The sequence below is a fragment of the Enhydra lutris genome, unplaced genomic scaffold (assembly GCF_002288905.1).
Source record: "Enhydra lutris kenyoni isolate GAN:26980312 unplaced genomic scaffold, ASM228890v2 scaffoldscaffold18, whole genome shotgun sequence".
NCBI lineage: Eukaryota > Metazoa > Chordata > Mammalia > Carnivora > Mustelidae > Enhydra > Enhydra lutris.
The window spans coordinates 24,970,923-25,115,101 of NW_019154102.1; positions in this window are offsets into that span (position 1 = coordinate 24,970,923).

Genomic DNA, 144,179 nt, shown 5'->3' on the forward strand with positions numbered 1-144,179 from the left:
ATGTGGCTTCCCAGTACCTTAGGTAAACCAGGGGTAGTATTTATGTATGTGGGAAGGAATGTCCTCTACACATTTAGGTCATTCTCCACCTACATACCTACCAATCTATCTTTCTTCCTTCCTTCCTCTCTCTCTCTCTCTTTCTTTCTTTCTTTCTTTCTTTCTTTCTCTGATAGAACTTTAAAGAATAGACAGTTGTTTTGCTTACTTGGCAAGTACCAGAAGTATAGCTAGTGTGTGCTGCAAACTTGGCATTTAGCCAAGCACTGTGGTCAGTTTCAAACAGGAACATGATATGGTCCTTAACATAAAGCAGTTTTCCATCTGGAGAAAGAGATAAAACGGGCACATGCATTTGCAACAGTACAAGGCAGCATGTGATACTAACAAAAGTAGTGAAGGTTTCTTGAGCAACAAGACTGAACTGAGCTGGGCTCTTTCACTGTGGTAGCGCTATGCTCAGTTTCAAATAGGAACATGATATGGTCCCTAGCATAAAGCAGTTTGCCATCTGGGGAAAGAGATAAAACAGGCACATGCATTTGCAACAGTGCAAGGCAGCATGTGATACTAACAAAAGTAGTGAAGGTTTCTTGAGCAACAAGATTGAACTGAGCTGGGCTCTTCCCCCCCACCCCCCAACAGCCTTCCACATTCCAGTAGGTGACATCTTTCCAGATGCTCATATTGGATGCCTTGACTGTTTCTCTCATACTCCAAATCTAATTTCTTCGGGAAGGCAGTGAGCTTTGCCTTTCAATTATATCCCAAATCCAATCACTTCCTACCACCTCCCTGGCTAACCCCCTCTTGTCTTCCCTCCCCCACTCTTCACCCCAAGCCCTAGCCTGAGCCTCCACCACCTCTCACTTGAGATACAGCAGTAGCAACAGGTCTCCCTGACTTTACTTTTCTCTCTTACAACCTATTCTTAGCAAAGACCAGAGTGAGTCCTTTAAAATACAAGTCAGATCATGCCACTTCTTCTCTCAGAATCCTATAGGATGTAGCTCAGAGAAGGTCAACACTGAGACTGACCTTCATGGCTCCAAGTGATCAGAGCCTCTTATTGGTTTGTCCTCATCTCCTGCCCCTGTCTCCTGGCTCTTTCTGATCATGCTAGCTCCTTGCCATTAGGCCTTGGCTTGAGCTTGGAGTGCTCTCTCTCCCTGGCTTTCCATTCGGTTCACTGTTTCACCTCCTTTGAGTCTTTGTTCGAATTCCATCTTGGTGAGGCTTCTTGATTCCTACTCAGTAGGTACTCGGTACCACAACTTTCCCCACTTCCCGCTCAGTCCTCTCATTACCTCACCCTGCTTTACTTTTCCTTTTTGTTTCATACCAGCTGTCATGGTCTAACACACTCTAACACTTACCCCCTCAGTCTCTTCATAGTTAATTGTCTGTTTCCCTCACTAGTATATAAGATTCGTGTCCTTCTTGGTGTGTTTTGTTAAATATCTAGAATAGTGCCTGATACACAGGAGGCTCAATAAGTATTTGTTTGCTAAATAAATGAGTTCTGACTATATGAGTGGTACTGTATTAACCACTTTATACAAATTATGGAATTGAATCTTCACAGAACATCATGAACATTCTCATTTATTGATGAGAAAACACACATATTGGGGTAAGAAACTTGCCCAAAGTCACAAAGCTAACATGTGGCAGACCTGGGATTCAAGCCCAGGGAAACAGGGTGAGAGACTTATTGAAGAGAGACTATCCACTCCCGAAACTGGGACAACTGCAATGAGCTGCAACTTCTGGGAACCTTGCCAGTAGAGCCCTCATCCTTGTAAGGACACTTGAACAGGAGGGAAGTTTGCTGGATAATTAGCCTGACTCTGTTGACATATAAACTCCTGAACTGTGATTTGCTGCTTGCATTTAACATTCATTGCTCAAAGAATAGTTAATAGCCTCATTGTACTTTGTTTCAATTAATCATGGAGGAAAAGGCAGGTATAGAAGTGAGGCTGGATTTTAAAGGCTTCTTGGCCTTTGGTTTGACAGAGCATGTTTTTACACCTCACATTACAGCTAGAAAATCTCTTCCCACTGTAAAGCAAGACCTTGACATGAGATGCCACAGTGCTCCATTTCAAAGTGGTCTATATGCATTATCTCATTTAATCTTGCAACAACCCCATCAAGTAAGCATGTCAGTTACCTTTTTTCACAATAATGCAACCCAACAAGCAACAACCAAATCTCAGTGCATTCAACAGGAAGTATATACTGCCCACGTGTCTGGGGTCAGCTGGGTGGCAGGGGATGGTGGTGACCATATGTCTCTGCTGATGGTGACTGGTTCACTCACATGCAAGCTGGTCAAGGCTGGCCTCAGCTGGGACTGCCAGGGAGATTCAGCTTCACGCCAACTCACCTTTCTTCTTCCAGCAGACTTGTCTGAGTATATTCTCCAGGTGTGGACAGAGGGGCAAGAAAACAAGCAGAAAGAAACATGCAAGTCCTCTTGAGGTCAGAACTGGCCCATTATCACTTCTACCTCATTCTGTTGGCCAAAGAAAGCAAAAAAGGCTGAGCCCAGAATCAGAGTGGGAAGGTACTACAAGGTTACCTGGTAAAGGGTGGTGTGGATACCAGGAGGGGGAAGAATTGGGTCCCTGACAGCAAGCTGTCACAGCGATGGCTATTGTCATTCTACTCGTTTTATAAATTAGGATACAGAAACAGAGATGCTAAGTACCACACCTAGCTAGTTAGCAGTAGAACCAGGAAATAAATATCGCAGACTAACTCCAGGGCCCATGGCTGTTAACCATTGTGCACGCTGCTTTACTCCTCCTTCCACCCTTAGTCTGGGCTCTTTTCTGGTTAATCGACACCCTCCTATGGACAGATCCAATAGCCTTTGTCAATTGTCAGCATTTCTACCTACTCTAACACTATTACAAGCTGCTTCCTTGAGGCTCTTTTCCCTTTTGATTCAGCAGGGTCTTGTGCTGCTTTTTCTGCCACTCCTCTGCCCAGCCCTTCCCCCCCCACAACACGGTACACTTGCTTCTCTTGCTTAGCATCTCCCTTCCCAAGCCCACCCACTCTCATAGTTTCCATTACCACCTCTCTGCAGATGACTCTCATTCAACTTACATCTCTGGCTGTAAGAAAGCTCACTATAATTTCCAGTAATGTAACTCAGTGGTTTGTCCCTTGCAAATAACAACCCAGAGAATCAGGCTGTTCTCACTAGCATCTTCTCATTTCATGTCGCCTAGCAACTATTCCAGTGCTTGAAAATCCATCAAAAGAAGCTTCCTCTTACAAAAATAATACCACTGGAAAGTATATTATATCTGAAGTCTTTCATCCTACCTCTTCCTCTGTTCTCCTGGCATTTATAACTTATGAAATTGCCACTAGTTGACTGTTTCTGACCTACAAAAGGAGCAGTTTCACACGGTTCAGCTTAACAGTACTTGTTACCTTGTACTGTAATTATTTATATATCTGTGTTTCCCTATGAGGCTCAAAGCTCTTTGATTGAGGAAACCATACTTTCTTCTACTCTAGATCAACGTGACTAGTATATAACACTGTATAGGGATTGGAACAAGTAGAAATTCAATAACTATTTGATGAATGAAAAAATAAGAGAAACAATCTGAAATCAGGCCCCACAGACTAGAGACAGAGTGCTAGAAAGGGAACAAGTTGGGGACAGGAGCACCATAGGAGATGTGGAATCAAAATCAATGTTTGCAGCCTGACTATTCCTACCATGTATCACCTGCAAGCACCCCACAATCTATAAATAATATTTAAGACTCTTCCAGGTAGCAAATGCATTCTTACTATAAAATTAATGTAGAAAGTTCAGTATATATAAAGAATAAAATCCAAGCCACTCATAATCCTGCCTCATTTTTGATAATAGCCATTAACTTCAATATTGGTGAATTTCCTTGAAGTTTCACCCACAATATTTCTTTTACACAGTTGAAATCATGCTATATTCACAAACATTTTTTTTCAAAATCTTAACATTATTATATTAGCATTTTCTAATGTTGGTGCAGGTATTTCCTAAATAATCGCTTTTTTTAATGGAGAAGTTTTTTACATGTACAAATTTTTCTGTATTATGGGTTATTTCCTTAAGATACCTTCCCAGAGGTAATATCCAAAAAATAATTTTAACTGGATCAAAGAGCACAAACATTTTTCAGTTTCTTGATACACATTTACACAATACCTTATAAAAAAGTAGTACCATGGCACACATCCCCCATTTCTAACAATGTGAGTGCCTGTCTCATCATGTAAAATTAATGTTGAATATTATTATTTTACATTCTTTCATAACTTGATTGGCAAAATTTTATCCTACTCTTTCTAAGTTTGCCTTTATTGGATTATTATGGTTCAATTTATTTTCAGACATTTATTAGGTATTCTTATTTTCTTGAGAAAGTGGTTGGTTCATAATCTTTAATCTACTGAAATTAAATATTTTCTAATTAGCTGATTTTAAGAATATTAGACCTTTTTGCCTGTTATGTATTTGAATTCATATTTATAAAATAACACCTGCATATAGCTAGAAACATTTGGGTACTAAAAGCTTTATCACAAAAGAACAGCGGTCCCTTTCCCCAGTTTCTCCTCAGGCTCTAGTTTCAGGTATTAGAGGCAACCACTTTCAAATTTTTTTTAGGTGTTTCTTCTGTACTTACTTCTGTTTTTAAAAATATTATTCTTATCTGGCCATTTTTTGATGTCTGAGTTTTAGACAGGATTTGATATGGAAAACAAAGGTTTTACTCTCCTTACATAAAAATCTCCCACTCCTTTCTCTTCCATCCCCTTAATGTAATTAAAGTGCAATTTTTACTTAAATCAGAAATTATTTAAATCAAAAATCAGTATTTTTGAGTGCAATGTGGAATCCTGTGTCAGATCCCAGAACAGGGGAAAAAAAAAAAAAAAGACATCAGTGGAAAAGCTAGCAAAATGCAAATGAGGTGTGTAGTTTAACATAGTTATGAAGTCCCATGGTTATATCAAGTGTTAACCTGAAGGAGGTAGGGTAAAAGGTACATAAGATCTCTATACTTTTCAACTTTGCAACTTTTCTGTAAATCTAAAATTATTCCAAAGTAAAATGTTTATTAAATTAAAGCAACAAGATACATGACACACCACTTAGAATGGCCCAAATCTGGAACATTGGCAACACCAAAAGTGGTGTGAATGTGGAGCAATGGGACGTCTCATTCAGTGCTGGTGGGAATGCAAAATGGTTCAAGTACAGTTCGGTGGTGTGTTATAAAACTGAACATGCTCTCATTACATGATCCAACTATTGTTCTCCTTGGTATTTACCAAAGGAGTTGTCCACACAAAAACCTGAACACAGTTGTTGATAGCATTTTCACTCATAACTGCCCAAACTTGAAACGCAACCAAGATGTCCTTCAGTATGTGAATGGATAAATAAATGGTGGTACTTCCAGACAGTGGAATATTACTCAGTGCTAAAAAAAGAAATGAGGTATAAAAACACAGAGCTTAAGTACATATGATTAAGTAAAAGAAGCCAAACTGGAAAGGCTACATGCTGTATGATTCCAACTATAACACATTGTGAGAAGGCAAAACTATGGAGATAAAAGGTCAGTAGTTATCAAGAATGGGGTTGTGAAGGGGGAAAATGAATAAGCAGAGCACAGAGAATTTTTAGGACAATGAAAATACTTCATATATTATAATGATGGGTATGTCATTATACTTTTGTCAAAACTCAGAATGTACAACACAAAGTGAATCTTAAGGTAAACTTTAGACTTTGTGTGATAATGGTATGTCAATGTAAGTTCATCCTTGTTAAAAAAAACTTATCATTCTAAGCCGCCCTCTTAGCGCAGTAGGAAGCATGTCAGTCTCATAAAAAACTTATCATTCTGGTGAGTGATATTGATAATGGGGAGGGCTGTGCATGTGTATTGGCAGGGGATTTACAGGAAAACTTTATAACTTCTTAATTTTGTTGTAAACCTAAAATTTCTCTTAAAAACAGTCTTTAAAGTTTCAAAAAGAAAGTCAGTGCTTACATTATTATATACATATATTTGCTATTAAAACAAATAGTATGCCATGATTAAGTTTCCTTTGGAATACAACATTTAAATTTTTTTCTGGAGTTAATACTTTTCTCATTTTAAATTTGCATATATAACTATTTTTCAAATCCTCTGTTTTCCAAATTATCCAGTAAGCCTGCTTAACAAATATGACAAATGTCTACCAATATTATTATCTAAATGCTTAAATACATCTGATAATCTAACAGTTAAATATGTTTTTCCCTGGGTATCTCCCTTCCTAAATCCATCATCCTACTTCTCTAATCTAGTTTGATGGATCTAGGATTTTCCTCTTCCTCTTCCCTGTGTTGAATTTCCTGTTTTACTTATTCTTAGTTTATTCCTTCATTTTTCTAAAACACATTTTCCAATAGTTTTCTAAGAAGGAGTAGATAAAGGATAAATATTTGCGTTATGTCTAATAACATCCTTAGTCTACTCTTACACTTATTTATAATTTTAAAGGTATAGAATAATTGTTGGAACTAATTTTTCCTCAGGATTTAGAAGGCATTATTCTATAGTCTTCTAGCTTCTACTATAATCATTAAATAGTCTGATATATTGTGATTACATATTTTTATGGACCTGTTTGTCTTCTCTTCAAGTTTCTAGAGTCTTCTCTTTATCTCTGAAGTAATAAAATTTTACCATGATGTATCTTGATGTAGGATTTCTTTTTTCATTCTTTCTTCTGGGCATTTTAATGAGACCTCTCAACTGGAGGTCTCATTTAATGAGACCTCTGGAAAGTTCTCTAATAATTTTCTCTGATCTCCAGAATTCCTACTAATTGAGTCTCCTGAATTGACCTTCTTTCTTTTCTTTTCACTCCTCTCTTATATCTTTTGGGGTTTTGTTGTTGTTGTTCACATTCTGAAACACTTTCTCAATTTTATCTTCAAACTCTTCTATTGCTTTTCACAAATATGGCTGTCTCTGGGTTTTGTTTTGTTTTGTTTTGTTTTGTTTTCATTTTGAAAAGTTTGGGGTTTTGTTGTTGTTGTTGTTGTTGTTGTTGTTGTTTTCAAGAAGGCTCCAGGCCTGGTGTGGAGTCCAGCATGGGGCTTGAACTCAGAACCCTGAGATCAAGACCTGAGCAAGAGTTGGATGCTTAACTGACTGATTCACCCAGCTGCCCCCATTTTGAAAGCTTTTTTTATTTTTTTAAATAACTGATGATCTTATGTTATCCCTTCTTATTTAAGAATAAGTATTGAAAAACCTAATTTGGAGAGAACTATTCCAAATGACTTTTAAATACAATAATTTGACTATACAACTCTAATGGTTTATAGTCTGAAGACAAAAACATAATATGAAATATGTTTGAACTGTTTTCAGTAATCATATTGTTTGTAGAAATTGATATTTTTGTTTTAAAAAGAATAAATATAAAGCAAATGAATGATTATGTGAAATTCTATCATCCTCAGTACTATTGAAATCAGGATTATCAGCATGGGATAAAGCACAAGAAAGAAAATATTTTGTAAAAGCTCTGTCTGAGTTTGAACTGAAAATATCATTTTAAATTCATCATATATTTTATTTTATTTTATTTTTTAATCATAGCCCTGTCTACTGTAAAGATTCAGAAATAATGACCAACCCAGTAGCAATAAGTATCCCTAGCAGTCACATTATAGTCTTGTAATATCATTTCCCATTCCCAGGGTTACTTAAAGAAATGGCTCAGTTCTGGCTGGAACAAATTGTTAAACAGACAGCAAGGAAAATTATGAATGACTAATGGTATCATGTCAAAAGGACTCAAGAGTCCACTTTAAAAGGTCCTTATAGCTAAAGATAGGACAAATTGAACCTCAAATGGAAAATAACTGCAATGGATTAAAATACATTAAATACTTTTAAAATCACAAGCTCATAAGCATATAAAAGAAATCTCATTGGTCAACATTAGAGAATAGTGGGGAATCGACTTATTATTTCGAAAAGTGATAAATAAAACAGCATCAACCAATTGATGGGGGAAGTTTCTCTTTATAGAAGTATTTTACTTAATAAATAAATACAGAATAATAGGGACGCCTAGGTGGCTCAGTTGGTTAAGCGACTGCCTTCGGCTCGGGTCATGATCCCAGCGTCCTGGGATCGAGTCCCACGTCGGGCTCCTTGCTCGGCGGGGAGCCTGCTTCTCCCTCTGCCTCTGCCTGCCACTCTGTCTGCCTGTGCTCACTCTCTCTGACAAATAAATAAAAATCTTAAAAAAAAAAAAAAACTTAAAAAAAATACAGAATAATAGAATTACAATATAGCACTATTATGAAATTAATGAATTTAGGAACTGAATATCAGTGACTGCTCACATCATTCCAAAAAACACAAACACAGTATTTCTCCTGATGAAAGAACCTATGAAATCGTCTTGGCATAAAAACAGACCTGAATCTGATCAACCGTAAATCCAACTCTCATTTTAAAGGAAATATACTGAACAGGGGAGCACATTAAATTTCATATGGCCAATTGTCCCTGGCTTAATGCTGAAAAGTCCCAGGTCCCTGGTTTAATGCTGGGAAGTCCCATGCCCTCAGTCTCAGGCAGAGAGGAATGTCACTCTATTAGGAAGAGCCATCTGCAAAATCCAAAACATGGGCCACTAGTGGTCTAGGGTGCTATGACCTTGACTTTAATCCATTCCTTCTATTTTCAGCCCCAAGCTTCACTTCTGATTGTTGTGTCTGGGCCTTTCAGAGCCCTGTGAGATAAGCAACCTGCTGCTCTGGGCTCTGCATCCCCAGGCATTCACATTTTCTAGCCACTCTTCCAACTACTTTTTCTTAATAATTTTTGAAATTGTAGTATATATATATACCATATTGTTTACCACTTTAATCATTTTTAAGTGTACTGTCCGGTGGCATTAAGTATATTCACATTGTTGTGCAACAATCACCAACACCCGTGGGCCATAACCAGAACTTTTTCACATCATTCCCATCAGAAACTCTGTCCCCTTTAAACAATAACTCCCCTTGTTCTGGTATACCCTCGCCTGGCAGCCACCTTTTCATTTTCTGTCTATAATTTTGACTGTTGTAGGTCCCTTATATAAGTGGAATCATACAGTATTTGTCCATGTGTGACTGTTCTTATTTCACTTAGCTACCTGTCTTTAAGTTTCGTCCATGTGATAGCATGTGTCAGAGTTTCCTTCCTTTCAAAGGCAGAATGGGATTTCATTGTATGTGTATCCCATACATTGTTTATCCATTCATCTCTTCATGGACATTTGGGTTGTTTCCACCTTCTGGCATTTGTGAACAGTGCTGCAATGAAAATGGTGTGCAAATATCTGTTTGAGTCCCTGCTTTCAATTCTTTGAGGTATATGTCGAAAAGTGGAATTGCTGGAGTCTTTTTTACTCTTTGTGTATCTTTTGGGTGAAAATTAGACCTCAATATTGCCTTGTAGGTTTTTTCAAAATTATTTAACTTTTACAATTTTTTTATTATGGCAAAATATACATAACACAAAATTTACAATTTTACCTATTTTTAAGTGTGCAGGTCTTTGACATGAAATATATTCACACTATTGTACATCTATCTACTTTCTTTCTTATAAAATTGTGTTGAAATTACATTGTTTCCTCTCCTGTTTGCTTTGTCTTTGTGGCTTTATAAAACATGCATGTGCTTCTAAAGTGCTGCTCAAAAGTGGGTTTCCAAGAGGAGGAAGGATAAATGCATGTGGTCAAGCCACTGTATTTAACCTGATGTGTCTCTGTTAAATATTTTGTTGTTTGTTTTGTTTTGTTTAGAGAAGGAGAGAGAGAGAGGTGGGGGAGGGGCAGAAGGAGGGAGAGAGAATCCTGAGCAGACTCCATGCCCAGCTTAAAGCCCAACTCGGGGCTCAATCTCATGACCCTGAGGATACTTAACTGACTAAGCCACCCAGGCACCCCTCTGGTATGTATTTTGAAAATGTTTTGTTTAGTTGCGGTTTGTCTTTTAATTTTATGTATAATGACATATAGAAATTTTAAACTTGTATTTTCATTTGTTTTTTTCTTTTGTTCTTTTTTCTATATCAGATATTATGTTAATAACCCTCTCCATTTAGGGATGTAATAAAATTCATTTCTATTTTATTTTTGCCTTTCTTTTTTATTCATTGACATAGGAGTACTTTAAAAATCTGAAGTTTACTCTGAAGTTTAGTGGATGACAAGGACCTGAAATTCCTTTTTTCCTGTAGGAATAATCAATTGTCCCATTTTGTAAATTTGTGTTTCTTTTCCTAACTACCAGCTGTGTGATCTTAACCAAATTATATAACCTCTTTGAGTCAGAGTTTCCTTATAACTGTTCTTTCTCACAGGGCTGTTGTGGAGATGTAGTGAGTTAATACTGTCTTATTCTTTGCACAGTGACTGGCAAGAAATAATCTAACAATAAATGTCACCACATCATTATGTTTTCATTTTTGTCTCAACTGTCATTAACTCTACATGTAATAGGATGTTAAAATGAGACTTTTCCTTATTTTAGAGTTTTAACTTACATCATAAGGCTGGGAAAAATAGGTATTATTTACCCCCTCATTAGAAAGCCAGTTGCTCAAATATCTGTACAGGACTTGCACTAGGAAGACACAAAACTAATTTTGCCATCATTGGCACCTGTCACCTCCAGGCTATCTAAGGGCAAACCAAGAATTCACCAAGAGGTGGAGAGGGAGTCAGTGTACTAGATTTTCCGCCACCCACAAAGGAAGATGAGAGCTCTGCACCAAGTCCAAAGATAAGAAGTTGTCCAAGTGCTCTGACAGCACAGAGAAGGGAGAGAACCCTCCTGACTCCCACTGGATAAGAGTGTGTGTTTTCTGGGGTACAGATGGGGACTCGGAGTTATCCTGGAAGCCAGCAGTTCATGGGGGAGTCATAAGTCGCCTATGGAGGAGGCATTGTGCATAACAGGGAACTGCAGTAGGAGCGGTCCAGTTGGGGGATTTGTAACTGTGGAGGAACTAAATGCAGAGTCCATGGGGAAGATGGACAGAAAACCAGCATTGAGCATAATAATGAAGGAGATGCCACAGTCCCTTTCCCTATGGCCAATATCAGAAACTGATTCAGACTGCTTAGAAAGAAGGGAAGTTTTAGATTGGATAAAAGATTGAAGTTTCAATATTTGATATTAAAGTTTTGGACCTCTGAATACATAGAAAAGTTCTGCAATTTGCCTGAGATTCCATCCAGTGTAATAGAAGGAAGATCAGAGAGAGCCAGTTTTCCACAGGCAACAAGAAAAACACACACAACCATTCTGTTTACACCCACTTAGTCCCATTCAGTTATATATAAAAATATTTTCGTTTATTTGTGGGTTTTCATTTATGTCCTATTATCTATCTCTACATCCATGTGCCAAGAGTAGACTGTGATATACATTGTAACTGTAAGCACATTTTAAAATATTTGGTATATGAAAAAAATAGTTCCTATTTGGTGAGGTTCCACCGTGCAGCAGGTGTTATCTCTAACCCTCACGGCAAGCATGCAAAGGATGACTGTTTTTCTTATTTTAGGAATTTGCTGTAGATCACAAAACTATTATGTGGCTGTCCGATTCCAGACATTCACTCCTGACATTGGAGACATGCCCCTCATTCGTCTTTTTGTCAAAAACTTCATAGGTATTCTTGTCTGTTCATTTCTCTCCGTGAACCTAGAATAATTTTGCCAATGTATTTCTGTCAAACCAGAAATGTGCCTGATCAAGGACACCCTTTCCCCAGGTTCTCTCTGGCAAAGGAAACACATCTTCCAAGAGACACTTAAATTTTTTTACAGAACAGTCACTCCATATAGGCAGATCTTCAAACTGCTGTTGGAAAATGCTTCGTGTATTTTCATACATGTGTGTCTTCATGCTTTCTTCCTGTCTGGGTCATTTCCTTATAACATTAGCCCTCCAGAAAGTATGTGCTGTGGTGAGTAAAGTGTGTAAACCTGGTGATTCACAGACCTGTACCCCTGGGGCTAATAATACATTATATGTTAATAAAAAATAAAAATTTTTTAAAAAGATATTAAAATAATTGGCCCTCCAGAGTGTACCATGTTTTTTCCCCCAACTTTCTGCACTGCTTGTATTATTTTTCCCATATTAAACATTTGGAATTAACAGCTCCCTCTCTCTCTCCCACTTTTACTTCTTCAAATCACCCCTTTCTTTAAAACCCAGTTCAAGTTTCAAATGCTCCACAATTATCCCAGTTAATTGCAGTCATCTTTCAGTCCGAATTTATTACATATTGATATATCATGTTAGGAACCTTCCTGTGATTTTATGTCTGTCATTAACAGCATGCCCCTATCTCAAGGCTTACTGAGAGTTCTCAGTTGTCAGGAAGGGGTACACAAGTCTGTCCTATGGGGTGGGGGTAGAAGAGTTAGGATGGAATGGCCAACCAATGGAACAGGCATGACCAGCTAGCTATTCAAATGATTAACTCTAAAAGATGTTGCCAATCTGAGTCTGATTCTAGCCAGCACCTATCACCAGGGGTCCTCGACTCAAGGATGGCATTTTCAGGCACTCAGATAGCAAATATTACATGCCTATTTTACTGATGGGAGAAAGAAAAGTAAAGGGTCAGAAGTTAATGATTACAGTCATGGACTTAAACCTCAAGGAAGTCTTTCTGAGTTAATGGAGAGAAATAAGGGAGGTTCTAGAGCAGAGGTTCTCAGCTAAGGGTGATTTTTGTCCTCCAGAGACATCTGGTAATGTCTGGAGGAGATGATTTTGGTTGTTATCACTGGGAGGGGAGTGGGTGGATTCTAATGGGGTCTGGTGAATAGAGGCCGGGAAGCTGTTAAAGCATCCTGCAATGCACAGGATAGCCACCCACAAAAAAAGAATTATGCTGTTTTAAATGTTGATAGTGTCAAGGGGGAAAGGGTCTAAGGGCATCAGGTCTCTCACTGACTGCACTCAGTCAGGGGGGTTCAGGGTTGGGATCCATTAATAATATAAACAGGAACAAACAAACAAAACAAAAACCTAGGAACTAGGGCAGAAGGCCAATTGGATGAATTGTCCACAAGCAATGGTAAAAGGGAAGGTTGTGTAATGCCAATATAATCTCATGCAGCTATCACTCATGGTAGTCTGGCCGTAACAAATAATTCCCAAAGCACTCTCAGGAAAAAGAGTGCCTAATATGCCCATCATGGACCTGAAATGAAGCTATAGAAGGTGGTAAATACTGGTAGTGAGGTGGGGTCAATGGGACTGAAAATCGCAGTTCAGTATTTCCTACATAATTTAAGGATAGGGTCCAGTTCTTATGCACGCTTATATTCCCCATAATGCTAACACAAAGTACTATAGTTATTCAATTAGTGCTTATTAATTGATTAGTTGATAGATGATTTCCTTAATTGGTCATGCCATTCACATCCATCTATGCTCAGCACCACTAGGACAATTTGGATGTATTCCAGTGTATTGAGGAATTAAATCTCCCACTGAGGACCCTGACAATCATATCACCACAAGACTTGGATTCAGCTCTGCATTTAAATAGAAATAAAACAAGCACACCTCAACCCTCCGGGTAGAAAGTAGCATAATCTGCTTACTTACAGCTAAGCCCACATGAGAAATGAAAGTGATAGGCAATAACTTCAGTGATGAATTACAGAACAGCTTCATTTAGCTCACCCCACCTAGATAAAACATCTTGCCAACCTCCGAAGAAATTAATGCACCTTAATTTGAGTTAGTGGCTAATTAATTTCCGATCAACTATTTTACATATCTAGTTGTTGCTTCTTTCTTCCTAGGTTATCTCTTCCCTTCAACCTGCCTGAATCTGGCTCAATAACACATTTTGATCCTAGTTCTGGAGGCTGAATGTTGAATCTAAATATTCTAGAAGCTAAATTTTAAAGTAGAAATCAGTGGACATGGGTCATGTTCTTACCCTCCCAACAGATGGCAAACCTTGTCCCTTCCCACGGAGCCTTGATTTCTGCTTGTTTTCAGTACTGTCATGTAGTTGGTGGAGGAAATTTTACCTCCTCCCAGAGAAGTTCCTAAAATTCAGAAAGGCTTTATAATTCAAAGAAAATAACTCTTTGGTGGTAGGATTTTAGGCACCACAGAGGCAACATGGTCAGGGAAAACCTCCAAATGCCCCTAAAACTCATACCATATCTATAAATGAATAATGATACTATTGCTTGACCACTAACTTGGTCATGAAACTGCCTCTTTTTCTATCTCTGTTTCTTCTTTCTTGACGATACTTGTTTCCATTCACTAATTCATACTGATGAGGAGATGTATTTTGATGTATTGAGAAAGTACGTCTGCCACTGAGGGGAGTCAGATGCAGTAATCTGCACCAGAACCCACCTCTTTTTCATAGAAGTTTTATCCATGGTGGTTCTGATTCCCTGCCCTAGACCCCGCTCTCAGATGATGGGGGCCTCAGATGATGATGGGAGCAAAGTTTTCTTTCTCCTAATGTTGTTACTCCTTATTGCTGTGTTGCCTTCTCTTATGACATGTTTGGGAAGACATTCAGGCAACCTAGTATTGTGACAGAAAGCAGCTAAGCTAGTTTTTTGAGTTGAAAACAGGACTTCAGACAACCCTCAGCATCTCAGCAAACTTTGTTTTCCAATACAGTGAAGAGAAATTGCCTAAGAAGCTGCCACTTCATTCTGTTCTGTAATGTAAAAACAAAGGCAGAAAGCCTTTGAGTAAATAGAGTATCTATTTATATCTATTTATCTAGAGTAAATAGAAAAAAAGCAACAGCTATTTTTACTTTCTTTTGGAACACTCAAATGGACATAAACCATCAACTATCTAGGTATATTAATTGATCTTGGAAAGACAAACAGCTATAGGTGTTCAGAAAAGAAAGTGCCTGCTTACAAAGTGAAGTCAGAAAAGGTTTCATAGAGGGGTCACTACCTGGTCAATGAATGCTGGAGAAAATAGAACTTTCCTAGATATAGCAGGAAAAACAGGACACAAGAGCTGTTTCTGTAATAAACAACCAACAGATATTAATAGCTTAGAATGGCAAAGTTTATTTCTTGTTCATACTGTGTGCTCTGCTCATGGTAGTCATCCAGGAATCAGGCTCCAAAGTTGCTTGTTGACCTGCTGGCGAGAAAAATAAACACACCAAAACAAACTGGCTCTGAAAGTGACATGGCATCTCCACTCAACTTTCACCAGATAATACAAGTCATGTGTCCATGCTTACAAGTGGGCAGGAAAGTCATTTTTCCATGTTCCCGGAGAGTGGGAGTCAGAATATTTGTGACTAGCCTTAGTAACTATCATGAGGCATGTGGATAAAAACAAAGGCAGAGAACAACTTGACATGTTTGAAGTACAGCAAAAAGTTCCGTAGGAGGGAGGCTGAAAACGTACACTGGAAAACCTTGTATGCCATACTCTTTGGAATTTGTTCTGAAGGTATGGTAAAACTATCTTTTGTTATCTTAATCAAGTGCCTTCTGGCAGGCCCCTAGGTTACCCAGGTAAAGGGGCTGGTTGCCAAGGGAAACAACTCAGTGATTAGAGGGTTAGGACTTTCAGTCCCACCCCTCAGCCTGGGGGAGTTTGAATGGATCACCAATGGCCGGTGAGTCAATCAGTTATGTGAATGCAGTGAAGCTTCCACAAAAACTCCAGAATGACAGGGTTCAGAGAACTTCTAGGTTGGTAAACATGTGGAGATGCGGGGAGAATGGTGAGCTTGGGGAGGGCCCAGAAGCTCCACGCCCCTTCCCACACACCTTGTCCTATACATCTCTTCCATTAGGCTCTTCCTAAGTTATACCCATTTAAAATAAACTGGTGATCTAGTAAGTAAAATGTTACTTTGAGTTTTGTGAGCCACTCTAGCAAATTCATTGAAACCAAAGAGGTGGTTGTTGGGACCTCTGATCTACAGCTGATAGGTAAGAAGTACAGGTAATAATCTGGACTTGCCATTGGCATCTGAAGAAAGAGGCCCATCATGTAAGACTGAGCCCTTAACCTGGGGGTTCTGATGCTGTCTCTAGGGAGACATTATCCAAACTGAGTTGAATTGTAGAACATGTGGCTGGTGTCAGAGAATTTCTTATTGGTGTGAGGAACCCCTGCTCCCTGCAATACACACAATCACACTGCAATTGGTGACAAGAATTTTAGCCAGGCATCAGAGTATGCCAGATAAGAAAAATACCCCAGACAGGACATCTGGTGCTTAAAATATATATCAGATAACAATGTGGTTGATGTGGGGTTGGAACAGATGGCCCCCCAAACAGAACAAATGGTTAGGAGGTGACATAGCTCCAAACCAACCAGTAATCTCCCCATGCATAGCCGGGCCACTGAATATTTGCCTAGGGCTAACCTGGACTAAAAATGATAAAGGAGGGCAGATGCCAGGTACATCTCAGAATAGTCCAGTATGTCTGTTCACAGTCCTAATGGGTTTGGCTTCAAGGTGCCATGATTTATTTGAGTGGGACTCGAGCTGCTAACAGGATTTTATAGATGGTAGATCAAGCTATGATCAGTGCTTCCTCCAATGGGAACAGGCTGGCTTCATTTTATAAAGTTTTATGTTTAATACCATAAATATAATTTATGTTTAATAATTTTAAAATTCCAGGTAGATTCCAAGTTTGAAAGCTACAGTGGGAGCTTTTCCCCAAAATGTAAGTACCTATTATCAGGGATCACAAGAACATGACAGATGGGAGAAGAGACGGTTTGGACCAAAGTCATAGCAGAGCAGGAGTAATAAAGAGTCACATTCGTGATGTATTTTGAAAACTATCTTGATGAGGCTTACTTCTATAGTAGATTTGGGATGTGAAGAAGAAAAAGGAATCAAGCTTGTGGAAAGCCTTCTAGAAAACCCTAGCTTTTTGAGAGATAATTAGGCAAACAATGCCAAAAGGAGATAATAATGCAGAATGCCACCTCCTCTGAAGACAGGGCTGAAGACCATGGCCACTAGGCAGATTGTGGAGCAATTAGGAAAATAGAACTCTTTTTCAGTATGGAATTAGAGTGTGATTTTCCTGTTATATATTATTCATGGAGAGGGGGAGACTGACTATGGGGATAAATTGGATTACATCCTCCATAGCTATACAGCAATTGTATATTTAAGCCTTAGCAAGACATATAACATGATCTCCTGTGATAACTATGGATTAAATGGAAAAGTATGGGATAGATAATAAAAGGATTTATAATTTATTGAGAGAATTTGGCCCTAATGTCAAGTGGCTCAACTTCAGCTTGGAGTGCTGTTTCTTAATAACCATAATAATCTGCCCATAGCTAAGATAAAGAAATACAGGGTTTGCTGATTGAACTTGTGTACAACATAAAGCTGCAGAGAGACCTGAATACATAAAAGACAGAATCAGGATCCAAAACCATTTGCATCTATATCTAACAAGGTTCATTTAATGAAGGTTAATGTAATGTCTTACACATGGGTCCAAAAAGAACAAGTGAACAAAGGCTGTGTGGAGAGTAAGGAATGGGCAGACACATTTATAAAAAGACATTGAGGTTTTAGCATTCAGTAAAATCAATATTAGCCCTCAGTGTGATGTGACTGCCAAAGAAATTAATGCAATTCCGAGGGTATTCATGATATATTATCCAGAAAGAGATATTAGTCAGACCACATTTGGTCTCTTAGAAGCCACAACTTAATGGTTATTGAAAAACAGAATGAAAAGAGTTTAATCATGAGAGAGACTAAAAAAGCACATTTAAGAAATGGAAGACCTGGGTTATGTTTCATTTATTCAACACAGATTTACCCTATAATTAGTATGTATCAGGCACTGTCATAGGCTCTGGAGCTATAGTAGGAAATAAATCCTAAATCCTAAGAGGATGTGATTCCAAAAAGGAGTAATAGCTGACAACTGTCATCTAGAAGAGATATAAAACACATTCTGAATGACCCATAGGAGCAGAAGTTATAATGATTAGGAGCATAAGGAAACCTTAAAAAAAAAATTAAAATTAAAAAAAAATTAACAGTCAGCCTTTTGAGAAGGACAAATTGTCCTGACATTAGCAAGTTCTCTTGTTACTAGAATCATTAAGACAAATAGAAAGTTATGCATTCAGTTCTTTAAAGGCATTTTATGTGCACATTCCAGAAAATGGGAAAGATAGGGTGAAAAAAAAAAGGAGAAATTGCCCTAAATTTAATAACTTGTTATATCCTCTTTCTCTAGGTATTAGGTATCTCTTTATATCCTTATACACACACACACACACACACACACACACACACACACACACAGCACTAATCCTATTTACATATTAAAGGGCTAAGATCTTTATTGCCTTTTTACTAGTGAGACAATATCTTATTATATGGATGTGCCATGACTTTTTGAACCATTCCTCTGATACTGGAAGCTTAGGGTATTTCCTTTTTCTCTTTTACTTTTTGGTCATAAATGATTCTGTGGTGAGTATCTTTGTGCTGTGTGTGCCTGCATCTGACTATTTACTTAGGATAGAGTTCTGACAGTGTAATTACATGCAGGAAGCTATGGGAATTTTTAAGATTTTTGGTGCATATTACAATATTAATTTCAGGAAGGTTAAACTCATTTACATGCCCATTAGCATGAGAATACCAATCTCAGCTCATTTTTAGTCAATATTGTTGTTTTTTTAATCTTTCCTAATTTCATGCAAAAATTACTGTTGTGTTTTAATTTGCTTTTCTTAGATGACTAATGAGGTTGAAGATGTATTTGAGAAGCTCATTAACTACATGTCTTTCCTGTAAGTTGGGATTTCTTACATTCTACTTGATTTTCCATTAGTGTTGCAAAATTTCCCTCATTTCTTTGAACATGCTTTCAAGACATTAAGAATATTCCTTTTTAATATTTAGTACATTCTTATGGTAACCAGTCTTTCGTCATTGTCTTTGTTCTTTGGTTTTATTTACTCTTTTTATATAGCTGAGAAAAATGTTGATAAATTTGATTGTACAAAATTAAATTTTTGGCATGTTATAACAATTTAAACATTAAATGCATTACCTAAAAAATATTTCCAACAAAATATTAATATGCTTAACATTTGACAGTTAAAAAAATCCATCGAAAAAAATCTAAAAATGCAATAAACAAAAGGACAAAAACACACAATAAACCCAAGAAACAGTTTAATTTCACCAGCAATAAAATGAATTGAAATAAAACATCAGTGTTTACATTTTATCTGTCATACTAGCAAATATTAAATGATAATACTGCTATCAGCTGGAAAGCAATTTGGTAATATCCTATGTATTAGGAACTTTAAAATATTCATATTATTTGTCATAGTAAGTCCACTCTTGGAAAATTATATTGACTCCATTAGAGATATGGTTATAGATGGGGGTACAGGTATATTTATTACATCATTATCAATAAAAAAAATTTGTAAACGACCTAAGTGTCCAATATCAGATCATTTAAGTAAATTATGTTCTGTTCATAAGGTGAAATATGCTGCTAATGAGTGGTGCTATCATCCTGGAAATTAAAACTCTGATAGCTATAGAAAAAAAATTCAACAAAAGCTTCAGAAGACAAAATGAGGCTATTTATTGGAAAGCAGAAGAAAAGACAAAAATGAGAATGATAAGATCAGAGAATCTGTTTGGGAAGGCCAACTTCCATCTAATAGGTGTTTCCAAAAGGGAGAATAAGTAAGTAAATTAGTGGAAAAGGAAATGATCAGGAGAAAAAAGAAATGCAGATACATTTCCAGAACTGAAAGACATCTGTTTCTAGAGTGCATAGTCCGGCAAGTGTCCAGAATGATGAACATGGAGAAAAACACATCAATATATCATGAAATTCTAGAACACTCTGTAGATCAAAAGTAAGTTATAATGCTTACAGACAGGGACTCAGGTCTCAAAGGACTGAAACAGGAATTGCAGCAGACTCTCAACAGCAGCAGTGGAAGCTAGAAAACAAAATGCCTTTAAAAACCTAAAGAAAATTATTTTCAACTTAGAATTCCATATCAATCCAACTATCAGTCAAGTAGAGGAATAAATTAAGGGCATGTTTTGGCAATCAAAAAATCTGAAAAAAATGGGGCGCCTGGGTGGCTCAGTGGGTTAAAGCCTCGTCCTTCAGCTCAGGTCATGATTCCAGGGTCCTGGGATCGAGCCCTGCATCGGGCTCTATGCTCAGCAGAGAGCCTGCTTCCCCTCCTTCTCTCTCTGCCTGCTTGTGATCTCTGTCTGTCAAATAAATAAATAAAAATCTTTTTAAAAAAAATCTCAAAAAATATGCCTGCATATAGCCTTGCTCAAATCTTAAGAAACTGAAGGAGGATGTTTTCTACCAAAGTGAGAAGTTACAGCAAGAAAGAGGAAAGAATAAGGCTCACTAAACAAGTGTCTCAAAAAAGAAGGAAGCAAGAGAAACCCAAGATGGAAAAGCTCAAGGAAAGCTCTGGAGACAACTGTGCAGGAAGTCTAAAAAGAAGTTTGTCTTAACAAAAGCAGGTGGACAGAGGAGCAATTGCTAGATATCTCCTTCAGTTTACCATAATCTCCACCACTCCTCATAAATCCCCCAGCCCAGAGAGGCTACCTGTTGGGGTAGAATGTGTGAAAATTTATTAAAAAGTGATTTATAGAACTATTGAATGTTTGAAAAAACTGAGAGTCAAAGAAAATTAAGCAAAAATTTTAATGAGACAATATTAACTCTGACTTAAAGAAAAAGTTGAGCAATAATTATAGCTGAACTTTATTGAGTACTCCTGATATGTCACTTAATATTCTGAGCCCTTTTACACATTAACTCCTTTAATTTTTACAAGCACCATAGCAAGTTGGTACCATTAATGTTTCCATTGTAAACTGAGGGGGAAATAGAGCAGTGACTTGTCTATGGTGCCAGAGTGGGGTTCAAACTCTTCCTGCCAGGCTCTAACCTACCTCTCTAAGAAAAGAAGTGAAATCACAGCATTTCATTTGGCTCAGCAGTGAACAATATATACATAGTTGATATGATAAAGCCACAGAATATAGGTTGACCCCAGAACTGTCATATAACTATATTGAGAGGACAGGATGGAAGAGTGAGAATAAAAAGGAATGTACAAATAACCAAAGGATAACAAATAACTTCACCTGCAACAATAAAGTCATTAAGTAATTTCTACACACACACACACACACACACACACACACACCTCTCTCTATATATAAATATAGAGATAAATATAGATATACACACACACACATACACACCTCTCTCTATATATATAAATAGAGTTGTGTGTGTGTGTGTATCTATATATGTGTGTGTGTATGTATATATATATGTATGTGTTAAAATATTTATTGACTTGCTGTTATTGCAGGTGGGGTGTATGTGTGCATGAGTGTGTGTGTTTGAAATATATATAGAAAAGATCACCTTGCTTAAGAATGCTTGGATCAACCAGGAGATCAAAGAAGAACTTAAACAATTCATGGAAACCAAAGAGAATGAAGACACTTCCGTCCAAAACCTATGGGATACAGCAAAGGCGGTCCTAAGGGGGAAATACATAGCCATCCAAGACTCCCTCAAAAAAATTGAAAAATCCAGAATACACCAGCTGTCTCTACACCTTAAAGAACTGGAGAATCAACAACAAATCAAACGAACTCCTCACATAAGAAGGGAAATAATCAAGATTAGAGCAGAGATCAATGAGGTAGAAACTAGAGATACAGTAGAACGTATCAATGAAACTAGAAGCTGGTTTTTTGAAAGAACCAATAAGATCGATAAACCATTGGCCACACTAATCCAAAAGAAAAGAGAGAAAGCTCAAATTAATAAAATTATGAATGAAAAGGGAGAGATCACAACTAACACCAAGGAAGTAGAAACAATCATCAGAAGTTATTATCAACAGTTATATGCCAATAAGTTAAGCAACCTAGATGAAATGGATGCAATCCTGGAAAACTATAAACTCCCAAAATTGAACCAGGAAGAAACTGACAACCTGAATAGACCGATATCTAGTAACAAGATTGAAGCAGTGATCAAAAACTTCCCAAGAAACAAGAGCCCAGGACCTAACAGATTCCCTGGGGAATTCTACCAAACCTTCAAAGAAGAAATAACACCTATTATCCTGAAGCTGTTTCAAAAAATTGAAGCAGAAGGAAAACTTCCAGACTCTTTTTATGAAGCCAGCATTACCCTGATCCCCAAACCAGGCAAAGACCCTACCAAAAAGGAGAATTTCAGGCCAATATCACTGATGAATATGGATGCTAAGATTCTCAACAAGATCCTAGCAAACAGGATCCAACAGCACATTAAAAAGATTATCCACCATGACCAGGTGGGATTCATCCCTGGGCTACAAGGATGGTTCAACATTTGCAAATCAATCAATGTGATAGAACAAATTAATATGAGAAGAGAGAAGAACCACATGGTCCTCTCAATTGATGCAGAAAAAGCATTTGACAAAATCCAGCATCCGTTCCTGATTAAAATGCTTCAAAGTATAGGGATAGAGGGAACATTCCTGAACTTCATAAACCCTATCTATGAAAGACCCACAGCAAATATCATCCTTAATGGGAAAAAGCTTGCAGCCTTCCCGCTGAGATCAGGAACACGACAAGGATGCCCACTCTCACCACTCTTGTTCAACATAGTATTAAAAGTCCTAGCAACAGCAATCAGACAACAAAGAGAAATAAAAGGTATCCAAATTGGCAATAAAGAAGTCAAACTCTCTCTCTTCACAGATGACATGATTCTTTATATGGAAAACCCAAAAGACTCCACCCCCAAACTACTAGAACTCATATAGCAATTCAGTAACGTGGCAGGATACAAAGTCAATGTACAGAAATCAGTGGCTTTCTTATACACTAACAATGAAAATACAGAAAGGGAAATTAGAGAATCGATTCCATTGACTATAGCACCAAGAACCATAAGATACCTGGGAATAAACCTAACCAAAGAGGTAAAGGATCTGTACTCGAGGAACTATAGAACACTCATGAAAGAAATTGAAATATATAGAGAGAGAAATACCTGGAGGGAAAAAACCAAACAGTTGAGTGATAGCTTCTAGAAGTCCTTTAGTAGCATTTAATTTTTAATTTAAAACTATCTACATGGATTACATGCACACACACATCTATATCTGTGGTAATATATTTCTATGTATATTTGATGCTGATAAAGATTTTTAAAGGTATTGGTCATGGTCAATAAATAGCCTGTGCACACAAGAAATACTTACATATTTGTTAATAGTTGCTCTCCAGAGCCCAAGTGCACCTTTATTCTCCTGCCTACTCTGGAACCTCCCCAAATCCCCCAGACCTCCCTACAGTGAATCAACTAAGGGCAAAGGCATGGCAGAGCAGGGAGCTTCAGGACACAACTTCCAGCCCACAGCCAGCTAAGCATTGGCATCACCTGCACTGGGTCTGTGCCGATGTCCTTTCAGTTGTTAAATACTTTTTAATGTCATCCTTGCTTATCAAGTGCCATTAAGTGAAAGAAGAACAATATAAATTGTATGTCTATAAAATCAGTAAAAATGAGTTTATCTACATGGGGAATAATGGATTATTGTTCTCATTATACTTGTCTGGATCTTTCATACTTTCCATGAAAAGAATATTAATTTTATTGGCTGACAAAAAACATAAGAACATGAACAAAATAAAAGCCATAGATGGGCACGGGTGGGTTTGTATTATGCCTAGCTCCATGTCTGGATCATATAAGCTGGGACAGGCCATTCTCCACTTTCATAAACTATAGACTTAGAAACCCTTTGAAAGGCAGATGTCTAAATGTGATGTCATTAGTGTGATAAAGAAAGTCTTGATCCCAGAAAATGTAAACTATTTTAAAATCTCTCTTTACCACCCTATAATTACAGGAGAAGCTACCTCCCTTGGGTCCAGGAGGGTGGGTAGTAAGCAATTGTCCAGCTAGGCAGGAGGCAGGCACAGACAATCCCAGGCCAAGTTAAATGGTTGTCATCCCAGCCATTAATGCCTTGTCCAGCTGCATTAAATATATGGAGAAGGGATAGAAAGTGGTCTGATTTGTCTAATTTTCCTTCTAGAGAAAGAAACAGTACATCCTAAACTGCTCCTCTCTTGCCAGCATATATGAGTTCTTATGATAGACTTCTTACTTCTTCTCTGACAGCTCTTTGAGCTTTCCAAAGTTAGTGCAAGAGGATCCCACGGGTGTGCGTTGGTGCCCACAGACCCAAATTCCAAAGTCCCTTTGGTCTGCTGGAGATAAATTGGCCACCTATTCCAGTTTGTCCAGGACTGAGGAGTTTCTCAGGAAACAGGACTTTCAATGCAAAAATGGGGAATGTCTTATGCTAACCAGGATGAGTTGGTCACCCTTGCTGGAGGTCTCGCTGTAAATCATTACTGGAACAATGAGGGAGGGCACAGTTGGCAAGGGCTGACCTGGGAATACCCTTAGTCCCCTGGCCTTTCCCACAGGGATGGTGGCTAGAAGACAGGAACCTAATCATAAGAGAGTGCAAAATCATATCCCCTCAAATGACTTGTGAGGAAGAAATCAACATAAGCAAGAGGCAGCTTTTAAGTAGCATGTATAAGACCAAAAGCCGTGGGGGACTTGTTGGTAAAGCAGTGATTCTGGGAATCCAGATGGAGTGGTGGGGACCTTGGCACCCTGGCAAGCCTCTCTTGCTTCCCCTAGCTTCCTTAGCCCCTTTGAGGTTGCCAAGGGAAGATTAGGACTCAATGTGGTCAGATCTTCCTGTTTTTCAGAGAAAGCCAGAAACCTGTGAAAAAAAATTTTTTTTGTGAAATCTCAACCTTTCAATGTGGACAACTAATTCCAAAAACGTGTAAATACTGTGATCTTTCAAAACTCATGTTTGTGAGGAGGTATGATGTATGATCTCTGTAAAAGTAAGACATATGTCTCTGTGACAGTAATTAAACTTTCACCATGAGGTACAGAGGATGCCCGGAGGGCATCAGAGAACTTCCACAGTATTCACCATTCAGCCTCAACTGCTCTGTAATTACAGATCTCTTTCTTTCTTCTCCAGATGTGCAGGTAACCCCTCGCTCCACCCAGACACAGGCAATGGGGAGACTTCCCTGATGTCTTTTTTTTGCCCCCCCTCATTTCCCCACTCCCCCAACCAGGTTTGAATGTTCAACTGACCACCCCTCTCTTAGGTGCACATGGCTTTAGAGCAACTAGAAAGCCCCAACTTTGGGGTTGGTTTTCAGTATCTTGTATTTTTAGAAATTTCTGCAACAGAGTCAAATTCCCTGGGCTCCTTGTGGCCTTTGAAACCCATATTCCGTGCAGACACACTGAAGGGAAACACCCTGGGCCAGAGCCAGCTGCTGGGGAAGAGCAGACCCCTATGGCTACTGGTGTCTGACACAGATTAGCATCTCAGAATCTCAGAATTAGCTAGGTACTCCTAATTAACACTTCAGAAATTAATTTTTTTTTTTACAGATTAAGATTGCCCCTGTAAATTCATAAATATAAGCTTTCTGAAATACCAGTGCAGGGGAAGTCACCCTACACTACCAAGCTGGGCAGCCTCCAAATCCCCAAATAGTGGGAGATACTGGGGCCTACAGACAGTGCTTCGGGATGTGTCCTCTGAAGACCACAGGTATCAAAATCACCTGGAGGTCTTTTAAAATACAGATTTTAGGGCCCAACTCTCAACCTACCCTACAGATTCTACAGCTGAGAGGCCCATGATTCTGAGCTCTAACAAGCTCCTCGGGCCATTCTTTTTTTTTTTTTTTTTTTTTTTAAAGATTTTATTTAATTATTTGAGAGAGAGAGAGAGCATGAGAGGAGAGAGGTCAGTGGGAGAAGCAGACTCCCTGCTGAGCAGGGAGCCCGATGTGGGACTCGATCCTGGGACTCCAGAATCATGACCTGAGCTGAAGGCAGTTGCCTAACCAACTGAGCCACCCAGGCGCCCCTCCTCGGGCCATTCTTACGCACAGTAAATTGTAAGGCCCACCATCCCAGGGCCTTACTTCCTGCTTCCTCAGCAGCCACCAAGCACTCAGATTTCAAGCTAGGAAAGCAGGGGGAGATTAGCCTTGTCTTGCCCTCTGATCAGATAAAAGGGCCCAATGACTAGAATAAAAGAATATGAGGGAAGAGGAATTACGCATTTGAAGATTGGGAAATCACATATGAAACGAGGGTGATTTCTTTCAAAGAGCCAATTATGAAAGGAAACAACACAGTCTCATGATAGAAAGAGCTTCCTGAAAGATAGGCAGGATTTATTTTCAATGTGTCTGATGCCAGGGGTTCAGCTGGTCACTGTTGATTCATTTCCTCAACAACATTTACTGAATTTATGTGTGTGTATACATATTACATATAGACAAGAATTCAAGTCCAAACACATTTAATGAAATACATAATTTAAAGACATTTAAAATGAATAACGCATAGAGGCCAAATGAAGTTGTGATAATCATGATACTTTCTATGCAAATAGCATACACTGTTAGTAAGATAAACATAAGGTGAAAGACAATAGTGAGATATTTTGACATACCACCAATTAATCTAGTAAACCAAATAGACAAAACTTAGTGTTAGGGAATTTTAATAATGTGACCAATAAGTTGAAGTTAATAGATGCATAGAATACATAGATGCATACACTAGATGCATACACATAGAATGTGTATCTTCTTTAAAATTTATTTATTTATTTATTTATTTATTTATTTATCAGAGAGAGAGAGAGAGCACACAAGTAGGCAGAGGCAGGCAGAGGCGGAGAGTGAAGCAGGTTCCCTGCCGAGCAAGGAGCCCAATCGGGTCTCGATCCCAGGACCCTGGGATCACGACCTGAGCCGAAGGCAGAGGCTCCACTGGCTGAGCCACCCAGGCATCCCTGGAATATGTATCTTCTTTAATCTTGAAGTTTTATAAGTAGGAATTTATGCTGTGGACCAAGTTGTATGTACAGAGATGGCCACTGAAGTATATACCTGTCCAAGAATGGGGGTTAAGTTAAATAAATCAGTATCTTTGGCATATTTGTATCCAAATGAAATTGCAAAGCACAGTTTGTGAAACTCTGGTTGAATTGGAGTAGCAGCCTCCCAGCAGAGTCTTGTTCATCCCCAAGAGAAGTTCTTGTTTTCAGCGAGGAATGGTGGGAAGCCCTGGGACCTGCAGAGACTCATGGCCAGCAGAGGGCACACCAAAACCTGCCTGGGGCTGGTAGGCGATATGGACATCTCAAGGAGATCCATCACGGAGGTGGCCAGGTGTGAGCATCAGGTAAGGCACCTTGAAGCCAGGTGTTTCATTGTAAATCAGTCATACACCTCATTCCCTGACATTATACAGATCTACATTAAAACCAGGTACCACAGCAGAAAGGAGGCCCAGGGAATAATACCAGGTTTAACTGAGTTTATCTGGAAGTAAGTAGCTCAAGGAGTATAAGGAAAGTTAAGAAACGTGCATCGCTAAAATCAGAATAGTAGTTACCTTTGGGAGAGAGGAAAATTGAATCAGGAAGGATACAGGGGTCTGCAAATGTGTTGATAATATTTTACCTCTGAAGTCAGATAGATGGCAGGTACTTATCTGTTTGTTATATCATTCTTTATACCTCTCTATGTGTCTGGAATATCCCATAATATATTTGTTAAAAGACATCTGTTACTCTGCTGGCCTGAAGAGATAAGCCTTGTAAGGGCTACGACATCTTGGGCTCAAGAGATAGAAATGAGAAATGTGGACAGATTGCTTTTTGTATGTTTTTAAGAATTACTTTTCATGTGAAACAAAAAACTTCAAAACAAAACTATACAAAAGTAAGGTAGCAAGAGAGCAATGGTGGGCCATCCCTAAATATCAGCATGGGTTCGCTGGAAGCAGGGAATAGACTGTTTTTAAATAGCGGATTTGAAGCTATCTGTGCCCCAATGGCAGAGGCAGCATCTCCCACTGTCACACAACAGCTCTGCCCTGGGGTTGGTGGTATACAAGATCACAAAACTATTTGCTCCCAGAGCTTATATGTATCCTTCCGTGAATTTCTAGCCATTGCACAGGCTCTGTGTGTGTGTGTGTGTGTGTGTGTGTGTGTGCGTGCACGTGCACACGCACGTGCGCATGCGTGTGTGCATTAGAAGGCAGGTGAGGGTTCAGAAGAGCACAGACTCCTAAGTAAATAAGTGGATGAATGTTTGATTGCCAGTCTTTACCCCTAGTATGGGAGACAGATCTGTTTAGCATTTCCTTGCCCTTTAACACCTTGGCTCCATGTCCTTGTGAACACAAAGGGACATATGGACATGGACAAAAAAGAGAGAAAGACACAGTGAGGATTTGGACACTCTGCCGGAGGGGACAGAAGTGGGCAAGAGTCCTGATCTATACCAAGTAAAGTGTTCTCGTTCTAAGGGGCACTGCTACAGTTTCTCAGGTGCACCCTGCGCAAGGACACTCTCAAGAGTAAGGGGGCTGGTGGCAGATTGATCTAGGCAGAAGCAGGAAGCAGCAGCATGCAATATCTAGGCACAGCTGCAAGCGTTCCCTGTGTGGTCAATGTGGAGGTCAGAAGGGGGATGTGGAATGTGTTCATGTAAGTGTGGCCCTCTACCAGAGTACCGGAGCCAGATGGTGGAGAGTGGCAGAAACAAGATCATGTCCTAGAAAGGACACTTAATGACACTGTTGGAGGATCCCAGGTAACCACGTGCATTGAAATGACCTTTGTCTATTTCATCCACCACATGTCTAACAAACATACTGAGTTTAATTTATTGTCACAATGGAAGGAAGGAAAATACCACCTAGAGATGTGAATGCAAAGAGACCTTTGCTAAAATTATAAGGAGATGAAGATTAATGTTTTTCATACCTTTCTGTACTGACTCTATGAATAGGTAAATTAAGAGGAATTAAAATGGCATGACAAGTGAAACTAAAATTAGGGAAGAGCTCATTTATACTTCAATTTTTACTAAACAATGAAGTCTAACATGTTATTTATGCTCAGTCATGAATATAATGCAGCTTTCAGTTTCTCCATGATTGAAGAAAGATTGTTTCCACAGGGTTATTTAATATTGGTCTGACATCATTTAGTATATTATAATACATTGAATTTAAATTTTGTTTACAGAAATTAATGGTGTCATGACCTTACACAATATTTTGAGAAAAGTGAGTCTCAGCGTGAACCACCAATAGGACTGAATCTCTCTTGTTGTGTCTTTAAGAAGTGTCTTCTGTAGGATTTCATGGTTGAATCAGGTAGCTCAGGATCTAAATTCACAGACACTGTGCTGTGGTGGATGTTTCTTTCATGTGTGGCCAGCATCTTGCTGGAACAGGAGCTGATCTGAGAGCCAGTCCTGGGAGCTCGTCCTAAGGAGCTTCTAGTCCTCAGCGGCTGGTCTTAGGTTCCCAAAGGTGGGGTTATTGTACAAGCTCCAAGGGATGGATAGCAGATTGGGGCACTCGCAACTCTTCCAATGTCCTCCTGCTAGGCCTTCCTCTGTCACAGAGGCTGAGAAGCTAAAACTATCTACCAAATTTCCATGAGCTAGGATGGTCAGATGTACTCATGTGAGACCTGAATTTGGAGCTGAGCTCTTTGGGGAGGGAGGTGGCAGCCCATGAAGCATTCATACTGCTGGAGTGGCTCTAAATACAAACCTGCTGGCAGCCTTTGGATCCCAGTGAGAAAACGGAATGAAAAAATGCTATGTGATCCTGGAGCCGGCATCGGGGTAAAGTGGCTTCTTGAACCACCAACTATCTAATTATAGCACGAGTAGCAGTTCTTTTGATCACTACTGCTCAGAAAGTCATTCCTAAAGACCCACCCTAGAGCCTGCTGTTTTGACCTTTCCAAAAACTTAAAAGCACCTTAGTTCTTCTAGTACATTCTTTTCTATGTATGCACAGTGGGACCCTCACTGATATCACAGCCCTTTTGTTTGACCAGTTTTTCTGGATAATCTTTCTGATGCCTGGATGCCCAAACCAATAGTTCCTAGAGCAGAAACATGTTGAGATATTAATAGGTTGCCTTTCCTTGTTCCATACTCCACCATACCTGCTTCAGGCTTCAAAGGGAGCCTTTTTCTTAGACAACACTCAGAGGAAGCAAACATATACACAAAGAAGAGTCACTTTTTTGACTTTTGGTGTCTTAAACAGACTTGCAAATCTTGGTTAAGAGCATAGTCTTGAAAGCCAATGCATTATTGATTTACAAGGACTGGGTACCTGAGAGAGAAATAGTATTTATTTTGAACTCAAAAAAAAAAAAAAAAAAAAAAAAAAAAGTGTGGTTCAAAAGAAAAAAGACTGGAAAAAAAAAAGAAAAAAAATTTTTTTTTAAAAAAAAAAAAAAAAAAAAAAAAAAAAAAGAAAGGCTTGGTTCAAAAGGAATATGCCTGGAGAACCAAAGGTATAGACTTTATACTATAAAATACAGAATTTGAAAAAAATATAAGATGTAATAAGATTTTTCTTCTCTAAATGAAGCGAGAATTCAACCAGTCAGCAGGAAGAGAAAGCTAGAGGGGATTTAATGAGAACCTGGATGTTGTCTGGATCCCTAAGAATGGGCTCAGGACCTTGTCTCAAGTTTCAGATACTGCACATGTGATGGGAAACTAAGATGTACAGTTAGGACCAGTATGAGAGCAGAATATGCTCCCTTGGGAACACTTGTAAGTCTAGCCCAGGAGATGCAAACTTCATCCCATATTGCTCCTAAATGGCAGAGAGACAGTATCTCAGGGAGGGGTTGGGATAGATGTGTCTGTCTATGGACAGCCTCACACAATCAGAACTTCCCAGCAGAGGGGATTTACCATAAAGCAAAGGAAGCTCAGGTTCAGGGCCCTCCCATTCACAAAATCTGGGACAAGTTCAGCAATATGTTCATGAGTAGGATGTCTTAGCTGCAATCAGTTAATCACTGTCTCTTTCTTCTCCACCTGCCCCTCCATCATTATTCCCTCGTACGGGATGACCACAGACCAGGATCTGTGTAAAAGAAAAGTGTATTAAGGGTACATTCCAGATGCTTCTGTCAGGATATACTTTGTGGTTTGCCTGCATATACTCGTTCTTGTATAGGAATAATTTCCAGGAATACACCTATTCCTTCAAACTATACCCTCTCATCTGGCATCATGATAGGAAGATGCAGAATCTATATTTATTGTAGGATGAATAAGCCCTCTGGTGCCCAGAACTATTGGAAAAATGCAGGTAGTGGAAAGGAAACCACATCTGAAATGTATGGCACCAGAAACTCATCTGTGGGAAATTCTGCCAACCAACAGATCTGTAGAATTGTAAACTGAGGATTGGGTTCTCGTTGTCATTTTGTCAACGTGGAAGATCCCGACTGTTGGAACCAAACTTAGCTTGTTTGTTTGTCTTTAAATGGGAATCATACAAAATATAGTTTATCAGAATTTCTCTGTTGGTGGGGCGCATGTGTGGCTTAGTCAGCTAAGCATCTGCCTTTGGCTCAGGTCATGATGCCGGGGTCCTGGGATTGAGTCCTGTGTCAGGCTCCCTGCTCAGTGGGGAGCCTGCTTATCTCTCTCTCTCTGCCTCCTCTCCCTGTTCATACTTATGCTCTCTGTCTCGCTCTCAAACAAATAAATAAAATACTTTTTAAAAAAGAATTTCTTTTTTGGTAAGGCACAAGCTTGTAATGATACTACCAACAGAGAGTGTGTCTATGTGTGAACCCACATGTTTTATCAACCACACTAAAGGAAAGGCTGAATTATCCTACTATTCCATCAAAGAAACAATATTCTAAAATTGTTGTCATATAAGAGGCAATTGAAGGATATGCCAAAAAATAAAGTTATTACCGAGCTGACAGTAACTAATTAAAAATATTTTTCTAGATTTTGATGGCTATGGTACTTCGGCTTTCTAAATGTGCAAATTGTGATTATCCATTCTAAGTAAAAAGTCACTTGTTTCTAATTTAGTATGTTTTTTTCTTACAAGCACGCCCTCCAAAATTACATAAGGTGCAGGCCCCATAAAACCAGGATACATCTTTTTTTCCAGCCTAGTGTTCTTGAGCCCCAAAAGAGTCTGTGGAAATTCCGAGACAGCTGCATTCCAAAGGGGTCTGTGCTTAGGCTGAGGAAGGTGCAGCATGCACTGTACCTATGGCCTGAGGCCAAGGTCAGATCGTGTAGAAATGAGCATGGGTCAGCAAGGAGAGATGATGGCTTGTAAAGCAGAGTTTCCCTCCTGCCCTCCTCACCTCTGTGTCTAGAGATATCTCAGCCTTGCCACTCCCAACCTTTTCCCAAGGAGAAAGACAAAAATAAAAGGAGGGATAAACTCTCAAATTGCATAGTATGGTTCTCTTTAGTGAGAAACACTGAGAACTGGCGGGTAGGGTGTATTTGAATAAAGGAAGGGAGTTGGAGAGGGCCAGATATGGGGCCAGCTGCTCCGGATATCCCAAATTGACCCAGGAGCCTGCCTTCCTCATTGTAGGATGAGGGCCGGAGCACAGAACTGGTTGTAGATCCTCATTCATTCAACAAATATTTACTGGAAGCTTTCCATGAGTATGGTGCTGAAAATGTAGGAGTGACACAACAAATTCCCTGCTCTTGTGAAGTCCCTCAGCGAGAGACAATATCCAAGTAAAATAAAACATCTTGGGGTTAGGTGGTATGCAGGAAAATAAGGCAGAGAAAGGAGAGAGAACAAGATGACCTGGAGAGGGTGCTACTTCACACAAAAGGTTTGAGGAAAGCCCTTCCACAAGAACTGAACATGAAGCTATCTAAAGGAATGAAAAAGTCACCCAGGAGGGATATAATAGAAGAACTTCCCAAACAGGTGGAACAGCAAGTGTAAATGCCCTAGATAGGAGTCTGGTTGGTTGCGTGAGGCATGGGAAGGAAACCAGTGAGGCTGCAGGAAGGAATTCATACATGTGGCCAGAGTCTGGGCTGCAGGGGGCCTGGCAAGGACTCTGGATTTTACTCTCAGTGAGATGAGAAGCCACTGGTGGGTTTGGGGCAGAGGAATGATTTCATCAGACTTTGTTTTAAAATTAATCTCTCTAGCTGTTATGTGGAAAATTGATTGAGAAGAAGGCAGGGGTGGAAGCAAGGAGACCTGTCAGGAGATTACAGCAATAATCTAAAAAATAATGGCAGCTTGAGCCACCACATACAGGTAGCGAGAAATGGTCTTATTCTGGGTATGTCATGAAGGAAGAGCCAACTGGATTTACCAATGCACTGAGTATCTGCATGAGACACAGAGCTGAGTTAAGGATAACTCCAAGATTTTGTCCTGAGAAATTCTTAAAATGGAGTTCCATTTATTTACTGAGGTAGGGAAAACTCAAGGAGTGGGAGACTTGGGGCAAGGATATCAGGAGTTCAGTTGGAGGAAGATGGTCAAAGGCAAAAACTTCCAGTTGTAAGAGAAATAATTACTAGGGTTGTAATTTACAACATGGTGACTATTGTCAATGCTGCTGAATGTGCATATAAAAGTTAAGAGAGTAAATCCTAAGAGCTCTCATCACAAGGAAAAAAAGTTTTTTCTTTTCCTTCTCCCCCTCCCTTTCTCCCTCTCTCTTTGTATCTATGGTTGACCCTTGATCAACATGGGTTTGAACTGTGCAGGTCCACTTATATGTGGATTTTTTTTTTTATAAGTATGGTACAGTACTATAAGTCTATTTTCTCTTCCTTATGATTTTTCTCAATAACATTTTTTCTCTCTAGCTTACTTTCTTGTAAGAATACAGTATATAATACATATAATATACAAATTATGTGTTAATTATTTTTGTTATTGTTGAGACTTCCAGTCAACAGTAAGCCATTAGTAGTTAAGTTTTGGAAGAGTCAAAAGTCATGTATGGATTTTCAACTGCACCAGAGTCCAGTGCCCCTAGTAAAACAATAAAACTGGAAAAAGAGATTCAGTTTTGGACATATTTTGAGATGTCTATTAGATATCAAAATGAAGAGGTCAAGAAAGTAGTTGGGCATAATAGGTATGATTGTAAAGAAGAGAGGCAAAAATTTGAGAATCACTGTTGTATAAATGGCATTTAAGCCATGGGTCTGAATGAGATCACCTAGGGAGTGAGGGTAAGTAGGAAACAGAGCACTGAAGCCTGGGGCACCTTGATGTTTAGAGACTGGGGAGACAACAAGTTGCTGATTATGGAAAGTTGAGTATCATGATGGGAGGCTGAAGGGTGGAAAGAACAAGAGTGCTCAAGCTACCTCAAAATCCACATCCATGGGTTACAGACTCTTGTTCTGAGACAAGAGATAGAGAGCGGGTGTGGTACAGAGCATCTGCTTACCTATATTCAGGATGTGTCTGTATGATGAAATGAAGTCCTTGTTTTTGCTTTGTTTTCAAAACTAACTTATTGTAATTTGCCTTATTTGTAAAAATTCTGGCACTAATTTGCTTGTTGCTTTGAATTTTCTGGTGTGTATTTCTCTAAGTTTCTTTCTTGGGTCTTTTAATGCAAAGTTTGAAAGAGTCATCAACTGCTGTTGACTGCCATTTTGAACTAGAAGTCTAGGCCACTGGATTATTTAACTGAACTGATTCACCACTACTCATCAAAGCCACTCATTTCTTGGGGCTCAGTGCTGACCTCAGAGGCTACAAAAGGGACATGAGATAGTTCGCTGGATCTGACAGAGTGTGAGTTCCCTCTGGCTTACCAGTTTCTCACCCAATCTTGTCCAAAGCCTGACATTGCACATTCCTTCTTATTTCTGACTCAGTCATGTTTCCTGAGCTCAACTTATTGAATCAGTGTTTTTATTCCCTTCCTAGCTATGTGCTACTAATTTTCCAAAGGGTATGGCTAATCACACGGTTAGAGCTGGATATGGGCCCTCAAGCAAGGATATCACAAAGGATCCATTTGTGTCAACTGCAAAATAAATAGGTCTCCAGCCTGTGAAAGGAAAAAAAAAAAATGTCAGGTTTTCCTTTATTTCCTAGAAAGACCAGAACCCCTGGGGGAAATGAGTCCAGTTCAAGCAGACATTTTTCATTAGATAAAACTAATTAGCCGAAGTGCATCTTGTTTCTAAAAGCAAGAGTTGGCAGAGATGCCAAGTTTCGTAATAACACTCTGGATATAATCCAGAAGAAAGGAGGAAGCCTTTTTATTTTGGGGGCCTTGATTTCTCGAGCCTTTGGGGTATGATCAGGCTGGTAAATATGTAAATAAAAGTATATGTTACTTTTCAGAATAGTTTTGAGCAGGAACAGAGAGCAGAGCAGTGCAAGTAAGGAAATTAGCAAAGAATTTGCAGCTCCCTTAGTCTAAAGCATTTGCATTTCTGGTTAAAGTGCTGCGCCTGCCGTGAATGGAAAGGGAAAGCTGCCTTCCTCTCTCAGCCTCCCTGCAGCCTTCCTTTGCTCTGCAGCAGGGAAAACCACTCAGCGGATAATCAGTAGCAGCCAGCAGGCCTCACGGGTGGTCCGTCAGGCCCTGTGAGCATTTGGTAGCACCAATCAGTGCAGTGCTCCCGCTAATGACGGGAGGCATCTGTCCTTGATCGCCCCAGTCCAGGGTAGCTGTGTGTCCTGTCCTGCCACTCCTGCCCTGGGAAGCAGCTACTCATAGACAGCACACACTTGTGATGATGCACTGCCCGCTTCCTGGCCCTCACCACTCTTTAGTTTTCCTTTTTCCCCGATTTCTAGAGAAAGCTCTCTTTACTGTTCACAACCTGTTCTCTCCGAAGCCTTTGTACTGAAGCAGCACAGAAAAGCTTTGTGAACTGAAAAGCTGCACTACTATAGGGATAATGAACTTTACCTGACAACATGAGATGCTTTCTACGGTCCTGCATTCTGTCTCAGCCGCCTTCTCTTTCCACACCTCTCCATTTCTAAGGTAACGGTTGTCTAAGCCAAGTTGTCACTCTTGCTTCTTATTGGAAAGATGGGATCCCAGTATATAGAAAGGAAATGCCATGCGCTGTGGGGTAAAGCACACGGATTTTAGAAGCATCCAAGGTGGACTTCAGACCTCACCCTGCCACCCACTGACTGTGAACTGGTAATATTACTGAAACTCTTTGAACCTCAGTTCCCCATTTGTAAACCAGGACACCAATGCTTACAGTGCAGTGTCTAGTAACAGCTACCATTTAGTAAGTGCTTAATAAATAATTGCTATTATTACCACTAGCTGACTTGTATTATGTTCCTTTTTTCATGAAAATTAACTGAGGTGTGAAAGTGGTTTGAAAAAATTGCTAAATCAATTCAAAATATTTTCCTGCTTTTGACATGTAGAAATGTCACATGCATTATAGCAGCTTTCACTCTCTCATGGCATTTTGTGTATAACTTTTCTAAACATAATGGCAGATTTATTTAAATAATACATGTTACAGGAGGGTTGCACATTTGGGGGGTCATTTTGATCATTTTATTGCTGGTTACAGAATTCAAGTTTATATTACATGGTACCATTTGGTTGCAAAGTGAAGGAAACTAACCTCATCTATATTATATTGTTATATAGAGAATTATATGTATAATAGTTGTATAATTATGGATATTCAAATACATAGAATATGTGTGTATATATATATATATATATATATATATATGTATGAAGATACAGAGATAGCTCACAAAACACTTGGAAGTTATGAAAACTAAGAACCAAGGACTAAGGATCTGAAACTGGGTACTCAGTACCACTAGTACACTAGTACTGTCATTATCCAGTTTTTATCTCTTCTCCATGTGGTGGGGACCATGGTCAGCAAACCACCATTAGCAGGGAAAGCTTATTTCTCTCTGTGTTTGCTTGGGTCATGTGACCACACTAGAACAAATCACTTCACAGGGCAAGGGAGCTCATGATTGGCCAGGCCTGGAGCAGGAGTGGTAGGACAGGATAGCACAGCCACACTGGACTGGGGCCATCAAGGACAGATGTTTCACTGGTCACTTTGTTAGTTAGCAGAGCAGAAGCTCTTAATACAAAAAAAGGGGGAGGGAAAGTTTACTGGGCTGATAAATACAACTACCACAGTCTATTACATTCCACCCTGTGGCTGCCTGGGGATTACACTAACCTCTATTCCGATAGTTACAATTCCAGAATTCCTAGTGTAAGACAACCATCCCATGTGAAATCACCTCCATCCTCTGAAAGAAAGATCACCCTAAGTCATATCCAATCTAGCCTCAAGACCAGGATCCCTGGGTGATGGGTATAATCTGGTTATGGCTTCTTTTAGTCTGTCAGTTTATAGCTAATTGATAAATTTAAGCACCCCCAAAATGCTGAATAATTGGTAGTAGAGGAAAACCACAATAGGAACTCTCATCTATAAAGGGAGAAGCTGAAAATACAGGAGACTCACCATCCTGGTCCCTAGCATGTCCTCTGCTTCTGCGCCTGGTTGGCCAGTATGGCTTCCTAAGTCTCCTCCTGGTGAGATTCCCTGTATCTGTTTGACCTCCAGGACCATGGCTAAGAAGCATGCAAGGATGACTCCTCTTTCCCCCTTCCTGGTGATTTTGGAGCCTGGGAATTGTTTTAGGAGTTCAGTTTCATAGGTTTTTTGCTAAACTGGAATTTTCTTTGTTAGTTTAACTTCCTTCAAACCCTAGTAAGTTGCCATGATTTAAAAATCATGATCCTTAACTCTGGGCCATACCTCATTCCCTTGCATTTCCATCTCTTTGCAAGAGGCCTGGGGGCTCTGCCCACCTGACCAGACTTCATCCTGCACTGGCATGGCACAGCCTAAAGCAATAGACCAGGCAGGGAGGCAGAGCCATCTCTTCCCCATCCCATCCTGTAAGCCACTGGCGAGTGTTTAACAGTGGGAAAATTATTATCTCTGATAGGCACAACATGCACAACAGGACATGCTTAAATTGGAGTTAAGTTCCCTCTTTTCTGCAGAGCAGCCAGATTCCAGTCTTATAAGAGGTAGCAAACAAGAAAGGCACAGAGGAGCCCTACGTGGTGGGAAAAGGGCCAGGGAGCAGATTCTACCCGTTTGTGAGGACAATCCTAGGCTCTCCTTCATGCTTACTCTCTTTCCATCATCACCCTGCTTTTACTCACACTGAGAATTCAGCTCACCCACAGAGGTCCTGGATTACGGGTCCTGGATTACGGTCCTGGACTCGACTCTCTTTCTGCTTCTATCACATGAGTCAACTTGGACAAGAGCTCGTTTCTTGGAGGATCTTCCTGAAAGCCAGAGTGATATTTAACCAGTTCACTGTAAGACCAAAACTGCAAGAGCGACAACCTTATACCTCTTTCCAGTCCCTTCACTACCCTCCTCCCTTCGCTGGTGCGCTGGCTCCTCCCCAGGGCATCGTAGAGGACATCACAACCAACAACTAACTAAAGGTTCAGCATGGGGCCCAGCAGAGTCTCAGGGCCCAGCTCCACACCTGGCATCCATTCTTACTGGGGGGTACCCGGGGATGTACCAGTTGTTAACCATATTTTGAGCATCACCCTTGCCGAAAGCCGCAAGAAATAACCAATATCCTTGAATAATATGACATTTTCTAAGTCCCCTGAAGATCCATTTGAGGCATATGATCTCAATCCCAATAAACAGTTAACAGTTTAACTTTTTTTTTCCTGTAATGCTTTAAATGGGTCTGAGCCAGGATGGAATGAACCACCATGCAGGCTTCCTTCCATACCTTGAGTAAACCAAGGTTTATATTTAAGATCATATTTCAGGTTCTATTATTTGAACACCTCACTTTAGGTTTGAAATTTTGTAATAATTAGTATTTGTAATTGTAAATAACAGGAGTCAACTCTGTCCAACTTAGGCATAAAACAGTATTCATTGGAAAGAAAATGACTCTCAGTTTTTAATAACATATAGAAAATCTGTATGCAAAAGAATGTTCACTTTCAAAGTGCTCACTCCGAAAAACTTTATATTTCTTTCAACCATCTCAAACTTTATTTTTGGACTAATTCTGAATTGCCTTCAGAAACCACAGCTCATTCTTTTGAATATCTGAATTATGCCAAATTTTTGCCCTTTGAAAGTAGATTTGATTTTCTTAGAAAATCATTTGAAACCACATCTAGTGAAGGAGGTGACTTATCAAGGTGGGTATTACTGGCTTGGGTAATGATTTCTTTTTTTTTTTTTTAAGTTTCTTTTGTGACACAGACTGAAAAGTAGGGGCAAATTATTCTCTTCTTAATATTACCTAAGTTTCTTCCTATCCTTACCTAGTGAATTGCTAGGCAGTAATTAGCTAATAATTGGCTGACGATCGCCAGCCAATTGTTACTTGCTCAAAAGAAAGAATGAGAGAGAATGTGTGCCAAGGGAAAAATAAATTTCAGAGTCCAGGCTCAAATAGGCACAGCAAACTGACCCAGGGGAGTTAGAGAAGAGAGTCATTAGGGGAAATAACGGAGAACTGTAATTCTGCCTAACAGACCAATTTAACTAGAAGATAGGGAAGCTGTAGAGAAAAACCATCAGCTCCTGGCAGTGTGTTGTTTCAAGAGAGCATGGTTATGACAGAAAGGGCTTTGGAGTAAAGTAGACTAGAGTTCAAATCCTGACTTCTCCACGTGACCTTGAGCAAGTTACATAAGCCTCCTGAGAGCCAGTTGCCCAAGCCACAAAGCAGGAATTTTCAACCTACTTGTGGGTTGTTGTGAGACTTATAAGGGAATCCTTATTTTAAAAAAAGGTAGTGCAATGCTTAAATCATAAAGAAACAGTAATACTATTGTTTCACCCTCAATGTCAGAAATGAGTTGCTACTTTATTAATTTACTAACACATTTAATTTATTATAAAATCTATGCCTGAGAAAAGGATTGAGGAAATGCTACACTACATACCAATGTAATAGAATAAGGAATCTCCAGATAAGAAACCATTACAAAATAAATTCAGGAAACTTAATATCCTATGTGGTCCAAGGTCAATAGAAATGTGACAAAAAGTATGACAAGTGCGAGGAGATAAGAAAAGAAATTGCTTCCTGGATTAGCACCTCGGGCTCCCTCCCTCTGATTTTACTGTTCCTGGCTTCCCACAGCTGCATCTGATTTCTCTGCGGGCTGCTGCCTTCTGTCTGCCAGTCTCTGGAGTAGACAGGTCCACTCACAGGAGCTCAGCAGGGGCCTCTGGGTACCCACAGAGTGTTAAATCGACGTGATGTTAAGAGAGGGAGCACAGTGTTCTGACCCCTGAGAGCTTTTGGTTTATCAATGAACACTCTAACAGGTGTCTTTTATTTTTTTAATTCTGTTTCCTATAGCAACTAATTTGCAAATATATACTCTTTCTGAGTCTTCAAATAATTTGTTTTACTTGAATTTTTCCTTAGGGCTTTTGTGAATTTTATTATATTATTATTTTTATTATTTATTGTTATTATTTTAACTGATACTTTAGAGAAGAGCTATCCAGGCCTGATATCTATGCACAGAATTTTAAGAGGTATCACTTAGGGAGTACATAGCCAGCTCCCCTCTTCCAACTTGAACTTAAAGGCATTTCTGACTGCTTCTGCCCCAAGTTCTTTGGCATGGCCAGAAATCTGAAGAAGTTGCTGGATTGAGATGAGCCTTCTCATCTGTTCTCTGAGGGTAAAAGGGAGTCAACTCTAATCTGCAGCTCTCGTGTTTATATATGTGGTACCCGAGCCTTCACAGTTCCCAGGCTTTTTCAAGGGTACCCACATATCCCTGAACACATTGTGGCCCAGCCAGTTCTCACTCACAGCTGTGCCTTTTCTCAAAGTTGGGTATGAATGGAAAGAAACATGCTGCTGTGTGGTGGGTACAGGGGAGAGGCAGGCCTAACCACTCAAAAAGAATTTCACATCATGAGGTTGGTGTTGGGTTCCTGGGGTATCTGCCCATAGGGGCAGATGGTGGGAATGAGGTAGGGCAAGGTGTGTGCAGTCCAGTATTGTGTTTCTTAATCTAATACCCACTGATAAAGTAGTTACTGGAAATTTCCCAGACTGGTTTTCTTATCTCTTCATTTAGTGTCTTTGCTAGGTTTTTCCCTTGTTCTATATCTCCTAGGGTATTAAAATATAAGGTGAGACAAGACATTATGTGATAATGCAAGACTTTCATTTAACATTTGTTTTCTTTGGTTAGTCTAGGCTGTCTCTATCACCATCTGCTAAACATTTATTTAAGGTTTAGCCACTTGAGGGGCGCCTGGGTGGCTCAGTGGGTTAAAGCCTCTGCCTTCAGCTCAGGTCCTGGGATCGAGCCCCGCATCGGGCTGTCTGCTCAGCTGCCTACCTCTCTGCTTACCTGTGATCTCTCTCTGTTGAATAAATAAATAAAATCTTTAAAAAAAACAAAAAATAAAGTTTAGCCTCTCGGTTATCCATTTTATTTTTAGACCTCTGTTCAAAAACTTTTGAACTCACATCAAATTTGTTGTTAAAGTAAAGGTGCATGGCGGGGCACCTGGGTGGCTCAGTGGGTTAAGGCTCTGCCTTTGGCTCAGGTCATGATCTCAGGGTCCTGGGATCGAGCCCCGCATTGGGCTCTCTGCTAGGCAGGGAGCCTGCTTCCTCCCCTCTCTGCCTGCTGCTCTGCCTACTTGTAATCTCTCTCTCTCTCTGTTAAATAAATAAATTAAATCTTTAAAAAAAAAAAAGTAAAGGTGCATGGTATATTATATATATGTTACAAATGTATAAATTATATATATTATATAATATTATATGACATTATAATTTTACATAGATACATGTGTGTATGTATGTGTATGTATGTGTTTGTGATGCATGTCCATTAGGCCCACCACTGCCTATCAGAATTATTGAGAGCTATCTTGTTCCTCTGAAACCAGATGTGCATTCATCTGTAGATGATGAAGAATTTTTTTTTCCTGTGGGCATTCTGCTGCCTGCCCCTGCTAACCTGAAAAGCTCTGTCTGGGCATTAAGGCCATGTGTCATGGTAATTACAAGGAGGCTCTGTCTCACCATAGAGCCTCTGCTGTTAACATGACCCAGGCTTTAGATGTCTGAATATTTCTTAGAAATACCTTTTGTTCATATATTAAGACATGGTTGAAAACAACAGCCATTCATAATACAGAGGGTGTTTTGCTATGGATAATCACAGAGCATAGGCAGAATGAAATGTTTATCAGCCAGGAGAATTTTATGACTGATTTATTATTATGCATTTTGGATAGATGGTTTTTAAAAACTTGTGTCCATGACCTCATGATAAAAATGGTTTTAGGCCTGTTATTACAAATTTGCTCAATTCTGCTATCATCCTTGCTTGCCTGAAACCCACATAGTCCTTGAGTATGAGGTAGTTTTCTTCTGGAATAGCTCTCTTAGATTTTATTTTGCACAAGGTTATTTATCCACTAAGCAAAAGTGAGTCAATCATCTGAGGATCTTTAAAGCACCTTCGCATTGGTCCATTCAAATCCACAGGCTTTCAGGCTTTAACTCATCCTCACACAGTCCTCACAAAATAGTTCATCAAATGCCTGGCAACAGGATGAAGCCATCTGGGGAAGGGTAAATTGTAATTATAACCCATCCAAATCTGCCTTCTCATCAATGACACTATCATCTCCCTTACCCTTATAATCAGTCATGAAACCCTAGCAAAGAAAGATGAAAAATAAGTAAATCTGGCCACCAAGGGGGTTTGGGTGTCTTTTTCTTTTTTTTCCCCCCTTAGCTGGTAGAACCCAATCACACTCACCCCTGAGTTAAAAACAAATTTACCTTATGGAAATTCTCTCAGTCATTGAAGACTATTTTCTCTCCACATTCACTTTCCCAGCTGTTGGGCACATGGGTATTCTGGGTTATCATTACATCTCTCCTTCAGCAGGAAGCCCCTGAAAGCTGGCAACAGGGTGGTTCAACAGGAATTCCACAGAACATGCTGTCTTCAGTGCATTCGGTGTGCCTCCAGGCATCCTCAGGCCCACGGGAAAGAGCAAAAGCCACAAAGCCATGTTGAGGAGTAAATGACATGTCAGGGCCAATCCCTGAGCAGGCTTGTGTACCATTCCTGTAAAAACACTGCTCCCATCATGGGGCTAAGCAGTAGGCAGATGAAGACTGAACTTGGCTGTGTGATGTGATCTCCTGGTGCCCGAGTCTCACCCCTTAGGCTGTTTTCCCATTTGGTTTTAGTGTGTAGCCAACACTGACTGCTCCAAGCGTCGTTAGCAGACCAGCCACAGAAACATCATATGGGAGCTTGTTAGATATGCAGAATCTCCGCCCTGCTCCAGGCCACTGACTCAGAACTAGCACTTTCAGAAGATCTCCGGGGACTTTGTATGCACGTTGCTATTTGAGAATCACATAGGTATAGCACTGCTTCCCAAAACATGCTACCCATCAGAATCACTGGGAGAGCCTGACTAACCACATCAGAATCTCCAGGGCTGGAGCCTGGAAATCTTGATTTATAATAAGCTTTCTAGGCACTTTGTATTCTGCCAACCTGGCACAAGCCTGTGGATAGTAGCATAGTCCAGTGGCTCCCAAATGCCTTTGATGGACAATAAGCATCACCTGGAGGAAGAGGCTTATTTAAAAAAAAAAAAAAAAAAATCCAAACCCATTTCCCAGACACTGTGTTTCAGTTGGGGCTTGGGGTGGTACATGAGAACCTGTGTCCTCGCCCTATACACATATGCACACAAGTGATTCTTGCAAAATTTGGGGAACATATGAGTGGTTTCTAGCAATGGCTCTTAAATGTTAGTATGCTGCAGAATTATCTGGAGAGCCTGCTGAAAATATTGTTTCCTGGAACCTGTGAAAACAAATAAAGATCACCCAAATGAGAACAAGCAAAGCCTATTTATTCAGAACTTGCTATTATTACAAGTGAGTCAGCCGCAATCACCGGCATTTGGCAGAAACTCAAAGGTGGGCAGGGCAGTGTAAAAGATGACAGTGAAAAAGGGAAGGATTATGGTATGCCTTGATTGGAAGTGGTTGGCATGGGAAAGCAGGAGAAACTAACTTGAAGTGGGGCATCATATGTGATTGGTTAGGAGAACACATTTAGATTTCTCTGGTTAGTGCTAAATTGGGAGCAGGGACAAAAATTAGGGAAGCTGGCAGTTAATTAATCAGATCATGAGTGCTTGGGGCTGATTGCTATGGAGGCTGTGGTTTGGCTCCATGGGCTGTTTGCTGCAGTGGCTGTGGTCAGAGTTCTCTGGCCATGGTCAGTTTGTTGGTTAGAGTCTTTCAATACCTACACCAGAATTACTAAATAGAGCAATGGCATGGCCTGGACATTGATATTTTAATAAGTGCCCCAGCTTCTCAAATTTGTGAACCACCCGTCTGGAGACATCCTGATTTCCAGCCAACTGTCCTAACACATTTTCAAAGGTGTCAGGTAGATTTTACCCCAACTCTGACCCCCAAACACCATCTTAAACAGGAACTTCACAGTCAGAAGGTGCTTGTTGGCAGCTTCTCACCATCTATATACCTAACTGTAGCTCCATTATGGGTGGTGGGTGTGATGCCTGAGTTCTTGGGCTGTTGGCCATTTTATTTTGGGATGGGACAGTGGAGAGAAATTGGAAAAATGACATCAGGATGCCTTTCAATAGGTCTCACTTAACGATTGGATATAGAGTTCTCCACCAGATAATTATATCAGAATCTCCTAGACAGCTTCCACAATGAGATAAAGACTCCAGAGGGGCATGTATCCCAAAACTGTCCATATGGAAGGAAGTGTACTTTGAAAAAAAACACTTGATGATTCTGATATTCCTCTATACTGTTTTGTTGAGAATCACTGATACAGAGAATGTAATAATTTGAGACTGCAAACTTCAACACCTACATGGGCCATGAGGGTAACATAAAGTAGTAGGATGGCTGGATGCCTTAAGTTGTGTTCTTGTGACACAGACCCAACTTGTTTGCTTATTAAACGGGTTTTTTCACTTACATAAATAAACATGGTCTGTCATTTTATCTTGGGAGAAGAAAGTTCTCAGCCTGCCTTTCATTTTTTTACTTTCAAGATAAGATATTTCGCTATTACTAAGAAAAACAGCTCCAGCATGACGCTAAATGGCAAATGAAACTCAGTGTCAAGGAGAGAGCTGTAAATGATGGATAGATGGGGGGTGGACAGCTGCTACTCAGTTCTAGGCAATTAGAGCTTGTGGGAAATGCAAACCATTGTTATATCACCTGATTTTATCTTATTCTGATTTTTCAAGAAAGCCAGAACTGAGAGTGCTTATGTGAAATCACCTGATCATTAAAAGTTGGCTCCATTTTTTTTTTTTTAAGACTGTGAAGATCAAACAAATAAGTCTGATGGGCTGGACACAGACCCAAGCTAAGTTTGCAACCTTGGCATTATAGCATTACTGGTAAACGAAATGTTAGCACAGGATCCAGTTCTTGTTGGGAGCATCAGTATGTTCCCCCAAACAAATACACACCAAGAACAGGACCACATCAACCACACCCAACCCCATCTCCATCCATAGTTGATCATTTTCTTTTTTTTTTTTTAATTTTTTTAAGATTTTATTTATTTATTTGACAGAGAGAGATCACAAGTAGGCAAAGAGGCAGGCAGAGAGAGAGGTGGAAGCAGGCTCCCTGCTGAGCAGAGAGCAATGCGGGGCTCGATCCCAGGACCCTGAGATCATGACCTGAGCCAAAGGCAGAGACTTTAACCCACTGAGCCACCTAGGCGCCCCTAGTTGATCATTTTCATAGTGGACCTCAATCTTGCTCAATATGTCACCAGAAAACAAAGATGGCAACAAGATCCACTCACAGTCTACTTTTCAATGATGAGTACAATCTCACTTTTCTTTCCCTTTTGTCCTCTTTAATTCAGAAATCTCAGTAGTTAGGCAACCTTTATAGCAGAAAGTATGGGATTGGAAAATGACTAGTCTCTTTAGCACTCACTGAGGTAGCCAAATTGTTTGTATCTTAATTTTAATTTAAAATGGATGCAGAATCAGCAGTTTCTAATTCTTTGTTGGGTAAAGGAAAAAAGCTTTATTTGGAATCCCTGGACTCACATTTGGCTCAGGATTGGGACGTTGTTGATTTGGGAAATCAGAAAGGAAGAGTAGAGAAATTCTCAAATATTTTAACAAAATCTTTCTACAAAGGACATTAAAATTGCTGAGGATTCCCCCAACTCCTTCTCCTCTCCATCTCCCAATGTCCTCCATGTTATTCCTTATGGGGGAAATTGGAGGGAGAGACAAACCATGAGAGACTGTGGACTCTGAGAAACAAATTGAGGGTTTTGGAGGGGAGAAGGGTGGGGGTTGGGTGAGCCTGGTGGTGGTTATTAAGGAGGGCACGTATTGCATGGAGCACTGGGTGTGGTGCATAAACAGTGAATGCTGGAACACTGAAAAGAAATAAAATAAAACAAAATGGAAAAATATAGCTGAAGATTTCTACTATTTCAGAATCAGAGTCAAGCAAAAGGGACTGTAAGACTTGGAAGACTTAATGAGACTAATATTTTTTGGTAAAACACTTGATTAAAATTGATATTTTGGCCAAAGTGGTTGATTCACTTAAGCAGTACTTTGACAGATAATATCTTTTTTTAAAAAAAATCACTGATGCAAACCTGAATAATGGTATTAATTAATTAAGATTCCCAAGTAGTGAAATATAAATTGGAATTTCTCTCCATCAACCTTTATGGAAAGCCTTGGAAAAGCATTCCTCATCAGCATCTTCTCCCTTTTTTTTTTTTCTTATTTATTTCTATAACACAGGTATGTACATTGCATGGTGCAACCCAAGGCTGGACAGTGAACTCTGAGACCAGCAAAGCTAGAAATCAGGTGAGCTACCATCCTGAAAGTAAGTGATGCATAACAAATGGCTAATTACCTGACAAAGGTGATAGGTTGTATTAGCTAAATTCTTCTTCTTTTTAAGCTAAACTCTTAACTGGCCTAATATGTTTCACCCAGGAGTTGCATGGTTTGAAAAAATGACATGTAGAAAATTCTTTATTCTAAAAATAAATATGGAGTATAAAATCTTTATAAGCAATAAATTAGTTTATTCTCATCTTCATTTAAAAAAATGAATAAGTAGGGGCGCCTGGGTGGCTCAGTGGGTTAAGCCTCTACCTTCGGCTCAGGTCATGATCTCAGGGTCCTGGGATTGAGCCCCGCATCGGGTTCTCTGCTAGGTGGGGAGCCTGCTTCCTCTGCTCTACCTACCTCTCTGCCTACTTGTGATCTCTCTCTCTGTCAAACAAATAAATAAAATCTTTTAAAAAAATGAATAAGTATCTGTACATAGGAAATAATTTTTTTTCATCAAAGTTTAATTGGACACAGTTCCACATGATCCCTTCCACATGAGCCAATAACCATGCAAGCTTCCAACACTCATGCTTGTTCATTTCTAAGCATTAAAAAATGGTGAGCCAACGAAGAAGAGGAGGTGGCAGTTTTTAGAATTAAATGCTTATGAGCATCGATATAATTAATCAAATATTTAAAATTTAATAGGTCTAAAAATGAAAAGACTATGTGTAAGACGTTTTAGAAACTGTGAGAGGAAAATGCTAACGAAACTGTAAGGAAAAGAGGAAATAGATTAGAATAAAATGACAGTCCAAGCTAGTTCAGTCTGACTGAAGCCCGGGAAGAACAACTGGAACTGAGAAGACTTACCAGGTGTGGGGGGTCTAATAGAAAAGAGAACCAGATATGATTAATCAACCAGCTGTAATCAACTCGGAAGAGCGAACAGAAAAGATTGCTCGAAGAGCAAGCCCTGAGGTGAACTTTGAGAATGTTCTCCTAATATGTGACCCTCACTTGTTAAAATCAGAGACGATATGTTTTTCTTATTCAAAAGAAGTCAGTTTTCTATCTGCTTCACTTTTCCAATCACCGTCAAGTCACAGAGGCAGATTTTTGAAGAAATTTGCTGAAACCTTTAATTAGCTGTCCACTCTGTTCCGCTTTTTCAGGTATTCTTACTGGCTTCCTTAGGAGTTGTAACTGAGAAAAACAGGAGGTTCTTTGTATGTAGTATGTAAAATGTATATTTATAATTATATACATATATAATTAAGAATAATTTATTGAAGTATTATCAGTAGCTAATAAGTTCAGTCAGAATGGATTATGTTTCATCAGGGAGAGCTAATGCAAGCGTATCTGTTTGAAAGGGTGTCAAATTATTAGCTCACCTGGAACACTCTATGCATTGTCTTACTGTGATCTAGGCTAATATGAGATCATAGAAAATATAAATACTGGTTTCTGCCCTCAGTTCCTGGCACAAAGTTCCAAAAGCCCTGGTAACTTCCTAAGTGATAAGAGCACTGGGAGTGTCTTTTGTTCTGTTATTCAGTCTTTGACTCTGGGCCCTGACACAGGGCTCCTGAAACCCTTGTAAATTCCTACGTGATAGGATCACTATAAGCATCTTTTGTTCTAATGAGGTGACTCTGGGTGGGCTCCTGGATGGCTACTGGATGGAACTGATCACCAGAAAAACAAAGCCAGGGTTAGAAGTTTGGAATTTTCAGCTATAAGCTTATCCTACCATCTTCCTTTCTGGGGAGGCTGGAAATAGAGTTAATAATCGATCAGGTCTACATGGGGAAGCCTCCATAAAGTCCCAATAGCATGGGGTTTGGAGAGCTTCCAGGTGGGAACACATCCCCATACAGGAGGGTGACACACCCCCAATTGCCCAAGGATAGAGCTCCTGCACTTGAGAACGTCCCTGATCTTGTTCTATGTATTTCTCCATCTGGCTGTTGATCTGGATCCTCTTTCAGATCCTTTAATGAACTGGTAAATATACTTGTTTCCCTGAGTTCTGTGAGCTGCTCTAGCAAATTTATCAGACCCAAGGAGAGGGTCATTGGAATCTCTGATCTGTAGTCAAACTGGACACAAGTTGTGGGTAACACTGTGGCGGGGCACCTATTACTTGTAACTGGCATCTGAACTGGGTGCACTCTTGTGGGCCTGAGCCCATAACCCATGTGATCTGATGCTATCTCCAAGTAGATGGTGTCATCTATAGAGTCATGTATTGAGTTAAAGTGTAGAACTCCCAGCTGGTATTGGAGAATTGCTTGATGAGGGAAATCCTCCCCACATCTGGTGGCAGAAGTATGGGGTGTGTGGTACTGTGTGAGTGAAGGAGATGCATTAAAGGAGGACTGAGATTTCCCATCATAGCTAACTTTTGTCCCAAATCTTCCTTCCTTTTATTCATCTCCTTCTGTCCCAATTCTACTCAGTTTAAAAACCTTAGATCCCATTCTCGGTGTGCCTTCTCACTTCTGGGTCATGGTTTAGTTCCCCACACCTCTAGCAAGCACTTGGACTCCTTAACCCAATGGCCTACTTCCTGCTTCCTGAAGCACTCTGTGACAGGTAGATGGGAGGGAGGAACAAGAGGGGAAGAAAAAGAAACTTTGAACACAAGTCTCTTGTGTCTCTGAGGAGCTCTATGATGCAAGAGACTGGGGTATTTGTGAGACGAGGGTAAGGGTTTCATTAATGTTTTATTATTATGATGTTTTATTTATTTAATTAAGCTTTTTCTGCCCTCATTATGTTGTATCAGTTGTCTATAAGGATGGGATGGGAGCAGAGACTTACTGCAAAGGTCCATCAGAGAGAGTTTCTGGTGTCTCTGGGCTTGGGCAGCAGTTAAGTACAAACCCCTAAAAATGTTAAGGCCCTGATGTATCTCTGGCCAAAGATTACAGACTGCAACTGCCCCTCGGAACAATGTGTTACTTAAACTATAACCCCTGGAGGATTTTACTAGTTACCAAGCACATTTAGATATGGCCTTAAGAAAAACATATACTGGCAACAGGTCTTTGGGGAGAAGGACGATATACGACTGTGAAGCTGGGCAGATGGGGATGCCCGGCTCGCTCAGGGTGGAATGAAATACTGCCTCCTTCCCTTTTCCATTGTTGCTCCTTTCTCTTCCCAGAAGCGCCCGTTGTTAGTTAGATGAGTCCTTTGAATGTGCTTGGTTAACTATAAACTTTGTCCTCCTTCTTGTTTGTCCACAAGACATGTGACTAATGTTTGACCTTCATCAGTTCCTCTGTTGGCTATTGTTTCTATCTAATAGAAGTGAGACTGTGGAGTTGCTCCACAGTCTTTTCGACTGTTGTCCCCTGTTCCCAATCTCCTGCAGCTGACTTGTTTGTACCTAATTCTTCTCCCGTTCCCCGACTGGAAGCGGCAACAGACTTTTTGTCTGCCATCTTCAGACGCAGTCATAGACTACCTCGTGCATTTTTGTTATACTGCAAGCATGTTTCTAAGCATGTCTGTGCACCTTTTGAATTTTTGAGACCCCATTTTTAAAAAGTGCTGATTCATTGTAGAACCTTCTTTTTAAATTTTGATGTACTCTTTCATATAGGAAATAACATTCAAGATAAAGCTGTTGTCTTCATTTTCCTGTAACTTCCAGCTGCTTGGTATTTGTGCTATTTTTTATGGAGGTTTGCAAGCATTTTCAGTAGACTAATTTTTCAACCTTAAGAATAGCCACCAATAGTAATAAAACTTGATACTTAGACTTTCCTCAGGAATTTAAAAATGGATTCCAAATTTGTGCTTTGGTTCTTTGCTCTCAGTTGTCCAGATGGGACCAATTATTCCCTCTAGTCATGGAGAGAAGGAAATTTTCTTTTACTCCCCAAACACTTCTCATTTAAGTTAGGTTTGAAATTGCCGATTCTGCCAGCTGCTCTAACTTTCAGACCACTTTTCCACTGACACAGGAAAATATAGGAAGTAGGAATCACATAAAAACAACCTAACTCCATGTGTCCATTTATTCAGTATAAAGGATTAGCTCAAGACAAAATAGTTATTTGTGTTTGTATTTGAGGTCCTTTCCAATCACTTGCCTCTTTCCTAGAAATCTACTACTTGATGATGTTCTCAGGCCACTTCTGTTCAGGCTAAGGATCCTGCCCAAATCTGCTTCTTCAGCCAGATCTCCATGTGTTGAGCCCAGTTCTCCTACTCTTTGTGGGGAGAAAAATATTCCTAAAAGAAAGTTATCTGATATAGTGATTGTTTATAAAAACTGATGCCTGAAGTCTCCCAGCAGATTTCAATTTTAACAAAAGTATGCTTACCCCAGAGGAGTTTAAGGCCATTTGAGGAAATACTCTTTTCAGGGAGTGGGGGGACCCTTTATGATACCTTCCAATAATTTCCCACAATTACAAGTGCATTCTACCTAACCAATTCCTTGGTCAGTGCCCTTTCATCTAGAGTGGATATAAACCCTCCCTGTACGTCCCAGGCTTCCTACTCTAACCCTCTCTACCAACAACCCATGGGACCACTCCTCCAGTCCAGGGGTGGCCCTGTTTCATGCTCACCAACTCATACACTCATTCCCACCTCCTGAGCACCCACCTCGTGTTGGGACCATGTAAGACACTAGGAATGGAATATCGTAAGACTAGTTCCTGTTCCCGGGACGCCTGGGTGGCTCAGTTGGTTGGGCGGCTGCCTTCGGCTCAGGTCATGATCCCAGCGTCCTGGGATCGAGTCCCACATCGGGCTCCTTGCTCAGCGGGGAGCTTGCTTCTCCCTCTGCCTCTGCCTACCACTCTGTCTGCCTGTGCTCATGCTCTCTCTCTCTCTCTCTCTCTCTTTCTAATAAATAAATAAAATCTTTAAAAAAAAAAAAAGACTAGTTCCTGTTCCCAAGGAGCTCACCATCTTGTGAATGAAGCAAGTGTGCAGATAGTACATTGTAATGTACTAAGTATTGTAGTAGAGCTTGGACAGGACTTCATTCTGCTAAGAGAGGTCAGAGAAATTTTCCCTGAGGAACCTTCACTGCCTGCTTCCTCATTGTTGGTTTATGTCAGTGTTGTCTTCCCAAGTATATTATAGGCTGTCCTTTTGTCCCTCATGGTCCCTAGCACAACATTTCATATGCATTAGGCACCCAGTAAGTTTTTGTCAACTTACTGAATAACCATAAATAAATATAACTTTGCCCAACTTTCATTAACCATCTCATGAGGATCAGGTACAGCAATGGGGGCATCATTCAGTGGGCAGTCTAGCTATTACTTTCAACCCAGCCTTTACTTGTTTAATGCCTTGATATTGTCAACTCTGCAAACTGTCCCACATATGCCACCCATGCTACCTACCATACGCATCCACAGACAATGTACATAAATTGTTCTGTCATGCTGGAATTTTGAACAATCTGAATATGAGGAAATTGCATCTCAAGACTAAACAGAAAAGGCTCTCATCAGCTCATCTGCCCCCCTGCGATTCCCCCAGGGGGTGGCTCTCCAGCATTTGTCATAAACAGAATGGAAGTCATTAAAGCCTAGCAAAACCCAACAACATATCTAATTAGAGGACTGAAATCATAGAGCCAAGCAGAAATGACAGGGCGTGCTGAGTTTAGTTACTTCTGAACATACTTTATTGCTTTGCCTGGGTAAATCATTCCCCATACTTAAAAAGAAGTGAAGATTTATAGCATCATCTCCAAAGGGGCAGTCAGTAGGACAGCATCCTCAGGCAGAAATAAAGAGTTTTTAAAATTTTCTAAATGGACTTTTTCACACAATTGAATGGAAAGTGCCACTCTTAGCAGCAGGCAAAACGAACCTTTAGGTCATCTGGAAAGCGTATTTGATGACTTACATTTATCTCCTAAATATGTCCCTCTCAAGTTCTTACTAGCCATGAGAGAGTTGCCAATAGTTCTTTTACTTGCAGGCGGAAACTAGGTAATTTGGTCAACAGAATAGAAAATGAACAAAATCATGGTTGTGGTTTGTTTATACTTTGCTTCTGGGAAAAAACTTACATAATATACGTGTGTACACATATGCATATATATTATGTATCTTTTCTAAGCCTTTTTAAAGTAGTTCAGAAATAATATGCATATATATATAAACATTATGTTTTGTTCTATGCCTCTTTTTATTTTAAATATTTTTATTTATTTATTTTAGAGATATTGTGAGCATGTGAGTGGGGGGAGGAGCAGAGAAAGAGGGAGAGAGAGAATCTCAAGCAGACTCCCTACTGAGTGCAGAGCCCAATATGGGGTTCTATCTCAGGACCCATCAGATCATGACCTGAGCCAAAATCACAGGTCTGTCACTTAACTGACTGAGCCACCCAGATGCCCCTGTTCTAGGCCTTTTAAAAGTAGTAGGAATACAATGTATATACATTTATATATGTGTGTATACATGTATATATTTTGTATCTACATTTTGTGCTATCCTTTTTAAAAGTAATCCAGAATATGAAAATCTTATAACAATGCTTATGTTTCTGTTATGCAATATGAAATATGAAGGTTTAAACATATTTTCAAGACTTACTGATTGCATTTTTTATTAATAAAATAGAACATGTCACTTAAAGCAATCATACTGATATAAATATAAAAATGTCTAATTTTTTTGGTATCATAATAGGATTGGATGATCTTTCCTAAGTGCATATAGGTTATTGGTAATTTTTAAAAGAATATATTTTTTAAAGATTTTATTAACCCACTTGACAGAGAGATCACAAGTAGGCAGAGAGGCAGGCGGGGGGGGGAGAAGTAGACTCCCTGCTGAGCAGAGAGCCTGATGCAGGGCTTGATCCCAGGACCCTGAGATCATGACCTGAGCTGAAGGCAGAGGCTTAACCCACTGAGCCACCCAGGTGTCCCTTAAAGAATATTTTTATTTTTTTAATTTTTTTAAAGATTTTTTATTTATTTGACACAGAGAGAGAGAGAGAGAGAGAGATCACAAGTAGGCAGAGAGACAGGCAGAGAGAGAGGGGAAGCAGGCTCCCCATCAAGCAGACAGCCTGATGTGGGACTTGATCCCAGGACCCTGAGATCATGACCTGAGCTGAAGGCAGAGGCTTAACCCACTGAGCCACTCAGGTGCCCCAAAGAATATTTTTAAATACATGAATAAAAATAATTATTTTCAAAAAGATTTTTATTACTTTGTAAAGCAAATCATTGTATTAGTCTTCTTTTTAAAATGTTATTGGATAGTCTTGCCCTTTTATTCCTCCAGAAAAATCTAAGTATGTATGTCCAACTCCTGAAATTTCCCTTTAGAATTCTGACTGAAAAATATTATAGGGATGTTAATTTGGGAGACATTGTCAACCTTATAAAATTAAATCTTTTTTATCCACTTCTTTGCTGCACTGTTAATTCCAAGTCCTTTTGCACTTTTATTTCTAGTTTTATTCATATAGGGTCTGCACAACCCTATGTTTATTTCTCAGCATGGTGACTATATTTGAATTACTCTTTTATTTTAATAAACAATCTACTAGTATTATACTTGTTAGCATTGCTTAGGAAAAACATTAATCATGGTGAATGAATCTTGCTGCCCCTCACACTTCATCACTGTATAAGATAACAAATGAGAAGCAGTTTGAGCACAAATTAGGGACTGTAGTTTGGAGAGTTTTCCCTATATGTTCTGATAAAGAGTATTTATTTTAAACCACCATTTGATTGTTTCTGTGTGTGTGTGTGTGTGTGTGTGTGTGTGTGTGTGTGTGTGCACTTTGCTCCTCTTTCCCTGTCACTTTATTACCCATGGTATTTTTCTCCTCCTTGACATTCACATATGCCTCCCATGCCTCTCTTTGGGCAGAAGTACTGCCCATCTCTTCAAGAGGCCTCCTGGGAAACCCAAATAAAAGTTTATGCCTCTCAACCTGTTCAAACCAGGCCTCCCAAACATAGCTTACCAATTTGTGAAAATCCATCCATCCATCCATTCATCCATCCATTTTCATGAGATATAATCATAAGATATTACATTTACACGGTTTATTTAATATATATTCATAAGCCAGATTTGTTCCTGATTTTCTTTTTCACAGCCTATAGATTTTGTTCTTGGATAATACTTGTTTCTTAATATCAACTGCACATATTGCTATCATTTTCTGAACTGTGAAATAATTCCCATACTGTGGCCAATATTAAGTCTTTGGAAGTTTGAAATGATGCTTATGAAATGTGCTTTGACACCTGCCCCAAGTCTTCTCTCTCCATTCATTCAATTTATTGAATGCCTATTCTTTGCCAAAAACTGTATTAGGTATATTTGGGCTTCTACTTACTCTTGATTCAACTTGGAGTAATTATTTTGTCCTGGAGATTCATCCATTTCATCGAGCTATTCAAATTAGTTGAATGGCATCATGTACTTTTATCATTTTTTAATCTTCTTTAATTTCAATTTTATAATTGTGTTTTCTTTCTTTTCGTTTTGATTAAACTTGTCATATTTGTGTCCTCAATTGTTTATATTTAAAGAATTCATTCTGAATATCTCAATTCTGCTTTTCTCCTTACTTTTAAGTATATTAGCTTCTGATCTCATTATTTAAATTTTTATAACTTTAGACTTTTCTTTTTAAAACTTATTAATCCATATTAGTTCTTATCTTTAATAATGAAAGTACAGTGATGAATTTATCTTTGATAACGGCTCTGGATGCCTCCCCATACATTTTTATATGTATTATTTTCTGTTTTCTGTATATATACTATTTTGTATATACTATGTTCATTTTTAAAAAATGTTTTATTTATTTATTTGACAGACAGAGATAACAAGTAGGCAGGGAGGGAAGCAGGGGCGGGGGGAAGCAGGCTCTCTGCTGAGCAGAGAGCCTGATGCGGGCTCAATCCAAGGACCCTGGGATCACGACCTGAGCCGAAGGCAGAGACTTTAACCCACTGAGCCACCCAGGTGCCCTACTATGTTCATTTTTATATATACTATTTTCTATTTTATATATACTTTATAAAAAGTCTAATTGTGATTAGACTTTTTATAAAATTTTTTACAAATATTATAAAATATTTTTATAAAATAATGTGATTTTGATTACTAACAATATATATCCAGTCATTTTGCATTTCTCAAAAGAAGCAGACACATTTGAGCAAGCAAAAGCTCTTCATATAGAGCCTGTATGTCTTCTGGCTTTGAATAATAACAGTGATCATAATAATTTCAAATGTTAAAAAGCTTATCAGATTAAAATTAAGCTACAGATATTAATTACTGGAATACATCCAACCTAAGTTTCATTTTTAAGAGACTTATCCTCTTGTACTGACTTTTAGCTAATTGTATACTCTACTGATGGGGTTCAGGGCATGCTACCCCATAATAGGGTACCTCAGCATATTGAATATCTTAAGCAGAAAGAGTCTGAGAAAACAAAAGAAGCAGGAAGATCACACTGACCTTCCCCCTTACCACATCTCCCCTGAAGTAAATCATAAAACCCTCAAGTGAAAGGTGCCCTGCCTCTACCAGGAAGAAAGAAGCATCCTTATCTCTGAAGACCAATAGCCACAAGAAGAATCCAAGCAGGTTTGCCCTATCCTACATAGCTCACACTCTTTGACCTATCTAGTTTCTCCATGTCTGTTCACTCTTCATCAAACCCAGCACAAAAATATTCAGGTTTCATCACATCTTTGGGTCTTCAATTTCCTTATGAAGGCTCCTGTGTCGTGTACAACTTCTATTTTAAAAATTATATGCTTTTCTCCTGTTCATCTGTCTCTGTCCATTTAGTTTTTAGACCCAGCCAGGGACCTAATAGGGTTGAGGAAAACATTTTCCTCCCCTACACTATGAAAGCAGAAAATTAAGCTTTGTTCATCTTTTTTATTCCTTAAGACTTGCATAGTTACAAGCTCATAAGTTTAAATAGATTTTAAGCACAAAAATCATCCAATAGACCATATAGTCCTCAACTTCAGGAATCTGAGTAGCCTTTGGAAACTTATTTTATATTAGTCAGAGCAGATGCTGGTACAAGTAATAGAAACTCAACCTAAATGGGTTTGAGAAAACAGAGAAAGGTTTGGGGTAGGATCTCTGGGTTGAATGGGTCACAGGCAAACATGCCAGGATCACAGTGATGTTATCAGGGCCCTGTCACTCTTGTTCCATCTTTTCAATCTGCTTGCTTGTGTGTGTGTGTTGGCTTTGTTCTTCCTAAGCCTCTCTCCAATGGCAGCTGTGAACATACATGACTTACCAGCTAGCAATCTCAGGAAAAAAATCAAGAATTATCTCCCAAGTAAAGCCACCAGAAGGGCTCAGATCAGCCTATTTTGGACTCAGTTCCAGAGGCCAGGAGGATATTTATTCAGAGATTCCAGGCCTGAGCCATGTTCACACCCTGGTGTCGGGGAGAAGACAAGACAGCCATCCTTCACCATTAATGGGGTTCATGCCCAATGGGCAGAAGAGCCTGTTTCAGAAAACAAGGGCATGAATACCAGGGTAGACAAATAGTAAGGTATCTTCCTAAATAATTTCTTTTATACTTTTGAATGTCCCGTTTTTTCAGTTAAGACATGTTTGCCTGTCAATCTGCAGCTCTGAGCTCCCTGAACAGTTCCCTGGTCCTAAATTCTCTACTCTTCTTTAGTTGGGGTGCTTCAGCTAGATCTCAGCTTAAGTTACACAGGTTCTCTTTTTCTCCTTATGGTGGTAGTGGTGGTGGAGGGAGGTTTACATTCAACTCCAGACACCTTGGGGAAAGTTAGAAGCAAAAGATGGATCTAAATGCTATTTGATGGTCCATTTTTAATCAGAGGAGAGCAATTTTCCCCTCTCAAAGGAGGACTCTTCACATCAGGTATTTGGCTAGAGAGGTGCTTGCTGATTAATTACTTACATTTACATAACATTAATCTCCTTTCTAACAATTTAACAAGCTTCCAACTGCTGCCCCCCATATCGGGTCTGGCAGAACACCCTTGCTCTTAAAAGGGCCAGAACTACTTTTCCAGTGCATGGATTCTGAAGACATACTTAAATAGAACCAAGGTCTTAAGCAAAGCAATAAGTTATTCTTTTATTTTTTCATGTATATTAGGAAGATATTTCAGTGAAATGCTTGAGCTTTAGAATTTAATTTGAGTGGTGTGTGTAGAAAATGTGCTTCCTTCTACCTAGAGCTCCCCTTCCTGATTTTTTCCTCCAGAATCCTAGTTATTTACCAAAGCTCAGCTCCAGTAATACTACTTTTTGAAGACCTTGCTGGCCTCTTGGTGCTTAAACGTCTTTCACTGCAATTCCACCTTACCAGGTAGACCCACATAGGATTCAGGTGGAATCCCATATAATTTGGGATTACATTCATCCAACACATACTCACTGAGCTCTTCCAATGCCAAGCCCTTTGTAGGTGCTAAGAACACAAATGTGATTAAAAACTAGTTCCTGCTCCTACGGAGTCCACAGGTCAGAGGTGGATGCAAGGAATAGTGATGACACGAAGAAAGGAATTCAGTCAGGAGATACTTGCACTAGATCTTGAGGAGTAAGTACAAGTTCACTACACCAGCAAAGAAGGGAATTGTCAATACTGTTCTTAGGTGGGGCAGGAGGACCACTTGCCTGGTCCCCATGCTTGCAGGATTCTGCTATGGCCCTTCCCCAGCTCTGCACTGCCCCACCCCCACCCCCACCAACTATCTAGATCGAGTTATAAATAGCCAGTACTTTGAGTCTCCTGCCTAAACACCCAACTCCCTTCCGCTGCCTGTGCTGATCTCTTCCCCAAGTCCAGCCTCTTGAAGGTAGAATATACTGACAGTGTGTGCACCCCTGGTCCTGGGAGTAGCCAGGGGTCACTCTGGGGAGTGTGGCAGGAACTTGGACCTGTAGACTAAGCTATCCATACACATGTACCTGAAGCCCTTGTAGGAGTGGGGGAAGAAGTGGGGCAGGCTAAGGTCTAGGGCCCTGGGATAGGGATTGGCTCCTTTACTCCACGAGGGTCCAGTTTGGAAATCCAAGGAAGCTGAAAATTCTAAATTTGAGCTTGGCCTTCAGGTCATTGTGAAGATACATTTTTCAAGGGAGGAAGGCAGAATATATTCCATATAACAGTTTGTTGGCTTGATCTATAACTTTTAAGTGTGTGTATGTGTGCTAGGTATGCCTCCATTTATACTCTTGCCCAGGAATGCAGAAATGTTGGAGTGGTCCCAGGAGTTGGGGAGGTTGTAGAGGCTGTCCTGAGTGTCCCAGGGGTGGGATTCAGGGAACAAAACCACAGGCGTGTTGGTGTGACCTCCAGATGATGTGGAGAATAGTTAGTTATGCATATGTCCATCTTTCCCCCAGACTGTAAACTCTTTGAAGTAAAATTCCATGGAACAGTCATTCCTGTGCTTGACAGAGCATTTTGCTCAGATTAAACTCTCTGTGGTGGATGAATTTGTGGTGGATGAATTCATGTTGAACAAATGAGGTAATATACATCACTCAGAGGGAAAGTGCAAACAACACTTCTCATCATTTACTCATCATAAAGGCAACTATAGATAAATGAACAGTAATCTTAAATTGAATTAACTGATGTTGTAGGTGGACCAGTTTCCATGCTCTGTTAATCTCAAATAACAGGTAATAAGAAGAATAAGAAAAACAAAATATGGCTAGCACAAAACAATTTTACCACGATGTACTTTTCTAAAACAAATGGGGCCTCTCATATTAGCCTGGGCCACCACTATCAGGAATGCAGGAGGGCAGGAATGCACTGAGCGCTTGGAAGGGCAGGCATTCCATGCAATATTTTGTCAATGACAGTTCAGCAGAACCAACCTTCTGATATATCCACAAGGTTGAGCAGGTTCAGTCTTAAATGTGCAATCATTCCAAGGCAATTGAGAAGGGATTGCAAGTGTAGGAGTTTAAAATTTTTTAAAGGTATTTTTTTTCCCCCAAAGACTCAAGTCAATCAAAAAGGATAGACTGGTAAGCTTTAGAGTCTGCCCACGGAGCCTCACACAATCTTACCCGTTGTTCTAGGAGACTATGGACATCTTCTAAAAACCATCATAGATGGACATACAGCTTTGTGGTCAGAGTGTTTCTTTCTGTGTGCTGGTGGAGGGGCAAAGGAGAAGGGAGGAGAGAGTAAGGGAGTGATAAACAAGTGGCAGACTTGCGTACAGATAAGGATCTCCCTGGAACTCACATCTTACTATTTTCTTCATGGCCTTCTGGGCCCTCTTTTTTGCACGTGGACACTGCCTCACCACCTCACCTCTGCTGGTGCTCAAGTCTCCCCTACTATGGGGTCCTTCCCCTTCCTTGCACACAATGTATCCCTCTCAGCTCTGCACCTCTGCACATGGAGTTCCCGCTACCTGGTCCTCTCCTCCTCCCACCTGCTTCCCCAGATGGCCTTAAGTCACACTACTCAGTCCCATCACAGGTCAGGGAGACTGCCCTTGACCCTCTGGCTCCAGGTAGCTTCCCCTCTATCTGCTCTCATAGTTCTGTAGGTTTTCCCCACTGTAGCAGTACTACATGGTATTGTAAATGTCTGCTTACTTGCTTACGTCTTCTACTCCACTACAAGCTCTATGCATGTAGGGAATGGTGTCCTCACAGCCATGCTCATGACCTCCATAGATATTTGTGCATTCATTTATTGAATGAATGATCGAATGAATGAATGAAATCCAGGTTGACAGGTAGACTTATGGTGGATCCTAAACTTTCCATTCATTTCTCACGTGAAAACTGGGCCAATTTTCTGCCACAGGTAGAGCTGTGTTTCAAACAGATGCAGGGAGAAGATGAAGTAGGCACAAGTCTGTAAAAATTGAGGGCCTACTGTGCCAACCATGGGCAGGAATGGAGGAATGCACTGAGCACCCTGCAAAGAGTGACAGTGTTATTGACCCAGCTGCACAAATGAAGGAAAAAAGGCATCCCACACCTATTGAGTATCTTCTCTTTAATGGGCACTATGCTAATTATTTGTATATGTGATCTCATTAAATCATCCCAACAACTCCTTGAAGGTATTAACTCAGACCTCCATTTTATTCAAGAGGACGCTGGGGCCCAGAGAGATTAAGCAATTTGCCTGAAGTCACACAGCAGTGGATTTTGGGGCTAGGTTTAAATCCAAACATGCCTTTTAACCACTGTGTCATGCTACTTCCAGGGGTGCAATGAGGTATCTCAGAAGCACCATATGACTTCCAATGCTTGGGAGCCCATTGGCAACTCCCAGAAGGAAATGATGAGGTTCTTAACCAAAATATGGAGGACAGCTTTGGGGAGAGGTGGAGACAGATGTAAGAGCTCTCTGTGGTAGGAACTGGATTAGTGAACCTAATATAATGTTTACTTATTTCCCTATCCATCCAATATTCATTGAGCTTTGTTATCTGCCAGACATTGTGTTTAGTTGGTGCAGGAATGTAAGTAAGAGTAAGACTTGATGTCAGCGCTCAGTGAACTCAGATTCTAAAAGAAGCAGTAAATGAAAATAAATAATGCTCCAAGGTCACTACATCCTTTTGATTCTTTTTTTTTAAATTTTTTATTTTTTCAATGTTCCAAGATTCATTGTTTGTGCATCATACCTAGTGCTCCATGCAATGCATGCCCTCCTTAATACCCACCACCAGGCTCACCCATACCCCAACCCCCTCCCCTCCAAAACCTCAGTTTGTTTCTCAGAGTCCATAGTCTCTCACGCTTTGTCTCCCACTCCAATTTACCCCAATTCATTTTTCCTTTCCTTTTCCTAATGTCCTCCATGTTATTCCTTATGCTCCACAAGTAAGTGAAACCATGTGATAATTGACTTTCTCTGCTTGACTTATTTCACTCAGCATAATCTCCTCCAGTCCTGTCCATATTGATACAAAAGTTGGGTATTCATCCTTTCTGATGGAGGTGTAATATTCCATTGTATATATGGACCATATCTTCTGTATCCATTAGTCTGTTGAAGGGCATCTTGGCTCTTTCCAGTTTGGCAATTGTGGCCATTGCTGCTATGAACATTGGGATACATGTGACCCTTCTTTTCACTACATCTGTATCTTTGGGGTAAATACCCAATAGTGCAATTGCAGGGTCATAGGGTAGCTCTATTTTTAATTTTTTAAGGAATCTCCACACAGTTTTCAAAAGTGGCTATACCAACTTCATTCCCACCAACAGTGTAAGAGGGTTCCCCTTTCTTCACATCCTCTCCAACACTTGTTTCCTGTCCTGATAATTTTGGCCATTCTAACTGGTGTAAGGTGGTATCTCAATGAGGTTTTTTTTTTTTTTTTCATTATTTTTAAAATTTTATTTTTTTATAAACATATAATATCTTTTTATCCCCAGGGGTACAGGTCTGTGAATCGCCAGGTTTACACACTTCACAGCACTCACCATAGCACATACCCTCCCCAATGTCCATAATCCCACCCCCCCAACCCCCCTCCCCCCATTAACCCTCAGTTTGTTTTGTGAGATTAAGAGTCACTTATGGTTTGTCTCCCTCCCAATCCCATCTTGTTTCATTTACTCTGAATCTCCCTGACGGCTAATGATGATGAACATTTTTTTCATGTGTCTGTTAGCCATTTGTATCTCTTCTTGGGAGAAGTGTCTGTTCATATCTTCTGCCCATTTTTTGATGTGATCATCTATTTTTTGGGTGTTGAGATTGAGGAGTTCTTTACAGATCTTGGATATCAGTCCTTTGTCTTTAGTGTCATTTGCAAATATCTTCTCCCATTCCATGGGTTGCCTCTTCATTTTGTTGACTGTTTCCTTTGCTCTGCGGAAGCTTTTAATCTTGATGAAGTTTCAAAAGTTCATTTTCACTTTTGTTTCCTTTGCCTTTGGAGACATGTCTTAAAAGAAGTTGTTGTGTTCGATGTCAAAGAGGTTACGCCTATGTTCTCCTCTAGGATTTTGATAGATTCCAACCTCACATTGAGGTCTTTCATCCATTTTGAGTTTATCTTTGTGTATGGTATAAGAGAATAGTCAAGTTTCATTCTTCTATACACAGCTGTCCAATTTTCCCAGCACCATCTATTGAAGAGACTGTCTTTTTTCCACTGGATATTTTTTCCTGCTTTATTGAAGATTATTTGACCATAGAGTTGAGGGTCCATATCTGGACTCTCTACTCTGTTCCGTTGGTCTATGTATCTGTTTTTATGCCAGTACCATGCTGTTTTGGTGATCACAGCTTTGTAGTAAAGCTTGAAATCAGGCAATGTGATGCCCCTGGCTTTGTTTTTCTTTTTCAACATTTCTTTAGTGATTCAGGGTCTTTTCTGGTTCCATACACATTTTAGGATTGTTTGTTCCAGCACTTTGAAAAATGCCAATGGAATTTTGATCTGGATGGCATTGAAAGTATTGATTCTGTCTTTTAAAATCTATATCCATTTCTTTTTTTCTCCTTCCCTGATGTGTGGTTCACAATCTTCCTCATGTCACAACCATTGCTGTAAGGTTCTCACACATGGTCTTCATGGCTTGCAGAGAACACTAGTTCTAACTGCATTTTAAGGCCATCTCACGAATATTGGTCAGGAACCACTTTCTCAGCTCATTGACTACACAATCACAGCTATAACTGCTTGCCTTAAAAGCTGATACGTGAAAACATTAAAATATCATTTTAATCATTTATTCAGCACTTCTGTATGTCAAGCTCTTGAGCATGCATCAAATACATCCCTATAACTACGTAGATGTCACTGTCTCTAAGATTACATTTAGAGGGAGAGAGAGACAAGTAAATAGGCAAATGCAAAACAGAAGTTGTAAGAGTGAAAGTGCAAACAGTATAACTGAGTAAGTGATGGTAAGATATAGGAGGCGCATCTCATTGGCCTAAAGAAGTCAGAGGGATGGGGCGCCTGGGTGGCTTAGTGGGTTAAGCCTCTGCCTTCAGCTCAGGTCATGATCTCAGAGTCCTGGGATCGAGCCCCGCATCAGGCACTCTGCTCAGCAGGCAGCCGGCTCCCCCCCTCCAACCCTTCTCTCTCTGCCTGCCTCTCTGTCTACTTGTGATCTCTCTCTCTCTCTCTCTCTGTTAAATAAATAAAATCTTAAAAAGAAAAAAGTCAGAGGGAAACAGTGACATTCAAATCTAAAAAAAGAGAGAAAAATGTATGTCTGGAGATTCTATTCAACATAGAACCCCTTGTCCCACTTAAAAGAATTGTTCTGAATCTTTTGAGATATAGGGAGAGAGAAATATTAAAGGAAAAAATGGGTTATTTTTCCTGGAACCTAAAGAAATAAATTGAAAGATGGAGAATGTTGCCTCACTAATGATGTTGGTCAAAAACTCAGAATCTACATAACATCTTTAATACTCAGAGGCATTTATGAGGGCACCAACTAGACTCTGTCTTTCTAATCCTTTTTTCTCAGTCATCTTTTATCCTTTCCATTGCTTCTGCTGAAAGAATGGTCAAACCTCTATTTTCCTGACCTGAAATTTAGGTTGATAGATGGAAAGGCTATGTCCATTGGGAATATTGAGTCTCCAGGCCTTGACTCTTGGGATTTGAAAGAGGATGCTACTTTTGTTAATGGAAATTCATGAGTATTTGGAACACTCTGATGCAATAGTCCCTAAGTCTGAGGCCAATGGGAACCCATGTTTGTTAGCAGGAGGCACTGGCTCAAATTAAATCAGCAGTAACCTTAAGACCATTAGAGATGAAGAAGCTCTTACAGTGGGGCCATATCAAAGTTTGCTGCACAGGTCTAAGTGGTGTTGCTGCTGGAACTCGCAGGATCTCTCTGTGCACTTTGTCAGCTCCGCTTGCCCCGTCTGAACCCAGCTGCAGACCACCTATGTCTGTCTGATCCAGTTTCCAGTTCCCTACTGGGACCCAGGCCAAGGACTCCAGTCCACTGCAACAGAACTCTAATGCTTGCCTGACCTCCCACAACCCTTGTGGGTTTGGAGAGAATGTGTATAATAGTCAGTTTGAGAGGAAAGGGCAAGGAAGAGATCTATAAACACATATTCTCAGTCTCTCCATCTTGCTCCTTCTCCCTCTCTCTCTCAGTGCAGACTTGAAAAGCTAGCTCATTTTCACAGGCATGAAACCATTCTGAAGAGTGACATTTCATTTTAAATGCATCTTATCAAAAGTGCGGCAGACATATGTAGACTTGTCATCACAGATCTCTTTCCATGGTGACTCCTGGAAACAACATTTCTCACAATTAGGACTATAAAAGCAGCATGAAAGTACCCATAAGGAGGAATAAAATAAAATAATAACTATAACCACAAAGCCCACAGGGTACTGTTTTAAGCAGCATTTTTTAAAAGTTTTTAGAATTTTCCCCATATCTAATTAGGAAAAAATTTAAATGGCCTATCCCCAAACCAACCACTGATGGCTTGTAGTGGGCTTGTTATGGGCTCATGAACTGAATTTTCACATAATGGAAAGAAGCTTCACTGAGGAAGAAGGTTGAGTTGGCCGAAGCTGATTTAATAAAAACCCATGGGACAGGACACAGGGGATCATCCCAATGCAACAGCTGTAACAAAGACAGGCAAAACAAAGCAAGTCAGACTGATGTTTGTTTTTTTGTTTGTTTGTCTTCTTGAAAGCAACATTTGTTTAATGTTTTCTTTCTCTCTCTCTCTCTCTCTTTTTGGTCTTTATTTATTTATTTAAATTCAATTAGCCAACACAGATATATCAGTAGTTTCAGATGTAGTGTTCAATAATTCATCAGTTGCTTATAACACCTTCATCACGTCACATGCACTCCTTGATGACCATCACCCAATCCACTCTCCTCCAGCAACTCTCCACTCTCCTCCAGCAACACTCAGTTTCCTATAGTTAAGAGTCTCTCATGGTTTTCCTCCCTCTCTGATGACTTCCCATTCCATTTTCTCTCCCTTCCCCTATGATCCTCATTTGTTAATGGCATTTGTCCCATCAAGGATCAGGCAGAATGGTAATGAGGCAAGCTTTTAAATGCTGGAATTTTCACCTGAGATGGGGGCAGGACTGACCCTGGCTTAGCTGGTAATTTTATGTGTACAGTGCTACTCTACTCTGGGGTTGCTTTGGCTGGCTGTCTGGGGCGGTGCCTTTGTTAGGTGGAGGGATATGCAAGATATATATCATGCCTCAAGGGCTCCCATTTGATGAAGTTTTGTTGTCATACCATTTCCAGGAGCCTCTTGTCCTGGATGACAGAGTTCCTATCCAAGAACTCTCTTGTCCTGGATGGCCTTTGTCTTTGAGTTTAGGAAAGAGCTTCAGCATGAAACCTGAGAGCATGAGCTTTGAATATGGACTATGTTCAATACTGCCCCCCATTTGCTAATTGTATCACAGAAGTAAGTTCCTCCATCTGTCTGGTCCTCCCTCTACTCATCCATAAAATATCGGTGCTATACTAACTGTACCCATTTCAAAGTTGTGAGAATATGAAAGTGATAAAGTAAACAGAACTTGCAACCTGAGCCTGGCACCTTGTAAAATCTCAACAAATGGCAGCCATCATTGTTGACAGTGGTGTTAAAATGCCACAGGTTCCTTTATCCATGGATAACAAAGTATTGCATCACAGTCACCAGGCATTTCTCAAAGCTGAACCACACAGTCTCCCAGGGTCCTGCCTTGCTCAGCCAAGACTCCTGTTGGGAGAGATCAGCTCATTCAGCTCCCCATGCACATCCCTGCTGGGCTTCTGCACACCACTGAGTTCTCTTCATCTCCCTACACCAATTGGTGCTGCTGAGGCTTCAGAGAGATGAAGATTTCCTCTCTCTCAGGAAGAGACTGGGAACTTTCTCCCCACGTTCCTTCACTCCCCACCCCACGCCCCACCCAGAAACTTCTACCTGTTGGCCCAGCGTCATGTTTAGCCATGCAGTTCTAATCCAAGAAGACAAACATTTGAGCTCCTGACACTTACACTGAATACTGGATGATCTTGCAGATGACTGCCCAGTGTTTGTATATCCCCCGTGAAAAGCAGGGCTTTTTCGTTCTTCCTTTTTCTTTCATCTGGCCACTTTTGGCTGACTTTCTAGCTCATGGCCTTTTTAAAATAGGCTATCCCACCAACAATTGAGACCCAATCCAAACTGATCTCATTTTTAAACCTAATTTATACCAATAATAGCAGCTTCATGAGCTATGCTTCCCAAAGACGCCTACTTTTAAACATAGAATTCTGGGGCACCTGGGTGGCTCAGTCAATTAAGCGTCTGACTTTGGGTCAGGTCATGATCCCAGGGTGCTGGGATTGAGCCCCACATTGTGTTCCCTGCTTAGCAGGGAGTCTGCTTCTCCGTCTCCCACTCTCCCTGCTTGTGCATGCTCACTCTCTCTCTTGTCAAATAAATACATACAATCTTTAAAAATAAAAAATAAATAAGCAAACATGGAATTCCTGTACATGGCCATAATTAAATTCAAAAGGATTTGACTACTGCTGGAATTCCAGGTGCCATGGCAGATTGTGAAGGGATATGTTTAGTCAGAAAATGCTTCCACTAACCCTGACTTTTCTACTACATCTCCCCAAATACATAGCTTCTTATGAACTGCTGGGCATGCAACAAAGTGGCTGAAAATATGTCCTCATTTATTAAGAGAACTAGACCTTTTTTAGAATCCTGTTTTGCTCCTCCGTTCAACTCTTCTAATCACTGTGGCAATTTGGCATTTAAAATCAAGTAAGAACAAATCTATTTATCTCTTATTCTAGAATAAATACTGTCCAGCTGTACGAGACAATCAATAGTGTTTGACTTTTTGTTTTTTAAACACACACAAAAATTTATTGGAAGAGTTTCTGGGACCTCACAAAATTGACAGGAAGCCTGAAGCTCCAGACATGACAAATGTATGGGAGTGGAGGGGTCAGGTGGCTGACAGCGCAGCTAAGGTCAGGCCCCAGAAGTAGTCTGCATGAGAAACCACTCCACTCTGCTGCCACCAATATGAAAAATCTCCAATTTTTTTCAAGCACTTTGGGTCACCAGCTCAAGGTTCAGGTCCTAGATGGCGGCAGCCATTTGGCTCAACCTAGACCATCCCCACAACCAGGGAGAAGGGAAAGGAGAGATAGCTTCTCTTAGCTTCTTCAGTGGGAAAAGGAGTCCTCCCACCCACCTAATTTGTGACTTGTTTCAAGTAGCAGAAGTGTTCATATGCCAACTCATCTCCCCCCACCCACCCTTAAAAACAAAAGGGAAAAAAAGGAAAATATTTCTTCCATAGGGAATCCAACAAATTCAATTTTATCTATATGATTTTGTCTAAAAGCTTAAGCCAAACCATTGCCTTTTTCTTCACCTTAAAACTGCTTGGAGAACAGATTTATTCATTATTTTTGCCTTTTAGTTCACCTTGATTTCTCATTTTACATGAAATATATAGAAAATATATATTTATATATTTTTATATTTTTATATTTATACATATTATATATTTTTAAATATATATTTATATATATTTATCTAATATTTATATTAGAAAAATATAAATTTTTTTAAGATTTTTTTTTTTAAGATTTTATTTATTTATTTGACAGACAGAGATCACAAGTAGGCAGAGAAAGAGGAGGAAGCAGGATCCCCGCTGAGCAGAGAGCCCGATGCGGGGCTCGATCCCAGGACCCTGGGATCATGACCTGAGCCGAAGGCAGAGGCTTTAACTCACTGAGCCACACAGGCACCCCGAAAAATATAAACTTTTGGTAAATAAATTATTTGCATCATTTGCTCATTTTCATTATTGTCTGTGAGATTGTGCTTCCATCAGAAAAAGGTGCCTCTTTGATTATGTAAGAATCTCGTCACATTTTAAAACTGATGCTGATGCTAGGTTGTAGATGGTATTTATAACTACCTTCTTCTACTACCCATTCTGTATTCCCTTTGCTTTCAGCAAGCATCTCAGCTGGTTGTGGTTCTTTACCTTGTGGGTTGATTTGAACCTTCTTTCCTGAGAGTTTGGGCTATTACTTATCCTCCATAGATTGGATTGTAGTTCTCTACTGACTTTAATCACTGGTGATGGTAATACTAAAAGACACCCTAAGGAATCTCCTGTATTTCAGATATATCCCTCCTTACCTCTATTTTGTAGTAGTAGTCCAATTTCCCCCTTGGTAGTCAGAATCAGTCATCTAGCCAATATTGTAATTCCCTTATTTGCCTGTTTATTCAGAGGCATGAGGAGTCCAAATTTACCATTTGGCCATCTTAACTTCTAGTCCAATAGACTTATGGTTGTGTTACCTGGTGGAAATATTCCTTCTTCTGGAACTAAGACCTCTAGGCCAGAAGTGCATAATGTCCTGGGAATAAGATGCAAAAAAAAATTGCTAGTGGGTCACTAAGGATAATAATAAGTGGTGCCTCTCTCCTTTCAACTTCTTGATTCCTGAGCTCATAAATCCTGGCTGTTGGAGAAACAACACCATATATTGAACACTGATTCAGAGCATATGTAGCCTTCTGGAGAACCTTGCCCAGGCTTGCACTTAACTGGTGCTATAATTGAGTCTTCAAAAAGACATTCTATCAGGCCAATTGCTTCAGGATAGTAGAGAACATGGTCCTGCTGCCACACTTCTTTTGCTGTGAAGTGAGTTCCTTGACCCAAAGCAATGCTGTGTGGAATACCATGGTGGTGAGTAAGGCATTCTATAAGTCATGGTGGTAGTTTTGGCAGAAGAATTTGGTGAAGGGAAAGCAAATGTATATCCAGAGTTAAGTGTCTATTCTAATAAGGAAAAAAACAGTTATTTCATGTTGAGAGCAATCTAATATAATCCACATGCCAGTAGGTAGCTGGCTGATCACTATGGGAAATGGTGCCATATCCAGGGTTCAGTGTTGGGCTCTGCTGCTGTTTAGACTGGGCACTCTAGGTAACCATAACCTGACCAGCCTTGGTGAGTAGAAGTACATATTTCTGAACCTGTGCACACCCTCCTGTACTGCCACCAGGTCACTTTGTTCATGAACCCATTGGGCAATGACAAGGGTGACTGGAGAAAGAGGCTGACGGATATGCACCCAATGGGTCATTTTAACCACTTCATTATCAAAATCCTCCTCTGCTGTGATCACCCTGTAGTAAGCATTCACACAGGACACAAATATCTTTTGTGTTTTTACCCACTAAATGAGGTCTATCCACATATTTCTTCAAATTTCCTTGTCACCAGTTTTCCAGTGATGTTCCTTCCAAGTCTTTGACCATCCAGTCAAACCACTGGCCGAAATCCATGCATCAGTATATAATTGCACATCTGGTCATTTTTCCTTCTGAAAAAGGACAAAACCAGGTGCATTGCCTGAAGTCCTGTCCACTGGAAGGATTTCCCTTCACCACTGTCCTTCAGGAATGTCCCAGAGAGGGGCTATACTGCAGGTGCATATACTGCAGGTGGTACCTGCATATAGTGCAGAATCTTCTGTAAGCTAATGCTAAGTCTTCTCTTCCTCTGTCAACTGATAATAGGGAACTCACCATGACACCATAGGTGCAGGCTAGAAGAGAGAAAACAGTGTAGCAGGAATGGGGACCATTGGTACTTGGGCCACTTCATGTAATTTACTAGTGCCTTCAGCAACTGCTCAAACCTGATCACATATTTACTGTTTCAGTTTGATGAGGGAGTACATCTGTTCACATCCAACTAAATGGCTTGATGGCTCATATGATACCCAGGGCAGCTCAGGTCACATGGCAACTTGGTAGCCCATGGTCAAGTGTTCAGTCTCTACTAAGACCTAGTAGCAGGCCAGAAGCTCTTTCTCAAAAGAAGAGTAGTTATCTTTAGTTATCTTTGGCTTTGCTCCAAAATCCCAATGGCCCAGGTCTAGGGACCTTCCAGAGTCTCCAAACAACATCCCTATATGCCAATGACAGTGTAAGCACCATTGGGTCTGCAGGATCATCTGACCCAAATGGCAGAGCAGCTTGCACAGCAGTCGGGACCTATTGCAGAGTCTTCTTTTTTTCTGAGCCTCACTCAAAACTTGAAGCTTTTGGGGTCACTCAGTAAATGGGTCATAATAACACACCCAAATGAGGAATGTGTTGCTTCCAAAATCCGAAGAGACAAACTAGGCACTATGTTTCTTTCTTGGTTGTAGGGGAGGCCAAGTGCAACAATAACTTATCTTTCCCCTTTGAAAGGGCATCTCACCATGCTCCATACCACTGACCCCTAGAGATTTTACAGTGATAGAAGGTCCCTAAATTTCAGTTGGATTTATTTTCCACCCTCTGTCACACAAATGTCTTACCAGTAAGTCTAAATTAATTGTTACTTCTTTCACGTTAGATCCAATCCTCATAATAGTATCAGTATAATGAATTAGTGTGGTATCTTGTGGAAGGGAAAGGCAATCAAGATCCCTCTGAACTAAATTATGACATAGGGCTAAAGAGCTGATATATCCCTGAGATGGGACAGTAAAGGTATATTGTTGGCCTTGGCAGCTATATAATTCTGATGGGGCTTATGGACAGGTGGGGAGACAAGGGCATTTGACAGATCTATAGCTGCAATTGGAGTCCCACCTGCTTTAACTTATGGTAATCCACTGTCATTCTCCAGGGTCTGTCTTCTGCACAGGCCAAATACAAGAGTAGAATGGGGATGTGGTGGTAATCAGCACCCCTGTGTCTTCTGGGTCCTTAATGGTGGCACTAATCTCTGCAGTTCCTCCAGGGATATAGTGTTGCTTTGATTTACTATTTTCCCAGGGAGAGGTAGTTCAAATGGTTTCCATTTGAGATTTCCTACCATATTAGCTCTTACCCCATAGGCCAGGGAACCAATGTGGGAATTCTGCCAGCTGTTTAGTATGTCTATCCTAATTATGCATTCTAGAACTAGGGAAATATCACAGGATGGGCTCATGGACCCACTGGATCTACTGTGAGACAGACCTGAGCCTGAAACCCATTGATCACCTGACCTCCATAAGGCCCTACTCTGACTTCAGGGCCACAGTCATGTTTCAGGTCTCATAGAATAGTGTGATTTCAGAGCCAGTGTACAATAGTCTTTGAAAATTCTAGTTATTTCCTTTTCCCCAATGTTCAGTTACCCTGGTAAATGTCATAGTCCCTTTGGGGAAGGCTGAGAGAAAGATTAATAGTATAAAGTTTCAGTTGTGTGTCCAGGTCCTTCCTTAAGGGGACCCAGCCTCCTAACTATAAAAAAGAAAAAAGATAGGCAATTCAATAGAAAAAGAGCATCCAAAGATCCAATAAGAAAATGAAAGGTGCTTAACATCATCAGATAAGTACAAATTAAAGCCACAATGAGAGGCCCTGATGCATCCATTGCAATAACTAAAATTAATAAAAAGACTGAATATAACAGACATGCATACATACATATGTGTACCAAAAAACATATTCAAGAGCATTCACAATAGCAACATTTAAATATTTGAAAGCTAGAAATAGCCCAAATAACATAAAAAAAATTGGTAAATAAAATATGGTAAATTTTCTAAATGAAATGCTACACAACAATGAAAAACAACAATTGCTATATATAGTAAGGATGAATCTGACAGACACACTCTTAAGCAAAAGAAAGCAGTATTAAAGATTATACACTATATAACTCCTTTTATTTAAAGTTTAAAAACAGGCAAAATACTCTATAGTGGTGAAAATTTAAAAATAGTTAACTTTGCAGAAGGTATAATGAGTATGAGGGGCCATGTAGGCGTTTCTGATGTGGTATTAATATCCCAGTTAATGTAATCATTACAAGTGTATGTTCACTTTGTAAAATTCATGGAGCTATCCACTTATAAATTTTTCATTCTACTGTCTATGTATGTTATACTTCAATTCGAATTTTACTCAAAGAAAAACATAAGGGAATATATGTAGGAATAAATTTTAGGGGTATAAGGACTGGTGAGAAAGACATTTAATTTCAGATTGGGTTAATTTTATCAGTACGGGTGCACTTATCACATAGTCTGGATTTAACATGCTAGCTTGAGCAAGTGGAACTGCTTTAAATTATTTGCTCATTTGAGTGCTGAAAGTTAGACTCAATAATGGCTTACATTTAGTAAGATGGGATTATATAAATTCATTTTGTAATTGCAATGTGGAATTAGCCAATGAATTTTGAAAAATATGTATGCCTGGGTCCTGGTACAGAGTCTTGGAAAAGTTCAGACTGAGCAACAGGATTTTCAAGAACTCTCCACCTGATTCTAAAAGCAGTCAGATTGAGATGTACAGAAAGAAACCTAATAACTTATGAAGATAGGAATGTAGGTTAAGTGAGACACATCCCCTTACCAGGGCAACCCCCACCCCACTTTTGAGGGTCCCAGAATATACTCACTTCACAAATTCATAGGTAAATACACTGATAAAGGGATCATCAGTATAAAAAACAAAGCAAAATTTTAAAAAAGAAAAAAAGAAAAACTTCAGTGGCTGCTTCCTGTTGAACAAGTACGTGGGTAGGAGATGCCATCGTTGAAACAGACTTCATAATTTCAGTGAGGATGATGGGATCCTAGAGTAGAAACAGGCCAACTAGCTGTACTTACCCAACCAAGACAAGACGGAACTGGTTATCATAATAGATTCCAGTCCTGGGTTGATAACCAAATAACACAATCCACACAAATCTCTGGTAATGCTTAATTAATCATGAGATCTTACCACTAACCTACATGGAAAATGGAGTGAGGTACTGATTAATCTGTATAATAATAATAGTAATAATAAGCCTTCTATATAGGCCAACAGTGGTCTGACTTGAGCCATGATAATAGTGAAACATAGTTCTTCACTAATTCTCAGACCTGTGTGTTTATTTAGTAGTTGGCAGACATGCCTTATTAGTATTCTGATGCATGCCAAAATTATAAAACAAAAGTAAAGGATACCCCTGGGAGAACAAAGGAATTAGAGATATTGTCAATGGTCTGAAAGATTTAAGGGTGCTGATTCCTATCATATCCCTATTTAATCTGGACCTCCTAAATCAAAAACTCTAGAATTATTGTATAGCAGCCTGTAGCAGAAGCACATAGCTATAACTTGGAAGAGACAGAAGTATACTCACTGTCTAGCTTGAGAGCTACACCAATTCTTCATATCTATGCTACTATTTAGTCCCAGGTACCTTGTTTATCTCAACATCATCACAGAACATCAACTGGTCCCTCCATTGATGGTGTCAAGTTTGTAGGAAATATAGCAAGATATAATGGCATTCCAGGTAATGTTATAAGATACCTGTGTGCCAGAAGACAGAAGATATTTTCCATAAAAATAGACTTGAGCCACTACAGTGAGGTTTGTAGGAATCAGTCATGTGGAACATTATAGGATATCCTTTCCAAACTGAAAGACAACTTGCTGTGCTCTTTATCCTCAAATCCCAAATATAAGGCATATTGGTACTGGGTATCTGGGTTTTGAAGTTGAAAGTGTAGTTTTATGTATTGTTCTAATCTATTTACCAAGACTCAGAGGAAGAAGTGGGTCTCTGGTTCAGATGGATACTTTGTGTGAAGGACCCAGCAGATAATCTGTGGAATATCAGTGTGTTAAATGGAGCCTGTGGCAAGCCAAAATAGAAGAATGAAAGTCAAGTGTCCTGTTGGATTATCAGATCCTTCTTAGGCAAATAACTAAATTCCTTTTGAGAATTAACTGTTGGCTTGCTACTGAGCCCTGGTAGACTAAAAGCTGAAACACAAAATATTTGGTGATCATACAATCTGAGATGCCTATAATTTACAGTGTTTTACATGATTCATCAAGTCAAAAAATTGTTCATGTCCAACAAAACTCCATGAACAAGGAGAGGTGTTATATAAAGAAACAGTTCAAGCAAATCCTGAAGGCTGAAGTAAGTTACATAAACAGGTGGCTTACAACCTCACTGCTATCTCTTGCTCAACCCAAACCAAGGGTGTTCCAGAGAATTTCTTATGATCACTCAAGAGAGAAGAAAACACTTTAAGGCTGGCTTACAATGCTCTGAATGACAGTGCTGTGGTGATACAAATTTATAAGAATATTGTCTTAGAGTAATCTTCCCAGGAAGTAGAATTAAATCCATGCAAAAAAAAAAAAGGGGGGGAGGAGTCACGATGGCAGAGAAGTACAAGGCTGAGACCACTTCAGGTAGCGGGAGATCAGCTAGATAGCTTATCTAAAGATTGCAAGCACCTACAAATCCAACGGGAGATTGAAGAGAAGAACAGCAACTCTAGAAACAGAAAATCAACCACTTTCTGAAAGGTAGGACTGGCGGAGAAGTGAATCCAAAGCGACGGGAAGATAGACCGCGGGGGGAGGGGCCGGCTCCCGGCAAGCGGCGGAGCAACGGAGCACAAAATCGGGACTTTTAAAAGTGTGTTCCGCTGAGGGACATCGCTCCAGAGGATTAACCGGGGTGAAGCCCATGCGGGGTCAGTGTGGCCCCAGGTCCTGCAGGGTCACAGAAGGATGGGGGTGTCTGAGTGTCGCAGAGCTTACAGGTATTAGAACAGGGAAGCCGGCTTCAGAGACAGAGCTGAGGAGGGACTTTCAGCTGGGAGTTACCTTGAACTGGTCGCAGGCTCGGTGAGCTCTGGGCGCGGCCGGAGGCCAGGGTGATGGGAGTAATTGGGCGCTATTCTCTGAGGGCGCGGGGCCCCGGGCTCTTGGCTCCTCTGGGCCAGAGACTGGGAAGCCGCCATCTTCATTCCCGTCCTCTGGAACTCTACAGAAAGCGCTCAGGGAACAAAAGCTCCCGAAAGCAAACCCGAGCGGATTACTCAGCCCGGCCCCTGGAAAGGGCGGTGCAACTCCGCCTGGGGCAAAGACACTTGAGAATCACTACAACAGGCCCCTCCCCCAGAAGATCAACAAGAAACCCAGCCAGGACCAAGTTCACCTACCAAGGAGTGCAGTTTCAATACCAAGGAGAGCAGCGGAATTCCAGAGGAGGAGAAAGCAAAGCACGAACTCATGGCTTTTTCCCCATGATTCTTTAGCCTTGCAGTTAATTTAATTTTTTTTTCTTTTTCAATTTTTTTTTCTCTTCTTCTGCCAATTTTTTTTTAACTTTTCCCCTTTTCTTTTTTAACGTTTTTTAACTAGTTTATGTAATATATATATATATTTTTTTCTTTTTTTATATTTTTTCTTTATTCGTTTTCTTTTTTTTTTTTTTTTCTTCTTCTTTTTTTTTTTTTTTTTTCTTTTCTTTCTGAACCTCTTTTTACCCCTTTCTCCCCCCTCACGATTTGGGATCTCTTCTGATTTGGTTAAAGCATATTTTCCTGGGGTTGTTGCCACCCTTTTAGTATTTTACTTGCTCCTTCATATACTCTTATCTGGACAAAATGACAAGGCGGGAAAATTCACCACAAAAAAAAAAAAAAGAACAAGAGGCAGTACCAAAGGCTAGGGACCTAATCAATACAGACATTGGTAATATGTCAGATCTAGAGTTCAGAATGACGATTCTCAAGGTTCTAGCCGGGCTCGAAAAAGGCATGGAAGATATTAGAGAAACCCTCTTGGGAGATATAAAAGCCCTTTCTGGAGAAATAAAAGAACTAAAATCTAACCAAGTGGAAATGAAAAAAGCTATTAATGAGGTGCAATCAAAAATGGAGGCTCTCACTGCTAGGATAAATGAGGCAGAAGAAAGAATTAACGATATAGAAGACCAAATGACAGAGAATAAAGAAGCTGAGCAAAAGAGGGACAAACAGCTACTGGACCATGAGGGGAGAATTCGAGAGATAAGTGACACCATAAGACGAAACAACATTAGAAAAATTGGGATTCCAGAAGAAGAAGAAGAAAGAGAGAGGGGAGCAGAAGGTATATTGGAGAGAATTATTGTAGAGAATTTCCCCAATATGGCAATGGGAACAAGTGTCAAAATCCAGGAGGTGCAGAGAACCCCCCTCAAAATCAATAAGAATAGGTCCACACCCCGTCATCTAATAGTAAAATTTACAAGTCTTAGTGACAAAGAGAAAATCCTGAAAGCAGCCCGGGAAAAGACATCTGTAACATACAATGGTAAAAATATTAGATTGGCAGCAGACTTATCCACAGAGACCTGGCAGGCCAGAAAGAGCTGGCATGATATATTCAGAGCACTAAATGAGAAAAACATGCAGCCAAGAATACTATATCCAGCTAGGCTATCATTGAAAATAGAAAGAGAGATTAAAAGCTTCCAGGACAAACAAAAACTGAAAGAATTTGCAAACACCAAACCAGCCCTACAGGAAATATTGAAAGGTGTCCTCTAAGCAAAGAGAGACCCTAAAAGTAGTAGATCAGAAAGGAACAGAGACAATATACAGGAACAGTCACCTTACAGGCAATACAATGGCACTAAATTCATATCTCTCAATACTTACCCTGAATGTTAATGGGCTAAATGCCCCAATCAAAAGATACAGGGTATCAGAATGGATCAAAAAACAAAACCCATCTATATGTTGCCTACAAGAAACTCATTGTAGACTGGAAGACACCTCCAGATTTAAAGTGAGGGGGTGGAAAACAATTTATCATGCTAATGGACATCAGAAGAAAGCAGGGGTGGCAATCCTTATATCAGATCAATTAGATTTTAAGCCAAAGACTATAATAAGAGAAGAGAAAGGACACTATATCATACTCAAAGGATCTGTCCAACAAGAAGATCTAACAATTTTAAATATCTATGCCCCTAACATGGGAGCAGCCAACTATATAAACCAATTAATAACAAAATCAAAGAAACACATCAACAATAATACAATAATAGTAGGGAACTTTAACACTCCCCTCACTGAAATGGACAGATCATCCAAGCAAAAGATCAACAAGGACATAAAGCCTTAAATGACACACTGGACCAGATGGACATCACAGATATATTCAGAACATTTCATCCCAAAGCAACAGAATACACATTCTTCTCTAGTGCACATGGAACATTCTCCAGAATAGATCACATCCTCGGTCCTAAATCAGGTCTCAACCGGTATCAAAAGATTGGGATCATTCCCTGCATATTTTCAGACCACAATGCTCTGAAGCTAGAACTCAATCACACGAGGAAATTTGGAAAGAACCCAAATACATGGAGACTAACAGCATCCTTCTAAAGAATGAATGGGTCAACCAGGAAATTAAAGAAGAATTGAAAAAATTCATGGAAACAAATGATAATGAAAACACAACAGTTCAAAATCTGTGGGACACAGCAAAGGCAGTCCTGAGAGGAAAATATATATCAGTACAAGCCTTTCTCAAGAAACAAGAAAGGTCTCAGGTACACAATCTAACCCTACACCTAAAGGAGCTGGAGAAAGAACAAGAAAGAAACCCTAAACCCAGCAGGAGAAGAGAAATCATAAAGATCAGAGCAGAAATCAATGAAATAGAAACCAAAAAAACAATAGAACAAATCAACGAAACTAGGAGCTGGTTCTTTGAAAGAATTAATAAGATTGATAAACCCCTGGCCAGACTTATCAAAAAGAAAAGAGAAAGGACCCAAATGAATAAAATCATGAATGAAAGCGGAGAGATCACAACTAACACCAAAGAAATACAGACAATTATAAGAACATACTATGAGCAACTCTACGCCAACAAATTGGACAATCTGGAAGAAATGGATGCATTCCTAGAGACATATAAACTACCACAACTGAACCAGGAAGAAATAGAAAGCCTGAACAGACCCATAACCAGTAGGAGATTGAAACAGTCATCAAAAATCTCCAAACAAACAAAAGCCCAGGGCCAGACGGCTTCCCAGGGGAATTCTACCAAACATTTAAAGAAGAACTAATTCCTATTCTCCTGAAACTGTTCCAAAAAATAGAAATGGAAGGAAAACTTCCAAACTCATTTTATGAGGCCAGCATCACCTTGATCCCAAAACCAGACAAGGATCCCATCAAATAAGAGAACTACAGACCAATATCCTTGATGAACACAGATGCAAAAATTCTCACCAAAATACAAGCCAATAGGATTCAACAGTACATTAAAAGGATTATTCACCACGACCAAGTGGGATTTATTCCAGGGCTGCAAGGTTGGTTCAACATCCACAAGTCAATCAATGTGATACAACACATTAATAAAAGAAAGAACAAGAACCATATGATCCTCTCAATAGATGCTGAAAAAGCATTTGACAAAGTACAGCATCCCTTCCTGATCAAAACCCTTCAAAGTGTAGGGATAGAGGGCACATACCTCAATATTATCAAAGCCATCTATGAAAAACCCACCGCAAATATCATTCTCAATGGAGAAAAACTGAAAGCTTTTCCGCTAAGATCAGGAACACGGCAGGGATGTCCATTATCACCACTGCTATTCAACATAGTACTAGAAGTCCTAGCCTCAGCAATCAGACAACAAAAGGAAATTAAAGGCATCCAAATTGGCAAAGAAGAAGTCAAACTATCACTCTTCGCAGATGATATGATACTATATGTGGAAAACCCAAAAGACTCCACTCCAAAACTGCTAGAACTTGTACAGGAATTCAGTAAAGTGTCGGGATATAAAATCAATGCACAGAAATCAGTTGCATTTCTCTACACCAACAACAAGATAGAAGAAAGAGAAATTAAGGAGTCAATCCCATTTACAATTGCACCCAAAGCTATAAGATACCTAGGAATAAACCTAACCAAAGAGGCTAAGAATCTATACACAGAAGACTATAAAGTACTCATGAAAGAAATTGAGGAAGACAAAAAGAAATTGAAAAATGTTCCATGTTCCTGGATTGGAAGAATAAATATTTTGAAAATATCTATGCTACCTAAAGCAATCTACACATTTAATGCAATTCCTATCAAAGTACCATCCATTTTTTTCAAAGAAATGGAACAAATAATCCTAAAATTTATATGGAACCAGAAAAGACCTCGAATAGCCAAAGCAATATTGAAAAAGAAAGCCAAAGTTGGTGGCATCACAATTCTGGACTTCAAGCTCTATTACAAAGCTGTCATCATCAAGACAGCACGGTACTGGCACAAAAACAGACACATAGGTCAATGGAACAGAATAGAGAGCCCAGAAATAGACCCTCAACTCTACGGTCAACTAATCTTCGACAAAGCAGGAAAGAATGTCCAGTGGAAAAAAGACAGCCTCTTCAATAAATGGTGTTGGGAAAATTGGACAGCCACACGCGGAAAAATGAAACTGGATCATTTCCTTACACCACACACGAAAATAGACTCAAAATGGATGAAGGACCTCAATGTGAGAAAGGAATCCATCAAAATCCTTGAGGAGAACACAGGCAGCAACCTCTGACCTCGCCGCAGGAACATCCTCCTAGGAACATCGCCAAAGGCAAGGGAAGCAAGGGCAAAAATGAACTATTCGGATTTTATCAAGATCAAAGCTTTTGCACAGTAAAGGAAACAGTTAACAAAACCAAAAGACAACTGACAGAATGGGAGAAGATATTTGCAAACGACATATCAGATAAAGGGCTAGTGTCCAAAATCTATAAAGAACTTAGCAAACTCAACACCCAAAGAACAAATAATCCAATGAAGAAATGGGCAGACGACATGAACAGACATTTCTGCAAAGAAGACATCCAGATGGCCAACAGACACATGAAAAAGTGCTCCATATCACTCGGCATGAGGGAAATACAAATCAAAACCACAATGAGATATCACCTCACACCAGTCAGAATGGCTAAAATTAACAAGTCAGGAAATGACAGATGCTGGCGAGGATGTGGAGAAAGGGGAACCCTCCTACACTGTTGGTGGGAATGCAAGCTGGTGCAACCACTCTGGAAAACAGCATGGAGCTTCCTCAAAATGTTGAAAATAGAATGACCCTATGACCCAGCAATTGCACTGCTGGGTATTTACCCTAAAGATGCAAACATAGTGATCCAAAGGGGCACGTGCACCCGAATGTTTATAGCAGCAATGTCTACAATAGCCAAACTATGGAAAGAAGCTAGATGTCCATCAACAGATGAATGGATAATGAAGATGTGGTATAATATACACAATGGAATACTATGCAGCCATCAAAAGAAATGAAATCTTGCCATTTGCAACGATGTGGATGGAACTAGAGGGTATCATGCTTAGCGAAATAAGTCAATCGGAGAAAGACAACTATCATATGATCTCCCTGATATGAGGGAGAGGAGATGCAACATGGGGGGTTAAGAGGGTAGGAGAAGAGTAAATGAAACAAGATGGGATTGGGAGGGAGACAAACCATAAGTGACTCTTAATCTCACAAAACAAACTGAGGGTTGATGGGGGGAGGGGGGTTGGGGGGATGGGGTTATGGACATTGGGGAGGGTATGTGCTAAGGTGAGTGCTGTGAAGTGCGTAAACCTGGCGATTCACAGACCTGTACCCCTGGGGATAAAAATATATTATATGTTTATAAAAAATAAAATTAAATTAAAAAAAATGGCCTGAAGTATGCACCGGTAGTGATTCATGGAAAGTGACTTATGGCTTGGCTAGATTTTCAGAGATAGTAAAGGGGAAAGATTAGTGGAAAAGAGAGAGATCTGTGGATGAGTTATATGAATGAAACTCTCAGAACTGGCCCTCATTGGATCCCATGTGAATGTACAACAGAAGGTCCCACTGTGCTAGAGATTAGCAGTAATCATGTGGGGGAAATCACTGTTTTGAGGATTCAGTCAGCCTCTTTTCCTAGGTCTCTCAGTGCTTATCCAGTACACTCAATAACAAAACATCCATCCTGGCAGGGACAGAGGCTAAGCATGGGCTCAGTCACAAGATTTTCCCTCATCAAGGCTGACCTGGCTATCACCACAGCTGAGTCCTTATTATGCCAGCAGCAATGACAAACCATTAGATTTGATAGGCTGCCATAGACTGAGGGATCAGCCAGCTACCTGGTGGTATGTTGATTACATTGGACTCTTCCCATCATGGGGTGGAAAATAATTTTTCCTCACTGGAGTAAACACTCATTCTTGATATTTTTTTTATGCCTGCCACTCTTGTATGCCAGCTCTACCATCTGTATAACTATACTGATTACCTTAGTCACCATTGTGAGATTCCACACAACGTTACTTGTACTAAGAAAGCTCACTTTTCAATCAGGAAGTATTGGTTTGCAACCTTCAAAGTCCCCTGGGGTAAAATTTGAAACTGGTTGTAGTATACATAGGGCAAGAGGAGACCAAAGAAAGAGGCAGACCACTCCAGATTGGTAGGTAGCAATTTTAGTAAGCAAGGAAAGTTACTTTGGGGGCTTGTCTTTGGTGGACACAAGATGAGTAAATCACCACACAATACACCAGAATCCTGAAAGTGTACATAAAGGTCTTAACTAGAGTCAGTCATGTACACAGTCCAGGTAGTCTCAACAACACCTTACTTTCTCAAGGCTATGTCCTTGAAATGGCTCCATCTATGAGGACAGCAGGTGTAATACATATTTCAAAGACAGAGAAGTGAATAAGGAGTCTCCAAGTGCCTGGAGCTAGCTTATGGATCAACCAGTAGTCACATCTTGTTGATGTCTTCCAGCCAGAAGGAAGTCAGTGGACTGATACCAACAGCATTCAATGGTTTTATCATTCACCCTTTAACTCCCAAACAGCTGGTCTTAATGAACGGTAGAATGGTCTATTAAAGGCTCAGTGTGTCGGTGGGAGAGCACATTCAGTGAAGTTGGCATACTGTTATATATGGTATTTTTCTGCCATGAGTCAGAAAACATGGTTCCAGAGTCAAAGAAGAGGAAATGGGAGGGAAGCAGTACCTTTCACCTTTATAACTGAAGGGGACACTTACCAAGCTTTTCTTTTCACTCTCACTATGATTCCAGGCTCTAGCGGTCTTAGCAGCCAAGGAAGGAAACCCAATCTGGTAAGCCAATATTACTTCAGGCTGTTCTGAGATATCATTACACAGAAAGATAAAAGAAAGGCATAAGTAATCCTAACTATTACTGAAGGGGCTGAGAAGAATATGGAAGAACATAGAATTCTTGGAAAATCTCTAAAAAATAATTACATTTTAAATGGTCAAAAGGCTTGAAAGAATACTTGACAAAAAGAGACTTTTTTAAATGATCAATAAGCAGATGAAAAAGCAGTCTACATCTTTAGTCATGTAGGGTAAATTAAAACCACAATGAGGTACTACTTCATACCCACTATAATGATTAGCATTAAAAAAAAAATCACCAATACAAAGTGTTGATGGGGATTTGGAACAACTGTATCATACAACAATCTTGGAAAATAGTCTGGCAGTTTCTTATGACCTAGCAATTCCTCTCCTAGGTAATTACCCAAATATAAGTGAAAGAATACGTCCATGTAAATAATTGTAGATGACTACCCAAGAAGCTTTATTTATAATAGCCAAAAACCTAAATGTCCATTGACAGGTGAATGGATAAACAAGTTATAGCATATTCCTAATCAGTAATAGATACAAACTAGTGAAACATAAAACATAAATGAATCTCAAAAATGTAGTGGTTGGGTGGTTGGGTTATGGACATTGGGGAGAGTATGGGCTATAGTGAGTGCTGTGAAATGTGTAAGCCTGATGGTTCACAGACATGTACCCCTGGGGCAAATAATACATTATATGTTAATAAAAATATTTTTTTAAAAAGTTGTGATCCAAAGAAGTCAAGCGTAAAAGAATACACACTACATGATAACATTTATATAAAGATTTAGCAGAGGCAGAACTAATCAGAAACCAATCAGTGGTTGTCTGAGGGTGGGCATGGGATTGATTATAAAGGAAGTAACCCAAGGAAAGTTTCTGGGATAATGAATATGTTCTATGTTCTCCTAACTGATATTTATATTAGTCAATCCTCATTGAATGGTTCATTCAAAATGTGGGATAAATAAATAGTAAATAAAATGTGCATTTTGAGATATATAAATTATATGTAACTTGATTTTAACTAGATTATTTGTTTTTTTGTATGTTGAGTTATATAAGTTCTTTATATATTTTGGATATAGCATTTGATTTTAAAACTAGAAAATAAAATATTTTTTCTTTCCCTTTGCCTCATAATTTTGTGTTTTATAAGAGAATGTTAGTAGTGGTTAACACTCTGATTCAAAACCTATGAATTATTAAGGCAAGGATTATGACAAACCTAAAGGAGAAATAAACACAACCAGAGGTCCGAGACTTAAAACTGAATGCAGTATCTGGGTTGATCACACTGGGGGAAATAGCAAGATTATTTTTTAATGTAATGAGGGATTGTTGCATTTTGCTAGATGGGATCATTTTTTAAGTGTTAAGAATGGGAAGAAAGATGTAGACTGTTGTTGAAAAGTCTATTGAGGGGCGCCTGGGTGGCTCAGTGGGTTAAGCCGCTGCCTTCGGCTCAGGTCATGATCCCAGGTCCTGGGTTCGAGCCCCACATCGGGCTTTCTGCTCAGCAGGGAGCCTGCTTCCTCCTCTCTCTCTGCCTGCCTCTCTGCTTACTTGTGATTTCTCTCTGTCAAATAAATAAATAAAATCTTTAAAAAAAAAAAAAAAAAGAAAAGAAAAGTCTAATGAAATGTAGTGAACATTTGAAAAATCTTTTTGACCACTCAGCATTTGGACCCCTTTCTTATGTTTGGGGAATTCTCCTAGTTTATAAACATGGACATCCTAAAGTTATATGCTATTTTCCCAGCCTACTTTGCAGCTAGGACATGGATATACAACTTGGGCTCCTCCATTTGGTTACTCTCTGCTCAGGTTTGGAATATGGAGGTGATGAAGAGAAGAAAAGAGTGCCACAAGGATTTTCTCTGGGGCAGTGGCAATAGTGAGGGCAGAAACATCAAGTCCCCTTGCTAGGAGGGGCAGAGGGATAGTAATGAATCCCGGGGCCAGCAGCAGTGGATTTGGCAGAGTATCTGTCCCCTTACTGCATGCTATCAGCTGAACTGTGTCTTCACAAAATTCATATGTTGAAGCCCTAACCCCAGAAGTGATGATATTCAGAGATGGATCCATTGGGAAATAATTAGGTTTAGAGGAAGCCATGGGGATAGAGCTTTCATTATGGGCCCTTAAAAGAAAGACACCAGAGAGCTTGCATTCTCTCTCCACTATGGAGACAGTGAGAAGGTGGTTGTCTGCAAGTAGAAAGAGAGTCCTCACCAGGAAACAAATCAGTGGCACCTTGATCTTGGACTTCCCAGCCTCTGGAACTGTGGGGATAAATGTCTATTGTTTCAGCTGCTGAGTCTGGCATTTTGTTTTGGCAGCTCTAGCAAACCAAGGCACGGCAACAGTGGTATTTTCCTCACTGGGCCAGTTTTGTGATTTTTTTAGCTATTTTTCCTGTGTAGCCCTGAATCTGATTTCACAGAATTTCAGAGATTCTGTAGGATACCAGACTTTCCTTAAACAAATTTTCTTCTTAAATAACCCACATTTGATTTTTACTGATTGAACCTAAAAGACTGGCCAATAGAGAACAGTGTCCAAAAAAGACTAAATTCACACCCACACAATATAGGAGATAAAGGGCAGAAAAGGTACTAGGTTAAAAGAACTACAGGCATTTGAGTGTGGATAGAACATGAATTTCAAAATAGAGAGCAAAGCTTAAGCTGGACGGATCAGAAGAAAACAGATAATTTAGGATCTTCCACGTTATATTAAGAAGCTCGGACTTTATTCCATAGCTGATTGAATACCATGAAATGGTTTTCAGCAGGGGGATGACATGGTCTTATTTGCATCTTAAATAGATCACACTGGCAGCTGTGCAGAGAATGGGTTTGACTGGGATATAATTGGAATCAGCTAGAGCTGTTAGCCAGTTCTTTCAGTAGTCTACATAAGATATGAGGAAGTCCTCAACGGAGCAGTTCATCTGGATAAGACTGAGGAGACAACTTTAAGGGATATTTAAAGGATAAAATCACCAACTCTGGGTGTTTTAAGGTAAGGGAGTCAAGGATATGGAGAAATAAGGGAAAATGGCAAGTTTCCCCAATTGGCTATTGGCAATATCAACTGAAATAGGATATATCAGTGGAGATAGGAGATTTAGGAGATAAGATGATAAAGTCTTTTGAGTCATGTTGTGATTGAGGCAATGTATCCAGGTAAATGTCCAATAATTATCTGCATATGAATGCAGGATAGATGACTGGACTTGATCTGTTGACCTATAAATAATGAATTGATACAAGGTAATTCAATCTACAATGGTAGATTAAATCACAAAGAGAAGTGGGTAGGGAGTAGGGCCACCAGATACGACCATGGAGTTCATGCATTGCAACCATACTAGGTGGTAAAAAGACTTGTGGACTGAGGACAAAACTTTATGACATCCACTTTTAATAGGTAGGCATATTGGAGCTCCTGAAAAAATCATGGAAGAAATGGTCAGAGAGGCATGAGTTCAATAAGAAAGCTGAAATGTTCAGCCCAATGGATTGGAAAATTATTTAGGTTACTTGTATTTGACTGCAAATAATAGTAAAATCTACTACAATGGCTTAAGCAGATAGAAGTTTATTGATCTGAAGCAACAAGAAATCTAGGGGAAGGCAATTCCAGGCTAACACATCATTCCTCTACCCTCCTTATCAAGGGGGTTTGTTCTTGTGGTCATAATATGCCTGCTGCATTTGCAGGCATTGTATATTCATTCTAATCAGGAAAGGAAGAAAATTAAGTCCTTTGGCTCAATTGTAAATAATTCTGTTACAGCTGGTTGTTTTCCGCTCAAGTACTGTTGAAAGTTATTTCTTCTTTTTCTGACTAATGAGGATATTTCAGGTCAGTGGGGATAAGGAGAGGGGACTCTATCTGCTTAAGGACCTAGGGTGACAGAGTTCTGCCATGTTCAATACGTGGTTTTAAGGTATCTCTGTTGGGTATTCCAGTTAGAAGGAAAGTGAAAAAAAGCCACTGTGTTTTTCAGCTAGTTGTTATTTGAATATGGAAAGGCTATTGACTATGAAATATTAAGTTTGTGCCCAACCACGTTAACATCTACATTGTTTTTCAGATGATCTGTAATTATATTAGCTATAAGTAATGATTATTTTATCTCTTCCTTGCTAGCTTTTATACTTACTCATACTTTCTAATTGCTTGGAGTAGTATCTCCAGAATTACATGAAATAATAGAGAAAAATCATGAAATGAGAAATAATCTATGATTTATTAAAAAGAAGCAGAAGGAGGGGCACTTGGGTGGCTCAGTTGTTTAAGTGTCTGACTCTGGTTTTGGTTCAGGTCATGATCCTGGGGTTGTGGGATTGAGCCCAGCATTGGGCTCCATGCTGAGTGGGGAGTGTGCTTGAGAGTCTCTCTCTCCCTCTACCCCTCCCCCCACTCTCACTATAAATAAATTAATTAATTAAATCTTTAAAAATGTTTTTCTATTATTATCTACAGTAGGAAGTCTTTCATTGTTTCTCCATTACACATAATGCTGACGTGTTGAGATAAATACACTTGATTATCTTAAGGAAATAATAACTTATTTCTATTTATTGAAGAGCATATGTTGAACTTCACAAAATACATTTCAGCATTGCTATAGACTGAATTATGTCTCCCCCAAGTTTCATATGTCAAAGTCTTAACCCCTAATGTGATGGTATTTGGGTCTCTGGGAGATAATTAGGTTTAGATGAGGTCATGAGGGTGGAATTAGTGCCCTTCTATGAAAAGACACCAGAGAGCTTGCTCTCTCTTCCCTTTGAGGCCTCCCTGCCATGTGAGGACACAAGGAGAAGGTAGCTGTCTACCATCTGAGAACCCTCACCCAAAAGCACCTATGCTGGCACATTGATTTTGGACTTCTAGCTTCCAGAACTATGAGAAAATAAAGCTCTGTTGTTTAAGCCACTCAGCTTATGGTATTTTGTTACAGCAGCTCAAGATAAGACAAACAGCTGTAAAGCTAATTATTTGACTTTTATCCTCTGATCAATTAATTCAAAGTATTCATTTATTTTCCCAAAATGAACTACCCCTTAACTCTTTGTATGAATCCCATTGAGCCACAGTTTATGTTTTAAATGTGCTCCTGGATTCGATTTTCTAATTTTTTTTTTTTTTTACATTTAAACTCTTTATTGAGATTTGTATTTATCTTTTTGTGCTATTTTTTAATCACATTTTAGTATCTAATACTATAATAAAAAAGAAAATATTTGCATCTCTCTCTCTTGGTCTTCCATATTAACCGATCTGTTTAATTTTATAACTTCTTTGGAGTCAATGTTTATCATTTATATTTTTTTTTCTCAGAAATACCTACAAGTTTAGGCTTATTTGAATAATGTTGTATTTGTAGTCTTGTGTTTTCTCTACAGCTGTTATTCTTCCTTTAAGTTTTATTTTGAATGTAGCTGCTTCCTCCTTCTCTTATTAAATTCATTGAATCTGTAATTCTGCACTATCACCATTAATTGTTTTAGCTTTATTTTTCTAATTTCTTCATTTGGATGCCTTCCCATTTATTTTTATACTCTCTTGATTAATAATGTGAGATTTAAGTCTATAAAATTTGCTCCAAGAACAGCCTTAGCTATATATAGGTTTTGATATGTAGTATTTTATTGTTGTTAATTCACATTTATTCTTCATTCCTACTTTTGATTTACTGTTTGACTTAAGAGTTTAGTTTTTTTTTTCCAGTTTCCAAGTTGCATATTGTTGTTCTCTTTTGTTTCTTGCTTTGTTATTAATATTTAGTTTTATTGAATGGCAACAACACACTGCCAAATTAAGTTTCATCCTGAGGTACAGGGGTTTAGGAATTCAACATATGAATTTTGGGGAGACACAATTCAACCTATAACATTGCTTTCAGCTTTATTTTTTGCGCTGCTTCCCATTTAGCTTTCACTTTGATTTTTTTCTCTTCTACTTTTCCATCTGAGCTCTGCCCTTATTTTTAGACTTGTTTGGTTGTCTCCTTATTTCTTTCTCGAGCTCTTTTATTTCTTCTTTTAGCTCTTGTTTTAGAAAGATAATATATTCTTAATATTTTTACTTTGATTACTTCATCATCATAGGGATAATCAACATGGGGATACTCTTCTCATGTGTGTTCTTTATCATTCTTTCATTCCTCTCCTACTATTTTATAATATTTTTGTATAGCTCTGATACTGGTTCAATGTTATTATTACTCATCTTTACAAGAGGTGATAATCTTCATGAAACAATTATTAAAAGGTTTATGTGAGAGATAACTAAGACATTGTTTTGGTTTAATTAATAGTGTTGGGATTGTATGGTTATGTTTTGTTTTCCTCATTCCATAGAAATTAGCAGCTGCAAAGCATGACACTTCCATTTTGTATGGACACTTTCATGCTGTATGACTAATAGTTCACTTCTTGCACATATGGTATATATTTATGTCTCCACATCCAGCCAAGTATTCTCTGCCATTTTGTAGTATAAAACACATCTGTGGAAGTTCCCCTAAATAGACCTCACAACCCTTGGCTTAAATTAGCATATGCTCTTTCTATTTATGCTGCTGACTGTGACCTTAACTGTAGAGAATTCTGCCTTCTACTGGTTTTTCATTAAAACTGCAGTAACTTTGCACATTGGGCTAAGCAAGCTTCTGAGCAAATAGAACTTTTGGTCTAGTGAAATAAATTTCCCAAATTCCTTACAGCTATCTAAGGACACGAAAAGTTATAATGAAATGAAATGAAATGTGGAACTGTATCTTATATATCATATTGCCATACCTCAATGATTCTAAAGTTTTTATTCACATAATAATATATATGAAATTATACTAAATTTTATAATAAGTAGAACCATGCAATTGCTATCGGTATTGTGACATGGTTTTCATTGCCTGTATATGCATGAACTTGAACATAGTTGTTCACTGTGTCTTCACTTCAGTAGAATTATGTACACTATTAGGCCTCTATGCATTGAATTTAACTCACATGTTGAATGTTTTCAAAAAGAATACACTGATTTGGTATTGAAACAAAATGTTATTAAGTACACAGAAAGGTATGGACTGATTATATCAGGGCTGAGTTAGATATTAGTAAGGTAAGCACTTATTATTGTAAGGATAGCCACATTTCCATATTTTCATACAAAGCAAAAACTGAACACTTTTTAGAGCCTAAGAAAGGATGATATCCATCAGTAGGTGAGGCTTTGTTACCTTTTATTATTAAGATCTATGTGCATGTGATACACATAGTGTGAGGCTCTGTTATCTTTTATTATTAAGATCTATGAGCACTGGGTATTACAGGCAACTGATGAATTATTGAACTCTGTGTCTGCAACTAATGATGTACTATGTGTTGGATAATTGAATTTAAATTTTAAAAAATAATTAATTAAAAATTAAAATTAAAAAAAAGATCTATGCAAAAGGATTGTCCATCACTGACTAAGCAGTGTATCTGCAGGCAGGGGAAATTGCTTTAGAATAGATGAAAGAAATTTCTGACCAGGGAGAGGCTGTGTGACCTTTTAAGCTTTACATAGGAGTATCATTAAGGCCTCAAGTATCAGTTTGTTAGAAGCTACTGATTGTCACGTTTCAGAGCACAATTTTACTGTACTAGACAGGTAAAGAGCTTCCCTGTCAGGAATCTTTCTTCTCTCTCTTTGTCTCTCTGTCTGTTTCTGTCTTTCATCTGAAATATAGGCTCTTTCTGTTTTTACTAGGCTAAGACATACTCTTCGGGTCTTCTCATTTGGGTTATGACTCTTTCTCTCGAGTATGTATATCTTACAAGCTCTACCTAGCAAACTACCTATCTTTTTTCTTTCTTAAAATCTTTCTTTATCTTGATTCAAGTTACTTTTTGTTGGCTATCTGCCCTGCTTTGAGTTTTCCAAATGTTACAGTTAACATATGGCATAATTGTAGAGGGTTATTATTAGAATAAAATGCAGTAAACTATATATAATTGAACAGAAATATATTTAGAATCCCACCTACCCATCCTCCATTGAAACTATTCAAGGATTTTAACATCGTCTTCAGGCAAAATAATTGGAATGCTTACCTGCGTGTAGATTTTCCTTTTGTATTTTACAATTTTTCTAGGTAATTGTTTTAGAATGCCCCTGTTAATTACCACATCTCTCTTACTTGTGTTTTTGGGTTTTGTTTTGATTTTTGCTCTTACAAAAACTCATATCACATTTTGTTTTACGGAAAAGTTAAACACATTGGGATCTGCGGAAGATGATCATCTTGGCTCCGGAAAATCTGAAGTGTGTCTTTGAGATTTTGTGTCTATGTAAACCCAGGTCAAAATGAAATACATTGAGATGAACTTAAGATCTTTCATTACCTCTTCCTCTGGAATCTCTTGTCCTTGCCATCGCAATATATTTACTAAGTTGCTATAACTGAGCTTTGTCATTTCAAATTCATCTAGGATCCTAAAGGCATTCTACATTATAAGAGAGTTCTGAGTGTTGTCAAGGTTGTTAAAGGTTCCTACAGCCCATTCCAGTTGTATTCCCTGAGTATCACCCACTCCCACCCACGTGAGATTTCTCTTCTGAACCTGACATTTTATTCCACTTGGGTCTTCACAGAACACATCTGCCTTTTACTCTTACTATCTAGTATGCCAGCCTGAACTCACAATAGCGTGGCATTTGTAAAGGATGGTTCAGCCCTTTCTGCCATAGGCGGTCTTTCAAAAGGCTTCTACAGGCAAAGAGTTAAGCAGCCTACAAAATCTCCCTGCCTCTCACCCATTCATTTCAGTCACTTTCAAAGTGAAAACACTTTCGTTTTAGAAGTTAAATTTGCATAAATGTGCATAACATTTAAGCTGCTGTCTTTTTCTTCATCTCTTTTCCGTACCAACAATTCACTACTACCTGCCCTTTCATCATAAAGAAAGATTTATATTTTGAGACTCGCACAAGAGTAGTTATTTGGTTCATTACTCTGATGGAAACATGCTTTAGGTGTATGAGGCTTCTTCCTTATATCTGGGCACAAGAAAATCCCTCCTGACGTGGTGCTCTGCACCCACCCCCACTGCATCTCTTTCACACATCCTTTTCCATTTTTTTTCATTAAATTAGCAAGAAAGCTGAAACTTTAAACTACATTTATGTACATGAAAAAGAGCTCTGTTTAGATGAACATTCTACCCATTAATAATAGAAAATAAATAAGAATATTTAGAAGTTTGTAGAAGGTTTCTTTTTTTCTTAAAGCCTAGAATAGGTACATATTTATATGTTTCACTGAGTTTTAAAAATTATATAAACATTTTATTTATCAAAGAACCCCACTCTCTCAGTTACTATATTGTATCCAAAAGTAAACTAGTGACATGAAATTTTCAGGTGTTCCTGACCTTAATAGAAGGTGGTAGTTGATAAGACATCATGGCTGACTATAGTACCTATCAAATAAAATGAACAAAATACAGCCAACTATAAAAATGGGTTAGAGATTTGACTTATTTTAAACTTGAAAATACTTATTATTTTCTTCTGATAAAAGCAGTTTCAATTCAATAAGAATTGGCACAGTAAGATGGCACATAAGATGACACAATGGAATACAATGTGAGAGAAATAAAAAATATCAACCTAATAAAATACCCAATGAAACAACTGAGCTGAAGTCAAGCAACATACAGCAAGAGTTGGGTATGTCATAAACCAAGAAGAAGTTCCAAGGCTCTGTGAACGTCAAAATGAAAAAACCTGTCACTTGGGAGATTTGAGGAAGACAGGGAGAGGAGGACTGGCTTGTAGTAGGAATACAAATATTTGTAAGGTGCTAAAGTCCAGGGCCTTATACCAGAGCAAAAATAAACTCACTCAAAGGGGCCTGTTTTGAGGCAGTCTTTACAGGACAAGAGATGACTTATAGCCAAAAATGTTGCTTTCATCATAGCATTTTTAAGTAAAAAGAGAAAGAGAAAATATGGATCATTTAAGGATTTTCTCAAAAATTTGACAATCACTGGCTATCCATTCAATTTTAAGAGCAAAGTAGGCAGAGTCGACCAAGAAGGTACACAGAAACCTCCTGAGTTCTCCTCCTCTGGCAGTGCACCAAATGTACAGCCACACAAAGAGAAATTTCTTCTGAAAGAGATGTAGAGAATAGCCGAGTGACTCCTACACATCAGATGAATAAGAACATGCCCACATTGAAATGTGTCAAAAAGGCTGAGACACATACTTGCCATCAACCCCACCCCAGCAACATGCCACACAATCAGGAGATAACCCCCAATTCCTAGCTATTCCCTGAAAGGCAAAAGGTTTAGACCCCATACCAAGTGCCCCAACTTTTAAGACTTTCACTGGAGGAATGGGATCCCAAAACACCTAGCCAATGGAGCTTGTGTCCTCAAGACCCACAGGACTGTAGTAAACAAAAAAGCAATTCTTAATGGGTGCACAAACATAGCCACGGTGCCTACAAGGGTCAGCACGAAGGGAACAGGCAAAATCGTCCATCTCCCATCTTTCCCTGAAAGAGATTTAACTGCAGACTTTAAAAGCTGCTTTTTATTTACAATAGCCAAGACATGGAAGCAACCTAAGTGTCCGTCCATGGATGAATGAATAAAGAAAATTTGAGATAGATATATATAATCTACCTACATCTATATGTAATGTAATCTACATATCATTACTCAGTCATAAAAAAGAAGAAAATCTTGCCATTTGCAACAACCTTGGTGGAACTTGATGGCATTATGCTTAGTGAATTAGTGAATTCACTAATTAGTGAATTAAGTCAAAGACACACTCGTTTGTTTCACTTGTATGTGGAATCTAAAAAAAAAGTTTCACTTGTATGTGGATTCTAAAAAAAAAGAAGAGAAAAAACCAAACCCCTAGATACAGAGACCAGATTGTACATATAACATACAACATGATGACTGTAGTTAGTAATACTGTACTGTATATTTGAAAGTTGCTAAAGAGAGTAGGTCTTAAAATTCTCATCCAAGAAAAAAAGTATTAACTATGTGTGATGGTAGATGTTAGCTAAACTTATTGTGGTGATCATTTGGCAATATAAACAATATTAAATCATTATGTTGTATGCCTGAAACTAATATAATGTTTTATGTCAATTATATCTCAACTTAAAAAAAAAAAAAAGCTGCTGCCTGAGGGCCAGACTTCTAATTCAGCATGCATCTGGGTGCTGGCTGCACTCTTCCCCAGAGACTGCCTTCTCCCTCCAGTGTCTTCCAATAAAAAAATCAAATCCAGTATCTCCCTGGGAGGTGGTTGTACACATATCTGGTACCCCAGCTTTTGCAGTTGCCAACTAAGGGATGGGCCTGCAGGTCACCTGCCTGTAAGAGCCAAAAGGCTTGCATTCGTAAACCCCACAGTACTGTAGCAAACAAAGAAGCAGTTCTTAGCAGGTGCAGGAGTACCCCATTGCAGCTACATACCTGGCCCCAGCACAGAGGTAGCAAGCAAAGATGCCCACCTCCCAGTTTCTCCCTAGGAGGTTAACTACATATTAACCCAGTGGCCTCCCAAGACTCCAGCTTCTAATCTAACAAGTACTGCCTGCAGTCTTCCGCTTTGGGACACTGATGGGTCTTAGCACATTATTGGGAGCCACCGAGAGCAAACAAAGAGACTTGGACAAACGCAGAGGTTTGAGAGACAACTAGGAGCTCAAGCCAGCCTGATCAACAAGGTTCACATCCCAAGTGAGATCACACTGTCAAGAGTGGGAAAGGGGCTCTTCTATCTAATGCACAGAAGCCACAGAGAGTCAAGGACAAAGCACAGGAATGTGTTCTGAACAAAAGAACAAGGTAAAACTCGGGAAGCAGACCTTAATGAAATGGAAATGAGCGATTTACCTAATAGGGAGCTCAAAATAACGGTCATAAAAATGCTCACTCAAGTCAGGAGATCATTGCATGAACAAAGTGAAATTTCAACACCACTTCCTGGATGCTTGTGGACACTTACTCGGGGATCCCTTTCTATGGACAAGCCTAGAAGTGAGCACGAGTTATTACCTCACTGGGCATTGACCAATGGCAATATAAGTTGTTTGATAAATATTCCCCTCTTTCTGAGGTGAATTATAAATGTTTCTTCAGATCTTCCAAGTGGAGAGAGCCCTAGCTGCCTGTAGTGGTGAAAGTTTGATTATTTTTGGATTTTTTTTTTATTATGTTGGATTATTTTTCCTTCCTTTTGATTATGTTGGATTATTTTTCTTTCTTTTGATTATGTTGGATTATTTTTCCTTCCTTCCTTGTCCTTTACTTCTATCCTTGGGATCGTTTCCCCAAATAAACTATCGACATACAAGATTTTGTCTTAGACTTGACATATAGGGGACATCTAGATTAAGACAATTTCTACTTATGAGAGACTTTGTTTTTTTTTTTTTAAAGAGTTTCAGACATTAATTTGACTGCTTATTCCTTTTTTTTTTTTAAGGTTTTTTTTTTTTAAAGATTTTATTTATTTATTTGGCAGACAGCGATCACAAGTAGGTAGAGAGGCAGGCAGAGAGAGAGGAGGAAGCAGGCTCCCTGCTAAGCAGAGAGCCTGATGGAGGGCTCCATCCCAGGACCCTGGGATCATGACCTGAGCCGAAGACGGAGGCTTTAACCCACTGAGCCACCCAGGTGCTCCACTGACTGCTTAATCTATCTGTTTATAAAACCAGTCCAGGTTCAGAGTCAAGATTCATAGAGATACTGTAAGTAAGAACTCAGCATTGTCCTCCTCCCTTAGCTATGTTCCATTATAAGAACTATCTTTACAGTATCAATGAATCTGTGAGCAATGGAGCACTTTCTCTTGGCAGAATCTGAAAGCACATGACACAGTCTCCCTTAGAAATACTTGTAGCACAGGGAGGAAGAGCCAAGAAATAAAGCTGATTTGACGTTGAAAAGAAAGTGATCTCGTCAGGGAGCCACATTCTCCCTGAATTTTAATTTTTTTTTAAATATGGAACGCTTCACGAAATTTGTGTGTCATCCTTGCGCAGGGGCCATGCTAATCTTCTCTGTATCGTTCCAATTTTAGTATATGTGCTGCCGAAGCGAGCACTCTCCCTGAATTTTTAAAAGCAGAAGGTCTATTTGTTTGTCTTTAAAATCTCATATCATAAGCCCTGAGTAATTTATGCAATTATAATATTCTACATCCTAAATGAGGTTCCACAGCCCCTCATCCAAGAGAAATAAGCCTTGGAATAATTTTACTCTGAAGTCCCTAAATAACATAAAATTCAATTCACAGAATCACATTATTACTGGGAGAACCGATAATTTTTTCAACAAATGAGTTTAACAAAAAGATTTAATTTAATCTCCAGGTTTATGAGGGTAATTCTTGATTGTTTCCTACAACTATTACCATACTTATTTCAGGTTAACTTCATGAATAATATCATCTAAGCTGTTTCTAATGATTGATCTGTGTAATAAAAAAATTCCTGTATACACCATTCCTTGGAAGAAATTAAAGAACTTTGCCAGCATTAGTCAACGTCCCACGATTTGCACCATGAAATGTGCAGAGCAGTCAGCTCTGGATCCCCAGTTTGTACAAATCCCCAACTCCCTACAGTAGGCAGGATTTTTCATGAGGACCCCTCACCTCCCCTTGCCCTTCCTGAAGGTCCTCCTACCACCCAGTGCTCTTGGGTGCTTCCTGGCTGTTCTGGTCTCTCTACTTCACCTCTCTTCCCTGACTCCTCTTCCTCTCCCCTCCTCCCTGCTCACCATGGCACCCTCTAACAGTACTGTTTATGGGGCATACTGTCCCTTATCAAGTACTATTGGGTGGGAAGGTATGTAAACAAAGGCACCAATTTCCTCCTTCCAACAGAGATTTACTAAGAAGAATAAACATGATTCCAAAGGTCAGCATTTTTGAAGGAGACACTGTTTTTTTTTTTTTTAAGATTTTATTTATTTATTCATGAGAGACAGAGAAAGAGAGAAAGGCAGAAGGAGAAGCAGCTCCCACTGAGCAGGGAGCCCCATGTGGGACTCAATCCTAGGACTCCAGGATCACGACTCAAGCCCAAGGCAGACGCTTTACCATCTGATCCACCCAGGTGCTCAGGAGACACTGTTCTTTGGTAAAAAAAACAAAGTATCAGAATTTTCTGTCAAGTCTTCTGTTCAAGACTACTGTGTAAGGGTGCATGGTGTAACCAGTGCAAAACGCTCTTACATTTTTTTGTTGGTCTACTTCTTGCTTAAGAAGCTGTGAGAGTGCATGGGGGCCTCAGGGAAACTGCAAGCACAAGGTTACAGATAGCAGAGTTGACATTTTCCATCATTTACTTCTTGACATCATAGCCTGTGGCTGTAGAAGAAAAGTGGCTGCAATTTGCTTGTTTGTTCTCTCTCTTTCTCAAACTCGTTCTCTCTCCCTTTCTCTTCCCCACTCTGGTAAACACCAAATCAAACCCTCCCCGAGCAGAAATAAGAAAGCGAGATCCATGCCTCAAATATTGGGAAGACAAACCTATTTAACTTATTTGACTTGATAACTGACAGCACAAAGAGCAAACAATAGTTTTTCCTCCTGACAGATAAAGTCTTGACATTTTGGGACTGAATTGAGTTTCTGTTGCCTTTAGTAAAAATTTCCGGCTCATGGGGACGAGCAGGAAATTGGTCAGTGGCTTAGTAATCTCCAGCTCACTTTTATTACTATAAAAATATGTGATCTGATTTTTTTTAAATTTTATTTATTTATTTATTTGACAGAGAGAGAGAGAGAGAGAGAGAGAGAGAGATCACAAGTAGACAGAGAGGCAGGCAGAGAGAAGGGAGAAGCAGGCCCCCTGCCTAGCAGAGAGCCCGATGTGGGGCTCGATCCCAGGACCCTGAGATCATGACCTGAGCTGAAGGCAGAAGCTTAACCCACTGAGCCACCCAGGCGCCCCTGTGATCTGATTTTTAATTTAAAAAAATTCTTTCAGAAAACCACCTGCTTGTTTTTCATTCCTCTTGCAATCAAAAGATGTGTGGTATAAAAAAGGCTCTCGAAAACACCTACTCACCCTCATATGTTGCAGCTAGGAAGACGGAAGTCCAGAAAATCCAGAGATCCGGCTCACCTGAGCTCACAAAGCCAGATGTGGACCCTCGTGAGAACACATAGTTTGGACAGATTTCTGTGAGCTAAAGGATGTTGACAGCATGAAGACGGACTGCCTTTTTTTCTTGGTAAGAAATCTTAGCAGAAGCATTGGTTACCTTTTAATAGCTGTTCATCCATTGGTGAAAGTCCTTGACATTTGCATGTCCTTCTCCTTTTACCCTTCCCTTTAAACCATCTCCATGCCCCTATAAAATCTCTTATTTAAGTCTTCTAGTGGGACATTGGAACAGTGAGAATTGGCTTTTAGATTGAGATGTGCCCTCTACAGCCCCATTCATGTCATCATATAAAATTTTATAAAGAATTACATGTACTGGGAGATATACCAGGATGTGCAGACAGAGACTTGGTTTAAAAAAAAAAAAAATCATCGTTTCTCTTAAGGGTTTTGTGGGCTAGTGGGGATTATCTACATGTAAATAATTTTAATTCAGTGTGGTTAATGCTGCAAAGAAGATATTTACTGGTGCTGTGGGAATCCCAACTTTCTCCCCAGTAGGACTTCTCTACTTCTCCCTTCCTAAGGAGTTGTCATTATTATGACTTAGAACTCTGTATTCAAAGTCACTGAGCAAAAGCCAGCCAGATTAACTTCTAAGAACAGGGTTTTTTAAGGGCTAGAGGACTTGAAAATCTCAACTAGGTAATCTTTAAAGTCCTCTCTTTTTGGGGGGTGGGGTGGGGAGGATAGAAACTATTTATTTGTTTTTAAAGAAAAAATGCCCTTTCAAGATATATTAATAAAATGCTTCGGTTTTGTGAGTCCAGGGTGTAGGTCCTATTCCTGCCTTCACTGTGAAAACTGCCTGCTTGTCTTTCTCCCTCTGGTTTAAATTGTTCCACACTTTCAAGAACCATCTTATATTAACAACTGAAAAACATAGAAAAATATAAAATAATCAAAAACTGAAAAATGGTGGAACCAAAATAATAACCCAGTCTCACTTTCAATAAAGCACTAAATAAAGTAGCAGCAATTTAAGTCCAGGTAAGTTTAAATGATTACCTGCCTCCATCTCATATATTTTACCTTGGTTATGCAAGGTATTTTACTATTAGGATATCCTGAAACATAAAGTATGATGCAAATAGATCTAATATGGAAATGTGTATGAAAATTTCAAGAGATGCTAAAAAAGCATATGATAACTTTTGGTGTATATTTTTAAGGGAAAAACATGTTAGAAAACTAGGAATAAATATGTAATTCTTCAACATGATTTCTCAAAAAAAATCTATTTTTAACTAAAAAAATAGACTAAAAAACTAAAAAATCTTAGTGGTTACACGTTAAAGGCGTATCTATTGAAATCAGGACCAAGAAAATGATATACATCATCGCCGTTCCTAAGAAGCTTTTATAGAAGTTATGACTAATTTGATGAGACATGATCCCCAAAAAAAGCGTAAGTGCTTTTCCTTTGTAGCATTCACTACATTTGTAACTAAATAATACATTATATAGTCACTTGTTATCTCCCCTGCTAAAATATAAGCTCCATAAGAACAGGAACTAGATGTGTATTATTTATGGAGATATCCTCAGTGCCGAGAAAAATTCCTTTCACAAGAAAATGTTACATACATATTTACTGGATGAATGAAGCAGAACTTCAGAGTGTAACTAGGTTAGGAGGTTAGCAAATCTTTTCCTCAAAAAGCAGCTATAAAGCAGAACCAAAAATGGCAAAAATGACTATTCTCATGTTCTGGAAATCTATGAAAGGTGTACCATATTTAAGAAGCATTTATGTTTGAAAACCTGCAGAGTTTTTAAGTCTAGTGGGAGCCTATGGTGTTCATTACTGGCACTGCTCCCATCCTCCCCCCAGCGTGGTTGACATGGATGCTATGACAAGTTGTGACAGCCAGCAGTTCTGCTGCTCTGGCTTACTCACTGGCACACTTGTTTTGGAGAGATGGGCCGCGCCCCGGCAAAATTGTCTGAGGAAATGACAATCTCAGCAGCGGACCAGTGGCGAGGCCAGTGCCTCTGCTAGCCTGAGGTTGTGCTTGGGACAAGCGTTATATTAGCTGAGGCCACGTGCATTCACATCCCGACCAGAGAGGGCCCAAGCCCTCCACATACTCCTGACCAGCACTGAGACCACACCTGCACAGAAGAGATGCAGAAGAGGCCAGGAGAAAAAGAAGTCAGGAGAAGAATTTAAAACAGCTTGAATGTTGAATGTGGCGCCCTCCCCATATGGAGATCCATCAGCAGAGAACAGAAACTTTACTGGCTCAAGAGGTTGGAGTGCAGCCTCCAGTCACTGTCCTGTCTAATCACTGTTGACCATTAAGCTACACAGAAAGAGGGGTGACCTCTCGCAAGTCAGGCTTAAAAATAAAAGCAAAACTATAATAATTTTTTAGAGAAGCAGACATACCCAGTCATCGGGGAGATTAATTTCATAAACCTAGCCCAGGCAAGTTACAAAACAAAGCAACGAAAACAAATTACCAGGAGAGAAAATCATGACCCAGAACTGCTACAATATATTATAAAATGTCTTACAGTATTATGATACAATGTTTTATAAACTGTCTAGTTTTCAATAAAAAATGATGAAATATACAAAGAAAAGGAAAGTGTAACCCATATTCAGGGGTGGGGGCTAAGAGGGGAGAGCAGCCAATAGAAACTGTCTTTAAGTGTCTGAGTTGCATTCTCTGCCCTCCTGCCTTTCTCTGACTGACCCCTGCACACCCAGGCTTTCTTGCTAACTGGCTTCAGTCAGGTTCAGCCAGGGATTGGCAACTGTTGGAGATAGGCGGGCAGGAGAGGAGAAGGTTCTCATTTCCTCTGCTTCAGGCTGTATCTGCCTGTATCACCTACAAGGTGTTAGCCCCACTGGGAAGCTCTAGCTGATAAAGCCATATTTTCTTTTTGTCCCTTTAGCCCTGGACATGGTAGTAGTTGCCTGCTGTTGCTTATCTATATGTTTCCCATGATCCCATGTGTCCTTTAGCTCTTCTGATACCTTTGTAACAATTTCTCCATTATCAATTCCCTCTCAAGAGTCAACCAGTCACTTACTGATGGACATTTGTGTTATTTCCCGTCTTTTGCCATTAAAGAAATGCTATAAAAGAATAGTCTTGTGCTCGTATGTTTTTGTATTTTTACAATTATATATTTGGGGTAGATTCTTAGAGTTGGGATTTCCAATCCAAAGGCTAAATGTGTATGTTTACGCAGCCAGGAGGAGCACTGTCATTTCGAGCCCAAGTGTTTATTCCCAGACATTAACTTTTTTGAAGAACTCTAATTAAAAGAGAGCTTTGAAATATGCAGGACTTTTTAACTGATTCTCCTTGGGGGGAAAGTCTTCCACTGAGGTGGAGTGAGAGAAAGGAACAGCCTTGTTCTTGAATCACCCTTAGGAGGAGGAACGGTAAAGGGACCTGAGGGAAGATTTGGAGGCCATTTTTGAGAGCTGCCACCAAAGTGGGGTATTTCATAGTCCTGACGCTGTGTAATTAGGGCCATAGTATCATTTGGTGCATATGTATCAGCCGGTCTGTAACCTTGGCTGGTAAAGGTCACTGCCCCTCTTTCAAGACAGAAAGAATACTGAACGAATTCTTACCTAGTGTCAGAAGTCGGGTAAATGTAAGTCATGCCCTCTTCTGACCTATTTTACTAGGTGAAATATGCAACTGATGAATGACTGAACTCTCCATCTGAAACTAATGATGTACTATATGCTGGCTAACCGAATTTTAATTAATTAATTAATTAAAATGTAGAGAATGATTGCAAAGACTTTGAGCTACTGAAGTGCTTATGTTATTCACCCCAGGAGAATATAAAGCAGAGATAAGAACGCAGGAAGTAGACACATGAGCCAGCAGGGTTTTCCTGATTCTCTGAGGATGTCCCCAATTAGGGACATGGCCATAACCCAGGGACTACAGTCTTCAGCGTCAAGTATCTGGGAATAAGGAAGGAAGGAACAAAAACAGGAGAAATGTTGGCCTCTCTAGGGAAAATGCAAGGGAGATACTCAAGTTTCTCTTAGCCATCTCCTTCTTTACCCCACCCTGAGGATGAATTTTGGGAAAGGTTTAATCCTGAGGCCCTAGGGATCATAATTCTTACCAGGGAAGCTTCAAGTAGATTAACAGACCTCAGGCTTCTAGTCAACTATATGGAAATATCTGCTCATTTCAGTTCTTGTATTCAACACCGTTAATTATTTTCGAACAATATAGAATTCTAGTTATTTTCTCCAATACTTAAAATGTCATTCTATTTATCTTCTCTGCCTCGGCAGTTCGCGTCTACCTCCAAATGGGTATTTTTTTGTATTTTATCTAGCTTTTCTTGTTTTCTTGGTGGGAGAATTGGTCTATAGCAAGATCCCCCACCATAGCAGCAAGCCAAAGTCTTCACTCTTAATTATTAGAAATTTATCTGTTTCAATGTCTCATATTGTGGATTTCCTATACCAAAATCAGTATTAAAATTTATTAGCTCTTTTTCTAAAGAAAACATGAGCTTTAGAAGACCAGTATCATGTACTATCCCCCATGTTACTAATTTCACCAAATGTATCAATTTATTTTGGAGACATTTGTGATATTGACTCTTCTTTATTCAGAAACATATCTTTCTTCCAAATTATTTTTTCTTTTTTTTCCTTTATTTTAGTAGATCCTGAATAATTCATATTAAGTTTAATCCTACAGGGGCGCCTGGGTGGCTCAGTGGGTTAAAGCCTCTGCCTTCAGCTCAGGTCATGATCCCAGGGTCCTGGGATCAAGCCCCACATCGGGCTCTCTGCTCAGCAGGGAACCTGCTTCCTCCTCTTTCTCTCTGCCTGTCTCGCTGCCTACCTGTGATCTCTATCTGTCAAATAAAAAAAATTTAAAAAAAAAGTTTAATCCTACATTTCTTATTAAGTTTAATCCTACATTCTAGTTGCTATCATCAGTGGCTCTTTTTACAATACTGTGTTCTGCATTGTTGAATATGTACAAAATCTTGAACATTGTATATTCCATTTTTAACTGATCTAAGTAAACTTTTATTCATTTCCTTTGGTTGTCTAGGCAGTATCACATGGGAATTATAATGTTGTTGTGTCATTTCCAGTCGGTTCCCCCAATTTAATTATTTTCCATGGCCTATTCTTTTCACTGAAACTTCCAGAAAAGTGTTAAATGATACTGGTCACAGCAGCTATCCTCCTTCTATGCATGTCTTTAATGGGAATCTACCACTATTTCACAATAGTATGTGCATGTTTTTCACCTTAAAAACAAAAAATAAACATGTATCATCTTATTTCTAAAAAGAGTTCTGTCAGAAATTAATGTTAAATTATATGGATGCCTATTCATTTGTTTTTTAATTTCTTTCTTTAAGTTGTTTATTTCTGGTATAGTTAATACACAGTATTATATTAGTTTCAGGTGTACAATATAGTGATTCAAAATTCTGTACATTACTCAGTGCTCATCTGATGTGTACTCTTGACCCTCTTCACCGGTTTCCCCCATCCCCTACCCATTTCCCCTCTGGCAACCATCAGTTTATTGGTTTGTCTCTCTCTCTTTTTCTTTCCTTTATTTGTTTTCTCTTAAATTCCACACATGAGGAAATAATATGGTGTTTGTCTCTGACTGACTTATTTCACTCAATATTATACTCTCTAGCTCCAACCATGTCGTTACAAATGGCAAGATTTCCTTCTTTTTATGGCTAAGTAATATTCCATTATCTATATATACCACCTCTTCTTTGTCCATTCATCAGTTGATGGACACTGGGCTGTTTCCATAATTTGGCTATTGTAGATAATGCTGCTATAAACATTGGGGTGCATGCATCCCTTCCAATTAGTATTTTTGGATATTATCCTTTGGGTGAATACCTAGTAGAGCACTCCCAACCCTTGTTCCCAGGGCGGGGTACATTTCTGCCCTTTGTGCTTCTAAAACTGCAAGCCAACCCTGGTTCTCATGTGTGCCCCTATAGCTGCAGGTTTCAGTCTGGGGGGCTGCCCTAAAGTCCTTTCCCTGCCACTAATGTTCTGCGAATCTGTGCCTGGTCCCCAGCTCGGAAGGCTTTTGCCTTCCTGGCACAAGATCACAGAGGCTCCCTCTCCTTTCTGTTTATCTGCCAATATCTGCCCACAGAATCCTGGCTCCCTGCTTCATACCTTAAGACCAACCACCAGAGATATTCTGTTTATAGAGATCCAGATACATCTTCTTACATCTCAGGCTGATTTCATGGGTGTTTAGAATGGTCTGGTGGATATCCAGCTCAATGCAGGGGACCAGTTAAAATAGGGTCCCCTATGCCTCCACCCTCTTTTTTTCCCCCCTAGCTTTTATGGATTTATGAGCCATGTTTATTTTTTTCCTCTTTTATTTAATAGATATAATTGACATAGAACATTGTGTAACTTTAAAGTTACAAACTAATGATTTAATACATGTATGTATTGCAAAATAACAACCACAATAAAGTTAGTTAACACTTCCATTGCATTGCATAATTACCATTTATATTTTTGTGATGAAAATATTTAAGATCTACTCTCCTAACAACTTTCAAGTATATAACGGCATTATTCACTATTGCCGCTAATTTGTTTAAGCCACCATATACACTCAGCTGAACAGAATCTCCATTGATACTATAAATTTGCTAGATTTTGGAAATATAGTCTGTTTTTGAAAAATTATATAGGAGACTTTCTATTGATTTTAATAATATGAAATGGGATTTTAATTAATAATGTATCAACATTGGTTCACTAATAGCAAACATATCATAAGGATATTAGATGTTAATAATAGAAGCTGGGTACAGAGTATATGAGAATTCTCTGTACTATCTTCTGAATTTTTCTTCAAGTCTAAAACCAAACTTAAAACTAGTCTGTTTAAAATACAGATGTAGTGAAAAGAAGGGCCACATGCACCCCGATATTCATGGCAGCAATGTCCGCAATAGCCAAAATACGGAAAGAGCCAAGATGCCTTCAACAGACAAATGGGTAAAGAAAATGTGGTCCATATACATAATGGAATATTACTCAGCCATCAGAAAGGATGAATACCCAACTTTGGCATCAACTTGGATAGGACTGAAGGAGATTATGCTAAGTGAAATAAGTCAAACAGAGAAAGTTAATTATCGCATGGTTTCACTTATTTGTGGAACATAAGGAATAATGTAGAGGACGTTAAGAGAAGGGGAAAATGAAGGGGGAGAAATCAGAGTGGGAGATGAATCATGACAGACTATGGACTCCAGGAAACAAACCTCAGGGTTTTAGAAGGGAGGGGAGTGGGGGGATGGGTGAGCCTGGTGATGGGTATTAAGGAGGGCATGGATTGCATGGAGCACTGGGTATTATACCCAAACAATGAATCATGGAACACTACATCAAAAACTAATGATGTACTGTATGGTGACTAATATAACTTAATTAAAAATAAATAAATAGGGGTGCCTGGGTGGCTCAGTGGGTTAAAGCCTCTGCCTTCAGCTCAGGTCATGATCCCAGGGTCCTGGGATTGAGCCCCACATCGGGCTCTCTGTTCCACGGGAGCCTGCTTCCTCCTCTCTCTCTGCCTGCCTCTCTGCCTACTTGTGATCTCTGTCTGTCAAATAAATAAATAAAATCTTTAAAAAATAAAATAAAATAAAAAAATAATAAAAAAGACTAAATCTAACAGATAAATAGGTAAGTGTGTATATACACATATATGTACTTTATGTATCCATATACACACACATACATATATGTGTATATATTTATACATATATATACAGAGAGAGAAAGCTCTTTCAACTTAACAGAGAATACACATTTTGTACAAACACACTAAATATTCACAAAAATGATCAATTGTTAAGCACAAGGAAATTTCAGTAACTCCCAAAAGAGAATCCCAAATTCTTTAACCATATTAGAACAATTAACAACAAAATAAATGTACATTTATATAATATATATAGCATATTATATATTGTTTCATAAAAAGAAAACTTTCTTCAAAATTTTTAAAACATTTCAAAGAAAGCCCTATATAAAAAAGTAAATCAAAACTGAAATGACAAACTATTCAGAAATGAGAAACAAATATATGAGAACATTACAAGTCAGATTTACAGGATTAAGGCCAAAGTGTACACACAGGATACAGTACACTGTATCAGAGAATACAAAAGATTAAAAATAAACAAATGAGGCATTCAACTCAAGAAGTTAAAGAACCACAAAATAAAACAGAGCAAAGGGACCAGTGAAAATAAAAGCAAATATTAATAAATCAAAATTTAAAAACAGAAAAGATTATCAATAAAACAAAATGTGGTTCTTTAAAACAATAATATATTCAAACTTTCGGCAAATATGATCAACATCAAGGAAGAGAGAAGGAAACTAATAATATTAATAATGAGAGAGATGTAATTTCATAGTCAGAGACTATTAGCAAAAAAAGAACTAGTAATGGGACGCCTGGGTGGCTCAGTTGGTTAAGCCTTCGGCTCAGGTCATGATCCCAGCGTCCTGGGATCGAGTCCCACATCGGGCTCCTTGCTCGGCAGGGAGCCTGCTTCTCCCTCTGCCTCTGCCTGCCTCTCTGTCTGCCTGTGCTCGCTCACTCTCTCTCCCTCTGTCTCTGACAAATAAATAAATAAAATCTTTAAAAAAAAAAAAAAAGAACAAGTAATGCCTTATACCAATTATCTTAAAAGTATGTATGAAAAGGATGCACTTCTAGAATAATGATTCTTAAACTTAAAGGTGATTATTGTTAAACACAGATTATTGGGCCTACCTCCCAGAGTTTCTCATTCAGTGGTCTGGGGTTGAGGTCTGACACATTACATTCTAAAAATTTCCTGGAGGTGCTGATGCTACTGGTCTGGGGACAATACTTTCAGAATCACTATCTAGGAAAATATAAATTTCCAACTTCGACTTAAGAATAAACTGAAAACCAAACATCTGAATGTAGAAGCTGAGACTATAAAACTCGTAGAAGAAAACATAAGGGTAAATTGTTGTGACATGCAAAATGTCAAATAAAACATTAGCAAAATTGAATTAAAAAAAAAAACAAACTCTAAGAATCAGATAAGAGAAAGAAGATAATAATCATATTAGATGCAAAATTAATCATTTGAAACTTTCAAGAGAAAATAATAGGTGAAAATTTGAAAATTGTAAGTAGAAACTGTTTATGTCAACCAATTGGTCTTTCAAGAACATAACACAATAAAAAAAGAAAGATCATTATATAAATGATATATAAAAAAAGAAGTCACATGGTCTAGTAATTGAAGGAGTATACAGAATCAAGGATGAAGTGTGTGTGTGTGTGTGTGTGTGTGTGTGTGATGAGATGCACTTGACTGTGTTCATAGGTTGATTTAGAAAGAGCCAGTAGGGGCGCCTGGGTGGCTCAGTTGGTTAAGCGACTACCTTCAGCTCAGGTCATGATCCTGGAGTCCCGGGATCGAGTCCCGCATCAGCCTCCCAGCTCCATGGGGAGTCTGCTTCTCCCTCTGATCTTCTCCTCGCTCATGCTCTCTCTCACTGTCTCTCTCTTCTCTCAAATAAATAAATAAAATGTTAAAAAAAAAAAAGAAAAGAAAGAGCCAGTAGATGGAGGAACACTGATATACGAAAGAGGAGCTGTTGATTGAATAACATTCTAGAGAAGGCAATAGTATCAAGAATGGAACTTTGAGAAAGAAGGGCTTAATTTTAGGATAGGAAGTTGAGCAAGTTCACTGGTTCACATACATTTTCCCTATGAAATTGGATGTGAAATCAGATGTTACAATCAGGTGAGCAAAGGGCTGAAAATTTTAGAACTTGAACTTGGCCATTAGAAATTCAGTAGTGACCTCTGAGATGAGCTACCTTGGGGTGATGGTGGTCCAGAATCCAGTGAGAGGAGTGATTAGGCTGTGGGAATGTGGCAGCAAGTGCAGATTTTTATTTCAGAGATCAAGATGAAGGGGAATAGAGAAATAGACTGGAAGATAGATTTCAAAAGAAAACACTTCAAATTTTAAAACAAGTTCTCAGTATTCAAAAATTGTCATATACCATAGGAAGGATATGTCATTAACTGATATGTGATGCAATTTATTGTTTTGTTTGCTAATGAGACATTAGGCACTGCATTATAAATGCACAATGGACTACAAATTACCTATCTCTCATCCAAAGGAAAGAAAAATTGGCACCAAAATCCAGCAAGTACGTAAATGTAAAAGCTAAATGCTTCTGGGCTTCCCATTCAAATTACTTTTTTTTCTTAAAAAAAAAAAAAAAGATAAGTACTGAATGAAGCTCCTCAATCTCCATCATAATAACCACTTCCACTTGGCTTTTCTCTATAATCCATAAAGTGGACTTATCTAAATAGACAAATGATGGGAGGAAAATCAAAGGGAACAAACAGCCTTTTGAAAGGAACATCTACGAGTTTCATTTAGTGTGATATGGCCCAAGTGCAGTCCTGTTTCAGCTTTCCACTTAAAGGCCTGTGAGGACACAGGGGGGGAAAGAAAAGAAAATTTCATCAACTACAATTGAAAATCAATCTGTCACAAATGTCTTAGAGGACTAGGAATTGGATGGGGCAGCCCACACAAGCTTTGTGATCAGAAATAGAGCAAACCAGTTGGCAACATAATAAATAAATAAATGGAGGAAAATGTGACCTCTTTCCTCCACTGTCTGTGTCTTGATTAGAAAGCTCTAGGTGGGTGTCAGAAAACCCATGCTGCTTTATCTCTGCAAAGCAAAGGATGATTTTTGAGGCACCTCTAACGATGAATTCCCCGCCACCCCCACATCTCCACCTGTCCTTAAACAATCTTTCCGTTTAGAGTCCATAATTCCCTCCAAACAACAGGCTAAATTATGTCAAGGACTAATTATGGTGAAGAAATCCTGAAACATAGGTCCATAGCAGCCTATCGAAAGGCTGTTGAAATACCAAACAGGATAGCATTATAAGACCATCCCCTAGTCCCTCAGAGACTCAGTAGGTGGACTAGTAAAGCTAGGAGCTGGCGGGGCACCTGGGTGGCTCAGTGGGTTAAAGCCTCTGTCTTCGGCTCAGGTCATGATCCCAGGGTCCTGGGATCGAGCCCCGCATCAGGCTCTCTGCTCAGTGGGGAGCCTGCTTCCCCCTCTCTCTCCACCTGCCTCTCTGCCTACTTGTGATACCTCTCTGTCAAATAAATTTTTGAAAAAAGCCAGGAGCTGGCATCTTAAAATCTCTCCAGTTGTGGCTGTTAGACAGGCTACCCCTGGCACACAAACTAAGCAGAGGATCGGTGACAGCATTAAGGACTCTGACAGCCACCTGCCTCCCCAATGCACTGCTGTGGGAAGAGGTGCCTCAGAAGACCTGAGGCTTGCAAGGAAAGCTCCGTTGTGCTGGGATGGGCCATACTTAAGGGTTACAGGAATTGTTGGAGATAGAATGGGTAGAGAGCTTCAGATGGCAGCGAAAGACGAAGCTGTCTGGAGTCATGAATGAACATCTGATCGGAAAATGAAAATGTCTCCCTGCAGCAATAGAGGCCATTCTGGCAGAACACTGGGAACTGACTGCAAAGCTTGATTTGTGTCCTCCCTAGGTGTGTGTAGTCTCTACCATACCTAAAGACTGACGAATTGTTATAGGGGTCTCAGCAATATTAACAGGTCATACTGGTGGCATTGTTGATCTTGGAAAACAAATTAGCTCAACATACTTGGCGGTGAGGCCAGCCAAGACTCTGACTGAGTGGTGCTCAGAGCCCTAGAAGAGCCCATTCTTCTAGGCAGGTGGAGGCCCAAACAGGCAGGTGGAGGAAGGTGCTCCCTGTCTTCTTGGGTCAATGTAGGCATGAGTGCCGTAAGGTGGGGCAATTCTGTCCGTTCCATTGCAGATAGTCATGTCCTGTTGATCCTGGCAGTTCTGTAGGTAAAGCAGAAACAGGCTGATTACAACCCCAACTCTCTTTTTTTTTTTTTTTTTAAAGATTTTTTTATTTATTTATTTGACAGACAGAGATCACAATAGGCAGAGAGGCAGGCAGAGAGAGAGGAGGAAGCAGGCTCCCTACTGAGCAGAGAGCCCGATGCGGGGCTCGATCCCAGGACCCTGGGATCATGACCTGAGCCGAAGGCAGAGGCTTTAACCCACTGAGCCACCCAGGCGCCCCCCCAACTCTCTTTTATGTTAACATTGTGTTTCAACTACAAATGCATGACATGCTACATACTAAAACTTAGGAGGCACAGAAAGGCACAAGGAAGCTATGTCTCTGGGAAGCCCCACCATGGGCCATCTTTCCATTTGCCATGCTCATGCTTGTCTTTACACCTTGCACCCTATGGGCTTCCTGGGGTGGTTGTTCTACAATGCCACAAGTACTTCCAAGCCAAGAACTCCCATTCTGCTCCAAAATATGCTTTCACCTCCAGCTCTCATCCTTCCAAATTAAGGTATATAATTGGGCCTAAAAGCTCTGCTTTCTCTAGTAAGAAACTAAATGAATGGTCCTTGGGGTCTTCCATCAACCTCAGCTTGTTTATACTATAGATGGTAGAAATGCCTTTACTAATTAGTAATATTAAGGAAGGCTTCTCCCTTTCCTCTTCTAGAAGCTTTACAGAAAGGAGAGAAAAGGATTTTAAATACAAAGAAGGACACAAAGATATGGAGGTGTGAAAACATGGTGTCCTGGGGTAGTTTGGTGTGGAGAGATTCTCTGCTGTATAGAGAATAAAGCAGAGAAGAAGGAAATGAGAATTAAGGATAGGGTTGAAATCAGGCACTGAACAAACTTGAATGCTATGTGCATTAATTTCCTATTGCTGCTCTAACAAATTAGCACAAACTTAGTGGCTTGAAATATCACACATTTGTTATGTTACCCTTCTGGAAGTTGGAAGTCTGAAATGGGTCTTACAAGCTAAAATCAATGTGTCAGCAGAGCTGTGTTCCTCCTGGAGATTCTAGAGGAGAATCTGTTTCCTTGCTTTTTCCAGCTTTTAGAGGCCATTTAATCCTTGATCCATGGCTTCTCCCTCAATCTACAAAGTGCGTCACTCCAGTCTCTGCTTCTGTCTACATCTCCTCTCTGACTCTGATTCTTCTGCCTGCATCTTTCGAGGACTTCTGTGATTACACAGAGCCCACCCCTTAATTACATCTCCAAAGTCTCTCTTGCCATGTAAATTAACATATTCAAATATCCCAGAGAATGGAGCTCCTGGGCGGCTCAGTCACTTGAGCCCTGGACTCTTGATTTCGGCTCTCTCTCTCTCCCTCTCAAAACAAACAAACAAACAAACAAACAAACAAACAAACAAACAAAATGAATATCCCAGAGATTAGAACATGAACATCTTTTGGGGGGCCATTGTTCAGCTTACCATATCATACAAAAGAATTTGGACAGTATCATGTCAGCCAAGGATCAAAACCTCAATGCCTACCAATGTCAGGCAGGAAGTAGTGAAGTGGGTCTTACCCAGTAGGGAAGAGTGGAAAACATGACAAACTGGAGACTTCTGCTCTAAAGAGAGTGCCAGTTACTCAGCTATGAGCATCACCAAAATACCAGCCAGTGGTGCTTTATCACATATTCTTATGGATATACCGTGGTTTATTGAACCATCTCTGTTGGAAATTAATGTTGGTCCCTATTTTACATTATTATAAATAATGCCATAATGACCACCCTTATACATAAATCATTTTCTGTAATTCTGGTTATTTCTCTAGGGTGGATATCTCAAAATAGAATTAAACCAAACAGCACTGAGATGTCTTTAAAATGCATGAGCAGAATGTGCAGGTGGACCACATGGGCTAGGAACACAGTGTACAATATATGAATCTGTGCCTCTCAAAGCATGCTCCTGAAGACATTTCTTGAGCTAAAATTTTTAAAAAATCAGCTTGTGCCCAATTCAACAAAAATTAAATGGATAGAATTTCTCAATTTTAATTCACTGTCTAGTAAATATTTCTTAATCTCAGGAACCTGTCTCAGATTGCTAATAATCATCCCTAGCAAGTATCAAATGAACAATTAAGAAACTAGTATTTGTGGGGACATAAGAAATGTGTTTTTATTAAATAAGCAAATACACACACATACACACATTTTGTGGATCGTGACCTTAAATTGATCAAATCTAAGGTATCTTGGAAAGAGCACCCTGACTTCCTGGTGCTCCTGACATTGGAACAAATATATAAATCTTTTGATTTAGTATCCATTTCCTGAGGTCATAGTATATATTTTAAAAAGCAAGACTACATTTCACAGGAAAATATAAGAAACAGACCACTGGGAAGATCAATACAAGGCAAGAAGCCTCCTGCGTTGGCTAATTAAGGGGCAATCAAATGCTCCTGCTATTACCACGTGATCACATCAAGTGCTAACAGTGGATGAACATAAATGGTATTTCTGGTATGTGTTTGGTCTTGAATGCAATTGTGTGTGTTGTAACCAAAATTCTCTTTTTAAAAAAATGATACAGAATAGAATCTCACATTGCATGTAGGAAAGTTAAGTATTGTTTTTGAAACTTTTTAACATATATACATGTTATATATGGACACACACACACACACACACACACTGTGACAAGATGAAACATTTTTTCCTTACTGTGGGTCTCAGTCAAAAACATTTCAAACCCAGTGTTGGAGAAGAGACAGAGATGTATGTCAGTCCAGATTCTCCAAGTAGACACCAAGATAAAATTAGCCATGCAGGAATGATTTAATTTACTTATTGTTGGAACCAATGTGGAGGAAGAAAGAGGGAGCAGAAGACAGAAAGAGCTTCATTTCTATTGTTGGGCAGGAATGGTCCAGGAAAAATTAGCCCGCAGCCGTGGGAAAATATAGCCTTGTCACGAAAGCAATGACAGATACTGAAATGCAGTTTTGGAAACTGTCCACCAGCTTCCCTTCTCCTGAAGGGAGATCCTTGGTTGTCACATGGAGGTCAAGGGGGAGACATTTCTGTTGCTAGATCCTTCACTGTGGCGTTTGGAGTCTGTCCTCTAAAGAGAGACCTCTTGGGTTCAATCCCAAAACCCAGTTTTGGTTCAATGCCAAAACTCCAGTGAAGCCAGTGAGTTTCCCAGGACACAAAATTCAAAGGAGCCCATTGCTTCCTGAGAGGCACTAGCATGACCCCGACAGTGAGTGCTTCAGTATTGTACCCAAAACTCACCTGAGTCCTCACCTTGCCCAGCTGGCTCCATTTATTAGCTACGTGACCTTAAATGGGTGACTTGCCTTCTGTTTCCTCATCTGCTACTGGGAATGAGAACAATGTACCCTATTCACAAGATCGTTGTGAATGGTAAGTGAGTTTATAAATATGAACACTTCGGACAATGCTTGCTACACAGTAAAGACTATGTAAGAATTGAATGGTTATATTATCCTCAGTGTTGTTATTTATAGTTAAAACTCAGATTTTCAGGGATCATTCCCCTGCCCCAAACAATTTTGATTCAACAGGTCTGGGCGAGATGGATGAGTGTACCCTTGTAATATGCTTTCTTAATTATTCTTATGACCACCCACATCTGAGAACCACTGACCAGTGCACTCCTTCCCTGAGCTCTCCTTTCTTACTACTCAGCCCCTTGCTACTCATCTGTCTCAGTCTCAGTATTGTTCCAAGAGCCATAACTTGGGCAATGAAACCAAATATGCCAGATGTGTTTTCAGCAACTCCCAATCTTCCCCCCAAAAAAAGGTGTGAAGGAAGAACCCAAAGGTGCAGAGTACAATTTCGTCATGGTATGGATTTCACCAGGTTAAAGAGTCACTTCATCTTTAGCCATTAGAAGTAGATGCAGAAGGTCCCCCTGCAACGGGCATGCCTAAGTTCTGCATTACTGTAGAACTGAACTTCTGTGCCTTCCTCTTCTTGTGTTGTTTCTCACCTTCTGTCTGACTGAAACCACCCAGCGAGAACCTCCAGGAGAATGCAATCACCGACTATTCATGGTGCCCTCGATCACAACAAGGAGCGGTTTTTTGAGTGGCACCTTCCTTTGATGCAGAGAGATGCTTCAGTACATAGTAGTGAAAGCCTCCAAGCCGACTGGCATTAGGCTCCCCAACCGTGCCCTCACCCACAGCTTTGATGTCTCTCAACCTCGAGACGCAGCCCATGAGAAGCATGCAGGTGCACATTCAATCGGGGCTTGTGGGGGACAATAGCTTCTGATTGGGAGGCGATCCCACCCATGTCGGAAATCGGTGGTAGCATAATCAACTTTGTATTAAATGACAGCACCACTCCACCATTACCTTCCGTTCTGAAGGGATCAGTTTAATACGGAAAACACAAGCCAAAAAGCTTGAGAAGCCGAAATGTTCTGCCTGACTCTCAAAGAGGGGCTGAAGTCAGAAAACAGCTATATCTCCAAACATAGCCTGATGTCAAACTGGCCAGCAACTCAGGCTGCCGGCCTGCATTCAATACATGTCACGATGTGCCCAACATGTATATAGACTTGCCGATCACACAGCTCAGTGGATTGGTACCAGGCGTGGCAGGCAATGCTGAGACCACAAGTCGTTGTTGCTATGATTTATTGAGCACTGGTTCTATGCCAAGCAGAGCCTTTTACAAGCACCTTATCTCATTTAATAACCATCATGACAACTTCATGAGGTAGGTATTACCATCATTATATAGATATAATCGGTAAGACCCAGAAAAGTTATGTAACATGGCCCAAATCACAAAGTTAGAATAGAGACTCTAGGTCCAGCAGGCTCCAGAATCATAGCTCTGTTTTAAGGAGATGGCTCAAAATGGAATGAAACAAACAAACAACAACAACAACAAAAATGAATGGCTCTGCAGTATGTATTATGGCATATAGATGGAGAAAGCATCAAACATACAAGGTACAAATGGTGGGAGTCGGTTTTGGAAAGGGCAGAGCACAAATTCTGCAGAAAGGGGAGAATCAGAGTGAGGGTGTAATCTGTACAGGTAGGAGTTGCCTACCCCAGCCTCACACTGACTTCAGCTCCCCGTTCCTGGATTTCCTATTTACATTCCTCCAACCACGTAATGTTCAAATTGACCAGTCAATGTTGAAGGTGAGACTTGAACCTTTCCCAAAAGTCAGAAGTCGAACAATAGTAAAGAAGGACTAACTTCTGAAGGGGAGAATCTATGGCAGAAAAAGGTTGTATATCTCCTTCTAAGCTAAAGGGGGTTGGGGGGATTGTTTGTTTATTTTATTTGTTTTGAACTGGTAGCTAATATATAGCATAGCTGTGAATGGCATGCTAATCATGGCAAAAGTCTCATGACTACAAAATCCTTTTTTAAATGACACCACAGGGGTTGCTCCAGGCTTCTCTCTTTGTTTGTGGACTTAAAATTTTTACTTGATATATTTCTACACATTTGAGGATTTTTTTTTAGAAGTTTGTATTACCTTTAAAATTAAAACAATAAAATGAAAAATAAAAGCAAAGGATATTATTTAGCAAGTTCACCATCTGTTGGTCAGCTGCATTGTGCAAAGCTGTAAGATAGATAGAAATGGAAATGAGACGTATACTCTTCCTTTAAGGAACTTGATAATATTTACAATGTGTGATGAAGCAAAAACTCAATATTTTGTCCAAAGAAGCAATTAAATAATCTGAGTAGATATGAAGATTTGATGGTTATTTGAGGTCCTAATACTAATATTCTCGAAGTGCTTTTAAGCTATTCTGATAAGTGGATCTTAAGAATTGCCAATACTCTCCAGCTGTTTTTTACTGTTTCATTTTATTAGAGCAATAAATTCTCTGCTATTGGTCTTGAAACATAGCTGTTCTTGAACAAAGAAGGCAGCAAAGAACTATTGAAAGCTCTTAGTTTAAATTCTTTGAATTATGGCAAGACAGAACTCACTTTCTGATGTCTTACTGCTTTTTATAACCTAATCAGCAACAATAAGCCATCTTGCCCTCTGGTGATCAATTTAACACTCGGTGAGATCTATATGGTAACCAAAAAAAAAGAAAGAGAGGAAGCTGATGTGCACATCACGATGGAGATGATTCCCCTAGCTAGTTCATACAATCTGTAACCAAAGTCAGGGTGAGCTTCTACTAAGTTTAGGCGGTGGGAAGAGATTCCCTCATATATGTAAGAACCTTATTTATGAGTCTTATAGATAATCATTAAGAAGACTGCTTTGCTCTCAAATATCTTCTGAACAGCTGCTGGAAATTTCACTATTAGCAATTTTCCCCCCTTTACATCTTTCCCCTTCTGTTAAATTCAGGAATGTGAGAGCTGCAGGCAGAAAATTACAATCAACTCATTTTGGGTCAATAAACATGTATTGACTGACTCCTGTAGACCAACACTATGCTAAGCTTAGGATATAAAGCTGAGTAAAATACATTCCTTTATTTAAGACCATATAGCCTAAGCAAAGATGTCTTAAAGCCAGCCCAAAGGGTTGCAAACAATTGCAACTCAGGTCCTTATTAAATAAAAATAAAAGTCTCCAGGCTCCATCCCAGAGATTCTGATTCAATAAAAGTTCTCCAGGAGATTTTGTCATGTAGTCTGAGTTGGGATTCACTAGTCTAGGAAAAAGATAAACATCCATAAATGAAGTAATAATTCAGTGTTGTAAATTCTACAGTAGAAGCATCTATAAAGTGCAGCGGAGGCAAGCAATTAATACTGAATGGGAGGGTGAGTGAGAAATCCATAGGTTAGACACAGTATTTAAACTGGGCAGTGATGGATAAGTGGAGTTCATTGGCAGACAAAGGGTTTGGGAGAGAAGGGCATTCCAGACAGAGGGAAAAGCTTGAGTGCGAATGCTGAAGAGGGAAAATACTTGCATCAGTGGGCAATTCATTGCTTGCTGTGATTTCAACACAGACAAGTAGGGTATGGTGGAGATACAGACAAAGGGGATGAAACTAAGGGAGAATTAACTGAGAAGTCACAGATAGAAAGGAAAATGCATTAAGCTGTTACTTTAAAGGTGGAATTATCTGGGGGCACCCAGGTGGCTTAGTCAGTTAAGTGTCTGACTCTTGACTTCGGCTTAGGTCATGATCTCAGGATCCTGAGATCAAGCTTTGTCTCGGGCTCCAAATTGGGCATGGAGTCTGCTTAAGATATGCACTCTCTCTCTCTCTCTTCTCTCTCTCTCCCTCTGCCTCTACCATGCCCCTGCACATGGATGTGTGCATGCTTTCTTGCTCTCTGTAAAAATAAAATAAAATAAATATAGAAATAGTCATGTGTTTATTCATTCACTTATTCACACAACAAATATTTATCAACCCACTGTGCGCATACTGAGCATTTTGTCAAATAAATACCTCAGGTCAGGAGAGGGGAGAATGGAGTCTTTTAACACAGGAAGAGAACATAGGATGCTCAAAGATGACCCACTTCAGCATTTAAATTCAAATTATTAAAAATATTGAGATTAGAGACTCAAGACAGGAGATTCCTGAGATGTGGCCACTTTGCACTTGAATTTAAGAATTGAAATTATGTAATGCATGTGAAAATCATGCTACACAAACGTTTAGGTGGTTACATATTCATATAAAAGCAGAGCGATGTGTGACGTATGAAAGAAGGTTGGTCCTGAGACAAGTTACTTGCTAAAGTGTTCATCTGTTCCTTGTGAGGCAGTTTAGAACCATGAACTTACAGAAGCAGGAGTTGCCAGTATACGTTTTTTCTAAGAGAAGAAGCTTCAGGTATGACTTTTGGTTCTTTAATTAATTATCACAGAAGTCTTCCATTGAGGGTCCCAAGTCATAGCACTAACTGCCCAGAAAATCTCATTTGCTCCCAAGTAAGAGACTTCAGCCGGGGTATTTATGCTCCTAACCATCTACGATTCTTTCTTTTTCTTTTTTCTTATTTGTATTCTGTTTTCTGATCAGAACTTTTCAGGGGTACTTTGTTTTGTTTCTTTCTTGCCTTTGCTTTGTTTTGTCTTAGCTTGCTTTGTTTAACTTTTTTTTTCTTTGTGAGGAGACAGTGTATAGACTTGATTAATGTGATTGATGATCCAGGACAAGTTAGGTCTCTATAAGCCCTTCCTCTTCTTCAGGACACTTGGGATGGAAATATTTCAAGGAGGAGAGATTCTCAGTGATTAAGGAATAGAGCTGGGCCAGTGTCTTTGTCACTTTGGGCTACCAAAACAAAATACCATAGACTAGATGGCTTAAACAATAGAAATTTATTTATTTATTTTTTTTATCGTTCTGGAGGCTGGAAGCCCAGGATCAAGGTGTCATCTTGGTTGGTTTCTAGTGAGAGCTCTCTTCCTGGCTTGTAAACAGTGGCCTTCTCCTTTGTGTCTTCTTATAAGGACACTGATCTCATCATGGGAGCCCCACCCTTATGACCTCATCTGACCCTAACCACCTCCAAAGGCCCCATCTCCAAATACCACCACATTGGGGCTAAAGCTTCAGTGTATGAATTTGCGGGTGGGAGGGACATAATTCAGTCCATAGCAGCCAGTAAAACCCTTCACCGAAGGCCACTCTTCTCATGCTGCTGCTGTGGCTGATGGTCCAGGGTGCTTACTATATAGAGGTCATCTGGGCTGTGAGTCTATCACAGAGACGCTATGACCAAATTCACCATTATATTAGAAAATAAGCTTATAAGGTGGTTGTGAGGGCAATTACAGACTCAACACCAGAGGTGGAAGAGTAAGCATCACTATAAAACTTCATTGTCACCTGGAACACCCCTCTGACGCTTGCTTTAGCACTTTCTTAATGTTGTCATACTTTGCAGCTTTCTGCAAAGGTCAGGTCAGATCCATGACAGTCAAGGGGTAGGAACTTAAAAGATCATGCCAGTGTTTCCTGTTCAACATAGTGAGGTCCTTCCCACAGCCTTGGCAGGGCCAATGGATGTAAGGATGGTGTCCCAGGCAGTATCCCAGCCATCATGCTAATTTTCCAAAGGAGGTATCTAAAACTTTCTATATGGGACATAATTCAGTCCATAGCAGCCATGGATATGGTTACCATCCTCCCACAATGCCGATGTTGTCATGATCACCTGGCCAGGGAGGCCGAGAGTTGATACAGGAGGTATTGCTGACAACCTTGAGGGAGGGGGTCATACCTCTCATGGTTCATTGCCAGCACAAGCATGGCAACATCAGCAGAAGGGGCAGAGATGATAGCCCTTTGGAGTCTATCCCTGAGGTGAGCCCCAGCTTTCTTTAAGGTAGTAAAGACACTAGTGGACCCCTAAAACTATTTAGCACCAGCATCATCCCCATTTGATATTATAAGGTGGAGGCATACTTCCCATTGATCACCAGCTTCCCAGTCCCTGCTTAGACAATGCCATTGAATTTGCATGCATACAAGAGCTACAGATCATGTGGTTGAGGCCAAAGAGAGTGACAATGTTGCTTTGTCAATGTTGAATGCAGCTCTCTCTGGTGATCCACGGCCAAATCTGTTTATTCTGACCTTCATTACCATGTCTTAGGGATGCACTTGGCACTACATAAAAAGGCACAGCTGACTGTTAATTGAGAATGAGTTTTTCTTAAGGAGGCAAGATGGCAACATGATTCCATGCACCTAATCTCTCCTCTGTCACATTCTCAATGAAGTAATGAGAGAGGAAATCATCTGGTTCAGCACTGAAGCCCAACATGCTAGACACCTGAAGTACTTACTCAGACTTACCCTGCAGGAGGAGTCCTTGGGGACTGACATGAGGCCCTCAGAGCAAAATGTGGTGCAGTTCCCTCAGGAACTGAGCAAGCAGCTCATAAGAAGAGTGTTTCATTTGTCCATGGAGGCCACTGAAAGGCTTTAACCAAAAAAGGGATAAATTGGGTTCCTTTCTTCAGAGATTAAGAGACTGGTTAAAGAACTGAACTTGAATGGTGGCAGTAGAAAGGGCATAAAGGGATAGATTTTCCAAATGCATTAAAGGCACAATGATAGGATTTGTTGTTGGAATGGATGGTAAAAGCAGCTGTCTCCAGGTAGTGGAACTGAAGGATAATTGTTAGTCACCTCTTTTTTTCTTTTTATAAATTTTATCATTTTTTACAGAAAACATTGATTATACCAATAACTTGTAAAAAACTAAAAAAAGAAAGAAAAGAAAATCTTCCTGAATCCACTAAAAAGCAATAACTAGATTATGTACTAGGTAGCTCCTGGAGAATTAACTTCCAAATAAGAAAAGTCCTCAAGAGAAAAGCAAAACAGATGAAACCGGAATAAGACTGCTGGCACGCACACGTGGTAGGACTCTTGGTATCTTTGTGTTTGGGTGGGGAGTGGTTGTCACATTTTTTTTTTTTTTTTTTCCAGCATTAGAATCCTTTCTTCTCAGAAAATCTACACAGAGGCCTCGTATATAACAGAGATCACAGGAGCATTGTTCTTGATTGAAGGGATAGGAGGTCCTGAGCATTTACGCCTGAGGTCCCTCGTCCTTATCTCTCCCCCTCCTCAGGAACAAAGGCCAAGGCACCTCTGAGAGTGAGAGCCACTACTATTTGGCTTTTTCTTTTCATTTCCTTGGCTTTAGGGATTTAAGCAGAGGCAGCTCTGTTTGATGCATGTGATATGAGTTGACAGACAAGGCTGAGTGGCAGCGGCTTCAGCCCCTAGCCGATCACAACAGCCATATTGTGCACCGGCTAGAATAAATGTTATTTTGAAGGCCGTTCAACACTAGTTAGAAAGATGCCGTAAATGGGAAAGAACAAGAAACCTTTTATCTTTCAAAGATAGCAAAGACAAATGAGAGATGAGAACATGACTTGCGAGCAAAACGTCTGCCTCAGGTTGGGCTTAAACTCTTTTTCTTTCATCTTCTGTTTGAATCCTTACCATTGCTAAGGACATCCAACAAGTCACGGTGCTGAGAGAGGAGGGCCGGTGCAGAGAAGGTGAATGGGCTGAGCCATGCACCCCGTGGAGAATCACTACCCGTCTGTCACCACCCAGAGGATGAAGGGACATAGTTTTTCCCACCGCATGGAGTTTGCGGCTCACTCTGAGAGCTTATGAAGTAAGACTGGGGAACCATACCTTTTAGACCGATGTATCAGGGACGAGGCGAAGAACAAGTTCGTGCGAGAACAAGTTAGGAATGTCTTACTTCTCTACCACTCACTCCTCTCCCTCCATTCCTAGGGTGTCCATGGGGGCTGTCCTACTCCTGGCCAGAGATGATGATGCCCCAGGGAAGCTGAGCACAGACCCAAGCGGCTGGCCGATCCTAACATCTTACCCCCACACCGGCTCATGTCTCCAGAAATGGCAGTCTAACCAGTGCTGGGCCTCCGAGTGCCTCACAGGGGTTTCTGGACTTGAAACCACGAACATCAGCTAATCTTTTCCAGGCAGCTAAAGAGGTAAGTGTTGAGACTTTATCTTGCTCTTCAGTAGATGGATGGATAAACAAATCCTGGTACATCCATGCTATGGAACGTTGTACAGCTATAAAAAGGAATAAACTACTGATGAGCACATTCACTCAAGTTCATCTTAAAAACATCATGCCAATGGAGGGAAGCCAGGCCCAGAAAGTTGCATACTGTAGAATTCTATTTATACAATGTTCTCAAAAAGACAAACTACAGTGATGGAGGTTGCCGGGGGTTCTTGGGGGTGGAGAGAGGGCACGGCTACAAAGCAAGAGCACAAGGCAGTTGCGAGGGCTAGGAAGACGCTTGTGTTCTGATCGTGCTCGTGGTTACACAAATTTATACGTGTACTGAAACTTGCAAAATTCAAAAAGAAAAAAGTCAGTCTGTATGGTACTTTTTAAAATAAAAATTTTTTTAAGATTTTATTATTTTTATTTATTTGACAGACAGAGATCACAACTAGGCAGAGAGGCAGGCAGAGAGAGAGGGGGAAGCAGACTTCCCGCTGAGCAGAGACCCCGATGCAGGACTCGATCCCAGGACCCTGAGATCATGACCTGAGCTGAAGGCAGAGGCTTAACCCACTGAGCCACCCAGGAGCCCCTAAAATAAAAATTTTAACCACTAAAAAGACAAACTTTCTCATTTGCAAGGAGAGATGGCTGATTCACCAAAGGTAGAAAGTAGAAAACATTAAAACAGCTCAGAGGCAAAAAGGTAGAAGAAAGAAACCAGAGTCCTTTCGGGTCCAGTTCTTCTGGCTTATTCTTTTTCTTGGCTTCCATGAGACACACTTACATTCTTATCATAAATTCTTTTGTACTTCAGCTCGTTGAGCTAGGCTGTTCCATTAGTAACCCGGAATCCTAATTAATTTAGTCAGGCTCACTGGTTCCATGTCGCATTTGTTGTTCTGGAGCTGGAGGTTAGCATCTGTCTCTACAAACGTCACAGTAAACGGATGCCTGCCTTACAGAGAATGTCACCTCAGAGAATAGGTTTTACTACATGGATCATAAAACCCACATTCCAAATTGCTGACTCATGAAGCCCTAACCCTTGCCCAAAAGCCTCTCTCCCTAAGGTTACCACATAATGCTGTGAGTGCTCATTAAATCTGAGACGTTTTTAAGTGACGTTTACTGTTATACACAGTTTAGCTGACCTTATAGGGGGTAGTTTCCACCAAGCATGCCAGAAAAAGTCCCATGTCACTAGCCTGCTGATGGATTTCCTTCCAGGGAGATGGTGGGGTGAGGGAAGCCCAGTGTACATACAGACCAACTGTTTTTCTTTTCTGATACCCAGAAGTGACAGAGATCTGGGGTACCCAATTAGCTTATGTTATTCCTCATGGAGATCTATTCTATCCTGCCTCCAATTCCACTGGATTCAGATGCGGTGAACTATCCCTTATTCAGGACTGCAGTAATACAAAGGAGAAATGGGTTTTAAAGGATGAGTAGGAGTTTGGCATGCTTCCAAGTGGGGAAGGGCTCTCTAGACCGAGGAGACACACACCTCAGTGGTGTTGGGAAACTCACGGAATCTGGGACACGCAAGGGGTGCAGGAGAGGCAGGAGTCCCAGCAGGAGCTGGAACTTTGTCCTGCTGGGAATGCACAGCCAAGTGGAGTTTTACACACAGAGATGATATACACACTTTTGCAGTTTTAGAAATATCCCACTGGCACCAATGTCGATGACTGATGAAAGATGGGCTGAATCTAACAGGAAGAAGGTCTACTAGGAGCCCGAGGCTGTAAACCAGGTGAAAGAATAAGGAAGGGCCAAGTTGGAAAGAAATTTGAAGAGAGAATTGAATAGGTGGTGACCAATAAAGTCTGTGGTTTAAAGAAAAGACCAGGATGCTGCTCCCCTTTATGATTTGGGATCACAGGCGGATGGGGTATGATGTGTCAAGGAGGAAGAGGGAAGACAGGAAGAGGAACAAGTTTGGGTAAGGTCGAGTGGGGATGAGAAATATTGAATTCAAAAGGGAAGCTGTTTCTCTCCTCTATGGAGACAAAAGAAATAAATCAGTAGGGAGGTCTGTCATTGGGGGAATATTTATATTCATAAGATTTATATTACAGTAGAAGCTCTCTTAAACAATCTCAACGAATCAATAGCTAGACCAATAATCCCCATTCTCTTTGTAAAATAATCTGACCCATGCTCAGACTGCCCCATTACTTTGTAAAATGCCCCCCACCCATTGAGTTTTGAACTTACCATGCATCTTTGTTCCTCACCTAACTCTACTTGTTATTTTATATCCACTGTAATGAAATATTCCATAATCTGATAAAATGTCATTGCAAAAAGAAAAAGCTGAATGCTTTAGAAAGATTCAGTAAAGAAAAATGGCTTTAAAAAAATGAACTAGGTTGACTGAGACAACCGTAAATAACCATAAGGAAAAGTGAACATCTAGAGAGAATGCATACAAAGGTTTTTTGCAAGCATCTCTTGGTTTTCATTCCCCTCTGTAGAAACTGAAACTGGAAATCCCAGGTAGTGCATTCGAAGTGTGATCTAAGCAAAAAGACCAGGTAGAATTCTAATCACTGGACCCAAGTTTTTTTTAAAGCCATCATTTTTTTTTTTTTTAAGTGAGCTCCACACCCAATGTGGGGCTTGAACTCACCACCCTGAGATCAAGAGTCACATGCTCCACAGACTGAGCCAAGAGCCCCTAAAAGCCATAATATTATATCGAATATTGCCATGTGAATATTTTTACATTTTAAGTTAACCTAAAATGTTTGAGCATTTTACACACAAGTGTGACCTTTTAGTCCTTTACCTTAACCAAAATTTTGAATACCTGTCCACAAGCTGGTCCCCATGACAACCAGTGAGAGCATCCCCTTACATAGCTTCTGTTATCATCAAAATGTTGACGTCTCCCAAATCTCCTACTTTAAGACCTATTTAAGAGAGTTTTTAGTGGATATTTCCACTGGGGTGTACAAAAACTAAACTCGATATCCCAAACCATATTCACCCCCTGCTAACCACCTCCAGCCTAATCCCTCTCATTTCTCTTATCTCAGTGGACCCAACACAGCAGACTTCAACCCCGATTTCTTCTTAGCCCTCCATCATTAATCAATTATTCAGGGATGTGTTCATGTATGAGAGACAGAAGACTCTTAAGAACCCCTCATCAGGTGCCTGGGTGGCTCAGTGGGTTAAGACTCTGCCTTCGGCTATCAGGTCATGATCTCAGGTTCCTGGGATCGAGTCCCACATTGGGCTCTCTGCTTGGCAGGGAGCCTGCTTCCTCCTCTCTCTCTTTGCCTGCCTCTCTGCCTACTTGTGATTTCTCTCTGTCAAATAAATAAATAAAATCTTAAAAAAAAAAAAAGAACCCCTCACATCTACGTCATTTTTCTCTAGCCGCACTGCCCTTCTCCCACTCCAGGCCACTGTCAGCTCTCTCCTGGATTACAGCAACAGGTTCCTAATTGATCCCTCTGCTTCAAGTCTGCTCCAGTTCAATACTTCCCTTTCCCTCAAAGTAACCTTTCTAAAATCTAAGTGTGATCATGTGAATCCCTTGATGAGTTTCTTGATTAAATTTCTATGGTTTCCCTTTGTTCTTATGTGAAAGTCCAAACTCCTTACCATGGATACAAGGCCCTGTGGGGTCTCTCCTCTAATTATGGCTACAGAATGAGAAATTACCACTTCACTTTCTACTTGAAACTCCAGCTAGAATAAACTTCTTTCCTTTCTAGGGACATACTAAGCTTGCTTTCTCCTCCTGGGATTTGAGTAAACTCTTCTTGGAACCCTCCCCTGCCCATCCCACTCCAGCCCCCAAAGAAGTATCTTCTCCTGGATTATTTTCACTCATCTACTAATTATCCACACAGGCATCATGTCCACAAAACACCCTCAGGATGCCCATCCTGTGTTCCTAAGAGTTCCTCAAACACCCTGCACCTTCCCTCCCATGCACTTGTCACTCTGTGTTGTGATTATCTGCTTATAAGAGCCAGAGTGATGTCTTTTTCACGCTCTACTCCCAGCACCCGTTAAAGAGTACTTTCTCCATAAAGGATGTTGAATGAATGATTGAAGAAAAATGGCCCTGGCCTAACAGTGGAACCTCCATTTTTGGAGGATAATCTTCCTCACTTTCCTTGGAAGCTTTACTTTCTTTAGCGCTGTTAATACTTATGACTCTAGTACTTAGTACTCTAGTACTGAAAATCTATTCCCAACAGCCTACAAAAGCTACATATCCTGAAATTTACCCTCATCATTTACCATTTTTCTCCCATAAAAATAATAGACTTCAGCACCCTCTTTTAGTATACAACCAAGTCAGCCATGAGCTGGAAATGACAAGTTTTTATTTTATAACCCTATAATAAAGCTGTCTGCCATCAATTGGCCTATGGAGGGCATAGGATTTCTTCTAATCTGGGGAACTGTATTTTCTGTGAGAGGAACTGAAACATTCTTGCATGCATTTATTTATTTAGTGTGAACTAAGCACCTACTGTATGCACAGTCACTGATCCAGTCATCTAATAAATGGGTCTGTCATAAACAATAAACTTACGTCTATGAGTTAGACAAGGCATATTGTGGAAAGCTGAATAGCTTTTTGCCAGGGTAGGAACTCAACCCGCATCATTCTGAGAATTTGCTGTAAAGAGAACTAGCCAGATAATGATGACTCCAGGTACAAAACCACAGAGATGGGTTTGTTCTCGCTGACCTAATCTTGTCCAGACTATCATCATTTCTCTGTTCCATGATCTTACTAACTGGTTTAACAAGACAGACTAAATTAAGGGTTTTTAAAAATTAGTTGCCAAACTTTTCTATTTTTCATTATCCCGGGATTTGGGGATCATGACCTGAGCTGAAGGCAGTTGCCCAACCAACTGAGCTACCCAGGCGCCAACTGCCAAACTTTTCAAGTACAGATTAACTTGGGTGGGGTGGGGGTGAGGGGGTGGGGATCACTTGAACATGGCCACCACTGGCTGGAAAAATTGTAGTTGTCTTCTCTGAATGCATCAGTTTCTCTCCTGTTCCCACTCAGCTGTTTCAGTGACTTTCAAATCTACCTATCCCCTGAAGGTTTTTAAGATTATGACCCTTTGTCTCAGGATAAAATCTAAAGTCGACATCACAGACCTATTCAACCTCTCCCCAGCTCACCGCTTCAGCAACATTACATCTGCATCCCAGTGTTCTAGTTTCTCTGAGTTCATAGAAAACAGCCACAATAGACCCTGCTTACTCCTATCTCTCAACCCATGAACATGCTGCCCCACCTGCTGCCACCTGGGTGGCTCAGTGGGTTAAGCCTCTGCCTTCCACTCGGGTCATGATCTCAGAGTTCTGGGATCGAGCCCCACATTGGTGTTGCTGCTCAGTTGGGGGGGGGGCCTGCTTCTCCCTCTCTCTCTCTGCCTGCCTCTCTGCCTACTTGTGATCTCTATCTGTCAAATAAATAAATAAAATCTTAGAAAAAAAAATGAATGAACAAGCGGGGACCTGGGTGGCTCAGTCAGTTGAGCATCTGACTCTTGGTTTTGGCTCAGATCATGATCCCAGGGTTGTGGGATTGAGCCCCGCATCAAGCTCCACAAATGGCAGAGGGTTTGCTTAGGATTCTGTCCCCAGCCCTTCTGCCCCTCTCCCTGAACTCATTTGCTCTAAATAAATAATAAATAAATAAAATCGTAAAGAAAGGAAAAAAGAATGAACAAAGGATTTGTGCGAGCAAGATTGGGGGAAGAAGCTCTGAGAACCCCTTGCAGAAAGGCTGCAGAATTTCTCCCCAGACAAGACATTAGAAACACTACCCTGCATTAAGAAGCCTTGGAACTTAGTGCCTATCTGTGTCAAACCTGTGTATACACAGATACAAATCTGTGTATAGCCTGAGTCTACCATAGAATTGGCTTTAAAATAAACTTCTCCAATACAGGACCAAGTTAAAAGTACTTTGGTTTTGCCTGCTGGCTTCACATCAGTTTTTCACATTAATGCAGTGAAAAAGCCGACAAACAGCCTGGTGGTGTTTCAGTCATTACCATGACAGGTCACAGCAACACACATTCATCTGCTTTGCATAAAGGGCAGAGGAAAGCGGAAGGGGCAGAGACTTGGTGACAATTCATCTTAGGTCAAACTAGGTCAAGATCAACTGCATCATTAAACTTTTTTTTTTTAAACCAAAGATAAAAATTATTTTCTTTTTCAGTATATAATGTGAAGATTAGTTATCTCTCATCCTAAGTCTGGGCAGTAGTTGCGCATCTGCCCAGTAGAGGGAGGTCTCTCACCAGCTTACGAAGACAACATTCATTACATAGTAATGCTCAGATTTACGGGGGGGGGGGGGGTGGCGAATGAGAATAAGAACTTATAAAATGGTTTGATATAAAATCATGCCAACCAGGGTTATGGGTGGTTTGAAGTCTGCCTAAATATAACAGACAGAAAAAGGGAACCAGAGCAACAGAGCAACTAATCTCCTGGAGATTCTTACAAAATTCTCTTCAGTCCAGGCTGTCTGGATTGTAGAAAGATGTTAACACATAGCCCCGTCTGAGAGTTGAATGGTTAGCAAAGGACTCAGGGAATCTACCCTAAGAAGTCCAGGCTAGTTACTTGTAGAGGATTTCTTACCTTCAGGGTTGGTGTGGCCAATCCTATTATTTTAATATAGAATATATCTTGTGAATAAAATTTTGAGTAATGATGTCTTGGCTAGCACCCAGGATTTTGAACCCATGCAACCTACAGCACACCACATCCAATACAAAGAAGAGGTCCGACAAAGGCAGGTTCTCCTCTACCCTCATCAGCTGACCCTTTTAATACTGTCTCCTGATGAGTTAAGCTAACTTCATGAAGTCCCAAACTGAGGTTTAGAACCAAAACAGACTTCGTGGTTTTCCTGGTCCTTTCTGCCAAAGGGCTTAGCCCTAAGTTTAGCCTTCTAGGCCTTGCTTCTCTAATGGCAAATAAAGATAGGCCAGACAAAAGGTAAGCCCAAGGAAAAGGCACACCCAGAAATAGCAGGGACTGGCTGTCCCCTAGAGATGGGCGTGGCTTGTCTAAATCATTAGGAGCTATAGGGATAGTGCCTGAGGCCTGATGGATGTCCAAGTGCTTATTCCTTTTAAAAGTGCTTGAGAATCAACTTAAAATGATACAGCCTATGAAATATGAAAAGGAAACTACAAAATAAAACAGCAATATCAACAAACACCTATCTAGTACTTGCTATGCCCCAGGCTCTGTTCTGAGCACTTCTCTCATGTTAACTAATGTGTTGCCCAGCACCTCTGTGGTACTATTTCCATTCCATGCAACAGCTGAGGAGACTGAGGCACATAGTGGTCACTCTGCTAGTGAGTAGTAGGGCCAGGATTTGAACCCAAGCATCTGTTCCTGAGCCCTTGATTCTGGGTCTCTAAGCCAGGACACCTCTCTAAAGAATGCATCTTTAATTTTAATATCTAAATATCTAACTGTATCATCCTGTCAACTAGAAAATTGCTTTCCAACTCTATAATTGTACATAAAGTACTGTTATTGAGGGATGTACAGGTGACTCTTGAACAACACAGATTTGAATGGCACGGGTCCACTTATACTTGGGTTTTTTGTAGTACAGTACTGTAAATGTATTTTCTTTTCTCTATGATTTTCTTAACAGTTTCTTTCCTCTAGCTTACTTTATTGGAAGAATAAAGCATATAATCTATATAACATACAAAATATGTGTTACTTGACTACCTTATCAGTAAGGCTTCTGGTCAGCAGTAGGCTAATCTGTAGTTAAGTTTTTGTGGAGTCCAAATGTGTATGTGGATTTTCTACTGTGTGGAGAGTCAGCACCCGTATCCCCTGCATTGTTCAAGAGTCAACCGAAGTACATTTTAGTAAAGTTTGATGTAGTAGAGAAGGAGGGGCTAAAACCTTCACAGGTCTTAAAGGGGCTCTGACCCCAGGTCTTCAAAGCCCCACCAGCCGCAGTGGAGCCCTGGAGAATAAAGTGGCAGAGAGTCATGGGACAGAACTCACTGCCCACACTCGGGGCCGCTGCTTCCTGGCCCAGTAACAGCCTTGCTGTTCACCCTAAACTAAGGATTGACAAATTATTTCTGCAAAGGGCCAGACAGCAAATTTTCGGGTCTCTAACAAGAAAGGCAGAGACAATTCTGAAGAGGAAAAACCTGAAGATATTTATCTACCAGACCTCAAAACTGATTATAAAGCTATGTTAATTAAGACTGTGGTAATGGTGTAGGATAGACAAATAGATCAATGGGATAAAATAAGAGGAAAAGACATTCCTGAAAAGTAACATAGATGGCTTTGCAGAGCAGGGGAGGAAAAATGAACTAGTTAATAAGTGATACCAGGACAAGTGGTTGTCCCTGGGTGGGGGGGGGGGATGAAGTTAGATCTCTAACTCATCTCAACAATAAAAGTCAATTCTAACATGAGGAAAGCATGAAGAACAAAATTTTTCAACTTTTAGAAGAAAATGTAGGAGAATATCTTTTTGTTCTCAAAGTAGGAAAGGAATCTTAAATAAGACACGAATAAAGCACAAATCATAAGGGGAAAGACTGATAAAACTGACTCCAGTAAAATAAAAATTTACATGCAACAGGAGACACCAACAAAATTAAAATTCAAGCCACAGACAAGGAGATTTACAAAGCATATAACCAATGAAGGATTATATCCAGAATTTATAAAGAACTACCACAACTCAGCAAAAGTAAAATAACCCAGTGGGGGGAAAGGGCAAGGAATATAACTGAGTGTTTCACAGAAGAGAAACCCTAAATGGCTAATAAATATGTGAAAAGAATTCAGCATCACTAATTATCAGGGACATGTAATTTAAAATAACCAAGTACTATTTCAAATGCCAAAGTGATAAAATTAATACAGTTGATAATATCATGTGATATTGGCAAGGTTGGGGCAAAAGTGGAGCTTTTCTGGGAAGATTCAGAGAGTCTAAGCTGGTACAATCACTTTAGAAAAAAAATTTAGCAATATCTGCTAAAGTTGAAGAGGCACAAAACTATGACCCGAAATTCAACCTCTAGGAATATACCCTGGAAAAACTCTCATATATGTTCCAAAAGAAAATATATAGGAGAATTTTTATAACAGTATTGTTTGTAACAGCAAAAAATTTGCATGTACATAAATGTACATGAATAGAAGAATGGATACCTAAATCATGGTCTGATAGAATGGACTTTTTACACAGTGTTTAAAGTGAATGAAGTAGAGTGAGATGTCTCTAAAATGTAATGTTAGTGAGAACAGGCAACTTGTGGAATAACACAGTTTTAAAATAGAACAGGGATGTCTGGCTGGCTCAGTCAGCCCAAACTTTTGATTTGGGCTCAGATTATGATCTCAGAGTCCTGAGAATGAGCCCCACGTCAGGCTCTGTACTGCGCATGTGGTCTGATCGAGATTCTCTCTCTTCCTCTCCCTCTGCTTCTCCCCATCCCCTGCTTGCACGAGTGCACTCTCTCCCTCTCTCTCTCTCTCTCTCTCTCTCTCAAAAAATAAATAAAATAGGGAGAACAATGCCAGACATTATTTGTGGGGTCATCCTATGTGGTAAAGTGAAAAAACATACAGATGAATAATAAATTCAGGAATGCCAATTCAAGATGGTTGTTTTCCTGGTGAAGGAAGGAGGGATGGCAAGGGGAAGGGAATACGAGGAGTCCTACCTCTTTCTGTTGGATGTCTGATAAGGTTGGGTGCTATTTATCATGTAATTCTATGTACTTTTGTTTATAAGAGAAATATGTTGTAATGAAAAGGATTTAAAAGAAGACTAGGGTTTGATGTAAGGCTGCAAACTTTCAATCAAACACCAGAAGGTCCAAAGTTTTTGTAGCGGTTGGAGGAAAAAGAAGTTCCAGATGGTTTTTGTCATGAATCAGCAGATTCAAGGATCAATGGTAGGATCTTAGTGAAAAATAAGTCTTGACTCATGTCAGGGTTTGTCTCAGACAGTCCCACTTTATGCCAATTGTCTAGAGTGATTATTAATAGTTCCCCATTTCACTTTCAAAAGATCACTGATATGGTCACCTAATAATAAAGCACCTTCAGCTGCTGTGCCTGGCAGACGGGTACCAGATATGGGACTTCCCTGACAAGGCCAGATGGGCTCATTAGATGAACGAAGAGCTGGACAGAAGAGAAATTCAAAAGGACAATAGTAGTAGCCAGTCTTCAATGGATCTTTTATCTGAAAACTGAAGACCCCAAGGTTTTCTCCTTTTTCTTTAGAATCATGTCAGATTAGAACATTGGTCTTCAGTCTTCTAATCTTCTCAGAGACATAGCTGATAGAGTAAAAAGGCCTATAGAGTTAGCTCACAGACCAGGCATGAGCAAAATTATCTGAATAGTTTTGAAAAACAAAGATTCCTTGGTTCCAACACCACATTACTGATTTGAGATCTATATAGTTATGGCCACAGAATCCATATTTTCTCCACTCTTCAGGTAATTCTGGTACACAGATCCATAGAATTTTGTCATGGATACCAGAGCTCTAACAGTTGTGCTACTTTAAATAGCAACTTATTACTGATAGCTAGCCTTTTATCAATTTAAATCTGCAGGTATATGTCATAACCCATCCTCATCTCTTGCCTCAATGTAATGATTTTCCCATCTCGTTATATACAGCTCGCAATTGGTGCCTTCTTGTGGATGGGTCTCTACCATTCAGAATTAAAAAGGGCTGGGACCCAGGGTCAGGAACATGGTGGCCGTGATCTCTCCTAGCCTTGACGAGGAGGCATGCAGGAGTGCCTTGAGGACAATGCCAGGTCAAGGAACCCCTCCTCATTCCTGGAGTCCAAACCCTCACGTCAAACTCCAGCCTTGGTCATTGGGTAGAGATATCCTGCTGTCTGTATGAGGTGGGCCAAAATGGACTCCTTTCCCAAGGCCTCATGTCAGTTCTTAACTGGGTTTCTAAGAGGGTAAGCCAAAAATTACAGAGAGAAAATTCACCCACACTGCAGCAAAACTTACTAAGAAGTACTAAATAATTTTTAATATTTTTTTGCTTTTGATTTTTTTGTTTGGTTTGGTTTCATTTTTTTTAAATTTAGTTTGATTTTTCTCTTTGAAAAGCATCCTCAGATTTTGCCAAGGGTTTCCAGATTCCCTTTTGCATATATTGAAGGCTATCTGAAAATAAGAAGAATGTGGTCATTAGTTGGATGTGCTACAGTCAGCAATGGAAGGTGCACACCACTGGGGCATCAGTTGAGCCTGAGTGGTGGCCTTTTCAGTTTGAATTTTTAATTCATTGGCATTGGATTCTTGAGGAACTAGATGATATGGTGTAAGATACCTGGACTCTTAGAAATTGTTCTTATCTAACTGTCTGGGGAATTGAAGAGCAATGTCAGGTGTATTCCTATGATGATTTTAGATATTTGGCTTTGTTGGATAGTCTCATTTCCCTGTTTGGCACCTTTTTATTGTTTGAAGATCAGGAGGATGCTAAACCATGAGTGCCTTATTTCTCACTTGTGTCAGGCTAGAAGCCTATTAGAGGACACATCATGTCCTAAGAGAAGCCTCTTTTCACTGGCCTGATCCAAACTGACTGATAATCTCTTAGAGGTATGGTTTTCAACCTTTACTGAGCATCAGAACCACCTTGTGGAACATTTGAGCAACAGTGATGCCCAGCCCCACCCCAGCCCAATTAAAAGATATTGTCTGCAGAGGGGCCTTCAACATCAGTGTTGTTGTTGTTGTTGTTTGTTTTTGTTGTTGTTGTTGTTGTTTTTGTTTGTTTGTTTTTTATAAAGTTCCCAAGTATCATGGGGTGACTAACTGTCCTGGTATGCCTGAGATTGAGGGGTTTCAGTATTAAGTCCAAGGTAGTCCTGGGCAAACCCTGATGAAAGTCACCTCAGTGAAACTAAAACTGCCACATGACCGTAGGTTCTCAGTATCTGTCCTGCTGTACCCGAGACAGACCTTTCAGATCTTTCTCACTAATGGGATTCAGAGCTCCAGGGGATGGAGATTAGGACCTGGAACCTTCTGATGCTGTTAACTGTAACCTAGATGTGAACAAGATGTTGGAAGAGGGAGTAAAGCTGGCCTAAGGAGATGGAGAAAAGAAAGTGGGTCTACACTGCCTGAGACAAGAGGCAGAGGAGTAGCAAATTATCTGAGATTATGTGAAAAGAAAAGTGGTAAGGAGGGACTTTTCAAATAATATTTTTTCCTTCTTCTTTTTTTCCTAATTGCTTTTTATGAAGAGATTAGGGACCCCCTTCAAAGATCTGATATTTTGGGCTGTTTCCCATCTTGGGAGAATCGGGTGTGTTTTGTTTCAGGTGTTCTGTGTGAACATCAGCTTGTGTGTGTGGTAGAGCCCGTGCCATCGTCACATCCACGATCTGTGCCTAACTGTGGTTCACTGTGATCTTCCCTGAAGCCCAGTCGGAGCGTTTGGAATTCATTGCACTTTGTTGTAAAGGGCATCTGGACATGTAGAAGAGGAAGCCTAAATCTTTTATTACAAAAACAAACTGTGAATGTTAGGTAGATTTATAGAAAATGCAAATGCACTTGGGATGAAGGTGAGCTAGATTAGGTATGTGCATCGAGGCCCGAAGCTTCTGCCCCTGACAGCTAACGCCGGCTGAGGACTGCATCCCTCCGCCGCTCAGAACAGAGCCTTCCTTCCTGATGGCTGGTTTGCCATGCGCCATGTGCTGCTCTTGCGACGTAGATAGATTTTTCTAATACTGCTATTAGCTAGGCACTGGGAAAGCAATCTCCTTGGTACCGAGACATTAGAATCCCCTGGATCCACCTCATGGATTTCCCAGGGCTCCTGAGCAGGTTCCCTTTGCCGCAGAATACCAGAATTACACCCCTGAGGGTAAGCAATTCTGAATCAGGACAAAGACTGCATTTATAGACACAACTCCAGCTTTTCCTGAAAATGCCTCTTCCTCTTATTAAGGGATATGCATTGTTAACCATACTGGAATTAAAATTAAAAACAATAAAAAGAGACTTTAAAAAAAATAAAGGGATGCAAGTTATTAGTGATAGGCAAAGATTAAACTGGGAGGGGATTGGGCAATGGGGAGGGAGGTGATAAATTGCACAAACTTCTGTGCAAATGTCCTTTGATCTGGGCTTGAGACATCACATTGCTTGCTCTTATGGTAAGTGCAGGCATCCATAAAGCTTCCTCTTGTTCTGTGAACATGACCCATCTCTGCCCTCCACCTTGAAGGTTCTGTGTCTGGAAGCCTACACTCCTACACTCTTAGTGAAAGGTGGAGTCCTAGAAATACTAAAGGAGATGATCAACAATATTTCTTGAGTTTGTATCATATTCTAGCTCTTTTTATTTTCCTATGCATTAACTTACTTGACTCTCATAATAACCCTACAAAGTAAATGATACCACCCTCATTTTACGAAGGAAGCTGAAGCACAGAGAAGAATTTTTGTTTGTTTGTTTGGTTTGGTTTGGTTTGGTTTGGTGCTAAATAGCCAAGAAGCAGAAGGGCCCAGGTTCAGAGCCAGGCATCTCCTACTTCCGATCTCTGCTGGCTCCTGCTAGATTCCAGGGCCCTACCTCACACGCAGCACAAACTCAACTGCTGGGAGTGAAGGGAGGCAGGTTGCCCAGGCTGGTAAATGTCTGAAATGTTGAACTTGGAGAACTGAGAGAGAGAGACAGCTAGTGGCAATCTCAGGGCAGCACTAGGGAACAACGCTTAGCACAAGCGCCATTCTGCACACTTGGATAATTTTCATTTTCATCGGGGCCCATATGTTAGAACAGTAAGACAGACAGCTGGGTTTCTTCAGACTGGTACACAGCAGACGGCATATACCTGGAAGGTGATACGACTTCATCTTTCCTGTCCAGCACTTCATGGAACTTGGGGGAACAAAGAGCCTCCATCCCAGAGGCCTGCAGTCTCGACACATAGATAGAAGTCAGGTTTCCATTAAAACAAGATGTGAAGAAAACCCTCAGGAAAGAAATGGATAATGTAGGATAATTTTTTTTTAAATATAAATATATTTTAATATATATATTATAATGGGGTATCCACAGGGCAGAGTAGAAAGGTTTGGAAGTGAGAGTAAAGAAAGCAAAGAGTGTGCAGGATCCAGAGGCCAGGAGAGGGCAGCCCACCCAAGGGCTTGCCTTACAAGCTTGAGAGCATCTGGTGCCCTACAGATGCCCTGGGACTCTGGAGCATGGTTTTGTCCTGACCAGCTTAGACTGAAGTTCCAGGTGCTGGCATCAGGCCTGCAAAAGCTGAGGTGGGGACTGAGTGGGGCCTCAGGGGACACTTCTGTCCCTCATTGCCAACGTGCCTTCTTCCCAAGAACTGCAGGAAGGATGAGGGTGAGACAGGGAAATTGTGGGAGGCAGAGAAAGCCCAGGGGAGAATGGTGCCTTTGGGCTGCCTACCCACAGGCCTCAATCCCAAAGAATGTGAACAGCAAGAAAATAGATTTGCCCTCTACTCACTGCCACATATGAGTAAAAAGCTGACAATCTGAGCCAGAAGCTTGTAGGGACACCCTGGCCTCTCGGTAAAATATGGCACAGGCCTCTTTCCATGTCCTCCCAGAGCCTTCTCTGATACTGGGTTCTTCGGGCCTGCAAAAGGGGCTGTGCAGGCCGAGCTTTAATTAGTGCCTCAGAGCAGGAGGAACATGCTGTGCTCATCTAGGGCAGAAGTCAGCCAGTGTTTCACCTGTGATAAAAGACAGCCTCACCTGCTTTTGTTATTTTTTTTAAACGGTTCCACAACTTGGTGCTCTGTTGAGAATGTCACTTTTGACCGGACCACCGTGGAATCTGACCCCATTCATCAATATTCTGCTCTCAAGTTTCCGCCACCAGAAGGCCGGGCAAGATGGCTCCAAGTGTGGTCTGAGGACCACCCACAGGAGAGAGCCCCTGCTCCACGCCAGCCTCGCACTCCCTAGAGCTGGACTGGGACTCTCCATATTTATCAGTGCACTCTCAGGCACATTCCAGTTTGAGAACCACTATCGGAATGTCCTGACCCCTTTCCTGGCTCTTTAATTGACGGCTCCTTATTTCCTCCATAACATAAGTCATTCATTTACCAAAACCCATGAGAATGTAAGATCTACAAGGAGAGGGGATTTGTCTCTCTGTTTACTGGTGTATCCCAGATTCTTAGAAGAGTGCCACTTGCGTAGTAGTTGCTTAATAAATATTTGTTGAATAAATAAAATGTTTTTTGAACATTCACTTTGTGTCAAGCAACAAACAGATTGGGGACTAAACAAGCGATTACAATAAAGTGTAAGGAGTATTATGATTAGGGGTGGTGAGAATAATACCAGACTTTGTGGATATGACTCAGGAAGCCACAGAAAGGAGGGCAAGGTCAACACCCCTTCTTTATCCTTCAGGCACAGATGGCTCCCTCCCCCTCCCCAGCACAGATGCCTGAGACCTTACGCAGCCCAGAAGACCTGAAGGGACTCAGAGGACAGGGATGGTGGGAGGCAGGCAGGTGGGGTGCCGCCTGTGGGAATAAAAGAAGGATCCAGTAGGGTATGGAAGTGCTCTACCTGGTCCAAGGAATGCATTGGTGAGGGCAGAAGTCTGTTTCAATGGCAGCAGGAGGTGGGAGACTGTCCCAGTCTCTGTGGCATCTGAAGCCTCACCTTTGGGTGAGTAATAGTATTTGGGTCATAGTAAATGCCAGAAAGTGAAAGAGGGGGTGGGCTTGTTCAGAGCATGGCAAAGACGGGGTGAGAGGCTTACATTCATTCCCTGGTGCCACAAGCAGCTAGACAGGTAGAAAGCAGACAGACGGTGGGTGAGAAGCTTAAGGCCAGAAGTCAGTGGGGGTATGGAGCCAGCATGAGAGGGAAAAGGGACTCAAGCCACAAGTGGCAGACGTGGTGTGGTCCCGTCCACCTCGTCCTCAGTTTTTCCCTCTGCCTTTTATTTGGTACGCCATCTCTTCCTACAAGCGGGTTCTGTTGTCTTCACTGTGAATAAAAAAGAAAACTGGAATTTAATCCTGCTTTCTTGTCTTTGACTGCCAGTTATAAAAATTTTTCTCTTCTTTTCCTTGGTGAGTAGGAAATTCAGAGCTAAAGTCAAAGTCCAATTAAAACAACCAGATTTGTCCTCAGCATTTAGTAAATTTGTTTCCTGTTACTTCTCCTTTCCAAAAAATATTTCTCTATTCTATTTTAACAGCTGCACTGCAATTGTTTCTATTCTTGAAGGCTGTCTTAAAATTTTTGGAAGTTTTATGCAGGCATAAGTTATGAATAAATCAAGCACATGTGTCCATTTTCTCCCACACAGCAATCCTTTAACATTCACTCTGACTACATTCATTGCCTCTTCTCCGACCTTTCCCCAGTCTTCATAATAATCCTTAGTTACTAGTCACTGCAGGCCCCCACATGCCCCTGGAACCTCTCATTCCCTTCATATTCACCTTGATTTCCACTTGCTGGTCTTGCTTCTGGCTTCCACCTCTGCCCTGACCCCTAAGGTTAGCGTTCATTGCTCTTCCCTGGCTCCGATGCCTCACTCTGCCTCCTGGATCCTCACCACACCAACACCCCTTCCCCTGGAGGGAGATCAGAGCCACTTTCCTTTCCACAAAGGATTCCCCCAAGGAAATCGAGCATTCACTTGGGGGACCTAAATGGGACTTGGTTCAGGGATTCTAAAGCTCTGGCCCCAAATCCCAAGCAATGAAATAACTTAAGCAAGGTCTCCCTTTGTGTATTTCCATCCTGCTGTTTGGTAAATGCCTGCTCACTCATTCGCAACCAAGGCTTTCAAGCCCAGCACGCTCATCCCACTGTTTGACAGTTGTGTTTCCCAAACCCTTTGAATCTTAAATTAGTGTCACTACAATGTTATGATTCATTGCTCTAACTCTCGCTCAAGGTTGTGACTGTTTCTTTCAAGCAGCTCTTCCATTAAAGTGGAAGAGCCCCCCCTAGAACACACGCATATGTCAGCGCAAATCCCCAGCTCTGTGGGTGGTCCCAGCCTTGTGTTCCAGATACAGCTCTGAGAAGGGGAGGAAAGGAAGGTTACGCTTATTTATCTTTCCTGAAAACTCAACTTTCGGTGGATGTCTGTGCTTGTACACATGGGTTATAAGGATTCTACTCTTCTTTCCTTTCACCAGGAGACTGTAAAAAATTTGAAAGGGTTACAACTGTCTGTATGTGATAGTCTCTCTGAGTTCTCCAGTCCCCAAAATGAACTTTATCTTAGTCCAGTTTGACTAACACAGAGCATGAAAACCATTCATTCACTCAGTAAATACTTATGGAGGAGACTGTTTTGGGAGCTGGGAATACAGCAGTGAGATCCTTGTGGACCTTGTAATTCAGGGAGGAGAAAATAGACAATACAATAGGTAAAAATGATATAATATTGGATTGTGCTAAGTGTTAGAAAGAAAAATAAGAAGATACTTTTAGGGCACCTGGGTGGCTCAGTTGATTGAGCAACAGCCTTCGGCTCAGGTCATGGTCCCGGACTTCCAGGATCGAGTCCCGCATCGGGCTCCCAGCTCCTTGGGGAGTCTGCTTCTTCCCCTGACCTTCTCCTCTCTCATGCTCTCTCTCACTCATTCTCTCTCAAATAAATAAATAAAATCTTTTTTAAAAAAAGAAAGAAAGAAAAATAAGAAGATACTTTTAGATAGAATAATCAAGGAAGGTCCCTCTGAGGTATCATTTGAGCAGAGATCTGAATAAAATATAGATTCCGCCTCCCGCCCCCGCCCCCCCCTTCCCTTGCCCATGCAGACATCAATAATCAATCAGAGCCATTAACTCTTTTCCCTGGAGCCATACAATCCTCTTAGCAATCCAAACTATCAGTCCTTTTGGTTGGTGTTAACATACGATTAGGCCTCTTTTCCATCCTGTTCCAAAATCTCTTCCTTTTCTAGAGCAAGGAGGAAAAATGTAAAATAGAGAATGAATCTGGGGACAGGTTTTGCCCATCATTATGAGCCTAATGATGTAAGATCGATTACCTCCCTCCATTTTCTTGTCATAAATAGAAGATGTTTCTATTCTTTTGCAATGCTTACTTTGTATGTTTGAGTTTATAACTCAAGACTGTGGTATTTTGTGACCCATTTACAGTCAAGGGCTCTGCAGCTACTTAGGCCGGTTGATCCTATGTTCCAGCCTTAAATTGCGGATGCTGTTGTGCTAGAGGCACATTCTCAGACTTCAACTTGAAGTACATTGTAAATAACATGTTTTCCCTGACAGAAATCCATTTCCTAAATAAAAACACTCATACATACATTGGCCAGTTTTCTTTTTATTCATTCATTGGCCAGTTTTCTTTTTATTCATTCACTTATTGAGCACCTACTGGGTGTCAGGCACAGAGTGTTAAAGGTGGGTAAGACACGTAACGTCTTACTGAAATCTTCTACAGACACCAATGGAGGATAAAGTCAAGGCCTCCTTAGGGGGAAATCCAAATCTTATCCTCTCAAAACCTATAAATCCTCTCATCTCCTCTCGTAATTTTTAACATCCATGACCTTATAGATCACTACCTAATGAGAGCCAATGACTGCTAGTTGCCAGCCCAGTGACAATCTTCATTCTATTTAATCTCTTCTTAACCCTGAGGACCATTTCTTTTTTTTTTCTCTCCAATTGTGTCTCTCAGTTCCCATGACTAAGCATTGTTCTGCCCTCTGTTCCCTCCCATCTTTCTCTACATTCTTTCTCTTGGGGACCTCAGTCCCTCCCAGAGATTTAACATTGCTTTCATGCAGGTAAGTTTCAAATATGTATCCCTGGTTACAGCTTCTCTTCGGAGTTACAGTCCACTAAGACACCATTCTGGAAACTGAGATTCTATATGTTTGAAGTCAAACACATCATTGCTGCATTCACCAGGGTCTTGTGTGCTGCAAATGACAGAAATCCAACTTAAAGTAGCTGAAATGGGGGAAAGAGGAATGTATTTCTCTATGTAGCCATAAGCATCCTGAGCTAGATCCAGGAACTCAGTGTTGTCAAGAATTGAATTTCATCCTCTTGTCTTTTCTTTTCTTTCCCTTCCCTTCCCTTCTACTCCCTTCCCTTCCCTTCCCTCTCTCTGTCTCTGTCTCTCTGTACTTGTCTCTCTCTTGTTTATGTCTGTGTTCACTCCCTTCTTTCTAAGTCAGGGTCTCTCTACTAGAATATGTTCATTTTAGTTACCATAAGCACCAGACTTACTTTCACTGCTTTAGTAAACCTAGAGAAAGAAAGAACTTCTCTTTCCCAATAATTCCATCAAAAGTCCTACAATTGAATTTCACTGGGCTAACTTGGGACATTGACCATCCTGTAAGCACTCACATGACTGAAATATACAGTTATGTTCACTATTGATCTAAGTCCTTGCAAGCAGGGGATTGGCTTCAATCACATGGACTGTAGTCTTTTATAGAAAAAGTGAGAAAAAGAAGAAAGTATGCTGGATAGGCAAAAGCAACAGATGTCAACTATAATCTACTCCCCTCAAAAACAAGTTTTTCCACTGACTCACTTTTTCTTTTAAAACATATGATTATGTGAAAACGTTATTTAAACTAAACTGTATTCCTTAAATGCTATTAATCTTACTATTTTATTGGTATTGCAAGTTTATATCATTCAGATTTCAGCTTCAGGCCCCCTTGGACTTCATCTTTTTCTCCCTTGTCCCCCATCAACAGTCAGTCGTCAGATCTTCTTGATTCTGTAACCAAATTATTAGCCTTCTCCCTAAACCCCTTTCCACAAGACTCTGCCTTCTCCAATACAAATTCAATTTTTTGAAGCATGTGCTGATCATATAACCTCTGGTTCATAAATCTTTCCTTGCCTTCCATTGCCCAAAGACAAACGGCCAGTCTTATTAGCCAGCTCTCAAAGCCCAACCCTCCAGAAACTAGATCTAACCTACCTTTTAGGACTGAATCCCCACCACTTCCCTAAGTATGTGTCATGCCTCTAGCTAACTGCAGCCTCTCACCGTCCCTCATTCTGCCTCAAGCTCTCTCTGGCTGTTTCCTGTAACCAGGATGCTGTCCTCCCTCTCTTTTGTCAGTGTCCTCACCATTTTTCAGGCCCAACTCCAGGACCTCTGTGGGTGTTCAGAAAGGAATTGTTATGTAGTCATTTTAAATGATTTTGAATAGACAGAAGCCTGGATTAGATGGGCAGTTTCTGCTAATCTTGGATGATTGATTTCTGACCTATAAGATTCTCTCATATATGAGAACACCTCATGTATCCTCAAAAGTCTTTGTTAAATAAGAAATAACGCAGAACTCTGGTGCATGAGGCACCAACAAGATGTGGGGGTAAGCATTACTGCTAACTGGGATGTAAGGATAAGGCTGCCCTTCCTACGGAAGAAGGCAAACACTATGTGTATATGTTGTTTCCCTAAAGCTAGGTGTTCTGCTTTAAGGAAAAATGGCTAATGAATATGTCCAACAAAGTATCTACTTTAAATGTGTATTCAAAAAAAAAAATGTGTATTCAGTTCTCCTTGTGTCATTGAGTCTTCATTCTCCCTCAAACTGAATGTTTCAGAGAAACAGGGGCAGCTCCACGGCTATTTTCCCCAGCTGCTAGAATGTTCTAGCACTTTGTTTTTCAGTCTTATTTCTATCATATTGTGCTTTGCAAGGCAGCCATTATATACTTTCTCACCTCCTCTGCAGACTAGGTAGAGGACACAATTCTCTTGGTATCTTGAACATAGTAAGTACCCGTAAACACTTGGCTGAAATGATACCAGTGGAAAGTCCAGAATCTATGCCAAGGAATCTCAGTGGTAATAAATAAATAAATAAATAAATAAATAAATAAATAAAATTGCTTTATAAACATTCTCCTCTTTCATAGGTTTTCCTCATATTAATAAAATCTTCAGATATAATCAGAGGTTATTTTATTTATTTGTTCATTCTTGCCAAAGAACAAATTTTCCCCTATTGGCAGTTCAAAGAGCTTGGCAGAAAATAACAATCAACACAATTAGTCTTGCCTCCTGGTATAGCAACAGCAGTAACACCAAAATTGGCTCTGAATTACAAAAGAGCTTTTGGATGCTAAAAACTTAACATTGAGTCATTCATTCAATGCATACTTACTGACCACAGACTAAGGCATAGCATTGTGCTAGGAATACTGAAAAGACAGATTTAACTGACCTCATAAAACCCAGAAATCCAGAGAGATAATTAAACAAGAAATTACTTGCCAGATACCGTTTAAGCACTGAGTATGTTAGAGCTGTTAAACTCAATGAACAATCTGCCTGCCTCTGTATTTGCTATCTGTCAAGGTTTATCCTTGGGGCTCTGTTTCAAATCCAGCCAGGGAACATCAGCTTTCTTAAAATTTTCCACACTTTAAGGTTAGGCAAAAGGGCAAAGCTGGGCATCCTGCATGTCAAGGGCACCTTTAGCAACACGTGCTGCCTTCCTGGTCCCTAGAGAAATCTTGCCAATGGTCCCCTTCACCTAGGAGGAACTGGTGGTTGTGGGCTCCAGGCATCTTGGGAAAGGAGACATTGTGGGTTACTGCACTCACATGCAAGTTAGTTTAGAAAAGTTTGAAAACTACTTAGATATTTGGGGAGACCCTCCAAAAGTAGCTTTGAATTTTCATGCTTTTATTTTCATATGGTTCACAAAAAATTTTGAATACTAGGATCGATTTCAGTGTGGACCCAAATTTCTGAGAAAGCTTCAGGAATTCTATGTACTAGTGGCTCTTAGAAGGCCTGGAATACAAGCAGGAGCTCACTCCAAATTTCAGTTTAATCTGTGCTTTGCATCCAGTTTTATTGATTTAAAGAAGGTGCCTCCCAAAGTGAGTTATACGGACCCTGAGGTCCAAGGACTGATAATTAGTGAACTGCAAAACATAATTTGAGAACGGTTATCTTAACAGATATTGGTGTGTTTTGTGAATAGTATTTTGTTTAGTGAATAGTATTTGAAATAAGGACCTAATTTTGAACTCTAAGGGCTGTATCTGCGCCAAATGACTGGTTGCCAAGGATACCACTGTGTGCAAATTACAGAAAACATAATGAACAGATTGATTCTTGGAGGGAGAAGAATTGATCTGAATGTAAGAGGCAGGTGGAGATAAATACTCTGATTGGAAAAGAAGTCACAGAGTTTATGTGGCTGACATAAAAACACATCCTCATCATTTTAAGAGCCGCCATCCTTTATCTTCTTCTGCCAATGGAGACGTCATTAGCCTT